The sequence below is a fragment of the Elaeis guineensis genome, chromosome 1 (assembly GCF_000442705.2).
Source record: "Elaeis guineensis isolate ETL-2024a chromosome 1, EG11, whole genome shotgun sequence".
NCBI lineage: Eukaryota > Viridiplantae > Streptophyta > Magnoliopsida > Arecales > Arecaceae > Elaeis > Elaeis guineensis.
Genome location: NC_025993.2, coordinates 116,549,023 through 116,677,459, shown reverse-complemented (window position 1 = coordinate 116,677,459; position 128,437 = coordinate 116,549,023). Strand labels below are relative to the sequence as shown.

General features: G+C 35.7%; 6 protein-coding genes and 1 long non-coding RNA gene across 10 annotated transcripts; 5 read left to right on the top strand and 2 right to left on the bottom strand.

Annotated features, from left to right (window-relative positions):
- Window positions 1-88: 88 nt before the first annotated feature.
- On the top strand, window positions 89-1,747 carry LOC105038767 (elongation factor Tu, chloroplastic; the record flags this gene model as incomplete). The annotated part of the gene is given in 2 exon segments (XM_010914655.4): window positions 89-1,175; window positions 1,178-1,747. Coding segments are annotated over 2 exon segments (1,398 nt in total), but the record flags the coding sequence as incomplete, so codon positions are not given.
- Window positions 1,748-3,100: 1,353 nt separating this feature from the next.
- Window positions 3,101-4,902, top strand: LOC114913888 (uncharacterized). Its single transcript, XR_003799834.2, has 2 exons — window positions 3,101-3,407; window positions 4,662-4,902. It is a non-coding gene; the product is annotated as an uncharacterized lncRNA (long non-coding RNA).
- A 2,337-nt stretch (window positions 4,903-7,239) lies between these two features.
- LOC105038766 (probable serine/threonine-protein kinase WNK3) lies at window positions 7,240-19,533 on the top strand. Its single transcript, XM_019848773.2, is given in 13 exon segments — window positions 7,240-7,521; window positions 7,649-7,859; window positions 8,151-8,188; window positions 8,324-8,551; window positions 8,661-8,749; window positions 8,752-8,883; window positions 8,967-9,124; window positions 17,497-17,680; window positions 17,808-17,810; window positions 17,813-17,950; window positions 18,050-18,556; window positions 18,559-18,615; window positions 18,618-19,533. Coding segments are annotated over 12 exon segments (1,968 nt in total). The 5' UTR covers window positions 7,240-7,521; window positions 7,649-7,769; the 3' UTR covers window positions 18,962-19,533.
- A 5,480-nt stretch (window positions 19,534-25,013) lies between these two features.
- On the top strand, window positions 25,014-26,540 carry LOC105038765 (uncharacterized). The gene has a single exon (XM_010914652.4). The coding sequence runs from the start codon at window positions 25,230-25,232 to the stop codon at window positions 26,160-26,162; it is 933 nt and encodes a 310-aa protein (XP_010912954.1). The 5' UTR covers window positions 25,014-25,229; the 3' UTR covers window positions 26,163-26,540.
- A 4,324-nt stretch (window positions 26,541-30,864) lies between these two features.
- On the bottom strand, window positions 30,865-81,842 carry LOC105038827 (GDSL esterase/lipase At3g26430). Its single transcript, XM_010914734.1, is given in 9 exon segments — window positions 30,865-30,947; window positions 30,950-30,974; window positions 30,976-31,148; window positions 31,249-31,311; window positions 31,314-31,506; window positions 31,568-31,737; window positions 31,876-32,085; window positions 78,856-79,115; window positions 81,808-81,842. Coding segments are annotated over 9 exon segments (1,212 nt in total).
- Window positions 81,843-86,305: 4,463 nt separating this feature from the next.
- Window positions 86,306-89,325, top strand: LOC105038764 (cytochrome b5). Its single transcript, XM_010914651.4, has 3 exons — window positions 86,306-86,473; window positions 88,688-88,754; window positions 88,846-89,325. Exons 1-3 carry the CDS (start codon window positions 86,387-86,389, stop codon window positions 89,094-89,096), a joined length of 405 nt encoding a protein of 134 aa, XP_010912953.1. The 5' UTR covers window positions 86,306-86,386; the 3' UTR covers window positions 89,097-89,325.
- Window positions 89,326-95,098: 5,773 nt separating this feature from the next.
- Window positions 95,099-104,071, bottom strand: LOC105038762 (quinolinate synthase, chloroplastic). Of its 4 annotated transcripts, none has more exons than XM_073260884.1 (6): window positions 103,904-104,071; window positions 99,345-99,559; window positions 98,976-99,156; window positions 97,516-98,031; window positions 95,892-96,053; window positions 95,099-95,440 (listed from the first exon to the last, which is right to left on the bottom strand). In XM_073260884.1, exons 3-6 carry the CDS (start codon window positions 99,120-99,122, stop codon window positions 95,366-95,368), a joined length of 900 nt encoding a protein of 299 aa, XP_073116985.1. In that variant the 5' UTR covers window positions 99,123-99,156; window positions 99,345-99,559; window positions 103,904-104,071; the 3' UTR covers window positions 95,099-95,365. The 4 variants fall into 4 exon arrangements, with proteins under 4 accessions (XP_073116985.1, XP_010912952.3, XP_073116980.1 ...); XM_010914650.4 differs by lacking the exon at window positions 103,904-104,071 and adding an exon at window positions 100,411-100,563; XM_073260879.1 differs by lacking the exon at window positions 103,904-104,071 and adding an exon at window positions 99,745-100,317.
- Between the last annotated feature and the right edge of the window lie 24,366 nt (window positions 104,072-128,437).

Below are 128,437 nucleotides of genomic sequence, written 5' to 3'. Positions count from 1 at the left end.
CCCCTCGTCCCAAACCCCATCTTCTCTCCGCCCCATGGCCTCCATCACTTTGATAGCCGCCGCCGCCACCGCCGCCACCGCCGCCACCACTAAGCCCCTCCTCCCCTCCTCTTCCCCTAAGATTCCTCGCACCAACACCTCTTCTTTGTTATCCTCTTCCTGGTCTCTCTCCGGCACCCACAATATCTCCATCTCCGTCACCCGGCGGCCCACAACCTGCCTTCCGTCCCGCCGCCGTGGCGGCCTTCACGTCGTCCGCGCCGCCCGCGGCAAGTTCGAGCGGAAGAAGCCCCACGTCAACATCGGCACCATCGGGCACGTCGACCACGGCAAGACCACCCTGACCGCCGCCCTCACCATGGCCCTCGCCTCCCTCGGCAACAGCGCCCCCAAGAAGTACGACGAGATCGACGCCGCCCCGGAGGAGCGCGCCCGCGGCATCACCATCAACACCGCCACCGTCGAGTACGAGACCGCCTCCCGCCACTACGCCCACGTCGACTGCCCCGGCCACGCCGACTACGTCAAGAACATGATCACCGGCGCCGCCCAGATGGACGGCGCCATCCTCGTCGTCTCCGGCGCCGACGGCCCCATGCCCCAGACCAAAGAACACATCCTATTAGCCAAGCAGGTCGGCGTCCCCAACATGGTGGTCTTCCTCAATAAGCAGGACCAGGTCGACGACGAGGAGCTTCTTCAGCTCGTCGAGCTCGAGGTCCGCGAGCTCCTCACCTCCTATGAATTCCCCGGCGATGACGTCCCCATGATCTCTGGTTCTGCCCTCCTCGCCCTTGAAGCCCTCATGGCCAACCCCAACATCAAGCGTGGCGAGAATCCTTGGGTCGACAAGATTTATGACCTCATGGATGCTGTCGACAACTACATCCCCATCCCCCAGCGCCAGACCGATCTTCCCTTCCTCCTCGCCATCGAAGATGTCTTCTCCATCACTGGTCGTGGGACAGTCGCCACTGGCCGTGTCGAGCGTGGCATGATCAAGATCGGCGACACTGTCGACATTGTCGGCCTTAGGGACACCCGCACCACCACTGTTACCGGTGTCGAGATGTTCCAGAAGACTCTCGATGAAGCTATGGCCGGCGACAATGTGGGGCTGCTCCTCAGAGGTATCCAGAAGGTTGACATCCAGCGTGGAATGGTGATAGCCAAGCCGGCACCATTACGCCGCATACCAAGTTCATAGCTATTGTGTATGTGCTTAAGAAGGAGGAGGGTGGCCGGCACTCGCCGTTCTTCCCAGGGTACAGGCCCCAATTTTACATGAGGACTACTGATGTTACCGGCAAGGTCACGTCGATCATGAATGATAAGGATGAGGAGTCGAAGATGGTCATGCCCGGAGATCGTGTCAAGATGGTTGTGGAACTTATCATGCCTGTTGCTTGTGAGCAAGGTATGCGCTTTGCCATCAGGGAGGGTGGCAAGACTGTCGGGGCCGGCGTCATTCAGTCCATTATTGAGTAAATGGATATGATTATCTCTTATTCTTGCTTTCTTTCCTGGTAGTTAGATGACAGGGCCTGCTCGACTCAATTGTACTGCTGTTCGGTTCGTAAGTCTGCCATTTTTAAATTAAAGATGCATCCGCTGGTGGTTCTCAATCTGAGGACTGCCACAGAGCAGCAGTTGTCATATATTTCCAGTTTTGCTTTTCTTTTTGTAATATTGTTCTGTCCTTATGGCTAGAAACTTGAAGCAATAGAACTGTGTTATTTCATTTTAATTATTGTTTTGGATGAAACATTTCCCTAAGGTAGTTCCTAGACGATAGTAGATTGTTGCTTTAATGAAATGCACTAGATTAGTTTGTAAAAATTATGCTTTGGTATGAAGGTACCATTAATGCTTCAATCTCAAGGTAATTTTACTTGTATAAGCAGTACAGGTTCAATGCCTTTTCTTTACCTTATTGCCTGTAATTGTCATAGCGACTGCTGAATTATCTACTATGAAAGGTATCAATCATGTCAAATTATGTTGTTATTGATGTGGTCAGATGATTCTTGACAAGCTAAGAAATTATGAAACTCTGGTGCTTTCAATGACCAGTTTCATTAATGCTGGTTTCTACATGCATTAAAAATGGTTTTGGCTATATCACTTTCTTGATTGTCATGTTCCGTATGAATGTAAGTAAACATGACAATTCCTTTAATTTATATTGTTTAGCTAATCTAGAGATGTTCAGCCTTGAAAATATCTTTTTGCTCACCTCATTGCCTAGTAAAAATTTTATGAATCATAATTTGTTGAATGCCATATAATTTATAATTGAAAATTATCAGTACGTAGGAAAATATGCTTGACATTCTGTTTTCCCTGTTATATTTATGCATTTTTTGCATATGTGTGCTACAAATTCCTATATACGTCTAATACTGTTTGATGGTAAAAGATTGTTGGTGTCCTGCTCATTAAGACTCTTCTGTTTTTTCCTTTTTCAATATGTGGTTCCATGCATGGATGTCTTAATTGCCATTGTTAAACAATCTAGTTTTCGTTATAAATAAAAAATAATTAAAAAAACAAAGAATCAATAAATCCTTATAGAAACTTTATTTATCTGTCATCTTACTTAGTATTGATGCTACTTTCTTTCAAATGGCATGTTCAATTCCCTAATCCTCTCTTTTTTTTTTTTGGGGGGGCGGCGAAGGGAGTACCCAGAGGATTCTTCAATGATACCATATTTTACTGTTTAATCCACCTTTTTCATCATGTAATGCCATGTTAGAATCATAGAAAGCTTCAAAATTTCTTCAAATGATCTTTTGGGATTACTGCACTGACCTTAAGTTGGAAACCTGCTGCTAACTTCTGTATTCCGTCATGCAAAACTGGCTGTACATTGATGGGGGCTTGGTCAGAATTCTTGTTGGTTTACCTGATATTTTACTTCACGGTCATGTGCTCATATTTTCATCCTTGACCCTTTTGATTAGTTGGATTTCTTGTTGGTTTCAATTTCTTCTAGATGCCTTATGGTATTTTTATAGTTTTGTTTACTGCATATGTTATTATTGCCTATGCGGACAGGTTGTGAGGTAGTGTTGGGGGTGGGGGGTGGGGCGTAGGCTGTTGGCAAGAATTCTTGTTTCGATGCTTAATGTTTACATCACAGCCATGCTCTTAAATACTGTTACTCTTGTTACACTATTGCATGGTTGGATATCTTGTGGATTTCAACTTCTTTCAGGTTTCTTAAGATCATAGATTTTAAGAAAATTCCTATCTTGCTATAACTGATTTACAGGCATTGTTGACTGCAATTTTCATCTGTATAGTTGTTCCTACAGGTTTATTTATTCCATAATGTAATTTCTTTGTTGGTAAACAGTTGTCAATTGGTGAGGGCCTGGCCAGAATTCCTCCTCTCACAAAAGGTTAGCTTGACAGTCTTGTGTTCAAATATTTCAATTCTCATGTCACCATCCATCAGTAATGTTTTATTGTTGGTTTTATCTCATATTTATTGTTTTAAATATTTTGAAACATTCATATTAATTGCTTATGCAGAAATCTTGTTATTGATGTTTAGACTTTTGTCTTCATTTGTCCTAACATCTCTGTTGTCAATATTACGCGTTGATGTAAGATGTTGGAGAATAATGCAGAAAGAAACTTTTTAGCATTAACAATGGCATCTAAAAGTTGGGCCCTTTTGTTTCAATCTTGACTCCTTAAATGCCTGTTCTATTACATTTCTCCTCTAAGAACTTTTTTACTCACTCAAAACTGTGCAAATAGTGTCGATGACAGATATGAAATAAAATAACTTGGTGGTTTGCCTTGCTGATGTGCACTTAACATTCGCAAGGTAAATTGTGTCAGAGAGTTGTATGTACAGATTGTGAATACAAGAATGAAGCTCATTTTCTCTTGTTAGTCTCTAGTCTCTAGGTTACTATTGAATGTTCCAGAAGTATTTAGGCTGCTTTTTGAGTGAAGTAACCTTAGGACTATTTTTGTTTGATTGATTAAATGGATTTTATTTTTGCTACATATGAGAAATGAAATTATTAAATGAGGGGTGACATTTTGTGAAAATTTTTATGTAACTTTAAGGTCTTTGCAGAAGCACTTTTCCTCTTTACGTATGCTTTCTTTTAGAAGATATTGCTTTTGCCAGTTAATGATTCAGCTAATAGTCGAAGACAAATATTATTTCTCCCATATCTTGATTGATTCCAACTGAATTGATCTAAATCTATATTTGATATTGGTATTTGCTTCTGTTTCTTTTTTATTGGGAAAATATCGACCTACACAGTAGAATAGTACAATTTTGGAACCTATTCTACCTAGAATCAGCATCCTATTGTAGGACCCCAAATTCACACTAGCAACTGGAATTACTCTCAAGCTTCAAAGGAGCATGTTGAACTACTTGGTTGGAGAACCAAATTTTGAGCCAATACAAACATGATATGGATGCATAATGTGAACCATGTTAATTTAACCACGTCGGTAGATAGTAGTATGGCTTAATAACTTGATGTTCCTTTTATGCAGTTCCCCTTTTATCGTAACAGGGAGATGAAATTGGTAGACATTCATTGACAGCATAGTTACATCATTTCATGCTGATTTGATATTTATTAATGTGCCAATTTTGATTTGGGAGGTGTTACACATAGGTGTGATGGTTGGATTTTGCTGAGATTAGAATGGAGCCTAATTATGCTATATAGATGCAGAAAAAAGACTATTATAGAACTCAGAGAGTTTATTTTGTTGGTACTCGGGGGCAAAAGGCATGTAAAATGGTCAAGTTGCTGTTGTTAAAAAACATGTATTTAGGACAGCATACCTGTGAACTGTATTCGGAGAAATTGGGATCCCTTATGGTAATAGGTTTGCACTGGTGTTCAACTTTTATGTATTGCACTTCTTATGGATGTTGTTTTGCTACCAGTGGCAATGCGTTGATAATGTGGTTTGGAAAGTTCGGCACTAGTAACAGTGCCTTTATGAAAGATGAGCTCAACAAAGACAAGAGTCTTTACTCTTCAGTTACTGTGTGATGAAATTCAAAGAATAAAGTTGAAAATGAATATGCCACGGTAATAATTAGGTAAATAAGTAGTCATAATTTGCAGAAATATAACATAATTGTGTAGTCATGCTTTGAAAAGATGCAGGCGTTCATAAAGGATGAGTTCCATGTTGCATGGGAAGGTCATTAACTGGGAGAATGTATTTGATTAGAATTCCAGAGGGGGTACTAAAGATCTTCTTTATATTAAGAAACTCCTAATATATTTTTAATTATATTTCCAGCTGTTCTAAATCTTACAAAAATTCAGGTGTGATGGTTATATGATATTTCTGTCAATTTTGTATATTTTTCATTATCTCTTGGCTTGTCTACATAAAGTATCAAGGAGTGAATTTGTGGATTAATTGCTTCAAGTTGGTTTTGAGTTTTAGGATAAATTATCTATTTGCCCTTTCTGTTTTACCTTTTCTGTCTCACTAAGTGGTGGGACTTAAAAACTACAAATGATGGTTGTATTATGTTTAGGAGATTTATAAGGATAACAGTGTTGTTAAAGGCATGCGCCTTTATTTATTTTTTCATTCTCAGTTATATTCTTTCTTCTATCATCATCTCATGATCATCTTTCTTCTCATCATGATCTCTTCTGCCTCCTTTTCTTCTACTATTGCTTTTTCTTTCATCTGGCCATGCTTCCCTTGCTTTTACGTTTCCTCCATGGCCTTGTGTGCTAGCATTTGTTCTGCTTGCTCCTCCTACTTGCTTGGCTGCTAGGCTATTGCCCTGTAGCTCGGAGCAGTACTATTTCCTCTCATTCATCATTTTATTGTAGATTTTGATCTTTGGACTTTTAAGTGTGAAAAATAGTTTTATGATATCATATATTGGCGAAAACTGAGTGCATATATAATATATGAATTTGCTTATTTGTATATATCATTTAAGGCATTCACAACTAAGACTTGGAGCACATTCTTCCTTCGGCAGCTGCGTAGGTGCTGGCCTAGGCCACAAGGGTGTTCGCTGCCTACGTTCACTTAGGCAATTCGACAATCTCGAAGGATAAGCCTTTTTTTTTTGTTTTTCAAATGAGGAAAGAACTGGGTTGGGATCTGTTCAACAAGACCGAGCTGACATAATTAATATTTTGAATGGAGCTTTTACATGTTTTTCATTACAAGATTTTAGTTTTTTTTTATATACTTTTAGATTTCAATATATGCTAACTAGTTGAGTGATAACATTTTCAGTGAAGGTACTGCAAAGAAATTGTAAAGGTACAATTTTCTTCGCATCCGCCATCTTCTCCTAACCAGAATCAATCCCTATAAAACGGCCGATTCACAATGCTAGCTTGGGCTGGTGAAGAAGAAGAGCTAAACCCATGAATTGCCTCCTGCCAAACTATATCCTTATCATGCTACCTCGACTTTGGCCTCAACTCCATATCAACGCAAATCGGCCTCCAGTTCTCTCTATGTTGGATCTAAACGGCGGATTCTTTTTTTTTTTTTTTTGAAGGTAGTCCAGAGACATTGACCGGTGCGGATCAGTGCCACCACTAGCATAAAATTTAGATTATAGATTTGGAGGTTAATTCTTTCCTAGAACTCTATGATGGTGTCCTTCAAGGAGGCCCATGCCTCCTCATGCTTCGAGAACTCCCTAGTTTTCTTGTCCACATCTCCAGGTGGCAAAAACTTGGATTATTAGCCAGCACCGCAAGAAAACCCAGACGAATGATATTATTGCAAGCATAAGTGTTGTTAGCCTCAAAGTATTCATGAAATGAAGGTGTGATGTAAGCAAGCCTTCACGAGAAGAAAGAAGCACGCCGGGATTATTGATAATCTCACGTTACCTCTCACGCAATGCAAGTAAGAAATAACACCAATTAAGAAATCAAAAAAGAAGAAGAAAAGTTTATTATTGATTATTTGATATCAAATGTATACGATCAAAAACTATTTATAGAAGAAATTTTCCAAAGCCAATAGGCTTTCCTAATTCCCCGGGATTCAAATTTTAGGAAGAAAATAAAGATATAGATATTAAATAAATAGTTAAATATAGATTTCTAATTTTTACTGGACTTTTAGCTCATCTAACACGAACAAAAAATTGTATATAAATGAAAGGAAAATTGTTTTTTAATTTTAGGCTGTGAGGAGGAAAATTATTTTTTAAATAAAAAATAAAAGAAAGGCGTTTTTTAAATAAAAAAAGAAAAACCTAAGCCCCTAACGTTGTTAAGCCTGAGAAGAGAAATAAATAGCGGGCGTTTAAATTCGTGACACCGAGTAACAGACGTTTGTTTTCCTCTCGCTCAAAACGCTTCTCCACCGCCATTAATTTTCTCCCGTCGGTTATAACCCAAGATTCAGACGCAACTCAGGACCGATCGAAACCCGCTTTCGGAAAAGATTCGGGGTTTTAGATAAAATAGGGAAAAAATACAGACTAACTTATCACAAAAAACCGTCATTCCAGGCAGCTCGGTCAGTCTTCTCCCTATTTTTTTTATTTTTTTATTTCTTCTCTTCGGACCCTTTGGCTTGTGAACGAAGAGCGTTGATCCGTCGCACTCTTATTCTCTGTCCATCGTCATCGAATTTCTAATCCCAGATCGCTATCCTTGTGGTTGCGCTGGATTCGTCTCGAGGGATTTGGTAGTAATTTCGAAGAATTGGAAGAAATTGGTCGTGCCGCGGGAAGAATCAGGGTTGGTATTGCGAATTCCGAAGGAATGGCGGCAGATTCGTGCTCATCCGAGCAGGAGCAGGACGAGCCGGACGGCAAGTTCGTGGAGGTCGATCCCACCGGTCGCTATGGCCGAGTAAGTTTAATTCAATCCTAAGCTTATCCAGTCCTTCCATTCCAAATTTATTCTTTTAGATCAATTTGTTCCGAATTTAGCAGCTGTTTGGCTCATAGGGATTTTTAGATCATGTCGTGTTACAATTTGACCACAATTTGATACTTATGCATTTGTTTGTTAATAGATGTAATCTGTGCTTATGATTGCGACATTGTGGTCTCAAAATTTTTTGGATAATTTTATTTGAAAAGTTTTTATCTTTGAACAAATTACGTTAGCCTAATTATAATTGTTATTGTCATCGTGCAGTATGGACAGATACTAGGAAAGGGTGCTTTCAAGACAGTGTATCCTTTTTAACGCTATAATTTGTTCATGCTAATTTTAATTTTGTTATCTCTGTACTGGATTGGTTTTATGATGAATTTTGTGACAGTTTGGGATCCTTAATTTGTTTGGGGATGGGTGGGTTGAGTTATCAGCTATAAAGCATTTGATGAATTGGAAGGAATAGAAGTTGCTTGGAACCAGGTGAAGGTGGCTGATGTACTGCAGAACTCGGAAGACCTGGAACGCCTCTATTCTGAAGTCCACTTGCTCCAGACTCTGAAACACAAGAATATAATTAAGTTTTACAACTCATGGGTTGACAGCAGACATGATAATATCAACTTCATCACCGAGGTCTTTACATCCGGGACATTACGCCAGTCAGTATTTTTGGACTCTCAATCCTTTGCTATCTGTGACTGTAGTTCATTTGTAATGATGATTTCATTTGGTTATAATTTCTTGTTGATTTATTTATTCATTTTGTAGGTACCGCAAGAAACATAAGCATGTAGATGTAAGAGCATTGAAGAATTGGTCCAGACAAATATTGAGTGGCCTTCTATACCTCCACAGTCATGACCCCCAATTATTCACAGGGATTTGAAATGTGACAACATATTTGTGAATGGAAACCAGGGTGAGGTCAAGATTGGTGACCTTGGATTGGCAGCCATTCTTCTCCATGCTCATTCAGCTCACAGTGTTATTGGTGACTGCTGCTTTCTTTGGTCTGGTTTGTAAATGATCCTGGAGGCTTTAATGGATTTCTCATCTTTGTTTTTTTGATTGTAGGTACACCAGAGTTCATGGCTCCAGAGCTATATGAAGAAGAATACAATGAGCTGGTTGACATTTATGCATTCGGCATGTGCTTACTGGAGCTGGTGACATTTGAATACCCATATTCCGAATGTACCAATGCAGCGCAAATATACAGGAAAGTGACATCAGTAAGTTTTCTAAATCTAACATGTCTAGCTGATATCTTGCATAATTTGAGTCGTTATAGTTGTCATCTTTATTCATGCTTTTGGATTGAGATGTTAGAAAAGTAACTACTCCAAGGCCTTGTCTTTTGTTTGCAAACAAAACAATCTTATTCATTTGTCCGTCTTCTTGATGGTTGTTATTTATGGTTGATTCTTGTTATTATGATTCTGAGTTGTCTTCTTGAGGGTTATTCCTTTTTTTGGTCAAAATTATAGATTTAAATTGGTATAAGTTAGTTTTTAGGTGGATATTTTCAAATTTTTAAATATAGCAAAGGGGCCTTAAATTGTTCTGAAACATTGATCTTGATGGATGAGATATTGATTCAAAAGTTGACTCCATTCTAGCTGTAGCATATGTCAAGGAGAACCCATCTCTGTTCATTTCAACCAAAGTAATTGTCCCTGAACATGCTGATGACATTGTAGGCTGCTAATGGAAGATGGATTTCATTGGGAGCTTTGCATTCTCAGAGTATAATATTAGTGAATATATGCATTTTTTTTTTGAGGAGAATATGATGAACTATTTCCTCCGTTAATCCATGTCAATCTGGAAACCAATGCTATTAAGGGGCTGTTTGTTATCTGTGAGGTTTTTAAGATGATCATAAAACCTGATTTTCTGCAACAGTTTTTATAAGAAACAAAGGGAGACTTGCTTTTCTCAAAACTTATTGTTCCGGTTTTATGACTTGCTAGATTTTACAAAAGAGAAATAATGAAAAGCAACCAAGCAAGAAATTTCATGAAACTCATCCATTTCAGGTTTTGTATGAACCCATTTTAGTTAAACCTCACATCTTAGCAACCCTTGAACATAAAATGTATTTTCTGATTTAGGGGGGGGGGATTGCATTTTGCAGAGTCCTCGAGTTAGTTGTATGCCTTCTTTGGAAGAGGTAAGGCAATTAGACAAGTGCTCAACTTTCTGGCCCTTGTCTTGATGTGACATCTGTACTATGAGAGGGTGTTCCTATATCCAAGGAGGAAAAGATTTTAAAGTAAGCCGCAAGGTTCACGAACTCAGTATCGGAATCCGTGCCGATTGCTGGCTGGTATCGTACCGTACCATACTGTACCATATCAGACATCAAAAAATCAAAAAAAATCTCATCTAACAGCACAAAAAAAAAAAAAAAATCAGGCCGAATTGGCCCGAACCGGACCAAACTGCCCAGTATTGAGCGGTTCAGGCTGATACCATATCGAACCGATCGGTTCGATCTGGTTCAGGCTATTTTTAGAAATCGGTCTGAATCGAACTGGTTTCCTATCGGTACGGTATGCTACGGGGTGTACCGGCCAGTTCGGGTCGGTACAGAATACGATTGGTAAGCGGCTTTGATTTTGAGGAAAAGAGAAGCCTCAGGAATGTCTAGGTTGCACTTGTTGATTATAGATTGGTTGATATTAATATGGGTTTGCATACTTGGTGCATTAATTACTTTTCTACTGTCTTTTTATCTTTTGTTTGTATGGTTGGTTGTGCTCATTGCATACTGTAAGACTAAGAATACATTCTTTTTTCTAGTGATATAGAATGCTCAGTCGAATCATTTCTATTAATTTTATGTTTATATGTTTATAAGTCAATAACGGAGGGGCTTTTAATCTATGAATTAAGAGTGTTTGGGATGAAATTTCTTGATTACATGCTTTTTCATAGTAAGCAGCTTCACTCAACTAGAGTCTCTCTCTTTCTTATATTTTCAACAAGTTCCCTAATCACTATCCTTTCACTCCATCGTCTTCTCTGTTTTCCCTTGCTTTCCCTCTTATCCATATTTTTTTCTTCCAATGTTTAAAATACCAGGCCTGATGGGTCGATTGAACCAATTGAACTGTCAATATGCCATGTCTATGATCTGGACACGGCGACAAACCTATTTTATATGAAAAATTGGTAAGAACCACTTAAACAATTGGTTCAACTGGGAGCCATTCAAACTGCTCTGGTCTTTCATATACTGGTTTTTCCTTGGTTAAGAGGGGTTTGCTTTCACTATAATTGAAATGAAGGGGTCAAAACTTTCTTTTCTTCTTGTGAGAGTGTGGAAGTGACCATCATTCCATCTCTCCCTCGCCAATGATGCAAGACCACAACATTTGCCCCTCCCTATTAAACATCTCCCTCATTTCAAAGTTCATATACTTGTAAACCATCCTAATAGAGATGCATGAGAGGTGGAATCTTCGGGTCTTGGGTGTTGACTAGGGTTGGAGGTGGCGGCACTAGGGCTGTGGAGAGGGGCAAAGAAGTGGTAAAAAAAAAGAAGAGGGAAAGCCATGGGATGCCATTGAGTGTTCATGATAATATAAGTTTTTGATTGCTTTTCATATATTTATTTTATAATTTATATTTTTTTATTTGGGAATTGTTGGAGGAGATCATGGGGTTCCACATAATCTTAATCTAGGATTCATGAAAATAGAGATTTTTCCTCTCATTCTTACTTTTTAGGGTTCATGATAGAAGAGATATTGAGAATTTTTTTTTCTCATTGTTGGTTGTTTTTGGGGTTCTTTCGGTATAATGTTGGATATATTTCCATATATTCTTGTATTTATAATTAGTTGTTAATTAGGAATTAGAGGTAGAGATGATGGTGGTCAAACCTCACCATTACATGTAAAATAGAAAGTAGATTAAAAAAAAAAAAAAAAAAAAAAAAAAAAAAAAAAAAAAAAAAAAAAAAAAAAAAAAAAAAAAATAGACTTAGGATTGTGATAAGCAAAGAGAAAAAAAAGGAAAATATCCACATGACTAAGAGAAAAGAAAGATTGGAAATGGGGGGCATGGCAAAGACTGGATTAGTCCGGAAGATGAGCTGGAAATGGAGGGAGTTACTTGGGAGATTGTGATTAAGGAGAACTTAAAAAAAGGAGTTCAGCAATAGAAGTGTATAATTTCTCAAAAAATAGACACCTTTTGTCGCTAAAATAGTAGGGATTGTGTCTTCTTTCCTTTGAAACATTGTTTCTCTTTTTGTTCCTCCCTTTTCTTGTTCTTGTTCCCTTCCCTTTGTGTTGATCATGAATAACAAAGTGCAAATGTTTCTAATGTCACCTGAAACTTCACTTGTTTAAGTTAGTTCATTAATAGTAACTGTCCGCCATAACTTTTCTCTTTTTAATGACCTAAATCTTCTCTTCTTCTCCATGTCTTAGGGTTGTGACTACTGATTATGTCGAACTGGTATTAGGGCTAGCTTTCTTCTAGGCTTTAGTTGATTTTTTGACATTAGACTTTTTTGGTTGTTTGATGAAGTGATTTCTTTAAGTGTTTCCTAATTAATTTTTGCAATATATCTATCTTTTTTTCTAATTAGCCTAGCTTCTGAAGATGTTGATTCAACTTAAAATCCTATGTGCACTTATTAACCAAATGGGAACTTTTGAAACTTGTAAACCCTCTATAGCTTTAAATTATTATTGTAGTGTCAATGCCTGGTTTGCTACCCTATAATTAGTTGTTGTTATTCCCAAGTTAACATAATTCCAGGATTGTATGCTTACTTGGACTAAGAAGGCCATCATATCAAACATTTTACTAAGATGCCTGATGAGATGGTGTAAAAATTCTCAAGCTATGAGTTATTGGTTGTATGCAATTCATGCATAACTCAAATGCTGCTAACAATTCCTCGTAGAAACTTCATCCTAGACTTGGCCTAGGAAACAGTCAAAGCATTTCCATACTGAAGGAAGGTGTAATAGAATTTGTGCAAAATATATCAAATCTATGATGATAAATTTGTGCCAATATCCAAAAGCAGGTGGCAAGTGGTGGTTGGTGCATGCAAATACCTAGAACATAATGCTTTTGAACTCTACATCTACTCCTATATTTTTTATTTGATGTAGTAAAGATATGAATTTTGGACCCGATCGGCTGATCCCCAGGGTATTACACCAAAGATGTTCTACTACACGAAGACTTTCACTTTAGTATTATGGATTAAGTGGTGGTCCATGGTGATCTTTCTTATGATTCATACAATGCCAATAGGTAATGGGCATGGTATAGAGATACATATTTTTGTACAGTGTACACTATGTATCACTATCATGGTATATAAATTTCTGTCACTTGGATTCACTAGCAGTACAAGCCTATATCTTGCCCTTTCTTTTCAACCTAGACCTGATGATTCTAAACAAGCTCACTTCTATTTGTAATGATCTTCTCTGCAAATGTTTTTTTGGATATTCTGTTTGAGAATTATGTAAAGGCTTGGTTTTGTGGGCCAAGCAGTGTAAGGAAACATAACGATTTATACCACTTTAGATCAACTCAACTAAATTGAACCTTAATCCCAAACTAGTTGGGGTCGGCTAAAATCAAGGGAACCCATACTTTCTTCTTTTCAAGGTATGCTATAAAGTGATCATGTTTTTCTTGCTTTAAATTTGAATTGAGGCATACAAAGCCAAGAATTAATGGGTTTTGTGCAAGAAAGAATTGTGTGATTTATCATATTAATTTATATTTCTCACAATCAAAGTTAGCTGTCTCGACCTAAACCACCATCTAGTTCGAGGTGTACCAACTTGTTTCGGATGGAACCTGCATTGAGATGCAGGTTCGATGCAGTTCGTTGTCTTTATAGGAAGCCAATTTGACCTTGAGTCACCTTGCCTTCCAATCACTCTCTCACTTCTCTTCATCTGAGGCTAGGGCTAGGCTTTCGATGCTCCTCTCCTTCATCGTCGTCCCTCTCTCTTTCTCCTCTCTATCTTTTGGTCTCTCTCTCTCTTTCTAAAAGATGACCTTGGTAGCTTCTCCTATCCCTCTTTCTCTTTCTCCTCTCTCTCTCTCTCTCTCTCTCTCCCTCCCCTCTCCCTCTCCCTCCCTTTAGTTCCAGTATGCTTCGTGTCAGTTTGGGGATGTACCAATACGGTATCAAACTAGTCATCAAACCAGTACTGGGGGAACCTTGCTCATAATTATATGTCCACTAAATTCTCATTAGGAATCCTACTTTCTAACTAGCAATGATACCTAGATATTTGCTACAATTGTCAAGTGTCCAAGTATTCGGAGTGTTGAATATAGAATCTTTCAAAAGAATGGACATGAGAACATGATTGTATTATACCTTAAATTGTATATGTACATGATAAATAGTTTGTTGGATCAATTACTTTGTAATTTCATAGAATTTGTAAGGCCTTTGCTAAATGTTATATTAAACTAGAAAACTTCTTGGTATAGATGCTAAAAATTGACATGTAACCATGAGTCTAAGGTTTGCCATATTTGTCGGTACCATATTGTACCAAGCATATCGTATTGTACCTATAAGTAGTCTTATACTGTACCAATACTTCGTACACCTTACCATCTTGTATTGTGTCATGTGCCGACACTATAATACAATGATACAAGTATGGGATCCAATACCAAAATGATGAATCTTGATCATGATGATATCATGGTTCACTATTTTGAAGTGTCAAAGTCCTAAGGAGTTTCATCAAGTATCTTGGTGTCCAAGTGTCCAGACATGGAAAAAATCAAAAATTTGAAGTATCTGGGTTACAATGCCAGCTGGTCCATGGCTCGTTGAATCTTTAATCATGTGCATATATTTTGGTACAAGACATAACCACCTGTATGTATGTGTTGGCATGTATGCTAGTATGTCTCTGTGTGTGCTTATGTTGTGTTGGTGGTCTAAAACTTATCTTAGACAACTTGTTATGGAGCTAATGACTTTTTGGCCATTCATGTGTGCTAAAGTTCATGCCTACTTTGGCTTTCGGATTGGTTCATGTATCTTCTCACTTTCAGATTGGTTCATGCATCTTTACAATTACTCTAACAGGGATGCCATCTTGTGAGCATAAATTTCAATCCACATCAATGTCTAGGAAGTTGTTAATTCTACTGCTAAAGATTAGTGATGCCACCCCCCCGATGTGACTATGAATGTGTTTGTGTCATACAAACATGACAGTTCAATTACAAGTTACAACATTTGTTTGCATTAAGTTTTGCCGTACCGATTGGTATCAGTGCATATCGATTGTACCAAATCGGTACCAAACCAGTATTGCAGTATGAGAGGTGTATCGAGTGCTGACATATAGTACGTCAAATTGATCAGGGATTCAGGTTCCAGTGGGATGTCTTGGGACGTCTCATGGGATATCAGGATGGGATACCATCCCATGTGTTAGGACATGCCATTCCGCTAGCGTCCCGGCATCCCGATCGAGATGCCTTGGGACATCCTCTATCCCAAGTGTCGGGACGGGGTGGGATGGCGACGTGTCACGTTCCATAGAAAAATCGAGATAGCCTCGTCCCATGGGATTTAAAACTTTGAAACTGATCCCCCTACTAAACGTGTCGATATTGTAATAGGATGGAATCAATACGGGATCTAGTGTTGAGACTGCGAACCGTGGTCTCCTTTTTCTTTTATTAGCTGATTGTTTGGTGTAATCTCTCCAAGTATGTTATTAAATTTGCAAATTATTTTTTGTATATAAATCACAACTAAAGTCTCTAGTTGATATGCACATAAACATTTGCATACCATACTATCTAGAGGAGTTCCATATCTGTACTTTCCCAATTTTGGTGCACCTAAGATTTCTCAAGTAACAAGTAGACCCTTTTGGTTGATCAACATATAGACACAAAAAATGAATTAATAAATGTAAATGTCATTATACCTTTTGTGGGCTGGTTGTTTTGGCTTTCCTCATGTTGGTAGTGAAATATGCTCTTGAGTTGAAATATTTTTCATGAGCTCATCCACCTCACCTTTAATCATTTTGATTTGGTTAGGTTGTTTGCAAACAATCCTTATTTTGTAAGTCTAAGAAATCTTAATTAAATTTTATCGGTTGATTATATAGAAGGTCCATAGGAGCGTTGGTAACTTCTAATGCAATCTCCATCGATTTGGAGCCGAGTAGAACCAGATCATTTTCGGCTGATCAACTATCTCAATAGCATGTTTTCCCTCTCAATAACAATACATTCTTGAATGTCATATCTATGTGCAAACCTTTGTTTGATCCTATGAAATACCTTTCTATTTACACTATGCTATTTCCAAATTAGAAATTGATGTGCATGGATTGAGGAAGATTCAGCTATGGTTTTTGATTGGATTCAGAATGGCAGAGTTACATCCAATTCCTTATGCTGAATTGCATAATCTTTCTGTTGTCTTAACTTGAGTCTTACAAGATTAGTCATGTGTTAAGAGGTTAATTGAGTCACTAATTTGTTTGCCGGTTTGGAATTTCAACTATGGGAGTACAGTTGTGGAGTAATGATGTTTCTGATGATGTTCAGAGTCACAACCCTATGAAGGCTAACACTATTGGTTGTTGCTATGCTCATGGAGCATGGAAGGTTGATACTTGATGCCCCTTTTTTTTTACCAAAATGGAAAAAAAGTTCCAGATGGATGAGTTGATTTGATCATGCAATTGATTTATAATATTTGAATATTTCATACCTTGAATTATCTCTGAATGAAGCTTCTTAATGTCAGGTTCTATTTACTTCTTATGTTTTTATGCTTGTAACTAATCCAAACTTAGCTTCCAAGATGTATTGTTGAGTTCATGGTATAATGGCCACTCATCTAGGAAACACAGATACTTCATGTACGTGCTGTGTCTGTATCAGACACATGTCAAATACCAATACTCATTGGATACTTCTCGAATATGTTCCAATTCTTGTGTAAAATATCCTATTTTTCAAAATTTAAAAAGACATGCCAGATTTTTTTTTTTTTAAACTCAAGATAGTTTCCCAATACATCCAAATATGAGAGTGAGTGTATTTGCTTTCTTTTTTAATGTTAGCCCTTTAATGATGAATGGTCATCACTTCGGTAGTCCATGATGCTAATATTGAATATGGAGTACTGATCATGGTCTATGGATTTGAATGATAAATAGATGGTAAGCCTGTAAAAATGTTGATGCTATCATGTAAGTGTGGGCTATGCTGTCTTAATGAGCTGCCATGCTTTATGGATTCTCACACACACACACACATACGTACGTATATACATATATGTATTTATGTATGTGTACATGTCTCTCTCTCTCTCTCTCTCTCTCTCTCTCTATATATATATATATATATATATATATATATATATATCACGCACACAGCCATTGAGTCCTAGCCAAATCATTTATTACTTTCTAAGGTTTTTCATGTCAGTATATCCATATTTTGTCATATCTGTATCCATATCTGTGTTTGATAGCCGCTTATCATAGATTGGCATTTTCAAAACTGTGAATTTCCTGCTTATCTGGTCCCTACTCTTTTATTCTTTGTTATGTAGGGAGTCAAGCCTGCATCATTGGCAAAGGTGAAGGATCCTACAATTAAGCGATTTATAGAAAAATGCATTGCCAGTGCTTCTGAAAGATTGCCTGCAAGAGAATTATTAATGGATCCTTTTCTGCTACCGGATGGTGAGAGTGAAAGATCAAGCTATCATCCGCAGCCTGGTCCCAAACATGCAGGTAAAGGAAATAAAAAACCAAGTACATTCACAAAGGGCTTAGTTTTTGGTATTGGTGTTTGTAATATAGATGTTCTGAGATTTGTGTCATGCCTTTTCTTTTTCATAATCTTCGACTGCAAATGCAGATAATGCAACTGCTCCAATGCAAGTACCAGCTATGCATGTCTGAAAGAAGAAGCACCAATTACTGGCCGAGATTTCACAGTTGAGGGTCAACGCAAAGACATTAAGACGATATTTCTAAAGCTACGAATTGCAGATTCAACAGGTTTTTCAAATTGTCGATTTAGGTCCTTAGTTGTACATATGGTCTTCATACGTTACTCAGAATGTCCTTAATGCTTCTGCCACTAATTCCTTTCTGCAGGTCAAGTTCGCAACATCCACTTCCCATTTGATATTGAAGTAGACACAGCAATCAGTGTTGCCACCGAAATGGTTGCTGAGTTAGACCTTACAGATCAAGATGTTACAGCAATTGCTGCAATGATAGATGCAGAAATATTGGCCCATGTTCCAGAATGGGTACCAGGAGAAACTCTTAACAGTCATGTCAATGAGTATGCTTCAGATAACCTTGACACTGAGGCTGAAGATGTACCTTCCTTTTTGCCGAATGAATCTGATCATCCCTCTGGTGCTCTAGTGCTAGAACAGCTACCTTCTGGTTGGAAGTACCGGTCTAGTTCTCCTAGGCGAACTGGTGAGGAGTCTCCACTGTGTCCTACACTGTCAAATGCCTCTATTGAGTTGAATCTGCATGCAAGTGATGATGCACCTATTGAGGTTTATGAAGGGAAAAATGATGGCTTAAATAATGTTGAACAGAGGGAATGTCACTCCCATGGCAGCACTTCAGCTAACCAGCAGAAAAATTTCCCCATCCTCATGGCAGTGGTAAAGATAATTTGCAAATTGGTTCCTCATCAGCATCTCTGATTTACAAAATCCATCCCTGGCTGATATGATTAATCAAGATCGTGATGTAGCTTCTTTACGTCAGTGGCTTTACAATCAACATCGAACCACCGATGAGCAATGTGTAGGTGATGATGAGCACCTGTCTCATACATTTTTGGAAAGTGAGTCAGAGGATGTTAAATCTATTGTGCGGAAATTGAAGCATTTGATGGTCCAGCAGCAAAAAGAAATCGATGAATTAAAAAGGAAGCATGAGATGGCTATAGCAGATGTTTTAAAGGCACTGTCTCCTCAGCTTCGTAGGAGGACATTAGATAAATGTCGCTTGAAAATTCATGATAGATATGTCCACAGTTAGGTGGAATTGTATGCAGGATAGGCTGTTGTTCCTTCTAACCAGCAGAGTTATTGCCATCTGATATGGCCAGCTTTACTGTGGGATGGTGTTTTTGAATTACCTTACAATGCACCAAGCACTGAGTTTTTTGAAAAGATGGCCACTAATTCTGCAGGTGGATGAGTTGACTTTCAGAGGCAAGACAAATATGGTAATCCTGCATTCTGGTTTTTTTTGATGTGGGTTTTCTGTAATCCCATGAGAAACTTGGATAAATTGGAATCTTAGAAAGGACCTGCTGTTGAAAAGTGTGCTGAAGACTGAGGATCCTCTTGATTTGATGTTATAGAACCATGGTATAGTTCCTGCAAATCCATATCAACTCCAGTGATGGTGCTGCTCAATATAGATGCTGTTCAAGAGCAAAAGTTCTTCTTGGCTGTGGCTTCAGGGAGGAGAAAAAAATGTTTCTCGAAAGGAGGACTCAGAAACTTGTGTGTATTCTTCAATGTATCCCATAAAATATTGGAATTCATATTGTATATATTTGTAGAATCTGTTTTTTACAAATAGTAGTATCTTGACATTCTTCATGGCTTCCATCTAATTTCTTGTGTTGCACGAATGTATTGCTGTGTTTTACGTATGCAAGTTGATTTGATTTTGTTTTGTTATTTGGGTTACCTTATTTGGTCGTGATCAGTATACTAGGTGCTTGGATTTGTTTTCAAAACCATTCATATGAAGCTATGAAGACAACTTTGATTCTCTCTCCATTAATAAATGTGCTTGTATAAAATCTATGCTTCTCATCCTGCCTGTGTGTGTGTGTGTGTGTGTGGGAGTTTAGTTCTTTGGCATGTATGGTGCCAGTAGACCTTGTTTCTAAGTATGAGATATACAGTATCATGGAATCTAAACAATTTTCTAGCTAATTTTTTAGGTGAGATTCTAAATCATCGCAAATGATATCAAAGCAGACCCTATTTATAGTCTGTGGATTAGGAGATATTACGGGTTTGGAGCTGCCAATAGCTGATTGTGGTGATTATGATTGGATATTGTTAATCAAACCTTTGTCTGTGAGGATGTCAGCCAATGAGAATTGTACGAGGATTTATACAAGCATGTGTTTAAACACTTATCAATTATTTAATGAAAGATCTTGAATATTTATATAGAATCAATGAACTCAAATAATAATTTTTTGACTAATTTTTTTTTGATGAAATCATAGGTATTGTAGAAATGATGATCCAATTGTAGAAAGGGGAAGTGAAAAGCTATTGTTCTAAGGCGTTCAGCTTGATTAGTTAAAAGCCTCCTTTGGTGAGTGTGCCCACTGGTTCAATTGGTAAAGCAATTGGAAGGTAGCAGTTTCCTGATCTGTCTCCTAGCCTCACCTTGATTTTAGAGAGAGAGAGAGAGAGAGATGTGTTCAAGCTTCTCTCTTCAGGAACACAACAGCCAGTGTGGATTGTTTGAATGATGAGCTATTTTCTAACTTAAATATTTTAAAAGTGCTCCATGACTGTAGGTGTGATGTAGACATGGATGAGTTACTTAAAGAGTGGAATCCTAAAGTGAAGAATGGAGTTTAATTCATTTGAGTTGGAGAAACCAGTTCATGCAGGGCCCTTAAAGAAGATGATGAACTTCAAAGTTTTGCCATTTCTAATGAGCATATTACGTGTTGACTAATATTGCTACCATAATGCTTCAAATCCGCATATCTTCGCTGTAGAATGGTTTCTTTCTTATACGTTAAGCAGACCAGGAATCTAATCCAGTTAATAGCTTTTGTCCATGGCCGGATGATTTTTGAGAGCTTTATATCTAAATCAGAGATTGTTTCCTTCTGTCATCGAACTAAAACTCCTGGTCTCCTCTATAAAATTGACTGTGAAAAGGCCTTCGAAAGTATTTCTTGGGAGTTTTTGTTCAACCTCATGCATCAACGGGGTTTTGGTAGTCGATGGATTGAATGGATGCATTTCTTGTTTATTTCCTCATCTTCTGCGCTTGTTATAAACAGCTCCATGGGATCTTGGTTTCCTAATAGAAGGGGGTTAAAGCATGGAATCCCCTTCTCCCCACTCTTTATATTGATTGCTGATACTCTCATCAGAATCTTGAAGACTGCTAATTTAGAGGGGATGTTGGAAGAAATTGGCTTTCACAACATTACTGGCCACATTCAAAGTCTCCACTATGCCAATGATACACTAATATTTTGTAAAGCTGACAAAGAAAACGTGAACACCCTCAAATTCATCCTCATGCTTTGAGCTGACAACCGGACTGGAAATAAACTCCGTTAAATCTCAACTTGTTGGATCGGGAATTGGGTTGCCAAGCATCTCAATTGCCTATTCAATACCTTAGTTTGCCTCTCCACTACTCTGCTCTTTGTAAAAGGACTGGTCCTTCCGCATTGAAAAAATCTCTAAACGACCAATGGGTTGGAAAAGTAATTCGCTATCACTAGCAGGTCGGCTGCAGCTGGTAAAATCAGTGTTGAAAGCCATCCCAATCTATTGGATGTCTGTGTTTCATCTCTTAATTGCCGTGATACATCAAATCAATAAACTATGCCGAGAGGTTGTCTGGAATGGTCGACAATCTGATAATCGAGTAAAGCATTTGATGAAATGAAGTCAGGTTTGTAGACCTAGGAAGCTGGGGGGCTTGGGGTTGCTCGACCTTGTTACGTTTAACTCAGCTCTTCTTTTGAAGTGGTAGTGGAAGTTTTTTGAGGATCAATACAAGCCCTGGTGCAAACTAGTTAGAGCTATCTACTATTCTAAAAAACCATTTTCTGCTCTCGCCCGCATAACAAAAGAAGTGCTTTACACTTCTGGAAAGGAATCCTCAACCTTTTTCTTTTTGGCTTGTTCAAGCAACTGTTTCAACCAAAGTTAGGAAAAGGGGATCAAATTTCATTTTGGCATGATGTTTGGATCAGGGACTCACCCCTCTCCATGGTCTTCCCTCATCTGTTGTTTATGTTGGCTCAAAATCAACATATTACTGTTACTGACTTCTTCTTGCAGGCAGGAAGATCTTTAGGTGGTCTCATTCAAATGAATTCTCAAGTTTTCAGACAGCTGATGAATTCACTCGCTTTCGAAGAACTTCAAAAACTCTACTTGACTCTTCTACCTTGTTCTCTTACTCACAGTCCCGACCGTTGATGTTGGAAATGGAACTCAAATGGAACCTTCACAATTAGCTCGTGCTACAAGTTCCTTATGCACGGTGGTGTTATCTCTCCTTTGGATATATAAATGCTTCTGGAAATTACTGTAGTTGGAGAAATGTAAGTTATTCGCCTGGCTATGTTACATCGATAAAGTTTTGACAACCTCGAACCTCATCAGGAAAGGATTGACTCTGATTGATCGCTGCTCCCTCTATGGTGAAAGTAGTGAAACAATAGATCATCTTTTTTTGCAATGTTATTTACTCCAAGGAGTTCTAGTATGTTTTCCTTGAGGAACTCGGCATACCGCAACTCCCTGACAAATATTTTGAGGTGTGGGACAGGTGGCAAAAGCAAGCACCCATCATTAAGCTCTTTCTGGCTTTAGAATGCCTGTTTGCTATTGGATGCTGGTGCCTGTGGCGGGAGTGCAACCAAAGAATTTTTAACTTCGAAGCTACGGTCATGATGAGGACGGACAATCAGACATGCAGCCTTCATTGCCAGGAGCTGGTTGCAGTATCCGGATAGCGGTGGCATTCAGCGTTCTCTGCGATGGTTTGTATGCTCTTAGAAGGGCTTCGATTTGGATGGAGGCAAGCTAGTGTTGAGCACCACGGAACCAGGGGCTGAAGTGAGATTAGAAACTCAATGATAGGATCTCTTCATGCAACCCCTAAACGCTTTGCTCTTTCTGATGTGAAGGGACAAAGTTTTTGAATCCTGTGAAGAGAGCTTTTCTCCTTCTGTATGTACTGCTTTTATCATAATTTATAATATTTTTTATAAGGGAGAAGTACCTAACTTCCTACTTACTTCTCAAAAAAGAACATTTTGGGTGGATGTTATACTTTCCAAAATGAAGTAGCAATAATTTAATCATGAATTCATCCAACTAACCCTTCCTTCAAAAAAAAAAAAAAAAAAAAAACAAACCAAAACAAAATAACCAAAAAAAAGACAGCATTCATTCATCCAACCATAAAAATTGCCAAACCAATTGATGTAGCCATTTTTGCAATTCACCACCCTAATAAAGATGAACCATAGTAAGTATTATTATGACAAGCAGAAAGAATAATGAAATAAGAAGGAAAAAATAAGGAAACAATTAGAGCATAGAATTCTTATGTGGTTTAGTGTTATTGACCTACGTCCATCAGCAAAGACGATGCAAAATTCTTGTTATAGAAACTTAGACATAGAATATAAGAATTCGATGTCAAAAACTGTAGCCCGAATACCCCTAACCTCGAGAATACTTAGGGTACATTTAGTTACACTTTTTGATTTTTGATTTTTAAAAAATATTTTTTATTTTTTTTAATTTTTGTTATTGAGTAAAAGCAAAAAAATAAAAAGTATGTTTGGTAACTATATTGCTATAAAGCAAAAGACAACATTTGGAACGGCAGGTGAAGAGCTTGATGAGGGAGAAAAGTTCAGAAAGAGAGGGAGAAAGGGTGGGGAGATGAAGAGCTTGACGAGGAAGAAGAGTTTGGGCTCTTTACTTTTTGATTTGGCGTTTTAGACGTACGGAAGTAAAAAAAGCAGAAAAATAAGTTTTGGAAAGTAAAAAATTTTTGCTTTGTATATAAAATAATTATTTTAATTTTTATATTTTATTTTTTTTGATATATCAAATATTATTTTTTGATTTTGATTTTTTAAAAATTAAAAAGTAAAAAAAATATTTTTTTTAATGGCTAACCAAATGCATCTTTAATTGCTTTCTATTTTTAGGGTTACAAGATATATATAATAGAGTAAATTGATTTGGACTTAAGTGATGTCCTATAATAATCAAGTTAGTCCAGCGAATGGGGGCTTTGCTTCTGCAACCTTGGCTAACTAATTGTATAACCCGAGTATGGCTTGCGCAGGGACCTTTTTCATGGGCCAGTGAATCTCTGGAAGGGATCTTTCTAGAGCTTGTAAACTCAAAAAATATACTCAACAAGCACGGATTGGTCCAACAGGGATGAAGAGGCTTTGAGATTTTTGATAATCTTTTTAGAAGGATTACAATCATAATGTTCCTTTCCGTTTCCTAAGAATGTTTATGATTAAAATAGCTAGTATCTCTCTCAAGTAAAAACAATTTAGCTGCTCACTTCCTCTGACAACTGGAGCAAAGTAACATGTACAAACGTATAATCTTTTTTCAGAAAGGGAAAATAAGGGCTCTTCTTTTGATGCATTGCTGGAATTCATGTGAGAAGATTCACTGATACGTTGTTAGACCACTACATTGACTGCTCCAAAACAAATCAAGCTAGTATCCACTCTCCTTCCCTCTTACCGTCCGTGTCCTATAACCTGCCAAATAAAACTAGTCAGCTTTCTGATATATGGTCCCTTTCAAATCCTTGCCCCAGAGAGGACCATTGCACTGTTCCTATCTTCATCTTTTTCTGCAGCCAGTGCCCCAGATTCCTCAGACTTTATCCCGCCACTGCCACCTTAGATCCCTCTACTTTTCAACTACTCCAAAGACCTGCTAACCAGTCCCATATTGTTCCATTAACAACTCCCATAAAACTTAATTCAAAAACCCCCTGCCTGTAAAACAAAACAAAAAAAAAAAGGGTTCACATGGCTCGTTTTACAATCTTTTCCTTACATTGCTTTGTCTCTCCTTTTCACAGTATGATGCAGCTGACTGCGTACGTTAAAATCTTTGGCTCCAAAATCCATGGTAAAAGGACAATAAATGAGAAGTTAACTACTTAGATTACAGAGATGCACTTCTTTTTACTGTGTATTGGATTTAGTTCTTTGTTTCTTTAATCAGAGAAGTAAACATGGAAGCCTGTACATATAGAACTAGCTTTGGTTAAAGGAAAGCCCCAAGACCCCAAAACTAAGGCCTTCAATCACTCCCACAGACCACACACTAACTTTGCTTTCTTCTGTCCCCAGCTTGGACAAATGATTGAAGTTTGTATATTTCCTTCCTGTTATTATTATATTGTTGATGATTGGTAGCTATAGTCTCTCTCTTCTTTATTATCTCTTATTTCCTCTCCCTCAAATAGGCTTTATCCAGTTCAATTGGCCAGCCATCTTCTTACTTACTCTAAGAAGATGCAAGACACATTCCCCATCTCTTCCTGTTTCAACCCTGGCGAGCCGACGGCCGATGATCCCACATCTATTTCTGCAACCAAGTCAGGCAAGAGCATCGTGACATCGGTGTATCAGACCATGATCGCCGGCCACTGCCGGCTGTTCACCGTGACTTGGTGCAAAGATGTCCTAGTTCATGAACTCTCCATTTCAGTGGTGGAGGATTCCAACAATGTTGGTGAGACCAACATCAACAGCAGCGGCAAACAACAAAGCTGCAAGGTGGAGCTGCGGCCATGGTACTTCTGGCGCAAACAAGGCTGGAAGCGCTTCCATGTGGAAGGGAAACCTGTTGACGTGTTCTGGGATCTTAAGAGTGCAAAATTCTCAGGTGAACCCGAGCCTCGATCCAACTACTATGTCGCGGCGGTCTCCGGTGATGAAGTAGTCCTCCTCCTTGGTGACCTTAACAAGGAGGCCTACCGGAGGACCGGGTGTCGGCCAGCTACACTGGATGCCACTTTGGTGTCCAGAAAGGAGAATGTCTTCGGCAAGAAGAGGTTTGTGACAAGAGCCAGATTCAGTGAGAAGGGGAAGCTCCATGAGATACTCATTGAGTGCAGCAGCAGCATTGGAAGAAGCAACAAGGATCCAGAGATGGTGATAAAGGTTGATGCACATGTAGCCATCCATGTGAGCCATCTCCAATGGAAGTTTAGGGGCAATCAGTCCATCACAGTAAACAAAGCTAGAGTGGAAGTGTATTGGGATGTTCATGACTGGCTCTTCAGCCCTGGTCCGAGGCATGCATTGTTCATATTTAAGCCTCGGTCAGTGCTGCAATCTTCTACGTCGTCCTCCTCTTCATTGAGTTCTTTTGATGGGAAGAATTCCAATGCAGATGGGTCATCTGGATTTTGCTTGTTTCTTTATGCATGGAAGTTAGAATGATGGATTAATATCTTACACCAGTCTAATTAATACCATGTTGTTATTACAAGTTAGAGGGAATTGAGAGGTTGCCTTGTTTAAACCTTCCATTCAATTAATTTACTGTAATTTGTGTTCCTTGTAAAGTTCTTTTCCTTCAAGGAAGAGGGAGAGTGAGAGGAATTTGGTGCCATGCATGTTGTCCCATTGAAAAAATTGTGTTAGCTTGAAGACTGGACAGAGCTAGGCACAGTGAAGAGAGAGAGAGAGAGAGCACATGGGAAGTCGGAGGTGGGCTCCAGTGTAAGATTGTAAGTTAGCTACAGCTTGTCTTTGAAAAAAAAGACATCATAATAGATGCCAAACTGGATTCACACTGGCATGCAGTACTCCAATAATTCCCCTATCCGAGCATCTCCAGCCCCTTTTTTATTTTATTTTTTTTTTAATGTTTCGGTGAGCATCATCCCCAGCTTCTGTGTCAACGTATCCTCCATTGTTCACCCACTCTAAATCAGAGGTTATATATATACTTGTTCTTCATGTTCTATTATTCCATGCTAAAAGCACCAAATATTTTTTTGAAAGAACGGAATCATGTTTCTACCAGTTTATTTTTGTATAATGAAAAGAAATGAATACAAAAAAGTTTGAAGAAGGTTTTCGGCAATAGAGGGATTGTTTTTTCTTTTTTATTTCTTTAGTAGAAGGCTAAAAGAAATGCAAATATCTTTCTACGTACAAAACTGATTATTTTTTTCCCATACCAAAGTTTTCAGTTCTTGAGAATTACAATATATATTATTCAATCTAATAATCATTTCTGTCATCCTATCCTTGGATACCCGTTGTCCCCATCGCATGTATTGTTGCAGTTTGCTTATTAATCTTGAACAGGCAGTGGAGACTCGCAAGTCTTGAAAAAATAAAATCCTTCATTAAGCTATGATGAGGCAGGTTCCGGTTGGATCACACCGTACACAGCTTTCAAAGCATTTTGAATGTTCTCTTTCACGAGGTTGTAGCGGCAATTCCGTGATCATATATATTATGAAAAAAGAAGAATCATTTTTTCGCACCAAACATGCAACCCAAATTGTAAAAGGATAAGACTGAGACAAAAATTCTTCTATTTCTCTCGTTCCCCTCTTTTTCCCTCTCTTATATCAGGATTAAGTTATACCTCTTTTTCAATTCAACGATGGAGTCTAATCACATTGATGATTCAGACTGTTGACATAATCTATCATTTTTAAAATATTTACATATTTTAAATATTTTATGAGGTGATCTCTTTCTTTTTATATATATATATATTATATATATATATATATATATATAGAAAGAGAGAGTGAGACTAGAATCAGATCGATCGAATTTAGACTTAAATTTAATTTGATCAAAAAAGATCCTACATCGATCATTCAAATTATTGGATATCATCTACCATTTCAAAACTGCTTCAAACCAAAAATCATGTTATTGAAGTTTTTTAATCTATGCATCAAGTGATCAAAAAATATATCTAGTTCAGTTTTACTAAAGCTGTCCAATTTTTGATTAGTTAATGCATAGGTTAGAAATCTCCAAATCATATAATTTTTTGTATACAAGTAATTTTGAGGTAATAGACCACATTCAACAATTTGAATTATTGATGTAGAACTTCTATTATAAAATTTTGATTTGATTGGATTTGAATTCTAATTCGAATGATTTAATTTTAATCTAACTATATTTATACGCAAACGCACGCGCGTGCACTAACAAATTTGTCAATTCTGAGTGTGTGGGAAACTCATGGGCTAGCCTTGAACCTATCTTCCATCCTTGCATAGGTGCATGTGTTTCTTGTCTCCTGGGACTGATCTGCTGACACTGACCACGGCAGGACAAGCTCTGCTACTAAATAATAAGTTGTCTTCCAATTTCATCTCCGGTGCGGTGCATATGGACCCCCTGGTGTCCAAAGGCTTGCATGCCTCAAAAGTCCAAAGCCACCTTTCAGAGCTGAGATATGCCACTGGAAGTTGGATATTCCAATGGGAATGGACCCATCCCCCGGGGCTGGGTTTCAGAAAGCTGGCTAGTGAGTGGTCAGGGTGAAGGCAGGACCCTGGTGGTTGGCATGAGCCATCTCATCCAATTCGGTGTGACCGCCGCAATCAACGGGTGGTGGACTTTGAACTGCCGGATGCTGCCAGAAATCCATGTGGTCTCATGCTGTGGGAGCAAGCTCAGAATGGATTGATGATTCCAACTTATAGAACTTAAGGGTGGGTTTGATAAATGGCTGGAATCATAATGGAAATCGGAATCGGAAGGTCACTGTTGGAGATCTACTGTCCATCAGTACGGAACCATCTCCTCCACCCAATCGTGGGGTATTGTCCGCTTTGAAACGGCGCGTGCCCGCTACAGGAAACCACGACGCTGCCCCTCACGGTTTTGCCCCGCAAAAGACGCCTCACGTGGGAGAGAGGAAACTCGTACTAATAAGCAGTAGGATCTCTTGCTTGTTTCCGGTATGGGACTTTCGGGCTCGAAGCCTCCGATGCCCATCCCACAACAGCCCCCCAGCAAGGGAGCGTACTGCTGCAGGTAGGGAACGGGTTCCCACAGACGGCGCCAATGTTGGAGATCTACTGCCCACCAGTACGGAACCATCTCCTCCACCCAATCGTGAGGTATTGTCCGCTTTGAAACAGCGCGTGCTCGCTACAGGAAACCACGACGCTGCCCCTCACGGTTTTGCCCCGCAAAAGGTGCCTCACGTGGGAGAGGAGAAACTCGTACTAATAAGCAGTAGGATCTCTTGCTTGTTTCCGGTATGGGACTTTCGGGCTCGAAGCCCCCGATGCCCATCCCACAACAGCCCCCCCAGCAAGGGAGCGTACTGCTGCAGGTAGGGGACGGGTTCCCACAGACGGCGCTAATGTTGGAGATCTACTGCCCATCAGTACGGAACCATCTCCTCCACCCAATCGTGAGGTATTGTCCGCTTTGAAACAGCGCGTGCCCGCTACAGGGAACCACGATGCTGCCCCTTACGGTTTTGCCCCGCAAAAGGTGCCTCACGTGGGAGAGGAAGAACTCGTACTAATAAGCAGTAGGATCTCTTGCTTGTTTCCGGTATGGGACTTTCGGGCTCGAAGCCCCCGATGCCCATCCCACAACAGTCATATTCTCCAATATGTTTGGTTCATAACTAGAATGATATAGGATTGAAATGTGATTTGAATACAAAAAAAAAAGTCGGGATTAGAGCATTCCTATCCTCTCGAGGAATGATGGTCACTCATTCTCATTTCTATTCCAAAATCTAATTCTTCTCAATCAGACATGTCCTGTATCCCAATGTAATAAGGATACTTTATTACTAGAACATGCTATATCTAGCACTAGATTCATGTAATTGAAGAATGAAAGGTTGTGTTTACTTTATTGTCCTCTTTAGGGAGATTCAGTTGAGCTAACTGCAAGGTTCCACCTCTGAGGGGGAAAATTTTGGCCTTTTGATTTGCATTAAACAGCCTCTCATTGTATGTTATATTTATCAAGTTGGTTTAGGGAAAGAATAGCATCTATTTTGACCATCAAAGAAAGGTTAACAAGTGGTGCAGAATACTTATAAGCAAACATATTGAGTATAATTGGCTTGTTGGCTAAACATGGCCACGAGAGTTACCACAGGGTTATCCGGAGTTTGTTCTGGTTGGTTTACAAATAATCATTTGCCATTGCAAAAGAAATATTGTTAGATAATTTTTATTTTTAATAATGCTTTTTAGAATTTTTTTTAATTTTTTGATTGCAAAAGCTCAATTATTGAAGCTTTCTTGCTCAACATGTTAAATGTATCTTTAAAATTAACTTTTAGTGTCGCACCTAGTCTTCCAATATGGGAAAAAACTAAAATAAACCAAGTGAAGAAGTTCTAATGGTGGAACTTTAAACTCAAAAATTAGGAAAGCCAAAAGATCTAAAAATATTTAAAAACTGAATTCATCTAAAACATTATGGAATTGTGATTCCTATTTCAAGGTTTTTTTTTTTTTTTTTTATAAAGATTTCAAGGATATTTTAAACGAAGTTATTCTAATACTTTAATTGTTAAATTATGCTTTCTACAATAATGAACTATTTAAATCCTAGAAATTTTAAGAGATGCTGGAACATGAGTTTTGATACTTTCTAGGATGTGCCTGAACTAAAGAGGTCCAATCTATAGATCATGGCTGTCCATGATTTGTGCAACAATCTTTGATCACACTGGTTTCACAATGTGTGGATGGCCATGGTGAATTTGAAAGGATCCCAATGGATTCTTAGAGATGCGCCATACTAACAAACAATTTGAACTCCTAAAATTCGTATTCACATTTTGTTCTCTGTCACCAATTACAACAAATACTTGGTAGTATTTTTTTTATTTTCTTTATTTTTAATTTTGAGAGAACAGATGAAAACACTAGATTTTTGGAGATGCACCATCCCAAGTTTGCATATTCTCACAAACAATTTAAGCTCCTAAATTTCGTATTCACATTTTGTGCTATATCACCAATTATCGCAAATACTTAGCGGTATCAACAACAAAGAAAATAAAATCTCTATAATCACAAATAATTCATGCTACTAAGATTTGTCTTAGCATTCTGCGCCACATCACCAACTATGTAGCACACATGCATCATCCCCCATGATGCCAAAGTATTTGCACTCAAATTTTTATTGCATGCTGCTCATCATGCTTCCTTTTGCATGCCAATCTTAGTGGGGTTGGAGGATCCGAAAATTTACCATCTGATCAAACACCCATTTACTAGCATGCAGCTTTGGTGTAATGAACTCCATCCCAAATAATCCTCCTCGACGGATTCTTGCATGACTTTGCAATCAAAACCTCAGTATTATTCACCAAAATCTTGGATCCACACCCAAAATGTGCATTGTAGTTGTACTTGCCACCATGCCCACAACAAGCAACAAGTGGAAGCTCAAATCCTGCCAAATTTTAGCAATTCATCGAGGTGTAATAAATCAAAATCACTACAATCTAGCCTTCTACTATATATTGTTCATGAGATGAAAAATTTGTCCTCACCATGCTTCTTAGCATGGCTAGTGACATCGAATTTGAGAGAATAAACATCGACATAAGTGAGCAGTCCTTCCTGAGTTTAGCCCCTGTTTCTTTAAGCTTCATGTTAAATAGCTGAACCACCTCATTGAAGGGAGCTCCACAGCCAAACTGGTCCACCTGAGCTGCTGTGAGGAGGACCCCGTCTAAAACATATGGTAGACAGCCCAAAGGACCAGTGTTAAGGATCCAAAAGAACCCACCACCCTGCTCACATATACTCTGCACAAAACCCCTTGTCTTTAGTTTCTAATACTAATAACAATGTCGAGCTTTCCCGTACATTTATATTATTAGTGAATTGGCTTAGCACTTCTGGGATATATGCCCTGACTTCCTAAGTTGTCATGTTTGTGAAATAGCCCAAAGTGAGATCATTTTGGCCCATGCCAAATGTATAAAGTGCCCGAGAGAAATAATCTTCCTTGGGTAATTGGTCCTTGAATACTCCACCTATGGCACCAAAATTATCCAACATAAGTTATATGAATACTACTTCATGTCCATCTAAAATGCATTCACTCTTAAGCTAAGGAAACACATTGACAAGATTACATTTGTATTTGAACATTTATCGAAACTTATACTTGCCTTGTTTGCAAACAAATTGGGACCGAGACTTGAACTGAGTGAACTGCCAAGTTTGCACATTCAAGGAGAATGGACTGAAGCCAGTTTGGAAGAAAGATGTGTTCTGATTTCTGATTGTCGATCCCACCATCGCAGAATTAGCTCCATGGGAGAAAGTTGTGCCAACCGAATTGAGATATGCATTAAGGTAAGGAAGGCCAAGGTGCTTGGCTAAATACCGGCGTATTTGCAATAATAAAAATTGCTATAGACAATTAGATAAAATTTTATCCTTTCAAAATTTGTGATATAATTAATCTAAAATTTTATTCTTGGAGGCCTACCACCCAAGAGTAAACTTCTTCAGACACATGCGTCGTTCGACCATGCAAAATATCAAATAGATAAACCCAAGATTGATTACTACAATTTTTTTTTTTGCTATTTTTATGAATAGAAAAATGAAAGTAATACTGCATATTATCTTGAAGTCTGCTTAGAGAGCTTGTTAATTAACAATTAGCTTAAAATTTTTTTGGTAGACAATTTATATCAGGTTATATTTCATTGCAAGATAAAATGCATGAAAAACCTGATTCTTTAAAATAAATAAATAAATTTCTATATTTTGAAATTTTTATGAAGATAATTCTTTTGACTCCTTTTTCACTGAATTTTTTAACAACCAAACATACCCTTAACATATATAAAAAGGACAAAGATACATTATACATTATATATTGCTCAAAATATGTAGAGAATGTATTCCTCAAGATATACATAATATAATATATGGTGTTGGGAAAAGTTGGATCTACCAATCAGGCTGCTTAGCCCTTTTCACTTTACGCAATAATAAAGTTGAGATCACTTAGAAACATCCATGAGCACGTACGTCCATGGCGCCGAGCATGTTCGATAAAAAACAAACACATGGGATCCAACAGAGAATCCAAAAGTGCTTTACGTACGACTGTCCTTTTCATTCTTTTTATGCCACAAAAATACAACTACCTTTTTCCAGACCGCTTTTTTTTTTTTTCAGGGAGGAAGTGAAGAAGAGTCCACGGGATGCTGCAATTTTTTTTTTTCCAGAAATATAGGTTTCCCCTTACGTTCGTTTCGTGCGGAGAAATGAATACAAAAAAGCTACCTGCCTTATTAATTTTTTTTAAAATTATTAATTTAATATTTATTTTTAAAAAATATTAAAATAATATCTTTTCAAAATATTTACTAAATTACTATCCGAAATAAAATAGGACAACTTTATGTGCTTACTCAGCATCTTTATTATAATCCTACTGCTAGCGTGGATACACAGCATGAGTCGTCCTATCGAAACGGAGAAATGAATACAAAAAGGCTACCTGCCTTATTAATTTTTTTAAAAAAATTATTAATTTAATATTTATTTTAAAAAAATATTAAAATAATATCTTTTCAAAATATTTACCAAACTACTAACCGAAATAAAATAAGACGACTTTATGTGCTTACTCAGCATCCTTATTATAATCCTACTGCCAGCGTAGATACACAGCATGAGTCGTCCTAAGATAAGACGGCTCTATAAGTCATTTTAACATAGGACGGTTCTATAATTCGCCCTATCATAAAATGATTTTAAGTTATAATATTATATTATAATATTATATTATATTAATATTTTATATTAATATAATATAATATATATTATATAATAATATTATCATAAATTATATAGTAATAAATTATATTAATATATAATTATATTATTTTCTTATTGTATATTATTATAATGTAACATAATATATTAAAATATTATATTAATATTTTATTTTAATATAATATAATATATATTATATAATATTATTATATATAATAATATAGTATAAAATATTATAAATATCAATATATAATATATGATATTATATTATTATTATACATTATTGTATTATATAATATTATATATTATATAATATAATATTATTATATTATATATAATATATATCATATAACATTATTATGTATTATATAATATTATTATATAATACAATATAGTGTAAAATATTATATATATTATAAATATCAATATATAATATATTATATTATATGATTATATTATTATAATTTATTATAGTATATTATATTATATTATACTATATAAATATATATTATTATATAGTATCATATTATATTATTATATTAAATATACTTTTTTGAGATATAAATTTAATTTTTTTCAACTTTGTTTATAATTAACATGGTAGGATATCTTAGAAATGATGGACAATCCCAAATTCCAACCATATAACCTGTATCAAGGTCAATAATTAATTTTTTATGTAACTAATAAAAATTATAACATATACTTTCAGATTAAAAAAAATTATAATATTAATTTCAAAATAATATCATCCAATAATTGATAACTATAAAATTTTTTAGTATAAAAAATATACAAGTATCACAACTATCAAGAGCCATATATATCAAGATATTGGGGCCTCCTTCACGTCCGCCTCTCATAAACATATGTCATCTCTGGCCGCTGGCATGATGGCTCAGGCACGATATTGACCAATGGGGCAGGAGGTGATGGCATGCTCGGCCTATCAATATGTGCTTGGCATCTATCTCGAAAAACTCTCAGTCGACTCTTGCCTCTGGCCCTCCCATGCTGATCGACGTGCTGCTCATCGGGTCCGTACGATGTGTCTCCTGGCTCGCTCATCCTCGGTGATATAGACGCATAATCTACAGGGAGGTCCAAGTCCTAGAAGCCAGGATATGAGGTGTGCTGGGCATATGAAGAGGTATGCGGATCATCCACCGATGACACAGTTTGAAGTCATCTATCCTCTAAGATGACTCGTATAGTATCGACAAGGCCATCCACAACATCAGCAAGTGCTTGGTCCTTGCACCCAATAGTGACTGAATGAAAGCCGCTCCTTGCCATATGATATAGCGACGTGATCCTCTAAAACTATCAATATGAAAAGAAAAATATATATTTTTCATAAGTATACCAATAACAACATAACAAAATGAGAAAACGTCCGAAAAGAATAGCAATGTCCTGCAAAGTGATCGTCGCCTCCTTGATGCGTAGGTGGAAAGTGTGAGTCTCTTGATGCCATCACTCCATCAGGGCTATGATGAGGGCCCAATCCAGTTGTATATTGCAAATTCTAAATTTTTCATAAAAACCTGATGTATAAAGATACTCCCGGATCCTCTCATGTGGCCGTTAGGCGCGCATGGCGATCGAACCTCTGTGTCTACAATGTAGGAGCCCCATATCCTCTTCAGAATATATACTGTCACTACAATGTCGAGTTTGGAGATAGAGCACGGTAGGGTCAGTCAGCCCCAGATACACATCAGAGTATGAACCAATCATATCTGAGGTGCAAAACGTAAAGACGAGCATACGATAAAGATAATAAAAAATATCAAAAATAGTAAGAAATATCAAAGATGATAAACATGAAATATTAACAATAGGATCATTTCATAAATTTTTTTAAGCATTTATATGGTATGATTACATAACCAAAATAGTTTAAAAAGAACACAAGTGATATATAAAGATAGTCACATATCATATGAAAAAAAAGATAAATCAACATCGTTGGAGGCATCTGCACTAGTTGTGCCATATCTTCTGGCACAATTCACACCATATAATATTTTGGCGCTCCATTGCATCCATATCATTTCGGATCCTCCTCGATTGTGGATGTCTCTTTCTTTATCTTCTTGTAGATGGGTGCGGTATGGGTCTATGTGCAGTCCACTCAGACCAATAATGTGAACTCTCTTGGGGATGAAAGGTAGATGCATATGACTGCTCATAATATGTAATAGTATAACAGTCATCAACGAACTGCTTTCAATCCAAATTCTCGCTGGCACATACAGCAAACAAGTGGAAGCATAGGTAATGCAGTAACTGCCACTTCCTACATGTGCATGTGTGTGTCCCTAAGTTGACTGTCTGTGTATAATCAGGTTCATCGAGTCTATAATACCTTCATCTTAACCGAATCTCATATAAATTCGGTTGGTTATTGTACTTAACCACATAATGCTTCCTAGACTTCAGCTGGCATCCATTTAACTTTCGTGTAATCTTATCTGTGAATATCCTACTGACCTTCCTTCTTGGTGCTGCAATTACATATTTGACACTGAACCACTTCGACAAGCATTCGAAGGAAAGACGAACAAGAGCGGTAATAGACAATGAGTGAGCCCCCTTCAACACCTTATTGAAGTTTTTAGATAGATTGGTATTCATTATTCCATACCTACATCTACTAGTTTCATGCACTCGCGACCATTTACTTAGATCATCAAGTGGATATGTTTTTAGATATTGAAAGCAATTGGGCCATGTTCTTTCAATGTGTTGCATGCTTCGATCAAACTTCTAGGGCTAATTTTGCTTTGCAGTTTGATAGAAATAAGCCAAAGCATCATGGAATCGACCGTTTAGTTTAGCCTCAAAATGTCTAAGACATAATCTATAATATCCATATCGTACTGTCCATTCAACAGATTCATCTAAAATAGCAATTAATATTTCTTTATGCCGGTCTGAAATTATGCCAATCTCGATATGGTCACATGCCACATAATAGCACAAACATCATAAAAACTATGACCAACTACTACGGCTCTCATCTTCACAAATGGTAAATACTAGAGGATAGATACTCCTATTTCCATCCCTTTCCACAGCTATCATGAGAGTACCCTTATATCAGCCATATAGATGCGTTGCGTTGATACTAATCAGTGGGCGGCAGAATTGGAGGCCCTGAATGCATGGATCAAATACCCAAAAAACTTGATGGAACACCTTTGTGTTTGCCTCTATTGCAAAAAATTTTACAAAATCTACCACGGTTCCCTCGTTGGCACGATAAACTGCATCTAGCCAAGGACCTAATGTGTTATAGGACTCTATCTACTCTCCAAACAGCTCGTCCATAACAAGTGTTTAGCTATCCACGTCTTTCTGTAAGATGCCTCACATTGTCATGCATCGTGTACATAAGCCTGGCAGGCTGATATGAATATGGATATTTCTGTCTTAATTGATTCTCTAATGATATCGACAATCATGCGTGCATCAAGCTATGGATGATCTCGCATTATATCTATATTCAAGCATGTGTGTGGCCCTTTATATACCGTAATCTTCCATCGCTGCATCTTGGTTTGAAGGAATGCACGAAGATGCCAACTGCAAGTATCAGACTGTTTACATGCGATGCTCTATTTAACTCTATTCGACTCGACAATTTTGAAAGGATGGTGGGTGTGAATGACATATTGTTTTACGGCACATTGGACTTGTTCTTTCAACCCAAATACCATTCTATTTCTTAACTCTTCATTCTCATCAAAGAATGGATGTTCTGATAATATTCCATGGGATGCTGCCTCATTGTCATCGGATGCATCAACTAGCCTGAATTCAAGTACAAGGGGTGCCTCATGCGATGGGACATTCTCTTCTGCACTAGACTTTCCACTACTACTGCCATCAAACTCTACATCATCATCCTCATTTTCGTCATCAGTAGGATTAGGATCATAACTAACAATAGCTTTATTTTTTAATAAAGTTGTATCAGTTATTGCGGTTCCCAATCCTCTAAGTCCGGTATATGTTGCATGTGACTGATCAAGTGATATAGGATTATAAGGTTCGTACTCCATATGCTCTATGATAGCTGCCACATAACTAGGATTGACCCTCATATCATCAAATACGGTGTTATACGGATATTGATATGTAGACTTTGCACCTACCATGTACTAAAGACTATCAGTTACAAATGCTGCTGGTCCACCAACAGTACATATAGGAATGCCTCCGTACTCATATCTAGCTTCATCAGCCATTAGAGCTGCATCAGGTAGAGATTCTTTCGACTGCGTAAGTGGGATAGATACAATCTGAGACACACTCACATACTGTTCACCACCACCCAAAACCCCTACCCCTGCTGGCTCAATAAAAATTTTAACTGCTCAAAAAATCTCCTTTGATGGGATGCCCAAGATGGTGTTCATATTCTGATCATCTTTAATAGGTACAGTCAAATACTATCTAACAGTATGAATCAAAAATTTATATAGTAGAAAAACTCTACAGTGATTGGGGTTCCATCCGATGACAACATAGCAGACTCGCACAAATTTTTGGTATATTGTGTTATGATCTACTATGATCATCCGGATCCTTCCATCATCATAATATACATCATTAGCATCATGACTGATCCTTCCATCCCAATGGAAGATAATAGTGACAAGACTTGGATCTATTTTGTTACAAATTATTGTGAGAAGTAACTGCATGAACATATAAACAGATGTTCACTAGGAGAAAGTACTTAATATTTAAAATAACTTACATAATAAATGCATGCTATCACTATCTAATAGGTAAAGTTAGGTCCTATCTAATTTAAAAATTATATTAATTCTATAAGTAATTACAATAATCAAATAATGCATAATTGGGGCCGAAAGAAATTTGAGTAGTATTTTTTTTCTCTCCATATGGCTGAAAATGTGTGAGAAAAACTAAAAAAAAATACTATCTAAATTTTTTTTTAACTCCTATTATGCATCGTTTGATTATTGTAATTATCTATAAAATTAATTATAATTTTTAAACTATCCAAATTGAAAAGTCAATTAACCAATGTACATAATTCTTTCATCTATACAAAAATATATAAATGTATAGATACCTTAGAATATATACATTAATTAAAAGATGAGTCTATGATTGTATGTAATATAAAATTTTTAAAAATAAGCAACTGAATAAGAAATTATTTTGATAATTTTTTTATAAATTAATATTATTTAAGTTAAATTGCCTTCCTCCTACCAATGCATATGTTGCTGAACAAATAAATTTATAATTCATATAAAAAATAAAATTATATAAAAAAATTACTTTCTTGATGGTGTGATGGTGTCTTGGGATGGGGGTGGGGCGGTGCATCAAGGACCGTTGAGAAGAGGAGGTCAGGGCGGCGATACATCTGGGGGCGGGCCAAGAGAAGGAGGGTGGGTCGTCCGGGATTGAGAGGGAGCCGTGGCGGTACGTCGGGGAGAAGGAGGAGGGTGGGTCAAGAGGAGGAGGGAGGGCCGCCAAGGGCTGAGAGGGAGAGAGAGGGGGGTTCTCATAGTGGAGCACTGGGAGGAGGAGGTAGAGGTAGCGGTACATTGGGGAGGAGGAGGGGGAGCACCGAGAGGAGGAGGGAGGGCTGTCGGGGGCCGAGAGGGAGAGGGAGGGGGGTTCTCGCATCGAGAGGAGTAGGAAGGGTTGTCAGGGATCGAGAGGGAGGAGGAGTTCTCACTGGGGACTTAGAGGGAGAGGGAGGGGGCGTTCTTGCATCGAGAGGAGGAGGGAGGGCCATTGAGGACCGAGCGAGAGTGCTGGGTTCTAGCATCGAGGATCGAGAGGGAGAGGGAGAGGAAGGGGGGTTCTCGTGTCGAGGATTGAGAGGTAAGTTGGAGAATCATGCGGCGAGGAAAGGCGGGGACTGAGGGTTTAGCCTTTTTTTTTTTTGCCTAAGGAGGAAAGTCGCCATATGGTAAGATGGTTCTATGAGTCGCTCTTCTATAAGGCAACTATATGAGTTGACCTTCCGTATGGCAGCTCTCTTGCTGACTCACCTTTCCACATGGCATGGATTGTAGTTAGTTGGCATATAAAGTCGTCCTATCATAAGGCAACTTTCTTTCGGATAGTAGTTTGGTAAATAATTTAGAAGGAGTATTATTTTGATATTTTTTTTAAAAATAACCATATTTTGATAAAAAATCCATCCAATAAGAGTACAAGGAACAAAGAAAAGCAAAAAAATCTTAAAACATTCTTTATCTCTTCAACCCTTCATTTTCTCTAATTCGTCCTTGTTGCTCCTCACCCATCATATGGTTAATATATCTACTCTCAAAGAAGCCTTCAACTATTCTTACCAAAAAAAAAAAGAAGAGAGGCCTTCAACTATAAGGGTTAGATAAGCATCTCAAATCCAACAGCACAGGAAGCAAAAGAAAATGAAGGGTGTTGGGGAGATATTTCCTCCTTGGATCGAAGACATGAGTCAGTAGATAGATATGGGTTGTTAGGCATGATAATGTAATCTAATCTTAGTTTCAGCTGTGATGATCCTGGAGCCTAGACCACTATCCTGAGCAGAATTCTTAGGATCGGAATTTATGACTTCAGCATCAGATTTACTCCTATCTCCACGGCAACTGGCCTCTAACACAGATGACAGATGGTGAAATATTTGGATATGCCGAGTTCTGACTTTGACTGTAAGCATACACCGATCCTCATCTCATTGGATGAGATCCAACTCGATCGCTTCTTCTCCTCAGCACCCACTTCCATCAAATTAGATCGAACTCTCAATTAAAGAGATAGAGTCAATCTCACCTGTGCCTTAATTCAAAATTCAAAACCACCCATGACTTTTAGTTGGCTTCGAAATGAAAAAGGTAGGTGTGGTAACCACTCCATCAATTTCGATCGAAAGTCTCACCACATTGCATCTGTATCAGCCCCATGATTTTTCTTGACAGTTATATGACTTCAACCTACAAAAGGATCTATAGGGGATCTCCCAAGGTATGCAATTATAACCTTTCTACACTCCTTCTCTTCTATTTCTCTATGATCTAACTTGAGTGTCGGAGGGTCTCCACCAGAGCCAACTCCAGTCTGAACTTGCTTGCAGATTTTTCTTTTGAGAGGATGCGCCACCACTCCAATCTTATTCAACCATGGTCTAGATTTCAGCGGCAATACATTGGCGCTAGAGGAAGGATTCTGAGCCCATTGTAAGAAGGAGCATCAAACAAAAATTATGGCACCACAAAGAGCGTCCACCCAGAGATCTGACATCGCTGCCACCTCCCAGCCAGTGGAGAATGCGGTGGGCTAGCAAGTTCGATGCAGCCACAGCTAGAAGTCAGGAACCATCTCCTACATAGATGGCGACTATCAGTGCAAAATAGTTTCACTTACTGTTCCAGCAAGTTCAAATCTTGACCACCGTCATCCAGATGATGCAGCAATTGTACATTGTACCCCCAACGGTGGCACCTACAGTGGTGGCTACGGTCGCATCCCCACCAACCAGCATAGTATCGATGGCAAATCCATCTTCAGCAATTCTCCCACAATAGCCTGCAGCAGCAGCACAAGCAAGAGCTCTGCTTCCTCCTCAAAGTTCTGAATGAAGAAGATGGACTCATTGCAGTCGATCCCAGAGTCTAGAACTTAGAATACGATGATCATCGAGTCCTCATTCTAGGCAAGACTTAACGCCTAGTCAACGATCTTTTCTGCATTGTTTTAAAAATTATACTGCTAGGGATGCAGATATTGACCAAAAACTTCGAAAGATGAATGAGCGGATCAAGGTGATCCATCACCAGGCACTGGCACATGACAACTGGTATAATACTAACCTACCATTCAGTGATCGGATAATGCAAGAGTCACTCCTCATGAACTTCAAGATGCCGCAACTTGAGAGCTACTATCAAATCATCGATTCTGTGGACCATTTGAAAAGATTCAAGTCCTCGATGCTCATCCATGGGGCAATCGATGCCATGCTTTGTCGCATCTTTCCATCTATCCTGAAGGGCATAGCTTGGCATTGGTACACCAGCCTGAAGCCCCAGACATCCATTTTTTTGATCAAATGAGTCGACTATTTATTGGCCATTTTGTGAGCAGTAGGAGACAGCAGAAGGGATCAGACTCTCTGATGAACATGAAGCAGAGAGAAAGGGAGTCCATCAGATCTTATCTTGGTCATTTTAATACAATCGTGCTAGAAATCCATAACCTAGATCAATCAATTACAATGGCTATCCTGAAGGGCAGATTGTAGAAGAATGATCTTCACTATTCTCTGGAGAAGATTTATCCTTGAGACTTTGTCGACATACTAGCCCAAGTGGAGAAATACACTAGGACAGATGAGGCATTTAAAGGCAAACCCCCGATGATTTCTACTGAAGATGAGGAAAGAAAGGCCAGAGTCTCCACTAAGGAGCCAGCAGCACCCTCGCTCTCCTCCCAGGCATCGAAGATCTCGAACTCTTGCACAAAATTCTTGACAAAGGGACAACCATCAAAGGGATCAGCGTATGCCTCCACTTGGGAGATTCACCAATTACATCCTTCTGAACGTCGCCCAAGCCCAGGTGCTTATGGAGATCAGGGATCAGATTTCAAGAGAGATGAAGTTATGGTCTAACCTCAATCGACAGAATCTCAATAAATATTGTCTTTATCACTATGACCACAGTCATGACACCGAAGACTGTATCCAGCTTCGGGATGAAATAGAAGAACTCATCTGGTGTGGTCATTTAGACCGGTTCATTCGACATTGGCAGGATCGGCAGGAGGAGCAACGAATATTATCAGGCCCACCAAAACCACAATAGAGGGAGCCTTTTGGAGAGTGGTCACCTGTAGGAGTAATCAATGCAATAATCGGAGGACCCCACGAAAGGATGGAGGAAACAACTGAACCATCCAAGAAGCCGAAGATGGAAGAGTCCCTTACCTTCACTGAGGAGGTGCCCAAGGGGTTCAGTTCTCTCAAAATGATGTGATGGCTGTAACTCTTAATATTAAAAATTATGATGTACATCACATCCTAATTGATAATGAAAGTTTGACCGATATTTTATTTTATGATGCTTTCTCTCAAATGGGCATACCGTCAGAATGAATGGGATGGATAGATATCCCTCTTATGGGGTTTATTGGAGGTGTTATACTAGTTGAGGGAATAATAATTCTTCCTATGGAAGTTGGGCAATATCCTCAACAATCTAGAATTTAGATGGATTTTTTGGTAGTTCGAGCACCTTCAGCCTACAATGCAATCTTTGGACTCTGAGACTCAATGCACTACAAGCCATTGTGTCTACCTACCATCTGAAAATGAAGTTTTCGATAAAGTTTGAAGTTGGCGAAGTGCATAGAGATCAAACCCTGGTGCGACAGTGCTACAACATCGCACTTCATAGGTCAGGGCCATTTGAAGCCTACCTATTTGACGGGCTCGACACACGGAACGAGTTATCTGAAGAAAGAAAAAAGTTGATGGAGGATTTGGAGATGATCCCACTCGGAGATGGTGTTCGAATTTGATACCTCAAGATTTGATCCTCATTGATCCTACAGTAAGATCTGCAATGATGAATGGAGTCCAATAAGCTCAAGATCAGTCCAAATAGAGATCGGATGAAGGAGATACGTTCAATAGAAGATAGTATGAAAATCGAAGAGATGAAGGCCGGCGGTGGGCTAGCGAAGGCCACAGTGGTGTGACTGCATGCGACGGCATGCGGCCCAGCCTGTGAACATGGTGGCACACGCGGTGCGTAGCCCAGGCCTGGGCGGGCGCACACACGCGATCCACGTGCAGTGCATGATCGATAGTCCACGAGGATCCGTGTGGATCTAGCAGGCATTTTTCTTTGGTTTTGCACGATCCATGATGGATCGATGGATATTTTCCTCTGATTTCTCATGGTCTATGAGGATATTTATGGACATGTTGCATGATCAGACAGCTTGGAGCATTGCTGGTCTTGATCTGACAGTTGGAGAGGCAGTTTGACTCAAATAGGTGTCAGTTTCTAATCCTGTTTGGGTTCAGAGGCCTATAAAATCACCTGTTGACGGAACAGAGCAGTGTGCGGTTGGTTGTTCGGTAGAGGATCCAGAGCAGCAACAAAGGTGACGCACTGATAAAGAGCAGGAGCAAGGTGCTTCAGGTAGACTATCAGACAGCAGACAGCGATCGCTTCTGGAGTTCAGAGGGATCTTCCTAGAGAGCTTTTATGAGGGAGAGCTTCTTGTGAGAGAGAGATTGGATGTATGAGAGTTGAGAATGTGATCTCCTCTTATATTTTTTTTTCTCATAGTGAAGCTTGCATGCCTGATGGAGGTGAGCCTTTTTTGACTGATCCACAAATTTGATTATTTTTATTTTATTTTTTTTTCTTCCTGCTATGTTGCATGGTATCGAAAAGATCCTATGAAGGTGGTATCCTAGCCAGACATCTCCAACAAGTGATATCGGAGCGAGACGGTACCAGAATATAGATTGCAGTGGTGGTGAGTAAGATTGAAGATGGAGAAGATAGGATCAATCAAGATGGAGATCAACAGATTTGATGAAAAGAGTAATTTTTCTTTGTAGCAGGCAAGGGTGAAAGACGTGCTTATCCAGCAAGGGTTGATCAATGCTCTCTTATGCGAGGAGAAGCCGACTACAATGGAGATGTAGGATTGGAGACGGGTCCAGATGCAGGAGGTTAGTATGATCCATTTGTATCTGATGGATGAGGTGGTGATATATGTACTTGATGAGATTTTTTCAATGGTCTGTGGTCGAAGCTCGAGGAGTTGTACATGGTGAAGTCTCTCACCAACACTCTCTTCTTCTGAAGACAGTTTTATCAATTATAGATGACTGAAGGATAGAGTGTGCAGGAGCATCTTAGCTACTTCCAGAAGATCCTCACCGACTTCCTCGATATTGGTGAGAAAGTTGAAGAGAAGATCAGGGTGCGGGTCTTGCTAGCATCGCTTCCCACTTCGTATGAGTCATTGTGACTGCTCTTCTAGTAGATACGAGTATCATCAAGATGGATGAGGTCACCGCGATGATTTTTCAGAATGAGGTTCTCAAGAGGGAGAATCCAGGTTTAAGCTCAGGTAGTAGCTCAGCTTTGGAGGTTTCTGGAGGAGCAAGAGGTGGTAGACGGAGCGACAAGAGATCACGATGAGGGTAGTCCAACTCTAAGATAAGGGACTTGAGCAAGACTAGATGTTATCGATGTGATGAGTTGGAATATTTAGCTAGAGATTACTCTCAACTTAGAGATCAGATGAGGGCTACTGTAGCAATGGCTAGTAGCAAGTTAGAGTGTGATGCCCTAGATATATCTGATAAAGTATCTATTTCTTTCTAACATTGGATTTTATATTCTACATGTACCTATCATGTATGTTGCATAGAGGAGCAGTTTGACTCTCTAGAGAGCAGTAAGAGCACTGTTTATCTGTCGGATGGATCGAGCTGTACAATCAAAGGCATCGGGATGGTCAGCTGGAGGATACATGATGATGCAGTGAAGAGATTAGAGGAGATCCGATATATATCTGATTTTAAGTAGAATCTTATCTCACTGAGCAGACTGAATTCGAGAGGCTATATGACAGTAGCTGGTGGAAGAATCTTGAAGGTGTTGCACGATGATAAGAGTTATTTTGGAGGAAAAAAAAAAGGATGAGAGGACATTACTATCTAGTGGGGAGCCCGATGGGAGGTGGAGCTTCAGGAGCCAAGAGGAGTCCAGAGTAAGATGGAGCTCCAGGTAGAGGTAGATTGGGCACGACACAAGAGACTCAGGAGGATGAAAGATGATATCGCTGGGTGAGATTCCTATTACTATAGGATGATATTCCGAGTAGATCTCTAGTCAGGAGAAGCATAGCATACGATGGAGATGGGATCAAGCAGTTTGGCTCGACTCTCATGTCTGTCCATCCATGATCAGCAGGTGATTACCTCAGGGCATGGGGGTGAGGAGATCCAGAAGCTCTCAGAGTTAGGAGGAGATCAAATGTCAAGTCGAGGTAGAGATTGTTAGAATTTGATGTCTCAAGATTCGATCTATACTGAGTCTACAGTGATGTCCGCGATGACGAATGGAGTCCAACGAGCCCAAGATCAGTCCAAACAGAGATCGAATGAAGGAGATAAGGTTGATAGAAGATGGCACAAAAATCAAAGCGGCAGAGGCCGGTGGCGGCTGGTGATGGGCCGCAGCGGCATGCGCTCAACACATGGATGCACAGGCGCTTGTGATGCGTGGCCCAAGCCTGGGCGGGTGCGTGCGCGGGCATGGCCTAGGCCCAGGCAGGCGTGCCCGCGCGATACTCCTCATGCAGTCCACATGCAGTGCGTGAATCGATGGTCCACCAGGACCTACATGGATCGAGTGGGGGTTTTCCCTCAATTTTGTACGGTCCATGATAGATCAGTGGGTATTTTTCTCTAATTTCTCACGATCTATGAAGATTTTCATGGATCTGTTGCACGATGGGATAGCTTGGAGCATTGTCGATCTTGATCTGGCAGGTGAAGAGGCAATTTGACTCAAATAGGAGTCAGTTTTCAATTCTGTTTGGGTTCAGAGGCCTATAAAACCACTTGTTGACTAAACAGAGTGCTGTGCGGTTGGTTGTTCGGTAGAGGATCCAGAGCAGCAGCAAAAGTGAGGCACCGATAGAGAGTAGGAGCAGGGTGCTTCAGGCAGACTGTCGGACAGCGGATAGCGATCACTTCAGGAGTTCAGGAGAGGTCTTCCTAAAGAGAGCTTTTGTAAGAAAAAGCTTCTTATGAGAGAGAAATTAAGAGTACAAGTATTGAGAGTGTGATCTCCTCTTATAATTTTCTTTTCTTATAGTGAAGCTTACATGCCTCATGGAGGCGAGCTTTTTTTGGCTGATCCACAAATTTGATTGTTTCTGTTTTATTTCTTCTTTCTTCCTGCTGTGACATGTGCTATCGAAAAGATCCTGTGGAGCTGGTATTCTGGCCAGACATCCCCAATAGATGGCAACAAGGAGCATACCATCCTGATTGGGTCGAATCTCGATCAGATAATAAGAGAAAGACTCATTTCCTTTTTGCAGGCACACACTAATGTTTTCACCTGGACACCGACTGATATGCCTAGCATCGATCCAGAGGTGATGATGCATCGGCTAGGCATCAGTCCAAATTATAAGCTTGTTAAGTAGAAGAAAAGAAGCTTCATACGTGAGCGACAAAAGGTGATAGCTGAAGAAATGGACAAGCTGCTGGATGCAGATTTCATTCGAGAAGTTAACTACTCTAGCTGGATTGTGAATATGGTCCTCATGAAAGAGATGAATGGTAAGTGAAGGGTCTGCATCAACTTCACAGATCTTAATAAAACGTGCCCAAAAGATAGCTACCTCTTACCCTTAATTGACCAGCTGATGAATGCAACTTTAGGCTATGAGCTCCTTACTTTCATGCATGCTTTCTCTAAATATAATCAAATTCGAATATTTTTTAAAGATGAGGAGAAAATGGTTTTTTATTACTGATCGAGATATCTTTTATTATAGGATGATGCCTTTTAATTTAAAAAATATAGGTGCGACTTACTAGTGCCTAGTAAATAAGATCTTCAAAGATCAAATTGGCTAAAATATGAATTTTTATGTGGACGACATGTTTGTCAAAAGCAAAACATCTTGGACCTATATTGAGAACCTTGAAAAGACCTTTGCAACATTAAGAAAGTATAGAATGAAGCTAAATCCTACAAATTGCGCCTTTAGAATGACATCGGATAAATTCTTGGGCTTCATGATGTCCGAACAGGTGATAGAAGTTAATCTAGAGAAGATCTGGACTATATTAAAAATGAGTTCATCAAGAAATATAAAGAAAGTCCAGTGCCTCACCAATCAAGTGGCAGCCCTGAATAGATTTGTCTCGAGATCAGTTGAATGCTACCTTCTATTCTTTCAAACTTTGAAATAGTCGAAGTATTTTCAATGGACCGATGAGTGCCAGCAAGCCTTTGAAGAGTTAAATCAATATTTGAGCTCGACGCCACTCTTTAGCAAGCCAAATATTGATGAGGAGTTTTATTTGTACCTGACGGTATCTCCAGCGGTAATAAGCACTGTGCTAGTCCATGAGCAAGATAATATTCAGAGGTCAATCTACTACATCAGTCGAGTCCTGCATGATACGGAGACCAGATATATGAAGTTGGAGAAGCTGATCTTCATGCTAATTATCACAGCCAGAAGACTTCGGCCATATTTTCATGCACATCCAATTATAGTGTTGATAGACTAGCCACTCAAAGCTATTTTGCATCATCCTGACATCTTTGGATGACTGGCAAAATAGACCATCGAGCTTACAGAATTTAAAATTCAATTTCATCCTCGACCCTCCATCAAAGCTCAGAACCTAACGGACTTTCTTATGAAATGCACCATCTCAAATGATCCGAGGATATCCGAACTCATTTAGGAAGATATTGTAGAAGAACCAGAGTCATCAAAATTAGAAAATTCTTCGGTGATATATATGGACGACTCATCAAATGCCACTAGATCAGGGCTCGGATTACTACTGCTTGGATTTGAAGGGTTCACTGCTGAATATGCCCTAAGGTTTAGCTTTCCAGCTACCAACAATGAAGTGGAGATGAGGCACTTCTGAAAGGACTAAAGATCATCAAAGAACTTGGAGTGTCAAAATTGAAGATTTGTACAAATTCTCAATTGGTAGCAGGATAAGTGAAAGGAGACTTCGAAGCCTGAAAGAAAAATATGAGAAAATATTTGCGGAAGGCGAAGGATCTGACATCAGAATTCTCTGACTTAGATATTCAATAAGTATCTTGAGCCAAAAATTCAAAGGTTGATCTACTTTCAAAGTTGGCCACCCTTGCACCAGGTGACCTTTTGCGATCATCATTTTTTGAAGTCCTAAAAAAGTCAAATATAGAAGATCTGGCTCAAGTTCTACAAGTTGATAATGAATCCTACTGGATGGATCCTTTTATTTGTTTCTTAAGGGATGGAGTGCTACCTGCAAATTTAAAAGAAGCTAGGAAGATCAAATTTCAAGCCTCACATTATATTTTCTACAATGGTAGACTCTACAAGCAATCATTCTCTTTACCACTCTTAAGATGTCTTCATCTTTCTGAAGCTGAGTATGCTTTTTAGGAAGTGCATAAAGGAATGTGCGGTAATTACTTTGTTGACAAATCTCTGGTATACAAACTGCTTCGATAAGGATGTTACTAGCCCAAAATATAGGATGAAGCAGCCGACTTCGTCAGGTGGTGCAATTAATGTCAATGAAATGCTAACATTCAGCATTAGCCATCCGTGCTGCTGACTATGATTGCTGCCTCTTGGCCATTCGCTCAATGGGGATGGACATCTTAGGTCCTTTTCCATCAATATTAGGTCAAAAAAAACTTTTGCTAATAGCAATAACTATTTTACTAAATAGGTGGAAGCTGAGCCTCTTGCCAAGATTATCGAAGCTAAAGTGATAGATTTTGTTTGAAAGTCTATTATTTGTGGGTTCGATCTCCCTCAGATGATTATAACAAACAACAATCATCAATTCATAGGTTTAAGATTTCCTGAGTTCTATCAAGACTGTGGTATCTCCCAGCACTTTACTATGGTGGGTGATTCCCAAGCCAATGGAGAAGTTGAAGTCACCAACAGAACCATTCTGCAGGGGCTGAAAGCTTGGATTGATCGAGTAATAGGAGCTTGGGTTGATGAGCTATATAATATCCTATGGGCCTACTGGACCACTTAAAGAACCCCGATGGGGAAGACTCCTTTCAACCCCTCCTTTGGAACTAAAGCTGTCATTCCCATAGAGATCGGATTCCCCTCACATCGGGTTAAAAATTATGATGACCAAAGCAATGCAGAACGGCTTTGTGCAAATTTGGATCTGCTTGAGAAAATTCGTGAGAAGGCAAGAGTGAGAATGATGGCCTATCGATAGAAGGTGGTGCGCTACTATAATTTTCAAGTCTGAGGTAAAGAATTCAAAGCTTGAGACCTAGTCTTATGGTGAGTCGAAGTCTCTCAACCCGCAAAGTAAGAGAAACTGAGTCTCAACTAGAAGGGTCCCTATCAAGTGGATGAAGTAATCCGATCAGAAACTTATCATCTTAAATAATTGGATGGAACACTTGTACCTCGGCCATGGAACTCTAAAAATTTATGAATGTACTATTGGTGATGTTATTATTCACCTACTGAATATTATATTCTACTTAAAAGTATGGTCATCTTTTGATATTATTTTGATGAAATGAATTCTGTTTGAGGACTAACCGACTAACATGTTACGAAGGTAATTAGCAAAAAGAAGAATGCTAGGAAGAAACAAAAAATACAGAAGGTATGCATAAAAGTCCACTTTTTCATTACTATAAATATTTACAAACAAGAGGCACACAGAAAGATAAAAGCAGAAACATAAAAAAAAGAAAAAATAGGGACCCATCCAGAGCTACGATTCTTTGGCTGCACCAAGACCAAGATCTAGGATAAGATTTAATCCTCATTTGAAAAAAACACCCCAACCTCCTCATTGCTATTTTTGGGGCAAAGGCGGTGTAGGTCTAGTTGCGATATTAAGTGCTTGATGCGAGCTTTGCAATTCTCAAAGTCCTGCGTGAACCTGACCGAAGAGGTATCAAGAAGCTCCCCCTTGAAGGCCTCTGAGGCCTTGGATTTAGTTATGCAGTGGAGGCAGGCTTCTGTGAAGGCCTCCTCAGCAGTCCCTAGGTGGGGTGTTTGTTGCCCAGCTATGCAACCCAAGAGGGGGGATGAATTGGGTTTCTAAAAATTTTAGGCTTAATTAATTATTTATGATGAACAAGACAAAGATTTTAATTCAATATTAATTACCTAAAGTAGGAATGCAAGGATATAATAAAGAAATAAAGTGAAGCGATAAAGCACACCACAAACACAAGGATTTATAGTGGTTCGGTGCCAACCTTGCACCTACATCCACTCCCCAAGCTCTTACTTGGGAATTTCAATCCACTATACTTGTATTCAACCTGAATACAAAACGTCGGAAACTCCGACACTAGCTATCCCAAGCTAGTCTACTTGTTTCTCGGGTACAAGTAAACCCAAAACACTCCGATTTCAGGTTCGGATCAACCTTTATTGTTTTGAAAATCCTCCAAAAACAAGAACAATTACTTACAAGAGTAAGAAAATTTAGAGCACAAATTAATACAATAACAGCTCCTTAAATGAGCGAATATAATAATAAAAATACTTTACTCAAATGAAGAAACTCTTTTTGAATTTTTTCAAGGTGGATGAACGCTTGAATGAATGCTTGAGAAGAGGATGATCGTTGATTGAAGATCTCTTGAAGGCTTTGAAAGATCTCTAGATCAAGGTTGAAACAATAGGCGTGACAAATCCTCTCTTTGAATGATCTTGAATCTCTTTTACAATCTCTCGTGTGGATTTTGGATCCTCTTTTTTTTTTCTCTCAAATATCTCTTTGATCACTTCGCGTATATCTTTTGGATCCTCTCAATGAATTTGATCTATCGTTTGATCTGCCGATTGATCTGCAATTTCTTTCACCATTTGAAACATTTTATAGCATTAGAAGCAAGAGAAAACATATTAGGCAGAAAAAGAGCCGTTAGAGCATTTTTAGGAAGCATAAAAGGCATTAAAATGGGCAAAAAACTAATCGTTGCGGATGATTTCCGTCGCAGGGGTCGACTCATGAGTCAACTCATGCTTCAGGAGTCGACTCATGAGTCGACTTCTGTTGCAAAGACCAGAAACATGAATTTCTAGATTTTTTGGCCCAAAACTGCAGGGGTCGACTCATGCCTGGGGGTCGACTCATAAGTCGACTCACAGGTCGTGCCAAGCCAAAAATCCAGCGTGCCATGGAAAATTTTTGCGTGCCAATCAGCTTATAGTGCCATGAGTTGACTCATGAGTCAACTCATGCACTTCAAACCTTCATAACTTCAAAAATATAAGTCCAAAAATAATAAAATTTTCATCAATAGTTTGCAAATCATTTGTTCTATCAAAAGATACTATCAAATCAGGATTTTAGTAAAATTATGATTTTGCCCTTGAAAAGCATAAGGACTTTTTCATTTTAAAATTATTTGTATCCCTTCAATCTGCTTTGTAATCATCAAAATCAATCTAGGAGCAACAATCTCTCCCTTTTTGATGATGACAAAATATTTGAACAAAAATATTTATGTGAATCACTAATTTCAAAAGAATGCATTATAGGTGTATATGCTTGAAAAGAGTATGATTCTTTTGGCATGTAATATAAATGGTCATATACAAAAATAATTTGTCCATTTGCTTAAGGATTTGAAGATATGCTCATTTGATTATGTGATTTTGATGTTAGAGCGAAAAACTTATTTTTGTTATCAGATTGAGCTGTATTTTGAAAAATTCCATTCTCAATTGATTTTAGTTTTAGCATCAGAGCAAAAAAAAATACTTATGTGCTTAAAAAAAATTATGTGTGCCAAAGTATGTTTACGAGTTGATTTTGAAAGTGTATTAGCTCATTTTGAGTTTAAGATATATCAGAGCAAGAGAAAAGAAATAAATTTTGCAATGTATCAGAGCAAGAAAAATAATTTTTACAATGTTATCAGAAAAGATTTTACAATGTATCAGAAAAAATTTCACACTGTATCAGAGCAAATTTTATAATGTATCAGAGCAAGTTAAAAGAAATTTTAGGGTGTATCAGAGTAAGTTAAATTTCTTAAGATGTATCAAGGTAAATAAAATTTCAAAAGATGTATCAAGGTGAGCATATGTAAAGCATTGTACTTAGCATTGTATTTTTGATATTGTTCTTTAAATTTTTAATTTATTCATTAATTTTCCATAATTTGTAGTTTTGATTGCTTTTTCTTTAATTGCTCATAATTTTTCTTTAATTGCTCATAATTTATGGTTTTGCTTTTGATGGATGGCTTTTTGTTTAATTTCTGTCTGATACCAAATTTCTCAAATTTTTATTTAATTTTTCAAATTTTTATTTAATTTTTTAAATTTTTGTTTAATTTCTCAAATCTCAAATTTTTTGTTTAATTTCTCAAATTTTTGTTTAATTTCTCAAATTTTTGTTTAATTTCTCAAATCTCAAATTTTTTTGTTTAATTTCTCAAATTTTTGTTTAATTTCTCAAATTTTTGTTTAATTTCTCAAATCTCAAATTTTTTGTTTAATTTCTTCCCCTTTTTGACATCATCAAACATGGTTAACTCTTCCTTTTTTTTTTAAACATTCTTTAATTTCTCCCCTTTTAGAGTTTATCACAGAAGTTTGCTCCCCCTTAATATAGCAATAATCAACAACAAATAATAACAAAGAGAAGACAATATTTCAACCAAAATATGATCAACATCATTACAAAAGGTAGAAATATAAGTAAAAGATGATTCCATAAAACCAAACTTGTTTCATTACATAGTTCTTAAAATAAAAGTCAACCAGCTAATTGTCAATACATGGCCCCAAAGTACAGATCCTAGAACAAAACACTAACTCCTAGGATCTAATAATGATCAAGACAAGTCATGGATCGGAGTCATCAGATATGGTATGAGAAGCTGATGGATCAGAAGTGCGTCCTCTACCCCGTCTGCCTCTGGCACGAGCAGGAGAGCGAGATGAACTGGGTGGCTGAGTACGCTGAGAGGCTAAGGACTGAACAGAAAGGGTGAGTCTGATAGAATCAAGTACGTTCAGTGCTCTGGAAACAGATTGAAGTAGAGCAGTGAACTGAGTGGTAGCATGCTCACTCGATCCTCGGATCTCTTTCCTCAGTAATTCATATCCACCTTCTAATGGTCCTCTGAGCCTGCCAGCCTCTGCAGTGAGGTCTGTGACCTCAATAGTTGACTCCTGTGGCTTGGGATGGGCCAAAGCAAGGACTTGCCCCTGCAAGTCTAGAACTCTGCCAGTCAGTCTCCAGACTGTGTCCTCAAGCTGCTGGATCCGGATGGACTGATCTGTTATCATCTGAAATACAGTGGAGATGTGGAGAGTCATGGTCTGATCAGAAGAGGTGGCTCCTGGTGCAAAAGAAGTACTACTCCACTGGCTAGACAGCAAAGAAGCCACACGCTGTGATATATGCTCGATCTGATCGTCAGCCAGTCTGAACTCTGAATGAGGTGCTCTGCTCTCTGGCTGATACACTGGTGTGGGCATCCTAGTAAACTCTGAAGGGCCAGCCTCTGTATTAGGAATGAACTGGATAACTGGTGATGCTGCCCTGAAGTCATGAACAGGAGATGATGGACCTTCTTCTTCTACTCTGCCTTCAGTTCTGTCTTCAGCTCTATCTTCAATTCTCTCTTCAGTTCTCTCCTCAGCTCTCTCCTCAGATCCCTTGATCCAACCACCATCAGTCTTTGTAAATCCCATTCGGTGTAGGGTGTGTTGGTTGAAAGTGTCCATATGAGAGAGATTAGTAGAAGCCTCCCCCTCACAGCTAACTCCAAACCTCCTAAATACTCTAGTAAGGGCCATACCATAAGGCAAGTGTGCCTTGGATATGTTCAGAGTTTCTCTCATGGCCTCTATCATAAGTGCAGGGAGGTTCAGGGGGGTCTGAGTGATGACATGAAACATGACACATACATCTCTGCTGGAAAGTAAGTCATGTCTACCACTCCTAGGAAAGAAGAGCTTCGTTACCATCTGATGCAGGACCCTCATCTCAATGGATAAAATCTTTGCTTCCAATTTGTTTAAACTTCCTGAATAGGTTTCTCCTAGAATAATTCTGATCCCCTCTTCTTTAATTGGGAGTTCCATATATGAGTATCCTTCATTAGGCAACTGAAGTATTTCTCCCAATATCCTAGAATCCAAGCAGATATCAATTCCCTTGACTGTTGAAGTCACTGACCCATTTTCATAATGTAGGTTCTAGTAGAATTCTCTAACTAGGTCAACATAGGTGACTTCCTTAAGGGAGCAGTAGAGTTCCTATCCTTGGTTTTTAATCTTAGTTGCAAAAGTAAAGCCCTCTTTCTCAAAGAACCGAAAATCTATATTTTTCCCGGTTTTGACTTTTCTATCGGAAAGAGGATTCTTACTGGGGCTTAGGAGGGATTGAGAGGGACCTTGAGCAGGTACTGAAACTGGAGTGGGAGCAGTTGAAGACTGAGCATCTTGCCTTTTCTTTCGGACAATTTCTTTAGGCTCACGGATTGACTTTCTTCTTTGGGGAAGTTTCATCTTTGGAGCCATATTCAATATAGTAGCAGGCAAGGAGACTTGGAGGAACACTTGAATGAGTGGAGGAGGGATCACAAGAGAGTGAAGAGGGATTTTGGTGGAGAAAAGAAGTGGATTTGGGAAGATCGGTGAAGTGCTAGGGCATGTTCCAACCACGCCAAACAATGCGAGAAAGCACAAAAAATTCTTTTCCAAGGTGGCAATTTTTGGTGGAGAGGAGGAGGGAGAATTGCCTCGAAATAAATTCTTGGATTTGGAGCAAAAGGAATTGGAGAAGACGGCTTTTGGAAGGAGGACGATGAGAAGATGAGTCGTCTCACGAACAGGGTTCCAGTTTAAAAACAATGAGCCTGTGGGAAGTTTGAGGAAATAACAAGTTTGCCATTGAGTCGACTCATGGGGGTCGACTTATGAAGTTCAGAAATTCAAAAAAAATATGAATAAATTCCAAAAAAATTTGAAATTTTAGGAGAAGAAATTTTGCTCAATGATAAATTTTTAGAATGATAAATTTGAGCTTTTGGGACCAGGATAGTTGTTGGAAATTGAGCTCTAAGAGTTTTTGACATCTATTCTTTGGAAATTGAGAAATTTTAGACATATAGATCTAGAATTCCTAGATTTCTTCTAATTTCACAGAATCTATCCTCACTAAGAGCCTTTGTAAAGATATCAGCTAATTGATTTTCAGTACAAACATATTCAAGAATTACATTTTTGTTTTGAACATGTTCTCTTATAAAATGATGTCTTATTTCAATATGTTTGGATCTTGAGTGTTGAATTGGATTTTTAGATAGATTTATGGCACTTGTGTTGTCACATCTTATTGGTGTTTCATTAAGTTTGATTCTAAAATCTTCGAGTTGTTGCTTAATCCACAAGATTTGAGCACAACAACTTCCGGCTGCAATGTATTCGGCCTCAGCCGTAGACAGTGCCACCGAATTTTGTTTCTTGCTAAACCATGAGATTAGGTTAACTCCAAGAAATTGGCAAGTTTCACTTGTGCTTTTTCTATCTAATTTACATCCAGCAAAATTAGCATCTGAATATCCTAATAAATTAATTTGTGAGTCCTTAGAGTACCATAACCCTAGAGTTTGAGTACCATTTAAGTATCTAAGGATTCTTTTAACAGCATTCAAATGAGATTCTTTAGGATTAGATTGATATCTAGCACATAAGCAAACACTAAACATGATATCAGGCCTACTTGCAGTTAAATATAATAATGAGCCAATCATACCTCTATAGTATTTTAAGTCTACACATTTACCTTCATCATCCTTGTCAAGCTTACATGAGGGACTCATTGGTGTTCCAATTGGTTTGCAGTTCTCCATTCCAAATCTTTTGAGTAGTTCCTTGGTGTACTTGCTTTGGATGATGGAGATTTCCTCTTTTGATTGTTTGATTTGGAGTCCGAGGAAGAAGGTGAGTTCTCCCATCATGCTCATCTCGAACTCCCCCTGCATAAGCTTAGCAAAGTCTTGACAAAGGGATTCATTAGTAGACCCAAAAATTATGTCATCAACATAAATTTGTATAACTAGCATATCATTTTGATTTCTTTTAATAAATAGGGTTGTATCTACATTACCTCTTAAAAAACTATTATTTAGTAGAAATTTGCTTAGCCTTTCATACCATGCTCTAGGTGCTTGTTTTAATCCATATAAAGCTTTATTTAATCTAAAGACATGATTAGAAAAAGCATGATTTTCAAATCCAGGGGGTTGTTCTACGTATACTTCTTCAGAGATATATCCATTTAAAAATGCACTTTTAACATCCATTTGAAATAATTTGAATTTCATAAAGCAAGCATATGCAAGTAGAAGTCTAATAGCTTCTAATCTAGCAACAGGTGCAAAGGTTTCATCAAAATCAATTCCTTCTTCTTGATTATATCCCTTAGCAACCAGTCTTGCTTTATTTCTAATTACATTTCCATGCTCATCTAATTTATTTCTAAAGACCCATTTTGTGCCAATTATTGAATAATCTTTAGGTCTTGATACTAAGGTCCAAACATTATTTCTTTCAAATTGATTAAGTTCCTCTTGCATAGCATTAATCCAATTATGATCATTTTCAGCTTCTTCAAAAGTTTTAGGTTCAAGATGAGATACAAAAGCACAATGATTAACTACATCTCTAAGTGAAGAACGGGTTTTTACCCCATGCATAGGATCACCAATAATTAACTCCTTAGGGTGGTTGTGAACATACCTCCATTCCTTGGGTAGGTCATTTGTACCTTGAGGTTGTTCTTGAGTTTCTTCACCTCTCTCATTTTGTTCGTCTTCTTGATCCTTGTCTTCTGGAGTTGCTGAATCTTTCAGAGTGATCTCCTTCATACCTTCTATTAGTGGATCTGCATCATCAACACCCTCATTCTTCCTTGAAGGAAGATCGTTAGATTCATCAAAAACAACATGTATGGACTCCTCAACTACTAAAGTTCTTTTGTTGAAAACTCTAAATGCTTTACTAGTGGAGGAGTAACCTAGAAAGATTGCTTCATCTGATTTTGCATCAAATTTACCAAGTTTTTCTTTGCCATTATTTAATACAAAACATCGACAACCAAAAACATGAAAATATGCAATATTTGGTTTTCTTCCTTTCCAAAGTTTATAGGGGGTTTTCTTTAAAAATTATCTAATTAAGGCACGATTTAAAATGTAACATGCTGTGTTAATTGCTTCCGCCCAAAAATATCTTGGAAGGTTGCTTTCACAAAGCATGGTACGGGCCATTTCTTCTAAGGTTCTATTTTTCTTTTCAACTACCCCATTTTGTTGAGGTGTCCTAGGAGCAGAGAAGTTATGGCCAATTCCATTTTCATCACAAAAATTTTCAAAATCTTGATTTTCAAATTCAGTTCCATGATCACTTCTAATATTTTGAATTGAAAACCCTTTTTCATTAGTGACTTTTCGATGAAACTTAGTGAAAATATGAAAAGTTTCATTTTTGTGTGCCAAAAAGAAAATCCAAGTAAAACGAGAGTAATCATCTATAATTACAAAGCCATATCGTTTTCCTCCTAGACTAGTGGTTCTTGTTGGTCCAAATAAGTCCATATGTAAGAGCTCTAAAGGTCTAGAGGTTGAAACAGTGTTTTTGGATTTAAATGAAACTCTAGTTTGTTTACCTAATTGGCATGCATCACAAATTCTATCCTTTTCAAAATTTAGTTTTGGCAAACCAAGAACTAAATCTTTCTTAATTAATTTTGAAAGAGAATGCATGCTAATATGTGCAAGTCTACGATGCCACAGCCAACTAGTCTCATTAATTTTAGCATTCAAGGATACTAGGCATTGCATGTCTAATTTGGCTAAGTCATTCAAATCTACCATATAAACATTGCCATGCCTATGTCCTATAAATTTAATGCCATCGTTAATAGGACTAGTCACAATGCAAACGGATGATTCAAAAACTACTTTATATCCTTTATCACAGAATTGACTAATGCTAAGTAAGTTATGCTTTAAACCTTTAACTAATAAAACATTCTCAATGTATTTGGAGGGAGTGATACCAATGTTACCTATCCCGATGATCTTTCCTTTGCCATTATCTCCAAAGGTGACCATCCCTCCATCCTTAGCATCAAGCGTGATGAATTGTGATTCATCATCAGTCATGTGTCTCGAGCATCCACTGTCAAGATACCATTTCCTGTTTCCTTCTTGGGATGCTAGACATACCTGCAAGCAAAGGTCAAGTTTCTGTCTTAGGTACCCAAGCTTTCTTGGGTCCTTTTAGGTTAGTCAAAATGGTTCCTTTTGGAACCCATATTTTCTTTGTGTTTGCATATTTGTTAATAAGATATGTGTATGATTTATGTCCTATTCTTCCACATTTGAAATAAGTAATACTTGTAGACTTGTTACTTGAATAATTTACATAAATATCCTTCAGAAAATTTTTTTTCTTCAGATGTTTATAGCCAAGTCCAGCCTTATCATATATAGCTTTCTGATTATCAAGGATCATATTTAGTTTGTTTGAACTTAAGGTGAACTTATCTACTATAGGTTTCAGTTTGTTAATTTCATTCTTTAAGTTTTGATTCTCTTGAATTAGGGTGGATTTTTCAATTGAAAGGTTTTCAGCTTATTTCACTAAGGACTGATTTTCCAATTTCAGTTCTTTATTTTTCTTCCCTAGTTTCTTTAATTCATCAATTGAATCATAGAATGCTTCATACAATTCTTCAAAAGTAAATTCACTAGTGGATTCAGAAGTTACCTCATTCTCGTGTGCCATCAGGCACAGGTTGGCTTGTTCTGTTGAGGTTTCCTCGTCGGAGCTTGAGTCATCACTCGCACTCCAAGTCGCCATCATTGCTTTCTTTTTGAACTTTTTGGGACCTTTCTTCAGTTGTGGACATTCGGATCTGAAATGTCCCGGCTTCTTGCACTCGTAGCATATAAGGGGTTGATCTTTCTCTTTTTCTTTGCTTTGTTTTCCTTTTGTGAATTTTTTTTTTCATCCCCTGTTTCCTTTTTCTTAGAAACTTCTTAAATTTTCGGGTGATGAGTGCCATCTCTTCATCCTGTTCTTCATCTTCAGTGTCATCCGTTTCATAATCAGGCGAAGTTGTGGATTTGAGGGCAATGGTTCTTTTCTTTTTGACTTCATCCTCTTGATGTTGCTTCATGCTAAGTTCATGAGTCATCAAGGATCCAAGAAGCTCTTCTAGAGGTAGAGTGTTCAAGTCCTTTGCTTCTTGGATGGCAGTCACCTTGGCTTCCCAAGTTCTTGGCAGTGACCTGAGAATCTTTCTTACAAGCTCACTGTTAGTATAAGATTTGCCAAGACTCTTCAAACCATTAATTATATCAGTAAAACGAGTAAACATAGCAGTTATGGACTCATCATGTTCTATTTTGAATAATTCATATTTATGCACTAGCATGTTTATTTTAGTCTCTTTTACTTGATTTGTTCCCTCATGGGTTACTTCTAACCTATCCCATATTTCTTTAGCAGATGCACAGGTAGAAATGCGATTAAATTCATTTGCATCTAGTGCACAATAAAGAACATTCATAGCTTTGGCATTTAATTGTGCCAACTTCTTATCAACCTCATCCCATTCTTTCTCGGGTTTGGTTGATTCCTCACCATCTATAATCTTGGTGGGTGTGTGAGGACCGTTCACTATGATACTCCACATATCATAGTCGAGTGCTTGTATGAATATCTTCATCCGAGCTTTCCAATAGGTGTAATTAGACCCATTGAAAAGTAGAGGTCGGTTTGTAGATTGCCCCTCGACTAGAGAAGTACCAACATGGGTTGCCATAGATCTTTGGCTCTTTGATTGTTAGATCAAAGAAGGGCTAGAGCACCGGGCTCTGATACCACTTGTTGCCCAGCTATGCAACCCAAGAGGGGGGGTGAATTGGGTTTCTAAAAATTTTAGGCTTAATTAATTACTTATGATGAACAAGACAAAGATTTTAATTCAATATTAATTGCCTAAAGCAGGAATGCAAGGATATAATAAAGAAATAAAGTGAAGCGATAAAGCACACCACAAACACAAGGATTTATAGTAGTTCGGTGCCAACCTTGCACCTACATCCACTCCCCAAGCTCCTACTTGAGAATTTCAATCCACTATACTTGTATTCAACCCGAATATAAAACGTCGAAAACTCCGACACTAGCTATCCCAAGCTAGTCTACTTGTTTTTCGGGTACAAGTAAACCCAAAACACTCCGATTTCAGGTTCGGATCAACCTTTCCTTGTTTTGAAAATCCTCCAAAAATAAGAACAATTACTTACAAGAGTAAGAAAATTTAGAGCACAAATTAATACAATAACAGCTCCTTAAATGAGCGAATATAATAATAAAAATACTTTACTCAAATGAAGAAACCCTTTTTGAATTTTCTCAAGGTGGATGAACGCTTGAATGAATGCTTGAGAAGAGGATGATCGTTGATTGAAGATCTCTTGAAGGCTTTGAAAGATCTCTAGATCAAGGTTGAAACAATAGGCGTGACAAATCCTCTCTTTGAATGCTCTTGAATCTCTTTTACAATCTCTCGTGTGGATTTTGGATCCTCTTTTCTTTTTCTCTCAAATATCTCTTTGATCACTTCGCGTATATCTTTTGGATCCTCTCAATGAATTTGATCTATCGTTTGATCTGCCGATTGATCTGCAATTTCTTTCACCATTTGAAATATTTTATAGCATTAGAAGCAAGAGAAAATATATTAGGCAGAAAAAGAGCCGTTAGAGCATTTTTAGGAAGCATAAAAGGCAATTAAAATGGACAAAAAACTAGTCGTTGCGGATGATTTCCATCGCAGGGGTCGACTCATGAGTCGACTCATGCTTCAGGAGTCGACTCATGAGTCGACTTCTGTTGCAAAGACCAGAAACATGAATTTCTGGATTTTTTGGCCCAAAACTGCAGGGGTCGACTCATGGGGGTCGACTCATGCCTGGGGGTCGACTCACAGGTCGTGCCCAGCCAAAAATCCAACGTGCCATGAGAAATTTTTGCGTGCCAATCAGCTCATAGTGCCATGAGTTGACTCATGAGTCGACTCATGCACTTCAAACCTTCATAACTTCAAAAATATAAGTCCAAAAATAATGAAATTTTTACCAATAGTTTGCAAATCATTTGTTCTATCAAAAGATACTATCAAATCAGGATTTTAGTGAAATTATGATTTTGCCCTTGAAAAGCATAAGGACTTTTTCATTTTAAAATTATTTGTATCCCTTCAATCTGCTTTGTAATCATTAAAATCAATCTAGGAGCAACAGTGTTCCACCGGTGGAAGGGCCCTCACTAGGAGTCCTCAAAGGGACCATGCTGGGCACCCTTTTCGCCCTCTTAGTGGAGCCCTTCTCTCGAAGGAACTCCACTTTCTTCTTGGTAGCCTCCTTGATCTGTCTGGGTATGGGCTCCATGGTTACGAAAAGATGAGAAGAATGGATGAGAAGAATGAAAGAGTCTGTGGGTGCACTAGTAGCAGGAAGGAGTGATTTATAGAAAACTCGAATGAAAGTGCGCTCACATGAGAACCAATTTGGCTCCCCCACGTGTTACGTTTCAAAATTTCAACCATCGCCATCATTTACTGTGCCTTTCTCTTATTAGAGCGAGGTCAGTGGAGCACTTTAGGAGCCATTCTGATTCACTATGTGGCAGCCAGAAATTGGCCTGGAGAAGATCATCAGTCGATTTCTTTGAAAAACTCTGCCAGCCATTATGGTAGGAGTCCCAAGGTATGTCATGAATAGATATTTGAATTTTTGAAAGGTAAGTTTATTGGCCAACGACAACTGATTAAGACCTTTGAGTCCTCTTAAAAGAAAAGCTAGTCATAACAATTTTTCTCCCAACGAATAGCAGAAGCCTCCATTGCTAAGAAGCAGGGGCTAATCTTTGAAGAAGCCTCCATTGCTAAGAAGCAGGGGCTAACCTTTGAAGACCCCTGAAGGCTAAAATTGCTCCTTAGTGGGTCAATACCCATGAAGACCTTAGTAACAAGAAAAAATCGGGGATAATCTATAAGAACCCCTAAAGACCGAATCCGCTCTTCAACAGGTTAGCGTTTGTAAAAGCCTTGCCAGTTCAGAAATGAGGGCTAACCTACAAGGACCCTCGAAGGCCATGCTTGCTTTTCAGTAAAGCCAACACCCATGAAGACCTCGACTGGTTAAGAGGTGAAGGATAAACTAAAGGGGCCTTCGGAGGGCTAACCTAAGAGGACCCTCAAACCATAAATTTTGGCAAGACATAAAGCTGAGCCTTAAAAAAATGACCGCTTTATGAATATCATGGCGAGCCACCCCAACATGGAAACCATTCTTCTAAACTATCAATTCAATTCACGAGATAGCAAACCTGTATGATGTCGAAACATTGAATTTTATTCCTTAATTTCTTACTATAATTACAAGATAAACGACTACAAGAAGAAAGGAGAAAACCCATGGATTAAAAGATCAATCCTTGGTTGGTGGAGCTTCAACGCCCGATGTTCCACCTAAGTCCGAAGCTAGAAGATGGAAATCAACTCTGAAAAAAAGCCTCCTGTCTAGGCTTTGACATTCTTAAAAGTCGAGATCCATCACTTGAGCTGATACATCACCAATTGCGATGGTCGCATCACACAATATCGAAGCCAGCTGATCCTCCAATAACTTGACGGTTGCTTTAGCATGTTCTGCCGTAGCCATCCTCTCCACAAGCCAAATTTGGAGTTTGGTCAATACAGATATATCCATATGAAGGGCTCCTAAGAGATCAATTAATTGTTCTCTTGGCCATGATGATTTTGCTCTGAATGTCATCAACCATTGACCTCTTTGCATCCAATGAATGATAAAGATCCCTTGTCATGCTCCTAGCCAAATAAAGTTCTTCTTTGAGCTTATCAATCTCTTGTTTGGCTTTGGCACTGATTTTACATGAGACAAGGTGATATTTCAAACTCATAATCTCATTTCGGACCTCTTGCAGCTGTTCATTGAGAATGACTTTTTTTGCACCTATCTTCCAACTAGCATTCCCGACGAACTTTGCAATCTCATCATGCTCTATAGTTAACTTACATTTTTTGGACAAATATTTTTTGTTCATCTCTTCTAAATACTTTTGCAGGCTCCTCTTCTCTATTGCTACTTCTTCGATATTCATTTTTAGCTTCTGAAGTTTCATCATGGCTTCGGTGGCATCCTGTTAAGCCTGACATAAATTTTTTTTGAGAGTTTCAATTCAAATTCTTAGAGGCAAGACTATCGAAAGATGCTTAACCTGATATTGGATAAATATACGGTTGCAACAATCACATCGGATCAACTAAGAAGAGCATCACATACAGATATGTCTAAGAATATAGGTAAAGCTCATTCTTTCATTAATTTCAGAAGTTAATTCTTATATTGACCAATAAAAGAAAAAAAAATACAAGTTTAGTTGTGTCCGATCTCAACATAAGGATCAACCGATGGTGAACTAGATGTAACTACGATCGGTTGCTCCAACACCTATGAGGGCGGTATGACATCAGCAAAAATGGATGCAGGGACAATCTCTGAAGGTGCAGTAGCTTCGGAGGTTCCTCCGATCATCTCGACAATCGAAGTTTCTTCGGTGACATCTTCTTTTTCCTCTCTCAGGTGATATAGAAAGCTCCAATCTATATTTGGGAAGCACTCCATCACCTTCTTACGACAAATATCCAGGCCGATGTTAAAGACATATTGATTGAAGGTACACTTCTCATCCGAATATTCAGTAGATGTGCGGAAGGCTTCCACAGCTATGCGTCCGACTTCAGCAACTTGTTCCCAAGTCTTCCTCTCAACATCGATGGCCTTAGCTTGCGCCTCTAATCTCTACTTTTTCTCTGAAGCCAATGCGGCTTCAATTTCTTTTAACTTGTTCTTCAACTGGGCAACCTCAGCTTCTACTGCTTTCGCCATCGATTTAGCTTTGGCTTCGCTAACTTGCATTTTCTTGCCTGCTTCAGTCAATTATTTTTTGACATCATTCATTTTGGTAATAATAGTTGCTGCATAATGCCCCACCTACATTCACAAGACAGAGAGTAAAAAAAAAGAGAGAAAAAGAAGAAATAGAAGTGAACTTACCTTCACTAAAGCAGAGATCATCTACCTTTACTGCTTTGTACTATTTTCTTTTTCGGCCTCTTCCAGACTAGCATCAAAGAGTATACTCTTAAAAGCATGTTGGGAAGCCTTCCGACTGTCGAAAGCCCCCTTAACGGTTGACAGACGTGAACCCTATTCTTGATCCATCAGTCATTCAACAAAATCCAACTCCATCAATACAGAACCAACTTGGGGAGCAGAGAGTATGGTAGATTTTGAAAGTTTTGGATTTCTTCTGAATGCTGTTAGATGGAGAGATGCCATCTTTTTTGATAATTCCCTCAGCAATTTTTTCACCTCTTCGGACTTCATTGCTGTCGTAAAAAGGTTCAACATCTACTAAAGGCAATAAAAAGAGGCATCGAGAGGAGGAATAGAGATCTCCTCACCTTTGGGATCGTTCGAACTAACACCAGCATTAAAGAAATACTGCTTCGATAACAACTCCTGTAGTAGAGGAATCCTGTATCCTCTCAAAGTTGTAGAGTACTCCAAATCTTTATCTACGAGCTTCGAAATTCGAAATTCAAAATTCCTCAGCCGATCCCAATGTAGACACCCCCAATCCTCTTTAGAAAGATCGAAAATAAAAAAGAACTAAACCTTCCAATTATGTACGGAAGATGGAGCCTCCTTTATCAACACGGAGACTCCTCTCAGTGGGGAGATGTACCATCAATATCTGGTATGCCTCTTCATGATGTAAAAGGATCGAAAAAGGAATAGAGAGGGCTAGACCCAGACTCTGGAGTAGAGAACCAAAAAATCAATGATAAAATAGGAGTTTGGAATGACAGAACACAATGATGGATCAAAAAAGTAAAATGTCTCGATAATAAAAAGGTGAATAAGAAGCCTAAGTTCGGCTTTAAAGGCTTCTTCATACACACTTATCCTATCAGGAGGATGATTGCTTACTCTATTACTGGGATCAAGGGACTCTAATTCAAAGATAGTGGAGATTCTATATCGAGCACGGATGTGATTCAAATCCTTTACTCCCAACTTAGACTCAATTTGGTTTGGGGCAAATAATGTGGCACCATGTTTCTCATCTCCACTAACAGGAATACCCCTAGAAGAAGAAGGAAGCGATTTGAAAAAATAATTTTCGCACTACAATAGAATAGGATATTAGCGACGTAAAAAATTTATCGCTAATAATAGATTTTCATCGATAATAGTTATTAGCGATAAAATTATCATCATTAATATTTAGTCATAAATAATGACATCATTGATAATTTTTTATGATAATTTTTTTTTTCGTCAATAATGGATATTACCGATGAAAATTTTTCATCGTTAAATTTTTTTTTTCAAAAATTATTTATAATGAAGAATTTTAGTCATAAAAAAGAGTAATTTATGATGAAATATTATGTCACTAATAAAAATAATTATTTATGATGAAATAATTTCATCGTAATTAATTTAATTAAAAATTTTTATAAAATCTAAATTTAAAAAATATTAGTGACGTAAATTTTTCATCACAAATATGATAATTTTTGATGTAAATTTTTATCACTAATAAATTATCAATTATTTATGATAAAAATATTTTTATCACTATTATTTAATATAAAATTTTAATATTTTTAAATATATTAAAAAAAATTATTTACAACCAAGTTTTTCATCGCTAATATTTTTTTTGGTGATCAATCTTTCATCAAAAATAATTCTGTTACTAAAAATTTATACATATTTTTTTAAAAAATAATTTATGAATATATATTTTTAATTTATATTTATAATATTTTTTATAAATTAAAAATATAAAATTAAAATAAAAATTTATATAATAAATTTATAAATATATTTTATTATTTTATTATATTAAAATTATAAGAGATCTGAAATAAAAATAAAAAGCTACATAAAGAGATCGTCAAGTATCGGCATTTTCAGAAGGAGAACGAACTGGGGAAGGAGGGCACTCGGACTAGCCTACTGTTGCATCATTAGCTGCATCATCCGCTTCGTCTGTGCTATCTACTCTATCATCTAGATCTGGAGCAGCTGATATTCATCGATGCATACAGCCAACTCATCAGCTCGCTACTCAATACGTTAGCTGTCGATCCTGAGTAGTTTGCCTCTGCACCTCTGCCAGTCGAGCATCGCAAGTAGCATGGATGTTAGCCCTGGACGAGCATAAGGATGAGGGAGCACTGATCTCATGCCCTAGACCCCTAACATAACAGGATCTCATACCAAGCACCTGGTCACAAATCTTGTCATCTGTGGGTGCGGTCGAGCCCTCATAGATAGGCTGAGATCTGATGCCTATATATGATCTTGAAAATTAAAGTTATAGCTATTTTAATTTTATATTAAAAAGTAAACTATGAATAAAAAAATAATTAAAAAAAATTACAAAAATCTCCTGGCTCTCCGTCATCCACTCCCCTGACCGTTGGCTCTCCGTCGTCCACTCCCCTGACCGTCGCTGGTGGGTCCGCTGGTAGATATCGATCCTACTAGGAAGCTCGCCACTCTCTGCATCTCTTTGTAATTTAAGAATAATTAATTAAAATTTTTTTAAATAGTTAGAGAGTTAAAATATATAAATTAAAAATTACTTATCATCTACTCTATATGACGAGCGAACGACCTCAACCCCCATAATGCAATACAGTCTGTCTCACCCGATTCATGACGTTCTGGGCACATCATCTCTGTACAGTTAGCAGTCAAATTAGTAGGTAATAAATTAAATTTAAGAATAAATAATTCAATCATTAAACTCTAAAAAAAAATTTAGATATGTAATCTGATATGTCAGATCCTCATAATACCGACATATAAGAGCCCAATCATCCATAGTGATGCTGTCATAGGGCCGATGCCGTGCTGCCTCCACCCCATGATCTTGCATCACATGGTACCAATGCTGATGGATGCAGTGGTGATACTCCTTGAAATACAAACATAAATGAGTATCCACAGCTCGCCGCACGCGATCCTCCTCAAAATCAATAATATCAAATACATCCTACCAATAACAAATATTAGAAAACTATCGTGCTAATTAAATATTCATAGTATAATTTATTTTATCTATAACTGGATGTAGAAAATCTCTCTTTGAGCTCGTACAATGTGACGTCAATCGAAAAGCATCACGGAGGCATAACTGCTGCAGCATATGATGTCCAGCTTGGTCAGCCACAGCTCACACCATCTCCTAATGGGCCTGGTGTAGCTGGATGGTATCTCAATACGGAGACACTGTCCCAGGTACTCGCATCTCCAATGCTCTAGAGCGAGGTTCTTCGATGGACCTCGCCTCATCACCAGTAGAAACTGGCTTGAAACAACAATAAATAAATCATTAGTATGATAGCTATCTAAATAAAAAAAATAAATTTTATTATATAAAAAATATAATAATACCACTCAGACCCACCTCACTCGGATCTGCCTCACTGGGACCTGTCAGTGTAGGACCCTCTGGCAATGGAGTTGGTGCAGCAGTGAAAATGGGTAAAGGCACCTTAGCTTCAGGGGTGGACTGTGAATAAGAACATCGTCGTCTGTCTCCTAGTGCCATGCCTGCAATTCTTGACATATAAATAAATATAATATTAAATAATAATAGTAAAAAATAAATTACATTCTAATGAATAAAATTATATCGCATACCATTATTGTTAGAGAAGATTGAACAAAGAATATAGATCTACTCATCAATATTCGTATCTTCCTCGATGTGTAGGTTCTCCTTTGAATCACAATAATCGACTAATGTATCATCTTCTATCTCATCATTATTTATAAATTGATCGTCATCCTCTGACTCATCAAGATTAAACATAAAATCAGCTTCAACTTCGTTGAGCGGTAGATTAGCCCTATTCAAAGGAGCTGTTACAAGTTCTTTATCAATAAAAAGCTCGGCTAATGTTTGTTCTTCCTCTTGAAAAGCTTTTTCTTCATGTAAATTTGAATTTTCATCTATCTCTAGTTGGGTTGGTATGTCATATACGTTTCTAGGTATTATTTTTTGTACGACATGCCAATTACCTCGATATTTTAGATCCTTCAAATATATTACTTGTTTCGCTTGAGTTGCTAATTTATACGGCTCATTCTGGTACTATGTTCGTGCAAAGTTTACACTGATAAAGTATGAATCGATATGAATACTATTCTTTTTATTGCTAATATCCTATCATTCATACTGAAATAAGAATATAGAATTACTGGACCCATACTTCAGTTCTATGATATTTATCAGTACACCATAATATTCAATCTCTTCTTCTCCTTCATATCCTAACATAGCAATCCCACTATTTTAGATCCGTCATTGCATCTCAAGTTCTCTTGTGTAAAATTTTATTCCTCCAATGATACAGGATGTATAGTGATTAATCTTTTGATCGAGGCCACATGCTAAATCGTATAACTCATTGATCGCACCCTCTTTTTTATTGAAATACTTATATTTCATCTACATCATAACATAAAAAATTATATTAGGTCAAATAATTATTTTTATAATTATTAAAAATAACATATTATTAGTGCAACTTACAAGGTCATCAAATTATTTTATAATTTTTTTTTATGTTGATCATCAGCATCCATATTATTTTCTCTGTATAGTATACTCTTGTGCTCACTGCAACAAGTCATGATTTTTAATTTTACATCGATATAAAAAAATTACTTAGAATATTAAATAGTATGCTAAGATGGTACTTACTCAATAAAATTTTTAATTTATTCATAATTATTTAGTATGTAGAAGTGTGCCTTGGATAGCTCATTCATGTCCATAAATTCATTTCTCCTTCCACTAATGAGTCGAACTATTTGTTTAAATATAGACAGTATCGGTTTATTATCATCCCATTCACGATCTGCATTACGATCTGTATGATTAAATCTTATTTTGATATCATTAAGATATATCGAGCAGAAAGTGACACACTCCGTAGCTATGTATGCTTCCACTATTAATCCTTACGCCACACTTTATTGTGCACATATTTTTTTAGGATACATAAAAATCTATAAATAAAAATAAATTTAAATTTTAGAAATATATTTACATCTTATAACTGATATGATAAAGTGCGTATAATTTTTTTACCTTCAATAGGATACATCCATCGATAATATATCGATCCGGCCAAAAGAGCTTTTTTTGAAAGATAAATAGCTAGGTGCATCATAACATTAAAAAATGATGGTAAAAATTTTTTTTCTAGCTTACAAAGAATGAGCACGATATCCTTCTCAAATTTTTTAAGTAAGTTAATTTTTAATTTTCGACAACACAGTTCTCGAAAGAACACTCCCAACTCAATAATGCAGTTTGAACATCATCGTTCAAATAGCCATGCATGACCACAGAAAGCAAGCATTACATCATCACATAGGAGTCATAACTTTTTATGTCAGAGATATTACAATCGTTGTTGCCAACACACCGTGATATGTTTGAAGCATATACGTCAAAAAATTTATGATTTTGAACCATCCACAAAAATTCTTTTTTCCTCACCAAACAGTGAATAACATGCAGGTGGTATAAAAAAATTTATCACCTCGATGAACTAAATGCAACTCTAGTCAGATTTTCATTTTCTACAAATCAAGACGAGCTTTTGTACTATCTTTTATTTTTTCTGAGATATTCAATACTGTACCAATGATATTATCATAAATATTTTTCTCAATACACATTACATTCAGATTATGATGAAGTAGTAACTACTTCTAATACGGTAGTTCGAAAAAATACTTCACTTCGTCTAATTCAACTCAGCTTCAGTACGCTTCCGCTTGCGTGTACTCGATATTTTTTTAAATTAGACATTTTCAATAACTTCAAGTTGTTCTAAAACTTCTGCTCCACTTAACTCCTTAGGTGGCAGATGCTAGTCGGACTTACCATCAAAGTATTGATTGTAACGGATCCTCCAAGAATGATTAGCAGGTAGAAATCGTCGATGACCCATGAAGCATATTTTCTGTCCATACTTTAAATGTAAGGAGGATGCATCCTTGTTGCATATTGGACATGCCAGATATCTTTTGGTGCTCCACCCAGATAAATTTTCATATGCAGAAAAATTATTTATGATTCATAAAATTGAAGCATGCAATTTAAAATTTTTTCGACTCACAAAATCATATGTCTGTATTCTATTTTTTCAGAGCTCTTTCAGATCATCGATTAACGGTCATAGATATATATCAATTTTATTATCTGATATTTTTGGATCCAGAATTAACAGTGACATAAAAATAAATAGTTCTTTTATGCACTTTCATGGAAGTACATTATATATAACTAGCATCACAGGCTACATATTGTAGGAAGTACTCAAATTGCCAAAGAGATTAAATCCATCTGTCGCTAGACTAAGCTGGATATTGCGCGGGTCACTCGCAAAGTATGGATGCTTTACATCAAAATCTTTCCACACTACGGAGTTGGTTGGGTGGTTAAGTATGTTCTCCTCCGAAATTCGCTACTCATGATGCCATTTTATTTCTTCAACTATTTTTGTGGACATATATAACTTTTGAAGTCTTGGAATCAATAAAAAATACCTCAAAATTTTTTGAGGTATCTTCTTTCCTTTCTTGTTATCAATTTTGTACCTAGGCTCACTGCATTTTGGACATTCAGTTGCCTATTCGTTATCCTTATAAAATAATATAAAGTCATTTTTGCAGGCATGTATAGGAATATAGCTAAGTCTCAATTTTTACATGTATATTTTTGCTTTAGAATATGATTTCAGAAGTCTCTCTCTATCAGGGAGAGCTACTTTAATCAATATCAAATTCTGATCAAATAACTTCTGACTCCATTGATTTACGATTTTAATAAGAAATAATTTTATTAAAAACTCTAACTTGAAAAATTTTGCACAATTTGGATAGAGTGACTCTCGTGCATCCCTTACAAGTTTTGCAAACTGTTCAGAAATTCCTTCTACCTCAAGTCGAATATTATGTTCATGATCAGAATTGCCTTCAAATGTACTAGTATTCATGCATACATTTGAACAAACATCCTAATGTAAATTATCCAATAGTTCTCCTATACCATCATATTCGACAGATTCAGCAGCATCACTATCATCTTCAGTATCGTCATCGTTGCGCACAACTTCATTCGGATCACCCTCTCCATACCATATCTAGCAAGTATACTTCTTATCCGTACTATAACATAGCAGATGCTCCTCAACAAGTGTTATGTGATGATATACCATATTGACACATCTCTTGCATAGACACTTTATCCGATTAGCACCGTCAGCCTTATATCATGCAAACTTAATAAAATCTCGAACATCTTTTCGATATTCAGGCAAAAAAATACCTCTAGCATTCATCCAACTTTTGTTGATATCCATCTAACAACAAACATGAAAACTATTAACAACAAAAAAAATTTCAGTGGTTTTCATCTGAACCAGATCTCGACCCGAATTTTGGATCGAATCCTGACCTAGATTTCAGATCAAATCTCGATCCGGATCCAGATATGGATCATTTTATGCAAAACAGTATGTATTAAAGAATACAGACTGAACAGTAATACAGAAAATATCCTTCCTCCAATTTAATGAAGTCAAAATACATGATCCTATCTATTTCAAATCATTACTAACAGATGTGGTCCTATTCCTTTCAAAAAAATAATAATCTTATTATTGTTATTATTTGATATTTTATTTCATTATTGTAAAAATTTTGATAGTATCTCTCCATGGTTCTCCAAGTATACGATATGAATATGACGCCTACACACTCTATCTGTCATATACCCGAAGAACAGTGGATAGATAACTGTTGAGTACCACATAATGAAATAAAATATCAACTATTAATAATAATAAGATTATTATTTTTTTTAAAAACTCGAATACGAGACATCCAAGAGTCGATCTCAATCAAGATCGACTCTTGAACGAAAATCTATGGCTCAATACAATTTAATTATCATCTCTGAATATACATTCAAAGATAAATTTTTAATATATCAAAAAAGAGTAACTCTGCATTAAAATTTTTTTATTAAAAATTTTAGTAAAATTTTTTTCTAAAATAAAAATATTTTTTATATTTAATTATAATAAGCAAAAGCATACAAAATAGCATACAAAATAATTAAATTGTAATAAGCAAAAGCAATATGCATTGTGCTAGTGGAACAATAAAAAATTTATAAATTTCAGTAGTAATACTAAAAAATTTATACAATAAATATAAAATAAATTATAAGTAGTTGAGCATACAAAATAATATTAACATAAAATAATAACATGAAATTCAATCCTGAGGGTCGATGATTTTTTATTTTTTTTAAAATATTTTTTACTTAAAATAATAAATTATCTTTTATTTTTTAAAAATATTTTTTATCTAAAATTTTTTTCTAAATATTTTTTCTCCTGAACGAGCTCCGGATTTGATCGCCCACAGCCCCTGCTCCCGCGGTGCCGGCACCGTCACCCACCCCACGTGCCCAAACTCGACCCTCGTGACTCCCGCTCTTGTGGCATCGACGCTGTCACCCACCCCTCGTGACCTACCCCCCGCGGTGCCGTCGCTCTCTCCAACCCCCTGCGATCTGGATTCCAACTCGGATCTTGATCAAATCCCGATCTGGATCCCAACTCGAATCGGGATCTCGACTTGGATCCCAACCTCGATCCAATTCAGATCGTGATCTGATTTTTATTTTTATTAATTAAATAATAAAATATTTGATTAATATTTTATTTTTTTATTTTTTTTATTTTTTTTCCTACTCATTTCTCTCTTCCCTTCCTCCCTCCCCGATCGACCTTTCTTCCTCCCAGATCGACCCCTTTCCCAGCACCGTGTCACCCTCGATTGCCCACGGCCCCCTCTCCGCTCCCCTGTCACCCCCGACCACCCCCCGACCCCATACCCACCCCCGTGTCGCCCCCGACCGCCCACCCCACCCCTGCAACCCCCTCCGTCGGTCGACCCTCTCCCCAGCCCCGTGTCACCCCCGGCTACCTATGGCCCCTTCTCCGCCCCCGTGTCGCCCCCGACCGCCCCCGACCCCATCCCTGCCCCAATGTCACCTCCGGTCGCCCACGCCCACCCTGCAACCCCCTCCACCGATCGACCCCCTCCCCACCCCTGTGTCGCCCTCGACTGCCCCCGACCCCCTCTTCGCCCTTGTGTCGCCCCCGGCAGCCCTCCGACCCTCGCCCCGCCCCAGTGTCGCCCCCAATCACCCACCCCCACCCTAACAACCCCCTCCTCCCCCCAAACGTCCGACCCTCATGTCACCCCTGGCCGCCCACCCCTACCCCCGCGACACCCTTAGGGCCCCGGTGGCTCGATCAACCAAAAAAAAAGGGTGGGAAGAACCTTTACCTCCAATGAATGGCAACGGTGGCATTGGAGAAGCCCACGGCAATGGTGCGGATGGCAACGGCGGCGGCGACGGTGGAGACGCGCTCGCCGGCAGGAAGAGAGGGGGAGAGAGCTCGGAGAGGGAGAGGAAAGAGGGAGGGGGAAGGAAGAGGGTTTCGCGCGAAGGGACGTCGAGTTGACGTCTAATTAATGCAGAACTATTCGTGACAAAAATTTTCATTACTAATACCATTATTAGTGATGAAAAATTATTTTCATCGCCAATAATTTTCGTCAAAAAAATTTTCTACTAAAAAAATTTTTTCTAAAAAAATTTTATCCAAAAATAAATTATTAGTGATGGAAATTTTTTTTTTGTCATTAATAAGTCTATTAGTGACGGAAGTTTTCATCGATAATAAAGACAATCCAAATTTTTTTTTTCTTTAATAATTTTTCCATCAAAAAATAAAAAAAAAATTTTAAAATAATTTTTTTGATGAAAACAACTTTTCATTGCTTATAATTTTTTTTTCATTAACAAATTTTTTGTTTATAAAATTTAATTAAAATAATATTTTTAAAATATGATTGCTGATGAAAAATAAATTTACATAGCAAATATATTTTTATAAAAAATTAAAGACTATTTATGATAAAAATTTATTTTATATCACTAATATTTAAATATCTTTCCAATAATAATTTCATAAAAAAATTAATTTTAGATTTGTTCACCAAAAAAATTTTCATCCAAAAAATTTAACAAAAAAAGATATTAAAAAAATATTTGTTATGAAAATAAAATTAATTTTCTTTAATCCAAAAAATTTTTGATCTAAATTTTTTTAAGATAATTTCATTAGAAAAATTAATTTTTTTATTAATAAAAAAATTATATAAATAGTTAATTTATTATTTTTTTAAATTTTTTTTCAAAAAAATAAGTATATAAAAAATATAATTACGATAAAAAGTTTAATTTACATCGCTAATAATTGTTATAAGAATATCTCTTCGGCTTCCGCAATCGAATGGACACTATAGGAGATCTATAATTTTGAAGTCTTCGATCTCCAAGGAGCTTGTCCTTTTTTTAGAATCTTCATTCCGAAAGCAGAGTATGAGAATGTCACGGTGATTCTGAGATTGCAAGAAAAATATATCAAAATTAAAATTTGAAGGATAAGGTAGGGACAGAAAGTTAGAGGTCCAGAAGCTCGTATATTACATGCATATGAGGATCGAGCTTGAAAAATTCAAGAAGAATTATGTGAGCATAAAAAATCTAGCAATTAACTAGAATCAAAGTAGACCTGCAGATAGTACAAGTTGTGTTATAAAGTATAAGCTCTTATTTATGCTTCGCATTGTTAGAAAGATGAGTACTCGTATTATTTATTTTCTTATGATTGAAACTCCTACAAAGATACATTTGAGCATCGATCGATGCAGAAAGTGTGGTATCTTTTGAGATCATGGAAGCCATACTAGAATGCGCTGCTTAACTATATGGTTTCTGCATGAAAGGAGGCTCCTTTCATGTAGTTTAAAGCAGACACTCCATCAAAAAGATTCATTGATATCACTAGTAACAGTGACAGCGATGAATAGATGAATTTTACGTTATAAATAAATATATAACTCATTTCATTTAAAAGGATCTATTCATTCTAAACCATGAATATCACCCACTTTCATATGATTTTTTCATACAAAAAATTCGGTCTGAATTATAACTCACATTTGTAAAAGGATAAAAAATGTATACAGCTACTACAAAAATAGATGTAGTTGCCTTACACAAAATTAAAAATTTAAATTTTTATAATTTTTTAAATTTTTAATTTTTTTAAATATTAATGACAAAAATATTTTCATCATAAATAAAAGTATTTATGATGAAAAAAATTTTTCATCATAAATACTCGATTATTTACGATGAAAAATTTTTATCATAAATAATAAGTAAATTTTGATTTTTTTAAATTACTGATTTTTTTAAACATTAGTAATGAAAATATTTTCATCATAAATAATTAAATATTTATGATGAATATTTTTTTCATCATAAATACTTTTATTTATGATGAAAAATTTTCATCATAAATAATAAGTAATTTTTAATTTTTTTAATTTTTAATTTTTTTAAACTATTGATAATAAAAATATTTTCATCATAAATAATCAAGTATTTATGATGAATATTTTTTTCATCATTAAAATTTTTTATTTATGATGAAAAATTTTTATTATAAATAATGAGTAATTTTTTATTTTTTTAAATTTTTAAATTTTTTAACTATTTATGATGAAAATATTTTCATCTCAAATACTCAATTATTTATGATAAAATATTTTTATTATAAATAATCTATAATTTTTAAATTTTTTAAATTTTTTATTTTTTTAAATATTGATGATTATAACATTTATGTTGGAAATAATCTTATTTTTGATAAAAAATATTTTTTATTATAAATACTTAAATTATTTATGATGAAAATATTTTTATCATAAATATTTAAAAATTTAAAATTAAAATAAATGATATATTATTTATGATAAAAATATTTTTTATAAATAATATATATTTATGATAGAATAATTTTTTCATCACTCATAGGCAACTATTTATGATGAAAAATTATTTTTATCATAAATATTTTATTATTTATGATTAATTTTTTATCATAAATATAATTAGTGGTAACAAAATATTTGCATCATCGTAAATAATTAAATATTTATGATGAATATTTTTTCATCATAAATACTTTTATTTATGATGAAAAATTTTCATCACAAATAATGAGTAATTTTTAATTTTTTTAACTATTGATAATAAAATTATTTTCATCATAAATAATCAAGTATTTATGATGAATATTATTTTTCATCATTAAAATTTTTTATTTATGATGAAAAATTTTTATCATAATAATGAGTAATTTTTGATTTTTTTAAATTTTTAAAATTTTTAACTATTTATAATGAAAATATTTTTATCTCAAATACTCAATTGTTTATGATAAAATATTTTTATTATAAAGAATCTATAATTTTTAAAATTTTTATTTTTTTTCAAATATTGACGATGATAACATTTACATTGGAAATAATCTTATTTTCAATGAAAAAATATTTTTTATCATAAATACTTAAATTATTTATGATGAAAATATTTTTATCATAAATATTTAAAATTTAAAATTAAAATAAATGATATATTATTTATGATAAAAATATTTTTCATAAATAATATATATTTATGATGAAATAATTTTTTCATCACTGATAGGCAACTATTTACGATGAAAATTATTTTTATTGTAAATATTTTATTATTTATGATTAATTTTTTATCATAAATATAATTAGTGGTAACAAAAATATTTACATCGTAAATAATTTTATCACAAAAGCATTCTTTCTTGTAGTATCACTATGGCTTCTAGAATGCACCGTTGGGGATGCAAGAAATAACCAAACTAGGAAGATGAAAAAAGAGAAAAAGAAAATCAACCTACTGTGGCACAATAAGAAGGAAGAAGATGACGATTCTTTGAGAGATGAAGATGACTGTCTGAAAAAAATCACCGTCGAACTAAAAAACTCTCAAGATGTGAAGAAAAGCCAGAAGAGAAGAAAGAAAGTCTGAGAACATTCAGAGAAAGTCAAAGACCATCTCCTTTTTAAACACAAAAAATTGAAACCATTTGAATATTGAATCTTGTTTGGCCATTTGATAATCGATACGTGGCACCATCCATTGACGGCAGAGAGACGTTAGTCGGTCAATTAATGATACGTGTGAGAAACAAGGCTTGCCATTCTCCTGACTCTGTCGATCGTCCTCCAATCATGATTGTAGTTTGAAACGGCTATTCGATTCACCCAAGTAGCATATGTGCCACTCTCATAGAAAGGACAATGTGTCTTCAACCAATCAAAACTTTAGTACTCCCTTCGTTCAAATAAAACTTGGGAGCAGGGGGACATGTATTTGGAGGATATTCCCTCCTTGGGCTAAAGACATGAGTCAATGGCTAGATAGGGGCTGTTAGGTATGGTAACATAATCTAATCTTAGTTTTGACCTATGATGATCCTGGGACCCGGACCACCATCCTGAGCAAAATTCTTAGGATCAACCATTTATGACTTCAGCATCAGATTTACTCCTATCCCCATGGCCTCTAACACAAATGGTAAATGATGGAATGCTTGGACGTCTAGTTCTGACTTCGATTGTAAGCATACATCGATCCTTATCTCGTTGGACGAGATCCAACTTGGTCGCTTCTTCTCCTCAGCACCCACTTCCATTAAATTAGATCGAATTCTCAATTAAAGAGATAGGGCCGATCCCACCTGCATCTTAATTCAAAATTTAAAATCGCCCACGACTTTCAGTTGGCTCCAAAATAAAAAAGTTAGGTGCGGTAACCATCCCATCAATTTCGATTAGAAGTCTCATCATGTTGCGCTTGAATCGACCTCATGATTTCTCTTGACGGTTATATGGCTTCAACCTATAAAAGGATCTACAGTGGACCTCCTAAGGTACGCAACTATAACTTTTTTACACTCCTTCCTTTCTATTTTTCCGTGATCTGACTTGAGCATCAAATGGTTCCTATCAAAGCTAACTCTAGTCAGAACTTGCTTGCAGATTTTTCTTTTGGGAGGATGCGCCACCACTCCAGCCTTATCCGACAATGGTCTAGATTTTAGCGGCAACAAAGGGAAAGTAATAAGTAACAGCAACTCTGATGGCCTACTTCTTTCAACAAACTGAGAAAGTAGTTCTTTATTGCTAGGAAAAAAAAGATATATACATGATTCTTTTGAAGTTTTAATGACTTCTTCTGTAGTCAGGAGAACCTCTTGGAATTATACATAGATTTTCCACTCTTAAATATGGTACTTAATATGATAACAAAGAAGGATATATATATATATATGTCATAAATAAGATTAGATCCCATACCTATGAAGTCAATGATCAACCGTCCATCGGAGTATCTCCCTCCAGGCTTCCCAAAGAAGCTCCCCCCATTCGGTGGTGGTGCATGATTGAAGGCCGCAGATAGCCCTTCGGTGTCAGAGTTGGAGTTGCCGAAGTTGAAGAAAGCCAGAAAGTCACAAGGACCGAGCAAGGCAAGCGTCAGTAGTAGTAGAGAGCCGAGTGCAAGGATGATAAGAGTGGTAACATATGATGAGAAGCCATTGGTGTGGTGAGAGGAGAGACTGGAGAGAGATAATGTAAAAAGATGAGGAGGTTTCAAGTTTGAGTAGAAGCCGCTATTTTATACAAATACAAGAGGCTTGATATGTTTTTAGGTGGCCACATCTTAATTTATCCATATTCTTAGTGAAGGAATTTTGCTGAGCAGTTAATATATTTAGATTTCCTAAAATTTCAGTTGCTATTATACAAGTCAAGATATGAAGCATAGACTATGTGGTAAACCAAAAATTTACTCCATATGGAAGACTAATTTGAATATTTAAATATTTTTTTGAAATATAACCTCTTAAATATATGAAATTATATAAATACACTCTCAAAGTTGTTATTTATATGTATACTTTTATATAACATCTATTTTGTACATATACCTTCCCTTTTATTTTTATACCCATGACATCTAATGCCATTAAAAAATAAAAAATTACAAAAATATCCTTCCAAGTATAGATCATTTACATTTAGGCCTCAAAAGTTTAAAAGTATTAATTAAACCCCAAAACTTTAAAAATTATTGCAATAAAGCCCAACCATCTGTCTTTGTTAGAGAATGTTATCATGTGAGGGTTATCTGATAGCTTAATTTTTATAAAATTTTATAACTGTCTTTTCCACTAACTTAGCAAAAAGCTCTTATTTTGATAGAAATTGAAAGGAAGGGAAGAAAAGTAGCGCTTTGAGATTTGTACAGGCAGATAAATGATAAAGAGAATGCTTTAAGATCAGCATATACATATGAATAGCAATAGATGGAGCACTTTGAGATATATGCTGATAGATGAATGACAAATGATGAAGTATTTTAAGATATCTGTAAATGGATGGATGGTAAATAATGGTGTGCTTTGAGATTTGTATAAATAAATGATTAAGAATGACAAGCCACTTTGAGATTTGTGCAAATAGATGGATGATAAATGATAGAACACTTTGAAATCTATGTAAACAAATGAATGATAAAAGATGAAGTGCTTTGAGATTTGTGTAAAAAATATATGATAGAAAATGAAATGCTTTGAGATTTATATAGGCAGATGAATGATGAAGGATGGAGTGCTTTGAGATTTGTACAAATAGATAGATGATAGAGGATGGAGTGCTTTAAGAGTTGTGTAGACAGATGAATGATTGAAGATAGAGTGCTATAAGATCTATGCAAGCGGATGGATAATAGAAGACAGAGTGCTTTAAGATTTATGTGATGGATGATACAGGATCAATAGATGATACAGGATGAAGTGCTTTGAAATCTGTATTGATTGATGGATAATAGAGAATAAAGCATTTTGAGATTTATATAAATAGATGAATGATTGAGGATAGAGTACTTTAAAATTTGTAAAAAATTGATGGATGATAGAGAATAGAGTGCTTTGATCTTTATGTGGATGAACGGATGATAAAATACTGAGTAGTTTGAGATCTGTGCAAATAAATGGATTGTGGATGAAGCACTTTGAGATATATACGAGTGGATGAATGATAGAATAAAGTTTTTTAAGATTTGTGCATGAAAATGGATGATTGAGACTGGAGTACTTTAAAGATTTGTATCAGCAAATAAATTACTAGGATTAGATATTTTAAGATTTGTACAAATGGATGAATGATGCAGAATAGAGTGCTTTAAGATATATGTAGGTAGATGAATGACAAAGAACAACATCTTTCAAGCAATGGAGATTTTATTTTTTTCTCATTTCATTAATGGTATTGAGATCCAAATAGACGATTAGGCCATATTATAATAAATTTAAAGTTTTGATGGCTAATTGATATTTTAAAATTTTTAAAATCCATATATAAATGGCCTAAATCTATAATGATATCTATATAATTTTTTTATAAATAAATAATTTAAAATTAAAATAGCTGAAATATCATAATGGATGCATGTGTAAAAAAAAAATTTATCAATATATATATGCAAATAACAACTTTACAAGGGGCTCTCTCTCTCTAATTTCTCTTTCTTTTCCTAAAGAAAGCATTCGGATAGTATACCCTCTCTGACGGTCAGTTGGCTTCAGTTGATCACTAGGTATCTCTTCCTCCCTCCCCCCTCCCTCTCTTCCCATTCCTCTTTCTTTCCTCCTTCCTCTCTCTTCTCCCTCCTTCTCCAACCCTTCAAGGGCCTCTCCTCCCCCCTATTTCTTCTATTCTGCTATCTAAAAAAAATAGCAAGCGATTAGTAGTCTCCCTCTCCAGCTGTCAGACATATCTCACTTCTCCTCTCTTTCTATATATCTCTATCTCTCCTTTTTCTCTTTCTTCCTTTCTTCCTCTCTTCTACCATGAAATAGCCCTCTCTACTCTCCCTCTCTTCCTTCTCCTAAGTTTATATCTTTGTTCTTTCCTCTTCTCTCTTCTCTTTACGTGAAGCCGACTGGCCACTGGGCTCCTCTCTCCTTATCCCTTCTTCCCTCCACTGTCAATGTTCTTATGGGGTCGGCACCGGCTAGATCCAATCGTCGGATCCTTTCTTGCTCTCTCTTCATTTTTTCTTCTGTCTGTGCCAGATCCCCTCTCTCTCTCTCTCTCTCTTTCATTAAAGTACTTTGTGAAGCTTTACCATCTGAAAATGACCTTGTCCTCCTAGCTGTCAGACACACTCCCCTCCCTCCTCTCTCTTCTCTCTCTTTAGCATAGTCATCTCTCTGGTATCTCCTTTGGTAAGGCTAGATAATTTACAAGATGAAATGATCAAGTTCTTCGATGGTCCCCATGCTCTATAGGCACTTGTATAGAAGGAGTTTTGATTTTGATTTTTTTTTCTTTGTTGGTTGAAAGTAGGAAAGTCTCATTTTTCTCATTTTATTATACTCTCTCTTTCTTGTATTTTCTTATTTTAATAAAATATTGGGTGGATTCTCCTTTCTTTTTCATTAAAAAAAACTTTGTGAGGGTATTCATATAATTTTACATATTTATAAAGTTTGGGTGGATTCTCTCATTTGATTTATGAAATTATTGTTGAGTCTATACCTTCTATATATTTTTTTATTATTTTAAAATTTAAAGTATATTGAATTTAAATTGAGGATAAATTATAGGACCTATCCTTCAATTTTAGTCTAATTTTACTTATACCCTATCAACTTTAAAAAGTATCAAATTAGTCCTTCTAATTTTTAAAATATTTCAAAATAATCCTACAGTTTATTTACCAACGAACAGTATTAGCTTGTCATTTCAATAAATGAAAATACTATGGTTTATATAAGAGGGATCACAAGCGAGGAAGGGATGGATGTATAGCAAAATGAAGGAAGAAAACTAATGTTGAGGAGATATTCTTATAATTTATTCTTAAATTAATTATAGATATTTAAATCAGTAAAACTATCTTTAGTGATATATAATTAATGATGAGTCATTGCTTGTTTATTAAGACAAGAATTTTGCAAGGGTATCAGGATTTAGTCCATAAGAATTGATCTTAATATGGGATCATGTGGTATGATAATATCGATCTTTTTTGGTCACCCTCGATCCTCAATTATAAATCATTAAATTATCTTCGCTAAATTGACTTTTACCATTTAAGCATATACCTTGAAGCATGTAGATTGATCTTAGGACTTGATTAACTCAAAAGTGGATGTGAATTTGGCCCATGTATTCTAATTCAAAATTAAATCAAAGAACATATCTAGGAAACAAAATAAAGTGGTCAATCATCTTATAAACTAGGATCATTATTTGAGTATAAAAATATACTAGAATATATATTTTTCATTTTAGATAATAAAATATAACTTTTGATATATTGGGCGCTTAATAGAATGCTTGAATAATAGTCTACTTTTATCTTTTTTATAAAAAGGGAATAAATATTAGGCATGTGCATAGTAGGTTTTTATTTTGGAAAAAAAATATTAGAAACAACAACTAGGACATCAAAAATAAAATTATCTACCAAAACTATATGATCTAAAGAGAAGTATTGAGGTGATAGTAACTTTTTAATAGTATAGTAAAATAAGAAAGATGTATTCTACTTGAAAAGCTTTAAAATCTAATGTGCATTGAAGTCTCATAATATTTCATATAATTTATAAAGAGATTTTACCAAAAGTTACAACACATCTAAATTTAATATTTTTACTTTTGTTCTTAAATATTCTTAAATCTTTTATTGTACAAATATTAAGAGGATAACCTCTTAATTGATCCTATTGAAAGATGTCACTAGAGATAAAAGTATGATGACAATTAATCTTGATAACCTCATCAAGATTAATCTAGGCACAATGACCTTGTCCAGAGGTTTGAGGGGTGCTTGATAGAGTGTTTCAATAATATTCTACTTTTATCCCTTTTATAAAAAAGGAACTAACATTAGGCATGTGCACTATTGGTTTTTATTTTGAAAAAAAGAATATTAAAAACAACAACTAGGATATCAAAATAAATTATCGACCAAAATTATATTATCTAAAGAAAAGTATTGAGGTGATTATAATTTTTTAATCGTATAGTAAAATAAAAAAGATGTATCTATTTGAAAAGCTTCAAAATCTAGTGTGTATTAAACTACCATAATATTTCATGCAATATATAATGAGATTCTACCAAAAGTTACAACACATGTAATTTAATACTTTAACTCTTGCTCTTAAATTTTTTATTATACAAATATTAAAATGATAACCTTTTAATTGATCCAATTGAAAGATGTCGCTAGGGATAAAGATATGATGACAATGAATCTTGATAACCTGTCAAGATTAATCTAACCATAGTGACCTTGTCCGTAGTTTTGAGGATTGATACCATCTATCATTCCTTTTCAAAATATATAACCCTTCCTTAAACCACCTATAATTAAAATCCATCCATGTCGTGTCTCTTTAAGAGGATTACAACCTTGCCTTTAAATGTGGAAAGTTCTTTGGGATGAGGAAGTGCAAGAACATAAATTTAGAGCAGCTAATTAATTTCTCTTATATTAATTGCTTCTAAATATTTATGCTAAATATCCAAACTGACAGACTATGGTTACATTGTAGACTATTTGAATTAATATTGAGATCAAGTGACACATTATTCTATAAGAAAGTGTAGAAGAAGAAAATTTATGTGAGGCTACAATTCTAATATAGTAAATTTATGCATCCATACTCATTAGGTCAAACTCAACTAACTGAAAATTGTCACATTCATAATTTTTTTATTGAAATACATTATAAAGTTTCTCAAATATGGATGAATTTTAGTATTAATTCTCAATTACTTAAGGCTTTGGCTTCTAAAAATATCTTTTTTGAGCAAAACAATAGGAAATACTACCATACATTTCCATTAATGATGTAATGCATGCAAAAAGAGAACAAGAAGATCAGCAAAAGGAAAAGAGAGACAAAAAAAGAGTAAAAAAGAGAATAAGACACGGAAAGGGAAAGAGGTAGGAGAGCCCATTCCTTAAGTTTTCATCTCGAAAAAAAATAGAGAAAAAGGAAAAGAAAAGAGGATCTATTGGACCGAGTTAAGAAATTTTGGAAGTTGTTTTGTAAAATGACCCACTTGCATAACACTACTATGAAACAACAATAAAAGGATTGCATTGCAATTAAGCATCTGTATAGAATAGGTAAGATGCATTAGCTCTATAACTTATATGGAAATACAAATTAATTTTATATTATCAGAATATGCATCTTTAATTATCTATTATCTTTTTATTTGGAGTATATTTTGATTCACAATATGTCGGATGGTTTTTGTGAATTTGTAATAAAGGGGCCTTTATAGTGGTTCCCTAATATAAAAACATGTTAAAAAGTATTTATTTTCTAAATATAAATTATGTGTGTTATTAAGAAGATTTGCCAAACTATGGGCAATTAATTTGTGGACGGCAATCAACCCTCCTATTGAGGAACTACAACCAAAGAATTGCATTGCAATTAAATATATGTATGAATGTACCAAAATAAAATTAGAATCAACAAGATACATGTCAACTTTATAACTTATATAGAAGTACACGTTAATGCTATATTATTAGAATATGTGCTTTTATCTATTATCTCCTCATTTGGATTATATTTTGATATATGTTGAGGTTTTTCATGAACTTATAATGAAGTGGCCTTTACATAGGATTCCCTTATATAAAAAGAAATGTTACAAAGCATTTATCTTCCAAATATAAATTATGAAGGGATAATGTGTTATTAGAAGGATTTTCCAAAATATGGTTGATTAATTTGTTGAGCAGCGAATTTCTTAATTATTTATCTTAATTTGCTCTTGAAAAGCACATTTCAAAATACTTCAAATCATCTATATCACAATTTTTAATGCATATATTTGAAGTCCACCTTCAAAGGCCATTGATATAATTGTGTCAAGTAGTCTGGCTCTTGCCAACCTCTCTCATTGACCAATTATCATTATTATTAGTCCAAACAATCAAATGATTAAGACTGGTAGATGTGAGACATTAAATTCTCAATCCGGATTGCACCAAACTAAGTAGGTTGAGTCCATCCCCTTACCATCATCCTGTGGGCGAAAATTAAAACAGCACCAAGTTTGGGCCTAAACAATGGACAATATGATCGGCTCAAGTGAAGAGAAAAAGAAGGGAAGGAAAAATAATAATAATAATGATGATGTGCCACCAACCCCCACAAGAGGGTGCGAGGGAAAGAAGCAAACCAGCCGGCGAGCCAACTACCAACCACCTACTCCCCTCCCATCTCTCCCGTTTTGCATCCATCCACACCGTCCATTAAAATCGGACGCCTGAGATTTTTTTCATTTTGATGTTTTCAAAGCGTTTATTAAAATAATCTTGTTCTATATATATTTTAGTACTGGTGGATCTGCTGTTTCCTTATGAAGAGCGAAGTAAAACTTTAGCTCATCACAGCCGTCCATCCCTGCGGATCTTAAAAGCGTCACGCAACGTGGAATAACGTCGTTTAATAGGATGGGGCATGCGTCCCATTGGTGGAGTGGGGTTTCAGAAAACCGGAACCAGGGACCCTGCTTGTTCCAAGTGACGTGTCAAGATTACATTGGTTCATTCTGTGGTCTTGCCATCCTTAGATTGCCACGTCGGATATAACCGTGTTTTGTGATTTGTTTGGGGAGGTTTTCGCTAATGAAAATTGAAAGGGATCTTACTCCCTCTTCCATTTTCTATTAAAAAATTAAGATATTTTTATATAAATATGAAATAGACGTGCTCACCAACCGAGGCTCTTCGCTGCTCTCTTGGTTTCGTTGGGATCCAAGAAAGAGAGAGAGAGAGAGAGAGATGGGGAGCGATGCGAAGGTGTACACCTTGAAGGAAGTGTCGCAGCACAATACCAACAAGGATTGTTGGCTCGTCATCGGCGGCAAGGTATTTTTGGATTTGACTCTCGATCTGTGGTAAAAAAAATCTCATCTTTTGGTAGTTTCGGTCCGTTTTTGTACATGTTTGTTTGATCGCCCATGAATTGATCTATCCGTCTGTGGATCCGTCTTGGGATTGGTTTAATGGAGAAAGGGGAAAGGAATATTTACCTATCTATGAATCGATTCTAGGATACTTTGTGGAAAAAGCTAAAGCTTTGTTGATTGTTGCTGCACAGAAAGGGCCGATCCCTCTCATTGGACAAAAAGTATTTTGACATCTTTGAGTACATGCAAAATATTTTGCTTAATAGTTATGTTTATGCGTAAAAATAATTAAGAAATCCAGCCATAGTCTAATTTTTTGCGCAATTGTTTAGTTTGATGGTTACTCATGCCAAGCATATGTTGTGAAGTTTTAGTAATTCAGATGAGCATGAGTGGACTTCATTCAGTGTTGAAGACTAGGAGACAACCTTAAAAGATTATAATTTTATTAAAGAATTTTCTCTAGGAATTTATGCAATCTTATTAATGTTCTTTTAATTGGTAAGCTTAACATGGGAAAATAGGGAAGGAGGGAGGGGAGCATACCCACTGATGGTTGTGCTTTGTCTAATCGACCCTTATATTCTTGGTACTTTGATGGGGCTTCGTTTGAGTTGTGCTGCTAATGGAAAACCCTGCTAAATTGCACTTGGAATTTGATAGATGTTAAGTGGCTTTGCCTGTTTATTCATTTCTTTATGGACATTGTCTTGTTTGTTTTCTTGATGACCCAGTTTGCATATGTTCTATAGTCCATCCAAATGCTACTTGCTTATACATCATTTTTTATATCATCTTGCTTTTGTTACTTTGAAATAACTGAAGAAATTGTATTGCGATCAAAACATTATATTTGTTGAGAATTTTAAAAAACTGAAGTTCTGTGTTCTTAGATACTTTACCAAAACATAAGCAATGCCTCCAAAAGAACTTGCTAGTTTATACTTATATAAAACAAAACATGAAGACTAAGAAAATTAAAAAACAAGAGTTTGACTACACACTTTATATTAATTCTTTGAAAAAAGTTAATGTTTCAAAATCAATGATAGGTTATCTAAATTTAAGATCCAAAATGTTGAACATGATATACATTATGAAAAAAATGCTTTATGTCAAAATCCATGTGTTTTGGTGCTCTCCAAGAAAGTTTTTAGCTGTGATTTAATCATCAAAACCTTGTGAATTTATCATGTATTTTACCCTAATAGTATAATTGATGCTACTCATTTTATACTGACTTGATGCATAGATTAGGGATCATCAAAATGTATGAATTTTGGTTTCTAGACCTTTTTTGGAGTATAGATCATGTTCAACAGTTTGGATCTTCAATCTGAATGGTCAATTATTATTTTAAAAATTCATTAGCTCTTTTTACAAGGAGTTAGCATAAGTGTATGGTCCAACTCTTAAAACTAATATTCTTGTAACAAAATATGAGTTTGATATTCTGAAAATGCCTCCTACGGTTGTAACTAGTTATCCATGAGCAAAAATTGTCTTGATGAACTCATGATATAATCCTCAATTGAGGCATTTATGATATATGAAACTGCTGAAACTCGGGAATATGAATTCATTTCTTCTGCAATTTATCTGTTTCAGCCAAAACACTTGGTTTCCAGCCAAAGCTTCAAGTGCTGCATGATATGGCTGTCAATGTCCTTTATGGAGTGACAGTACTTTTTCAAACAGAATCATTAGTTAAATACTTTCCAGAAGATAAATTACATGCAGACCCCAGATTAAGACTCTGGAGAAGGGTCTGAGATCCATGCTACTTGCATTTGAATGAGACAAGTTCAATAAGCAAGCATGCTAGTAATATCGGCATTAAGGAAGCGTACTTACAATCTTTTGCAATAAAGGATAATAGGAAAAGGAGGGGAAGAATTAAGAAGAACTAAAGTAACATCAAAGGTAGTCCTATATAGAATGCTCGATGATTGAGGATGGATAAAGCTGGGCCAAATATTTCAGTCAAGGCTTGATGATTATGATTATAGTTATGGATTACTAACACTGCTGGAAGTCGCTGATTCCATAAGAAACTCATGCTTTACAACTGTTCATGTCGATTCTTTTCCTTCCTGTCACGGTTGCACATAAAACTGGACATCTTGTTGACATGATCTCTTCTTGAGTTTCACATCTTAGTATGTTTGCACAGGTTTATGATGTAACAAAATTCTTGGAAGATCACCCTGGGGGAGACGAAGTTTTGTTGTCATCAACTGGTAAACTTGTTTAGACTTGCCGATGCTCAGGAATGTGTGAAATATTTTTGACAATGTGGTAATGTACCTGTGATGATTCTGCAATTTGTAGGAAAGGATGCTACAGATGATTTCGAAGATGTGGGGCACAGTACGACTGCAAGGGCAATGATGGATGAGTACTGTGTTGGGAAGATAGATACATCAACAATTCCCACCAAAGTCAAATACACCCCTCCCAAGCAACCTCACTACAACCAGGACAAGACCTCTGACTTCATCATTAAGCTACTCCAGTTTTTGGTTCCATTGGCTATCTTGGGGGTGGCTGTTGCCATCAGAGCCTACACAAAATCAGCCTAGATGTGTTGCCAAGTTAAATAAACTAGCGAGAAGTTGGTATTTGCAATGTCTTACATTACTGCAACTCTAGGAGACTAAAGTGTGTCTGTTAAGTCTCTGCTTGTGTCTCATTTCTGGGGTTACTTCTCATTTCTGGGTTACTTTTTTTCATCTACTATTCTTGTGATACTGGAACATATACTCTTCTCCTTGGATTCCTTTGAATGTTTTCAATTGTTGCCTTTTGAAATGTTATCTTCTTTAAAAATTTTGTTTCTTATAGCTGACACTAACTATAGAAAAGAGCAGCAACCTTGCTAGTCTTAGAATATGACTCTGGTATCAGATTGTGCTATATAAACTCGATGAAAGCTCAAGTCACTGAGGACTTGTTTGGTTTGCAGGAAGAGGAGGGGAGAAAATGTGGTCAGTGGAAAAATGGAGAAATGCATCATATTTTATTTGAGTTTTCAAAGAAGGGAGATAGTAGTAGCTTTTCCATGGTAATAAAAGTCACATATTTTATCAAAAAGAAAAATTCATTTGGCATATGGAAAAATTCAATTCTCATTAATTGAAAATTGAGATTTTTTTTTTTCGAAACATATCCTTAAGCTTGTAGATAGAATGAACTAAAATTTTTTTGGAATAATAAATATTTTATGCAACTTGTCCAGAAAAATATATGCTCAAACAAACATAAGTTCTTCTAGAATACATTATTTTTTCATAGTCAATCAAACATATAAAAATATTTTTTTAAATATTATATATCTAGTCATTAACCTTTCAAAAACATATTTTAGTGAGAAAATTTTTCTCGTGAACCAAATAAGTCATCAGAGAAACTTAATATCGTATTATCTTTGCATGAAGAATGCACGTTGAGAATATTCATATGGCAGGAGCAATGTTATGCTACAATTATTGCCTCCCAAGCACTCTACTTCAGGTGCTTGGTACTTGCTAATAATTACAAAATCAGTCTAGCCTCAATTTATTTTGTCAAAATGAGGAATGATGTAATCGGAGTTCATTTTTCATGCATGCAATCCCCTCTACAACATGTTGATACTGATTTTAGGTGTTTGTTCCACTTGATTGACACACCATGTTCTGAATCATGTTTTATGTTTGTTCTTTTGACCCTGGATTTCCTCAAGCTTGGTAATTCAATGATGCAATCAACAGTGGACTGATTGAACGACAATATCATCCCATCCATCATTCTGCTAATTAAAAAAGAAATTTAATGATGTGACTTTTGGTTGTTAATGTTCATACCATGACTTTCTGTGATTTGCCTAGAAAATAATTGCAGAATTTGCAGCTGATACGGATTTGACTCACATCTTTGATTCTTATTACCATTTCTTTGTTTATGACGAACATAATCATCTAACACCTGGAAGTTATTCTTCTTACCATTTCTCACCACATACCACGACACTAGAAGGGCCTCTTTTTCATTTCTTGTTGGACATTGAGGGAAGGAAACGATCCTGCTGCACTTTGCTTTTGTATTTTTACAAATCTCTCAACCACCGAAAAAGCAAGAGTCGGAAAGCCTTGTTAATTTATAAAAATTTTATTTTTCTATTTAAATTAAGTTATTCGCTGAAGTTGTAACCATAATATATATATATATTCGTTTTCCCTTCCCTTTTGTACAAAATTAATGAAAATATATGCTTTCCATCTATTTATTGAATATTTTAAACTTTAGTATTTAAAAATTAAAAATGTCAATACATTCTACATATTTTCCAACATTATATATAATATTTCTATTTTTAAGACTTGGATGAATCATAATTTTTTTCCATTTATGCTGCAATAAATGAGTAGTGTATGATATAGATTAATATAATTTTAAAAAGTGTTTTAATTGAAAATTGCAATAATTGTACATATTATATCTAAATTTTTTTATTTTTTTAAATTTTTAATTATAAATCTAATCCGACCGATTATCCCAATGATTGAGTCGGGGATATAGTGATCCAGCCCCTTGGCCAGGTCAATCTCTGATCGGGTTTAATAACCAGGCTACAAACACTTGAAGATGCACCTTACACACCATCTCTAAGCCACTTCTACAGACTAGCGTGACCACTAAGACACCAACCAAGTTCACACCATTTTGTCCTATTTGAAAACATATCGAAGTAGACTGGATTTGTCACGCCCCAAATCCGGGACATAACACGGCCATGTTACCAAGGGATGGACCCACGATAACACGAAGCCAAAATTCATCTTCTTAAGTATAATGACAGGTGTATCACAAATAAAGATAATAATAAAGTTCAATTCAATTATTTAATTAAACCAAAACTGGTTCAGAGCATCTAAATCCAGAGATAAAATAATTCAAGTCTTAAAATTCATAATGTCTTCAATCCATAAACATAAACTGAATTCCTAGAGCAAAATTTCTAAACTTGCTTTGCTGATCTCCAAGCTTGGATTCTCTTTCCTTCGATCCTAGCCTTATTTCTCTGTACATAAAAGAGAAAACAAAAAGAATATGAGCTACACTAGCTCAGTAAGTAGACTTCCGCTTCCTTACCGGATCAAACATAAGTTTTCTATGATAATGCATCATTTAGCAAATAACAATTATTGCAAAAATAAATATTTCATAGAGCATATAATAAAACAAGTTATAAGCTCATCATGCATGCATAAATCATGTATATTTTATAATTATGAATCGTAAATCATTTTCATCATGTATTCATGTCATGTTTCAAAACATTGCTCACAGATATTCATGCTAAGGTCACTATTATACCCGTGACAGGGCCCTGTTTCTTAATCGACAGAGTTCTTAATTCTTGTGCCAACTTTATACCCGCTGGCAGGGCCATGTTTCGTGTGGATGCTAGCTCCGGATATCGACCTTCCCGAAGGGATTCATTCATAGCCATCTGAGAGCCTTTGAAATCTTTATATCTTTTTCTTAAAGCATACATATACATAGATGGAAAAACAATGAAATTCATGCTTCATAATCATGCTATTTTCATAAGACATATTCATAAAATCAATGCTCATAATAAAACATGCTTTTTCATATCACATATGCCGATCCTTATTTTATGAAAAATTATGATTTTATCAATAGCAATTCTTTACATAAAAGCATGATCATTTCAAAATAAATAAGGAGCTTAAAATCTACTTACCTCGATCGTCCAGGACCTTTTAATCTTCCTTAAAAGAATCAGACAGTCCTATTTAAAATATTAAATCATTAATAAATTTTATATTTTTTAATAAAATTACATAATATAAAGAAATGACCGATTTGATAATCAGTCCAATAAATCTCTCCCTTCGGCTCTAACCTGATTTAAGGTCATAGGTCCCTAAAAGTGAAGAAGATAGCCTAATAAGGGATTCATAGGATTTTTTTTTTTTTTTGAGAGGGAAAGTAGAGAGAGAAAGTAGAGAGAGAAAGTGGAGAGAGAATCTTCGTATCTTTTAAAAATGGCAATCATGATTGAGATCATCAGAGGTTATATCAAGGTGACTTAATATAGATTAACCATGATTGATATTATCAATTTCGAAAAAGAATCGGATCGGGATCCGATCTACTGCACGAATTTCGGAGCAGTTCTAGATCATCATATTTTCATCTCGAGTTTATCCTAGGGTTTGTGATGTAATCAGAGAGAGAGAATGATCCTAGAGAGATGAAATCCATAATGAGAGAGAAAGGTCTAGAGAGAGAAAATAGGAAGAAATTTTAGAGAGAGAAAATGTAGAGAGAAGGTAGAGAGAAAAAGTCTAATTCTAGAGAGAGAAAGACTTAAGAGAGAGATGAGAAAAACTTTCTCTCACATATATATATATTATTATTTTTCTTTTTTTTTTTATATTTATATATATATTTTCTTTTTTTTTTCTTTTTCTTTTTCTTTTTCTTTTTAGAGAGAGACAATAGAGAGAGAAAAAGAGAGGGAAAAAGAGGGAAGAGAGGAAAATTTTCTCTTTTCTTATTATTATATTTTTTTTCTTTTTTTTTCTTCTTTTCTTTTTTTCTTTTCTTTTTTCTTTTTTTTTTCTTTTTCTTTTTCCCTTTTTCTTTTCTTTTCTTTTCTTTTCTTCTTCTTCCCGGGCTTTCATTGGGCCGAAACAGGGGACCTTGAGGTCCCCGTGCCTTGATCGGCCGATCACGGCCATCTCATGGCTGGTGGTGGCCGGCGGCAGCGGCCGACTCTCCCGGGTTCGGAGAGACCAGGGCCGGCGGTCGGCGTGACCGTCGGCGCCAGAAAATCATAGGAAAGAGGTGGCGAACAGGGGGTTTTCTTCTCCAACTAAATCCGGCGACACCCGTCGCCGGCCATCGTGCTCACCGGCACGGGAAAGAAGGGAGAGAAGAGAGGGAGAGGAGGGAGACCTTACCACAACCTCCGGTGACCCCCACCGGCGAGAAATCGCGGCGAACACGGGTCGAGGAGTCACGGCTTCAAACGGGAAAATCGGAGGAAATCTCCGGCAATCGACGGCGACTGAAGTGTCTACCCAAAGAGGAGAGAGAGGGGTTTCTTATAGGGTTCGTCCTAGGGTCTTTTAATGGCCCTAGGACTCCGATTTTTGATCGGAGAAGAGGAAGACTCCGATCGGGAGTCTTCCTGCTCTGTTTTTCCCCCTTTTTTTTTTTCTTTCGGGTGGGCTTTGAGCTGGTTTTGGGCCTCAATTGGGCCGGGTTATCACAGGATTTGTTTAGAGAAGATCTAGCACTGAATTTCAAAACATATTCGAATGCAGTGAAAAATTTTTATAGAACCAGAAGCGGACGCTACCTAACTAATGTCTTGGAAAGAGTTTTTGCCCTGCCTCCAATATAAACCACAAAATCCTGATATGTCAGCCAACACGATATAAACATATCAGCCAATAATTTTGCATCAAATTCTTGCAATTTTTGAATTTTAGAAATACATTTTAAATTAGCCATCCTACCATAGTTTAATTTCTATTGATCATATTGGCCGAGATTTCGATCTCTCTGTCCTGATATAGTAGTCAAAATTTTGGAAAATATCAACTGCTAAGACTTTTGTCGTCCATGTCTCTCCGCTAGCCCAAGATAAACCGTAATCTTCGTTCATCTCTCTCACCCATCCACCAAGATGCCTGAGATCTAAGCCTTCAAAAATCTTCCAAACAGCGTTGTCTTTTCGGCTTCGTTCAATTATTCTGGCTCCTGAAATCGACTGAGAGATGCTGCTAAAATCTTCCGGTTTGCACGAGGACGCTAAAAATTTTAATTCTTAATTTGTCACTCATTGATCCTATTCCGGTTACCGTTATTGTTCTGTAACCCCAACAGCCACGAGCTTGCCAATAGTTTATTGGCCATACCGGTCCAAAAGCTCAGCTTGATCTGATCCCATTTTACTGATTCAGATGCAGCACCAAAGTTTGAAGCAATCTCGACGACCATTGTTCAGTAAGTCATTCCAAATACAATAAGCTGTACTCCAAGCAGTAATCTTCATCTGGACATGCACTGATCAGATGGTCCTTGTAGATAAAATACCTTCAGAATACTACGAAATTTACTGAAAGAAATTTTAAGGATAGAAGCTGAACTGCAATCTCCTACCAAGCTTACCAAAAGAAACTTTATGTAAGCTGATCTGCAATCTTTAAAGTACATTTGGAGTTTTAGGCCACAGTTCAGAAAATTTAGTTCTAATTGGACGAAGCATTTTTCCAGGGACTTCCCATGAAGGTTTGGGACGCAACCAACGGGAATCACTCTCATAAATAGTAGGGAAAACCTCCTGACCTTTCAAGACAAACAAAAATGCTTCCAAAAAGTGATCAAGAGAGTTGAGAGAACTTTTCACAAACATTGAATTTATTCCTTTACTCCTGACCTTTCAAGACAAACAAAAATGCTTCCAAACAGTGATCGAGAGAGTCGAGAGAATTTTTCACAAACATTGAATTTATTCCTTTAGTGCATAACTATAAATAATGATACAATTGACCACAGAGCAGCCAAACAAAATTGAGAAACTAAATTCAGATAGGCCAAGAAACAACAGGTGTCAAACTGTTATTGTACAACTTATTAAGCTTTTCTTGTAGCATGGATGACAGTTTAGTACTGACTAGAAAAGCAAAGTAACACAGGTCGGCTTGCTTCATACAACATGAAGCATTGTATTTTCCAGTAGCATTGCTGAAGGACAGAATATCCTTGTTCAAGCCTCAGGTGGAAGAGTCATCGGATCATAAATTAGCATCACATCACAGAGAAAGTGTCATGATACTGCGGGTCCATGACTAGATTGACGGAGAACCTGATCGACAAGCTTTTCTGGCAGCCTTTTTGTTGTCTAGAAGTATCAAAAATTAAGGAAAAAAAAAAGAATAGTGAAAAAAACAAGTAGAATGTTTCAGTTGATTGCATCCGACAATAGTTTAATGATGCACCATGATCTATGCATTAATTATAAATGCAATGCCAAGGGATATCAAATTAAACCAGAAGAACATGCATATGATAAGTTCCATAATTTTATCTCACAAAAGATAAGTTTCATAATTTTATCAACAAGAACAAAAACACATGATAGCATATATTTAATCTAATGATTTAGAGATATAATTCAAGGATAAATAGACTGCAAAATAATATACACATGTACTCTTTCACTCAAGGACTATGATTTTATCTGCCATATCAAAGTTTCTAACACTGCCAGCTAAATTGTAAGTACAGAGCACAGATTATGTGATGCAGCTATACTATTAAGAGAAAAAAAGTCCGTAAACTCCTCAGCTAACCTGGAGATGCCTCATGTGCAGAATTGGCTCACACCCAACCTCTGCAACTGATTTCCCAAGGGGTGTTGTTGCACTGAATCTGCTTGCTTCATACGCCCATAGAGTATTATCTCTGTCTGGAAGTTGGTGGCAAATTCTCAATAGTGACCTAAGGGAGTTCATCTGCAAACGACATATAAGTAATTTTTTCCCTAACCATAACACTTATTGAATGGATAATATCTAATAAAAGGAGAAACTGTCTTGAAGCAACATTTCTTAAAGCCAAGAAATATGATCATAGAAAAAAAAAAAAACTTGTGACATTATCAAGGAGACCACCCTCACCAAAGATTCAGAAAACATTTTGAATTGTCATGACAACAGTGCTAAAGAAACAAAATCACATGAAATGATTGTTGGTGCCGATATGGATGATGCATCCAAGTGTTATTTAGCAATTTGTTACTATTTCTTCGCCTTTAGAACATGTTTCACACATCCAAGCCATTACATCATATAGCTCTATAATAACATAGAAGGGAGTATCATGCAACTACCCAGTGATTAATCAGTAATACTAGGTGTTCTTACACTCAGCTATCCATTTCATATGATATCCCATACCTTGATGAGGTCAGTATAAGTCTTGGATTCAGTTGAGGTGGAGGGGGAAGCAAAAAGGATCCGATATCTTTAATCACACAATCTCAAGATTTTTTTTTTTTTTTAATACAAAAGATCATGTTTCAACATTATCATGTACGTGGATCCCATTGGACACTGCAATCTAGTGAAGTAGCAGATATATCTCACCACATACACCATTTCAAGTGCATCTTACATTCATACAAAAGTAATCTCGTACAAGGGAAGAAGAAAGGATCAGAGTCACTGATCACAAGATCCAAGATTTTCCAGATACAAAAGTTTGTGTTCCAGCAGTTTCCCGTTGGACACTCCAATCTAGTGGCCAAGCAGATATCTTCAGTACATACACCATGCCAGGTGCATCTCACATTTGTATAAAAGGATTCTCAAACATATGACAATCAGACACCACAAACACACCCCTACAATACAATGGTAAGCTGCATATGAGAGAGAGTGACAAGTGTAGCATAGAAGGGGGAGAAAAGAAGGAAAAAAACCAATAGTTAGACTGAGAATACAGATGAAAATCTATGGCCAAATGCCAACAATGTCTAGGGTTAAACACTGATTTCAGTGGCCCTAGCTGATGGTGATGGTTTGGTCTCAGCTACATTTGAACTTTATATGCGAGTCATCCACATAAAAAGCCAGAAATCTTTTACCTATTCATTGACATGGCTATGAAATTGTATGTTGGCAGAAGCTAGCCATACCATAGGAGGTCACCCTATACCTATAATTCTATTTTGTAAGTTAGAGCTTTTATGAGCCAAACTAGTATATCCTGGTTTGTATGTGTCATGATGTGACAACATTAGACTAGTTTACATACAGATAGATACAAAAGTAAGTCTTTAGCAAAAAAAAAAAATCACATGCTTCCACTACATGACTCAGTATCCTCATACATGGTAATTTTCTGTCATGTGCCATAGAATAACTAAAAAGTTGTGAATTAATGCAAGTTTGTTGCATGCAAAGAGATGCTCACCTTCATATATGGACAAGAAGCACAACCTCCGTGAATGGAGCACCCTTCACCAGCTGCCACACCAGGAACAACAGCAAGTTTAGCAAGATCATTTTCTATAACAGAATTCAACCCGTGAGATCCATTTACTAACATCTTTGACACTGAATCTGATGAGAGTGGGAACACTATCTCGATTTTAATTCTTGCTCTTCCAGAAGAGGACTCATTCGTACCAAGTAATTCATGAACAGCAGCAACAATGGAAGTGACCATTCCTGACTCTGTTCCTAACACAAACTGAAGGTGATCATCACGGTTCCTGTCGATAGCTTCCTGCACCTGATTTTTAATGAAATCCAATATATTCTGGGTAGATCCCACAACTCCCATTCCTCTACTCTTTGCTTTCATTGCCAAAGAGAACATTTCCCCAGGAACTTCTAAGTGAGCCGTTAGGAATGCATCACAGTAGAGTTCTTTTGTCCTCTCCACAACTTCATGCGCAAACATGTCATGCACAATACAGTTACCATCCTGTGAATTAGTTTTATAAGCAATTTTACACAAAGTCAAACTGAAGTTAACCACAAAAGAAAAATCAGATTCACTGTATCATAAATTTGAGATAGTAATTTCCATATATCTCACATAAACAATTTTTTTGCTAACTAAAGCGTCATTAGTCATATCAACATAGTGTAGAAAATATCACCACAGAAGTCTCAACCAAAATTTGTAACACGGAATAAAAAGATATTCAACTCCAACAGGAGGAACCTAAATTAACCATCATCACTAGTGGACAATAACTAACTGCATAGAACGTCCTTTCTTACAACATGTCCAACAATTCTACCTCATCTTTCATCTGTCTCTTTATGTCCTCGATAGTAATCAGGTATCCATGGCATATGAGTAGAAATCATCAGAAATCCATCAGATCACATTACTAGAGTGTAATGTGCATTTCTAACATGATATTCAAAAATCTCTTAACTAGGAAAAAAAAAATCCATAGATAAAGTCTGTGTTACCTTGACGCTTGCAAGTATTAAGCATTACGAATGTCGATAAGTATGTTATGAAAATCATTCAAGAATTACTTCCATAAAAGAACATTTAGAAGCAAGACAATGTCGAACACCCCTTCAACCATTCGCTATGCCTTAACAAGACAATAAAGAATAAATAAACATGAATATGCGCTTCAACTTGCCTACATAAGACAATAGACAGCTTGAAGTAACCTATCTCAAATCTGAAGCGGAATATGTCATTCAGGCAGATAGGCCGTGCCGCTGTTTGGAATTAACAAACTGGAACTCTGGAAGAGCAAATGTATAATTGACAAAAGGCTAGATCAACAGAATGAATCAAAAAGGGGAGAAATGCAGTTATCAGCTAAAATGCTCAAGTGATATATCCATTCAGAGTCACTCTAATGCATAATGCTTTGAGAAATGGAATCATTGATTTACCTGATAATAATGCTGGCAGGGTAATAATGACTTTATAGAGTTCCTATTATGTTCTCGATGTATCTCTGCAATCTCTTCATCGGACATGTCAGCCATTTGGCTAAACAACTCCATGATATTTGCACCCATATAGAAAATCAGGACCATACCAGATATTTAGATCTGGTATTTGAGCAAATGCCTGATAAGGCAATGTGTTAGAGATCTTATAGAAGCACTGAAGAAAAATAGTAAATACATATTTCACATAATTAGGGAAAAAGATGTAATAGCTACCGTTCCTTGGAAGTGCAAATCAATAGCCTTTTAAAAACATCAGATAAGCAATACGATCATTAAGTCTTGAAAAGTGATCTAAAGCTTACCAACCTGCAATATAGTTTTCACAACATTTGAAGATGTACGGGTGATAGTAGGCACCAGTTCATGTCCTTGTGCTTTTGTCTCTAGGTATTTATGTAGATCACATGCAAGGAAGGGGGTGAACTTGAGGCTACCTCTAGAAAATGCATACATGTTGGACTTGCAGCAGCATCTGCTAAAGAGCAACCAATCTGTTCATTTGACATCCTGTACACACCAACCTGCATGAAGTCTGTCATTCTTAATATCATACTTAGTGCTTTCCTAGATGCATCAAATGCCAATTTTGTTTAAAGGTAATTGAATAACAAAGACAAAAAATAAAAAATAAAAAATAAAAAATGCAAAGATAATTTAAACAATATATAGGGAGCTGTTCTCAGAGTATGCTTTTTTTTTCACTTACAATCAGAATATGGTGTTTAATATATACAGCAATTGCAGGGTACTAGTTATTCTTAGTATTTGAATTAGGTATATCAGAGTGCTTGCAACCATGATGATGAGGTTGCTGAGGCAGTAAGGCATACGTGACATATATTCAAGGTTGTCAAGACAGACAGTCCCTAGCCACTAGGGGCCCCAACTGCCTAGGCACAATTTAGGTGATTAGATGGACTACCATGTGTCTTTGGCAGTCCTGAAAAAAGAATACAAAAAAGACATAAAAGGTCTGGACACAATACAATCAACATCATCTTTTGATTCTTTTCTCAAATCATATGTACAAAAAGCCTATTAAGTCGATATCCTATAACAGGAAGATTAAGCAAAAAAGGTGAACAGATGGGAAAAACAAGTGGGGGTGCGCAAAGAAAAGGCAAAAACAGGGGAAAGAAGATGAAAGGGAGATGAAAATAGTAATAAGAGGAAGAAGAGAACTAGATGAAAAGAAATGGAGGAAGAAAGAGAAAAATAAGAAGGAAAAGAAAAGAAAGATCATTCAAAAGAGAAAAGTATGAAGAGAAAAAAAAAGGAAGAGGAAAAGGGGAAGGAAACCAGCAAATATTGGAGAAAATAGAAAACTAAAATTAAAAAAAAAAAAAAAAAAAAAAAAGAGGCAAAAACTTACTTTGGGTGGTCAGATGGCAACCAGCAGCTGCTGGATAGGCACGTGGCAGCTAGCGGAGTGAAGGGCAACTCTTTGCCCTAGCATGTATTGGAAGAGAGGAGCAGCATAGACCAGGTGAAATGAGGGATTGCAGATTAAAGAAGATATAGCACAACTAATGTTATTTTAACACCTATACTTAAGTCACCAAAAGCCAAAATAATAAAAGGAAGAGATAAAAAAAAATAAGGGGTTAAAGTAATGTTAAATGAACTTGACTAAGCAGCCATTGGACTGCAGTTAGCCTCTTTATGGACCTGGGCAGACCTAGGTGCCTAGGCACCAATTTTGACAATCCTTGATACATTACTGAATCTTGTTGAACACATTCTCCAACTAGCATGGTAATAGAACCCAAACCTTAAAACCTAGATTGAGAGCTCCAAAAAGCATCATCAGATATTGGCTTAGCTGGAACATTGGTCTTCTGTGGTCTTCTATACCACAAAAGACAAGGAAGAAAAAGTAGCATTGTCAAGTATGATCTTTTATCTTAGCTGGAACATGTGACCAAACTTCAACGTTAAAAGTTCAAAAGCTAGTTGGCCATCAGGAAAGTGGACAGTCACAAAACCATGAGGGTTTGGCACAGAATTTCCAAAGCATTCTGTCTGCTTTTAGATGTCTAATAGAGAATCAAAATCCCATCTGTTGGTCATTCTTCATATCTACCATCAAGTGCCTGATTTCAATATTTCAATCAACCCTTCCCATGTATTGCACCATGAGGTCACAATTGTAAGGGCTGTTGACCTTACTTATTTTCACGATTGTAATCAAAAGCAGAGCTATTAGCTAAGCGAGTTTTATCAATTCGTCCTCTCAGCTGACCACCGGTGACCTACCAGTTGGATCCTAAGATTTAATAGTTAGACTTCTTTCCTTCCCATTCTGTTTCAATGTTTCCCTAGTCTTGCCTTGTAGTTTTGAACCTTGTTGTACGGCCATTCACAAGATTCTGATATATTCATGTAACAGTTTCTAACAAAATCCAACAATATAGACAAAATTGTTCTTAGAAATTATTTCTTATATTACTTAATAATATTTCAATTTGCCATGTAGTAACTCCAGGAAACATTTTGTCTTAGAACTCTGACACTCCATTTATATCCATTTTTCGTTTCTCTCTGTTCTGAATTTGTTGGTGCTGGTTCGTGTTCTGTAAACTATATGGTGAAGTATCTGAGTTTTTCTGTTCTATTACTGGAGGATAAAGAATTACTAAGCTCGTTTATTTTTCTGGTTTACGGGAAATTTTCACTTTTTGGCATTTTGCCCCACCAATGCCCTATCATCTAACTTCAGTAATTAGAAAATTATTAAGCCTATTTAGATGATTTTTCCTTGATTTTTACTTCTAGTTCTCCTCTTATTTGAAGCCATATTCTCATTTGGAATCTTTGCTGCACCAAGTGTGCAAAACTTGAAGCACCACAGGCACAGTTTGTTCCCCTTCTTATAGACTTGGCTGGAGATGTATGCAAGGTTTCATCATGGCTATGTCAGCAACCAGTATCAATGTCAATGACATCTGCCATCACCATTGTCACCCAGACCTATTAAAAGCTCCTTGTGCCACTATTATAGAGACGCTGGACATATCAAAAGAAAATGGCAAGCTTTTTAAGAAGAGGCTAAACCAAAGATTTGCTAATTTAGTAACTTCCTGTTATTGATAGTTCTTCCAAACAGAAACCACCCAAATCCCAACTGTTGCTTGTTTTGCTTCTCTAATGATGTTCATGGTTCCTCTTGAGCCATAGAAGCCCTTCTAAATGAATATCTTTAGCATTTTCACCACATGAAATGGATCATTCTGAGTCATAACTAACACTTGTGGTTTCACTTCTAGCTCTATTTTCACTTCAAGCATGTTTATCTCCTCAAGTTGTATCTAGATATGCTTGGCTTCTTGATTTTCATGCACTCGATCATGTGAATTGCATGTATGTTTACCAGATCACCACCATCTCCTAAATTAATCTACTTCAAATTATTTTAGTTTCTCAGAGTGGCACCATTATTCCACCTTCTAGCACTGTTTATTGTTTTCCACATTGCCCATGTTCCGAGCCTGGCATGAATATAACTTCTATCAACCAACTAGTATGTCGGCATAGATTTATTTCATTCTTCTTGATGCTATAATCATTTTACAAGCTGTGTTAAGCTTCATGGACTTCAACTGTATTGATTGCTTGCCTCCATCTTATTCCTAATACACTTCTGTGGAAGTCTTCTCATCTTCTCCCTAATTTACATCAAGCTAAACATGGGTAATTGTTTAGCTCCAAACTTTGTCATACATGCCACATTAAACCCATAGGCCTTGGCCATGTTTCTTCCTCTTTAGCACCATCTATGAATTGTAAGATTCTACTAGAAAAGAATTCTCCTTCCTCTGAGGTTATTATGTTCCTTCAATCTTGTCCTCTTAACCTGTCTCCCAAGTCCTAAGTCCTAACAGTTGTGAACTAGAACTCCATAATTATCCATTTAAAGGAAAGTCAAAGCAAGTACTTTGGAAAATAAAGACCAAGAAACAAAGACTAATTTTTCTAATCAGCTGCTGCAACTGGAAACTTCCCATATCCATTTTAATAGGGAGGGCTATTGCATCATCTATGCTCATAGAGTGCATAAATCAAATATTATGTGTGAACATCTTGGAGTTAAAATGCCTCGAGTGAATGTCCATAACACCAAGTTTTTGGCTTTGTAGCATCAGATCGGAAACTGCTGCACAATCAACCACCTTTTCTCAACCCCATTTTACAGTTAAGCAACCACGAGTATCGACATCATTCACCAAGGCTTTCAAAACCAGTAGTGGAGGGCACACTGGTTTCTCGAAAAACTGATACAGTACTGGGTACAACATGGTACCGAACTGTATCCCAACCAATACACCGTGCACAGGCACTGATTTCCTGCCTGAATGGTACTGTACTGCTCATACTATCTCATTCTAGCAGTTTTTAAAACCTTTCTATTCACCTACTTTCAAATGGCCAGTTTTTCGTGCACTAGCATATCTACACACTGTGTACCGGCGCCATTTTCCTGCCTGAATGGTACAGTACCGCTCATACTATCTCATTCAGCAATTTTTAAAATCTTTCTATTCACCAACTTTTAAGTGGTTAAGTTTTCATGTGCATACTAGCATATCTACAGGCATGACATTGTCATATAAGACTACCTTTTGTTATTGTGCACATAAAATCTAATCATAAACTGTGAAGTAATTTTTGGTCAACTACTGCTAGATAGATTTCGAACAAAACATCTAGGGGTTTTTGCTTCCAAACGTATGTGGTATTTATAAGATATTTGGAGGGCATGCAGTGCTCACGTATTTATGATAGGCAAGTATGTACCCAAAGCAAAATAAGCAATATGTTCTGATAAACTTAAAATCAAATAGAAAAAATTGTGGATAAACAAAAACCTTCTGAAAACCAGCTCGATCAAGTATTGTACGGACATTTTCTGACATAAAGTCCACACCAAGTACAGTGATATAGTGGCATCCAGCTTCCGCCATCTTGACAGCTGTATCTGCCATTACTAATGAATCAGAAATGTGGATGTGAGGCCACTGTGTCTGAGCAGCAGTTAACATGCCTTGGACCTCTGGATCCATATAAAAGTGTGCAACAATGCCAACTTTTTTCTCCCTTAGCACACTGACAAGTTGTTTAATCTTCAACTCATCAGGAGTTAAAAACATTGCCTGCAATACCACTACAATGGAATGAGGGAACAAGCAAAGCTTTTGTTTGTGTTGGAGCTAGATGGTAATAAAATAGAACCTTTTCAGCAGGAAGCTAATGTCAATTGAAGCTTTTATTCATCTTTTCATCTTATCGTATATGGATTTCTTTTATGCTAAGACATAAAGATTATGGAAATGTCCACCAGAATTTTGTGCCAAAAGCAAACAGCAGAGCAGTTATCATAATAAACAGCACATCACCCATGTCAATAGCATATAGGAAGCAAATAAAGTTGAAAAAGTGAAAGAAGGAAACCTTTGCAATAAGGCAACAATTTTTCAGCACTCTATCTAGCAAGATGCCTAATAAAAGACAAATCATGTACCAAATGATACAATTCCAAGTTGCATTTTGGTTGATAATAACAACTATTTCTATCTGAGACAATCTATGAATATGTACAAATGGGAAAGGGTTTCAGAAAAATAAATTGAGGAGATCGGAATCATCATTAATGGACATGGTCTCTTTGATAGTTTGATTGTGATGGAGCAAAAGTGTTATTCTCTCAAGTTTGATTATCCAAAGTGCTTCTGAAGTAAAGCAATTTTAAGATGTGATCCAGAAGTGGTTAAGCTCCACTCATTCAATAAATCTGTCTGAATAGATGACTTTGGTTTGTCAAACCTTCCACTAAAATATCAGAATTATAGGATTTCTTTGAACAATATCGGTTCCAATACTGGAGATTCCAAGAAAGGTTCATATCAGTTGCAACCAGTACCAGTAAGAAGACATCCGGAACATACACAAGAAGATAAAATGTGACAAAGGATCAAGGGGTCAATAAGATCAATTGATATGTCTGTATTAAAAAAAAAAAAAAATGATATTGTATTCAAATAAAACGTAGTGCACATGATGAGAAATGTAACACAAACTTTCATGATAGTCCACTCACTGCTAGAAACTCGAGAATATAAAGAAAAGACAAATGCATTCCTGATTAGTTGCTATATCTCAGTTTATGAAATTATAGTAGGCCAAGAACACAGTTTACATGCAACACTCTCATATCATGCATGAGTCTCTAGTGCATGTAAATATAAACCCAAAGATTTAGGAGCTGAGATGTGGACCCACAAGGTATTGTCCATACCATCGTTTCAAAAACCATCAAAACAGCTCAGTATGACCAGTAGCATACTGTTCCAGCAAAAAACCAACATCGATACACTTGCTGTGATGCTAAAACATCCATGCCAGTAAGTACAGACCGTACCAGTTCGCATCCATACTGGCGGTACCACACAGATCATATTAGTCGATACCAATGGTTTTTTAATTTTCAAAGCTGTCAATTTTGGTACGTACCATCGGTACCGGGCACCATACCAGCACTGATTATCAGTATTCAAAAACATTGTACATAGCATGTTAACAGGGTTGTATCGGGTCAGCATAGGCTGGCACTCGCTAGATCAAATAAGCACAGAAAAAAAAAAGAAAAGAGAAAAAAGGTGTAATGAGTGGCATCAAGCAATGCATGGCAGTATAAGGTTGATTTTCCTATGAAACCATCCCAGGAGGTGCTACATATCAAGCAAAACAGGGCAGATACAGGTGGTATCTTAATCCTTGCAATGAACCATATAATTATCTCATACAACATAATTATCAAGGTCCACAAACATACCTCCCCTTCAAACAATGAGGATAATAAACCTAAAGTTTATCCATTAGGAACTAGAAGTTAAGGTAAAATGAGTATCCAGAAAAGAATATGCAAGGTGCTAAGCAGATTAGCTAAGAGGAAATGCAGAAGCATGCGAACAAATGACATTTATGTGGAAGCTTAAATGAATCAATTGGACATGCATATTTTAAGCATCCCTGCGCACAAATAAAAGTGATGCCATGACCCAACAGCACCACATCAACCCCATTCTGCCCTGAATGAGGTTTATTTTTTCGAATGAAAGCAAGATGTTTCAGCAAAAAATAGATTGGTTTGGACCAAAAGCAAAGTATTTCAGCCAAGTCAGCTAGAACCTATCCAGAACTGACCACAATTAGGAGTTTACTTTCAGTCAATTACAGCTAATTTCTTAGTTTCAACTAAACAAACATATATTAGGATAAATGCCTTATTTGAAAAATTTGGTGCACAATATTCTAATAAAAAATATAATATATTTTAAAATGATGTTCTTTTTTAACTTAATATTTGTCCATTTTTAACTTAATACTTTTTTTTTTCGTGATAAGCCTTGGTCCAACGATAGGGTCACTCCATGGTGACACATGTCATGGGTTCAAAACACGAAAACAGCATTTCTATATATATGATGGTAAGACTGCATACATCTGACCCTCTCCAAACCCCATAATGGCAAGAGCCTTGTGAACTGGACCATCCTTTTTATTTTTCTTTTTTCATTTTCTATAGTTTATATACATTTATTTTTAAAAGTCTTTAACTGTTTCCAGAAGGTCTCAAACTACTTGGACTATACAATATACATAACACACCAGCAGGTCCCAAATGTTAATATGTAACCTAAATCTAATATACTTTTGTTGTTCTTTTCCTTTTTGAATCCTTTTTAAATTCCACAGATAATTTCTAAACTGCCAAAACTATTAAAACTGAAATTTTTTGGGTCAGCCAAAGCTGAAACTGGAACTTTTTGGAACTTGGCCTCTTCAAATGTGAGACTAGCTCCCCACGCAAACAACATTATTGTACTCAAGCTTTTAAGCTCTTTAAACGACAAAACAAGCCATCATATAGATAATTAGGAATTGTTAACACACACCATGAAGTATCATAAGAAATAAGGAATAGATTTTCTCAAATGTTAAAAAGGAAACATCATTATTTTAATATTAATGCATATAAACTAACTAAAATAATGTATTATTTTTTAAAGTAATGTTCTGTTTGAGCATATTATTAATTTTTTTTATTTATAGAGTTTCTAAATAGCAGACTTCTTTAATAGCTCCTAGTAATTTCTAAATGCTCTCAAACTACTTGAACAATCCATAATACAACCCCAGGTCCCACACGATACACGTACCCCAAATAGTGTCTAATGTGTTTTCTTGACTTCTCTTCCAAATTCGGTAATTTTTTATTGTTTTAACTTTTAACCTCCAAAACTCTTAAACATGAAATCGGTTTGATCCTGCCAAAGCTGGAAAGAAAACAAATTCTTGAACCTTGCCCTTACTTGAGAGATACATGACTAGCTCTGGAACGAACAACATAATTTGTCCTCAAACTGATAAAATAATCAAATTAGAAAGGAAGAGAACTGATTTAGTTGAACCTTTTTATATAGTATGATTTATCTTATCTATCATAGTCAAATATTAAATAGAAGATAGAAGGAAAAAAAACAGCGATCTTCAATTAAAATGCTAAATTCTGTATCAAATACAATGAATTGATGCTTTGAAAGTCTAATAAGAAACACTTGACAGATTATGTCAATAACATGTACTGGCTCTCAAAAGTGTGGGACATCTTTCCTCATCAAACCAAAATGAGATAAGTACTGTCAAAAGACTCAAACCTCAGTGCTATATATAGTAAGAAGTACCATATGTTAAATATATGCAAGGTTGTCACAGGAAGTTGCTTAGTTTTGCGATGCAAATATGCAGTTGCTTGGGCACATGGTGCACTCTAGAGTTTCCATTTTAAGCAAGACAACTTTCTAAGTACCGACGTGAGTTCCAAGATGCCTAAGAGCCACCCAATTTATGAAAGCACTTTATACTTTGATTTATTAAAGACATTATATTTTTAACTTGTTCTCCCTTAACGTAAATAAATATCACTTGAAGTGAAGAAGTGGGAGCCCTTTTCTTAAATAATATATAAAAATAAAATTAATTATCAAAATAATTTAAATTTGAACTTATTTATTGATTTGATGCAGAAATGATAAAACGCCATCCTCCCATTTTATTGATTTGAATGGCGTTTTATCATGCCACATCATCCTCCCATTTTCCCTCATTTTCCACGTGGACTAGGCGAGGGAAAAAAAAAATAGAAACGCCCATTCGAAACGGTGTTTTTAAAAACGCCATATCATTTGGCGCTTTTAATTATTCCCCCCAAAACGAAAAAAAATAAAAAGAATGATAAAAAATTTAAAATTAAAATTTTAAATTTATAAAAAAAATAAAAATTATAATTTTGATAAAAAAAATTATCATTTCAAATTAGTATCCTCATTTCAAATTATCTTTAAAAAAAATTATAAAAATAATTATAAAAAAAATTAAAAATATCATAAAAAAGCATTGAAAAGAAATAGAAATTATAATTCAAAATATTAAGAAAATAAAAATTTTAATTTTAATTCAAATAAAAATCATCATTTCAATTTACAATCTTCTTTTGAAATTAATTTTTTTAAAAAATATCATAAAAAAATTAAAAAATTATTAAAAAATAAAAAAAATAAAAATTATAATTTTGAATAATTTTTTAAAAATAAAAATTCAAATTTTAATTAAAATAAAAAATAAATTTAAATTATTTTTTCATTTAAAATTAATTTTTTTAAAAAATATGTAAAAAAATATCTAAAAAAAATCTTAAAAATTTTAAAAAATAAAGAATACCATAAAAAAATTGAGAAAGAAATTAGAAAAAATAAAAATTATAATTTTGAATATAAAGAAATAAAAATTTTAATTTTAATTCAAATAAAAACCATCATTTCAAATTACTTTTCCCATTTCAAAATATCTTTTTAAAAAAAATATCTGAAAAAAATTGTTGAAAAAAAAATAAAAATACCATAAAAAAGAATTTAAAAGAAATATAAATTATAATTCTAAATTTTAGAAGAATTATATTTCTTTTATTCTTTCTTAAAATTTAGAATTATAATTTATATTTCTTTTAAATTCTTTTTTTATGATATTTTTATTTTTTTCAACAATTTTTTTCAGATATTTTTTTAAAAAGATATTTTGAAATAGGGAAAGTAATTTGAAATGATGATTTTTATTTGAATTAAAATTAAAATTTTTATTTCTTTATATTCAAAATTATAATTTTTATTTTTTCTGATTTCTTTCTCAATTTTTTTATGGTATTCTTTATTTTTTAAAATTTTTAAGATTTTTTTTAGATATTTTTTTACATATTTTTTTAAAAAAATTTATTTTAAATGAAGAAAATAATTTAAATTTATTTTTTATTTTAATTAAAATTTGAATTTTTATTTTTAAAAATTTATTCAAAATTATAATTTTTATTTTTTTTCTTATTTTGTAATAAATTTTTAATTTTTTATGATATTTTTAAAAAAATTAATTTCAAAAGAAGATTGTAATTTGAAATGATGATTTTTATTTGAATTAAAATTAAAATTTTTATTTTCTTAACATTTTGAATTATAATTTCTATTTCTTTTCAATGCTTTTTTATGATATTTTTAATTTTTTTATAATTATTTTTTATAATTTTTTTAAAGATAATTTGAAATGAGGATACTAATTTGAAATGATAATTTTTTTATCAAAATTATAATTTTTATTTTTTTATAAATTTAAAATTTAAAATTTAAAATTTAAATTTTTTATTATTTTTTTTCTTTTTGGGGGGAATAATTAAAAGCGCTAAATGATACGTTTTTAAAAACGCCGTTAGGAATGGCGTTTTTAAAAATGCTGTTAGGAATGGCGTTTCTTTTTTTTTTTTTTCCTCGCCTAGTCTACGTGGAAAATGGGGAGAAATGGGAGGAAGATGTGGCATGATAAAACGCCATTCAAAATGGCGTTTTATCATTTCTGCATCATACCTGTAAATAAGTTCAAACTTAAATTATTTTAATAATTAATTTTTTTTATATTATTTAAGAAAAGGACTCGAAGAAGTGAAGTGCATTGGTTATTATAACTTGAGAGTTAGTCTCCTAACCATTTAAAATGATACTACTTTAGGATCACTAGCATCCACAATTCCACATAATCTAACAAACAACAACCATCAGTCCAATCCTTGAACTTTTCTAGCCAATCTGTTAACACCTCTTTATTAAACTCTTTCTAGCCAACCTATTAACCCCTCTCCATCAAGCGGGGAGAAAATTTCGTGCAGAGAAATGAGAGGAGAGGATGATGGGAAGAGGACAGCAGCAAAGGTCTGGTTTCCTCTTTTACCCTTTTTTATTTTATGTTTTCCCTCTTCAACGATCTTTTCATATTTTCTTTTCCCCCTCCAGTCATTATCTTTTTCATTTCTTCTCTACTCCTCTTTCTTTTTGCCTCCTCCCTCCAACTGGTGGGTCTCTTATCACCTTCAGTTCTTCCCTCCGTTTTTATTTTTTGTTCCTCATTTCCTACCTCTATGATTCTATATATGGAAACATATGAAGACTATTAATCCTCAGAGACTCCTCACTTTAGGCACCTGCCTTGCTGCCTAGCCATTCTGCCTTCATCTTTAAGGGGGGCATTCTTGGGACTATGTTGGAGATTTGACAACCTTGAACATATGTAGAAGTCTACTTAAATAACTCAATTTTGAAGGTACCATGAATTTGGCACAAACTAGGTCAACTAAGATGAATATGATCAAGTGTTCTTACATGATTTTATAATTCATACCTAGCAAGGAAACACATTTAAAATATGGTTAGGAATTTTCATCATGATTTACTTGAGTTTACCTTTACATTTCCAAACCCTCATCCTTAAACCAAATTCGAATAACTATGCACTAGCAAACCCATTCTCTTAGAAAAGGTGCAAAACACTGCAATTTTCATCAAATAACAACAACAAATGGGAACTGCACGTACTGTAAAACCCTAAAGGTATGAAGCATGATAGTAAGAATAGAAAACTCAATTGAGACAACAAAGGAAAAGGACTACAAAGAGACTAAAAGGCACGTTCAGAAGCATTCCTGAAAGATATATACTCAATAGGGACTAGAATAATTGTCTGACCATGAGATATTTGGAATTTTAAGATCAATGTGAACAACTTAAAGTTATCAAAACTTTCTGCTTGATCCTTGACTTCAATATATTTTGGGATGACCACCTCCACCACTGAAGACCTTTGTTTGCTTCTTGGCACCACATTAGAGTTTATTGTAAGCACCCTTCTGCTTGATAGCTGCATCAATTGTTGTCCTAGACTTTTCTGAAGAAACTGCAATATTTTTATGCTGGCACTCACTGCAACTAATGCTCTTGATATGATCTCTTTAGAGCCTCACCTCTCTATCTGCACATTCTCCTCCACCTGGCTCTATGCAGCACTGGCACTAGTACTGGGATATCGCTCCTCCTCTCGCACCTTCCTGCTCCAAACTCATGCCAAAATTCTCTCCACCTGTGAAGCCATCTCCGTCCGGTGCTCCATCTGAACCTGAAGTCCTCATGATGCTGTAGAAGTCAACTCTGTACCCGAGTCACTCGAGACCAACCAACCAATGCTGTCCTGTTGAGCCTGCCACTATACTTCGATCACCGTCGCTGCCTCTTAGGATCCTCCGTACTCCGCGGATCCCTCCAAAGTTGTTTCGGACCTTTTGCACCCTCTGAAATCAGCAAGAGCTCATCCAACTCTTCTGACTCAGCAATTGAACCAATGAAATCCGAGTTGTTCCTTTCTCCTCCCTTGCACTTCTTCCAAAGTGGACACTCTCGCTTAAAGTGCCCTGCTTCACCACACTTGAAGCACTTTCTAACGTCCTTGCTGTCCTTATTGGACCGTCTCCGCCCCACCTGCTCGATGCTTTTCTTCTCACTTCAGGTCTCTCCAAAATTGCAACATCCTCCTGGAAGACCTTCCTCTTCGTTATCCATTCCCGCTATTCGTTGGACCCGAGCATTGATACGATCTCCTCGTATATCAATGTCTCCTTACCATACAGCAACGTCATAACCAACGGATCGAAGCTCTTAGATAGCGAACATAATAGCAGCAAGCTCTTGTCCTTCTCTTCAAGATCCATCCCAATATTGAGCAAATCTATGCTCATCCGGTCGAACTACTGAATATGCCCCACAACATCCTCGCCCTCCTGCATCTGAAGGCTGTGCAATTACTTCTTTAGCATCAATTTATTACACATGTTCTTTTTTATGTACAACATATGCAACCTCGATCACAAACCTCTGGGTGATCTCTCTTCCAACATGCCATACAATACCTCATCTGCCAAACAAGTCCTAATCATGGCACATGCCCTTTTCTCCAAAGACACCTACTATTTGTCATTCATCCTCTCCGATCCATCCTTCAAGATTGAATCCAATCCCATCTGTACTAGTAAATCCTCCACCCTCACCTTCCACATGGTGAAACTCTCTTTTCCATCAAATTTATCAAATCTTACCTTCACCCTGCTGCTTTCCATGATCAACCCAGATCAAAACATAGCATACAAGACAGATCTAAAAATTACCTGACTAGGGATGGTGGACAGCAACCCCCGGATCTCTTCCTTCCTCACAAAGCCCGGAGAAAATCCTAGATCTGAAACCGTGCTGCTGATCCTCTGCTACAAACAACTTCTTAATCTTCTCTTCTTCCTCCTGCATGCTCAACCAGCTCTGATACCAATTGTTGGGACATCTCTGGTATAACTCTCGTACTAGATGAGGATCACCTTGTGTGGAACCTGGGTGTTAATTTAAAAATCTGAAGAAAGAAACAAGGAGAATGTGAAAGCCTTGATTGGATCACGATGATCCTTGGCGTGAAACCCTAGGTGGAGACTAGAGAACGTGAGAGAGAGAGACGGCTAGGATTTCAGGAGAAAAAACACTATATGTTATTCCATTTTTTCTTGATATTACAATGACCTGTATATATACCAATACAATGGGTTCAATAATCCCAGCCCAAAAAACTCTCTAGACTAACCCATACAACCCATGGACTTAATCCCAGTCCAACCCTGAGTTAGTCCCCTTAAGATCTCTCAAACCATGCCTTAAGACCCCTAAGATCAAATCTGATCCTAGACCTATACAAAAATCCCGTGCAGCTCTGCCCACGATGCTGAGTTGACCCAATCTCAGACTTAGTCGACTCAGACTGAGACTAAGTTGACTCACCTGCGTGCCATGCTAGAAATTTCAAGATGCTGTCTTCTATCTGACACTTCTTTTAAGACATGGTAGATCCAGTCTCAATCTGAGTCGACCCAGACTTCTGAAACTATTTCTTCTCTGTAATCTTCAACTTTGACTCTGGTTCCTTACTCCATCTTATGTCCCAAGTCTCCGAAGCACCAACCAAGCCCCTCAAGGCCCTCAACACCTGAACCTCAAGTCCATGGATGCCTCCACCTTAGGATTACTCCCGTCATAGTCCTAGGACCATATATGTCCTAATCTTTCGGAGACAATACCCTGACTTCTCCTATAGCCTCCCAAGACTTAGGAGCACCATGCCAACTTCTACATTACAAGTCTAGCTTTATATCTTTCAATATTGCCTTTGGAATCTCATTTGATTTTAAAAATCTATTTACAACATACAGGCTTAAATCCTTCAGGCAATTTGATAAGTTCTTAGATTTGATTTTTAATTATGAATTCCATCTCATCTTTCATGGCATCCAATCAAAGTTCAGAATTATCGCTATTCATGGCATTCTTAAAAGAGACTAGATCATTCTTCATCCCAATATCATAATTGCATTCTTGTAGGTAAACAACATAATCATCTGAAATAACTGATCTTCTAATTTTTATTGATCTCCGTAATATTTTAAATTTAGTATTATTATTATGATTATTTTCAATCAGATTAGATTCATTGATAATCAATTCAAGAAGTAGTGTATCAATCACCTATTGATGTTTCATGATCTCAGATTGAACAGGTTCATATGGAATATCTCTAGGTGTTACTATAATAGAAAAAAAAATTATTTTCTCTAATACCACATTACATGATTCATCACTCCCACTATTTTCACCATCCTCAATGAACCTAGCAGTTCCAATTTCAACAATTATAATGGTATGCAATGAACAATAAAATCTAAAATCCTTTGACCTTTCTAGCTACCTTATAAAATAACAACTAACAATTCTGAGATCCAATTTCTTTTCTTGTGAGTTATATAGTAGAGCCTCTACAGGATAACCCCAAATATGTAAATATGCTAAATTTGATTTCCTACACATTGATAACTCAAAAGGAGTTTTTAGGAATAGTCTTACTAGGTATCCGATTTAGGATATACATAGCGACTTTTAAAGCTTCTCCATACAAATTGAAGAGTAATGAGGAATTACCAATCATACTCTTCATCATGTCCATCAAGATGCAATTACGCCTTTCAGCCACACTATTTTGTTGAGAATTTTCTAGTATAGTATACTGTGACATAATGCTATGCTGTTCAAGAAAATTAACAAAAGATCCAGGATTATGGTTAGATTCATCATATCTGCCGTAGTATTCACCACCCCTATCAGATCTCATAACCTTAATTTTTCTGTCCAATTAATTTTTTACTTCAATTTTGTACACTTTAAATATTTTCAAAGCTTCAAACTTTTTATGTAACAAGAAAATATAACTATAACGTGTGAAATCATCAATAAGGTTGATGAAATATCTTTGTCCTTCAAAAGAAGATGAAAAATTATCATAAATATCAATATATATCAATTCTAAGAGTCTTTGACTTCTAGTGATATGCCTTTTATAAATTTTAATTTATTTTTTTTAATACAATCTATGCACATATCAAAATCACTAAAATCTAGATTTGGTGAAATACCTTTCTTAGTCAATTTAATCATCCTTTCTTTTGATATGTGACCTAACCGCCTATGCCATAATATTGAAAACTTTCATTCATAATACCATATTTCATTCCGATATTGACATTCAAAATAAATAAAGATTATACAAAAGAAGAATCTAAATTTATTTTATATAATCCATTACACAATGTTCCAGTACCAACCAAAATAAATTTTTTATTAATTTAAAAAAATTACAAAAATAAATAAAAATTTTTTAAATCAAGTTTTGATAAAGAAATTAAATTTTTAAATACTGAAGGAACATAAAAGATATAATGTAAATCTAATTGGAATTCGATGTCTGTAATAAGTCTATAGGTCCCGACTAAAATGATCTTGGACTTCATCCGATTCTCCATAAAAATCTATTACTCTCCATCATTTAGCTTCCGACTTAAAAGGAATCCCTACGATGAATTAGAAATATAAATTACAGCATTCGAATCAGTCTACCAAGTATTAGAAGGAATATCAATAAAATTGATTTCGAAATAAACAAGTGATAAGGGAATACCCTTCTTTTCGAACTTTTTTTTCTCTCACAATTCTTCTTGATATGTTCTCTTTGTTACAGAAAAATATTTTAATTTATGAAACTTTTCTTTGATGGATTGCTGGATTCTTTATTTTCTTTCTTCACCTTCTTTCTTTTAGGACGCTCCTGTGAAATCACGTGAATAATTGAGACCCCTTTCTGTTTTAATCTCTCTTGCTTTAGCATATACTAGAAGATAAGTTCATTCATTGACCATAATTTCTTATGTGCATTGTAGTAAATCTTAGGTAAACTGGGATGGAAGAGAATTGAGAACAAATTGGATAAGAAAGCTTTAGATACTATCATTCCTAAGTCATTCAATTTTTCAGCTATATCATATATTTTCATAATATGCTTTCACACTCCAAAAAATCAATCATATTTTATAGAGATTAACTTGTTTATTAGGATACCAGCTAAGGCTTTACTAGATTTAGTAAACTATTATTCTAAAGAGGAAAGGTACCCAAAGATTAATTCATTATCAGAAACAGATCCTCTAATGTCTCTCACTCTAGAACTCTTAATAATCATGAAAGACAATCTATTAGAATGCTCTCACTTTTTATATAATTCTTTCTGATCAGGAGAACTAGTGAGAGTAAATGGATCATACTGAAGCTTATAAAGGGCCAAATCTAAGTTTAGGTATCGTAAGACAATAAGAAGCTGATCATGCCAATCAGGATAATTAGATCTATTCAGTATGAAAATGTTAGATAGATGTGATGAGAGTGAAGCATGGGTCATAGCTGTAAATAAAAGAACATGCTCACAATTACGATCATGATGCAGATTCCATAATACAATTCTACTAATAATACTTATTATACAACTACAAAACACTTTTGGATAAGAATTATAGCATATAATAAGTGTCATAAATAATTTAATCATGAACTAAACATAATAAACAATGCCAAAGTATGCATTACATAAATCATAAATATGAAAATTTTATAATCAAAATAATATGAAATATGTAAGCAAGAGTAATAATTACAGCATAAACACATAATTTATATTTAAATTATGACCTATCATATTAATTATACTTTCAGTGGTTTAACTAACATGATTATAAAAATCCGAGATTATCCCATCTTTGGATTTAGAACTCTCCATCTTTATGCAATTCAAATTAGTTAATCCATTTCTATTAATTTTATATCTGATTACATTCACCTCTGGGTCAATTGTAACAGGCACATCTTTATGCAATTCTAAATTTATAATGAGAGAGAAAATTATTAGCTTCTGACTTGGCTATCCAAAATCCATATACTTTAGATCCTTTGGGCTATGCGAAAACATCCTTGAATATTATAATAATGAATAAATTATCAAATAAATAATATATAAATATTTAAATATTTAATTATTATGAAGAACTAAACTAAAATATTTTTCAACCCATCACGAGTCTAATGATTCAAAAATCATCCAAATCAGATGAAAAATGAATAAGTTACGATAATTTTACTAAAAACCTTTATGGCAGAGGATTCGCAAATCCCAGATAGAAAGGAGGTTTTCTCTAAAATAGCTACTTTAAAATTAGCCTATCAAAAAACTATAAGTACCTTAAGGTAATTTGTTACTTTATTAAGGACTAAATTATAAAAGTCCCCAAACCAATTCAACCAGTTACTGAAGAGAGCCTTTTACTGAATATATACTTTATAAAGGCTAAAATTCAAGATTCCCTACCTAGCAAATGGGTTTATGTCGGATTTCAGATTTCGGGTTGGGATCCAAAACCCGAACCCGTTAGGCCTTATCTCTTTCCTCTTTTCTTCCCGTTCTCTTTTCCCCAATCAAAACCCCAAACACCCATGGCCGGCACTGGAAAACTCGCCGTCAATGAGAAAATAGGAGAGAGGAGGACGGCAGTCGAACTACCGCCCTCGTCCGAGAGCAGTGGAAGACCCGCTGCGGCAGAAGCCGCAGTCCCTACGGCCGCATGGAGACACGGCGTGCGGCGGTGGATCCCGCCGCTGCCGCCGCCGCCGCCGCCGCAGGGAAGCTAGATGCTTCCCCCCGCCCTCGATCTGCCGCCGTCGCCGGCATGGCAGCGACCGTGGCAGCTGCCCCGTTCGCCGGACGGCGTGGGTCGGCCTACGCGGCCGGCCCAAAAACCCTTTTTTTTATTTATTTTCCAAAAAATTAAGAAAAACATAAATTTATTTCCTAAGCCTTTATTTAATTCAGAAAATTAAAAAAATATGATTTTAATATTTCAAAATAAGTCATAAATTTATCAAAAAATTTTAGATGAAACATATACTCTAATACCACATATTAGATAATTTTAATTTTTTATATCTGAATTGTACTCTTATGTTCATACAAAATTTAAAAAATCATAAATAAATCATATTTTGCATCATCGTGTATCCAATATGATGATTCCATAATCTGTAAGATATTTGATTTTCTTCTATGGGGTATCTGATCTTCTCTCTCCTCATCTTCTCCTTTCTCTCTCCTCATCTTCTCCTTTAATATGGATAATCGATGGAAATCATTCACATCCTTCTGAGAGTAGAGAAAGGGATCAGGCCATCTTTATTTATATATGTACTTGTCTTATCCCATCAAAAAATTTATTTTTAATTAGAATCGAATTTTCAGTCCAAATTTTATTAGGAATAGATCTTTTTAATTAATTGGGCTCACTATAATTGATTCAATATATGTGGCTGATCCAAAGAGTTAAATCTGACTAAGTGATAATTAAGCCACATAATAGGAGTCAAATCCAACATATATGATATCCTGAATAATATATATGACTTTCTGTTAATATATATGATTTCTGAACAATATATATGGCTTCCTAACGTCTTATATGACTTCTTGTGAGTATATATTATTAGAAATCAGATATTTTCACGCATGTATTTCAAAAATATTTTTAAATACAGTGGAAAAGATCTAGATTAAATCTTTTTAACCCAACATGCACCAGATCTAATCTGTAAACTATGCATATTCGGATTTATGACATACATAATCTAAAATTTAGAACATGTATTTGAAATCAGATCTTAATACCTTAGCGTGAGTCGAACTTTACCACAACTGATGATCGTGGATCTGAAGGTTCTTTGAGCTGCATACATATCCAACCTCCAATGTATCCACACAAAGCTTCGATCTGATTAGAGATACGATGATCTTTCCGAGGTGTTAGCTCCTTTGCAAAGATCTTCTTTGATGTTGATCTAACTTCTTCTTCAGATCTCACGCTCTCTAGAGATGAAAAAGAACTGAAGGAAGAAGAGAAGAGAGGAGGCTCGGTGTATGAAAGAAATTTTTCATCTACCTAGGGCGTCCAACTCTTGGTCTTTAAATAGGGAGAAGAGGTGGTGTGGAGAAGAGGGGGCGTCCAAAAAAATCGATGCCAAAAAATAGGAGTGGCGTGAGAAAGAAATCAGCATTGATCTTGCTCACGCCAACTTCTTTCACAATGCCCCAAGAAAAAATTGGCACCACCTTTCTTTCCTATTATCTCTTGATTTATTTTCTTCTTATCCTTATCTCAATTTGAATCAAATTCAAATTAGTTATGGGATAAGAATATGAGCCATCAAGATACCGCCTACCTTATTATGCCCTCCTTTCATGCAAAAATATTTCATGCCAATCTTTATTAGCGTGTAATATTTTTGGCATGGAATTAGGGCATGAATAAGGGAGAGAATCTCAGTCAATTGAGACTTTAGGTGTTTCAATTTAGTTCCTATCCAAATCTGATTTGATTGGACCCAAGAGAAAAGAGAACCTAATCTAATTAGGAACTCAATCTCCTCAATGATATCCTAATCTAATTAGAAATTAACTGAACCCAAGTTCTTGAAGAAAGGAAAACTATTTTTTTTAGAAAATCAGGATTGCATCAAAAAATTTTTACAAATCTATATAAATAAAAATTAAATCCTTACCTGGATAGCAGTGTAATAGGAGATCAAAATCTCCAAAAATTTGAAATCAATCTTCGCAGAGGCCTGGAAGTGCAGACGTTCTACTTCACATGCACGTCAGACAATGCAAGAACGTGGAATGAACTCCGATCAAATCACCTTTGCAACCCAATCAAATGAGGGAGAAGAGGTGCTGGTATGACGCCTCACACCAGCAAGAAGGATGCCTAAGGAGGGCCCACGGCAAAGAGAGGGGCAGCAAGGAGGTGATGCCAAAGAGAAGGGGGGGCTTCCTTCTTCTCACGCCTCTCTCTCTCTTTCTCTCTTCTCTCAATCTGATTTTTGCTATTTGATTTCTATGCATCCATAGGTAGAGACCCTCTCTATTTATAGATAATTTCAATGACCCAATAAGTATAGGATTCCTAATTCAAACATGCTTTGAATTAGTCCAATACTTATGAAAGAAGGACTCCTACATGAGATAGAATTGGAACCACATAAGGCGCCCACAATGCATCCATTCCCACACCCATATGGGATGCCCACAACCAGCACCATTCCAGATGCTGGTCAGCCCAAGGGAGGAAAAAATCCTACTGCAAGTAGGATTCCTAATATCTCATCCAAAAAGGATCCGATTCAAATTCAATTCGAAGCTGGTTCGAAATAATTTCGAAAGGCTATTAATCTCAAATTTTTTAAGACTTTTGCACCAAGTCTAGCTTGAATTTTAAATCTAATTAAGTTTAATTAATTCAGATCTAATCTAAAATTAATTAGTACGTAAATTCAATCTCTCATATGCTCTATGGATCATAAATCAGAAACTGTTCATCCTCGGGATCGAACCTGAACCTCATGTGTAGTACTAGCTAGACATAGTCAACTCTTTAATCCTATTTAACCCATAACTGAATTCTCAATCAAGTTAGCTTATATGTTCAATCAAGTCAAGTACTTTCAAATTGGACATATAAACATAGGCTAATATTTTTCTACGATGTCTGACTTGTGTGCGTGACTCCATAAGTTCAAACACTAATCCGATAGTATAGGAATCGATTTCTGCACTCATCGAGATACCATCTAGCAATGGTTCTCGATGTCCAGATAGGTCGAATTATCTCAAAAGAATATTTCAGAACTCATGCACATAGTTACCATATAATTCATTCTTTTGACTATGAATGCTCTAGGATGGTCTCAGGTTAACTATCAATCGAGATTGCTTTATCTACATTGTATTTTAACTTTTTAAATCCATCTCATGGATTATCCTGACCAAGGCTTTGCTAAATTAAAATACAATGATACATTAACTCCAATAATTTAGAGGGGTCAATCTCATCTTGATCTACACACAGACTTCGTAAGTACTTGATTATACCCAGTAGCTTCCGTCACTGCATTAGAAATCCGATAGTCTGGCACCAAAGCACAGTGAGTTACTTGCAAGTCACTATGGTAATCTCAGGTCTAAAAGATACTTATACCCATATGCTTCACGAGTAATTCTTGACAGCTGAACACTCAGCAGGTGAGTCACTTATTCAGTGATGATGTACACCTATATCTCACCTATATGCCATACCAGTATCACCACATTCTTTGGTTAAGAGGATAACTAACTCATATGGCACACAACAATCTCCACTTGATAAACATCATCATCCTATAATGATGTATCATTTGATCGCGAACATGTTTAAGAACTATACGATAATTTCTCTTTTTATCGTTTACTAACATAGTTCTAAGGACTTCATCACAACACAAGAGTTCTATAAGAAAGATATAATTTTGTGATGAAAAATATCAGAATAACTTTTATTCATTTATCAATAACTCATATACAAAGAGGAACTCAATCGTCACACGATTGGTTTTAGGACATAATTTTCAACAACTCCCACTTGGATTAAAGCCAATCGAGGCAGTATCTTATACTCATCTTCCATTTAAAGTCATCAAACTCTTTGATGCTGAGAGCTTTAGCGAAGGAGTCGGCTAGGTTCTCCTTTTCGTCGATCTTCTGAAGCTCGACGTCATCTCAGTTCACGATCTCTCATACCAGGTGATAGCGGTGTGGAATATGCTTGGTGTGTTAGTGTGACTTTAGTTCTTTCACCTGAGCTATGGCACTAGAGCTGTCACGGTACAGCAGGACAGGACCATCAATAGAAAGTATAACTCATAGTTCAGTGATGAATTTTCATAACTACACTGCCTTCTTTGCAGCATCTGATGTAGCATTGTATTCCACTTTGCATACAGAATCGGTCACAGTATGTTGTTTGAAACTCTTCCAATAAACAGCTCCTCTATTCAGAATAAATATATAGTCCGACACGTTTCTGCTGTCATCACAATCTGATTGAAAACTGAAATCAATATATCCCAGAAGCTTCAGATCGGTGTCTTCATAGATAAGCCATTGATCTTTAGTATTTCTCAAATACTTAAGAATTGCTTTCGCAATCTTCCAATGCTTCTCATCCAGATCAGATTGGTACCTAGTCACTACTCGTAGTGAATAGACCACATCTAGTCTCGTATATATCATAGTGTACATGATAGATCCCACTACCGAAGTATATAATATTCTACTCATATACTCTCTCTCCTCAGGAATTGTTGGATAATCTTTTTTGGAGAGAGTAATCCCATGGTCTATCGGAAGATAGCCTTTCTTGAAATTATCTATGTTGAACCGCTTCAATAAGATATCGATGTATGTGGATTGGGTCAGTCGAAGCAGCTTTCTAGATCTATCCCTATAGATCTTCATTCCTAGGATGTAAAATATTTCTCTCAAGTCTTTCATGGAGAACTGTGATGATAACCACAGCTTCACACTCTGCAAAGTCGGGATGTCGTTTCTTAATAATAATATATCATCCACATACAGCACAAAGAAGATGACTACAGAATCAATACCCCACTTGTAGATGTAAGGCTCTTCTCCATTCCTAACGAAGCCATTCATTTTGATCACCTTATCAAAATACATGTTCCAACTCCTAGATGCCTACTTAGGTCCATAAATAGATCTATTCAGCTTGTATACTTTCAACTTATCTGTGGATGTGAACTCTTCAGGTTGTATCATATACACCTCTTCTTCCAGCTCCCAGTTAAGGAAAGTGATTTTGACATTCATTTGCCAAATTTCATAATCTAAGTGTGTAGCTACAGCAAGCATAATCCGGATGGACTTAAGCATTGTCACAAGAGAGAACATTTTATCATAGTCAATACCATAACGCTGACGGTAATCTTTGGCAACTAGACGAACTTTATAGGTCTCTACCTTTCTGTCCGCTCTTCTTTTTCTCTTAAAAATTTATGTACACCCAATGGGTTTTATCCCATCGAGCGGATCAATTAGTGTCCATACACTATTGATCTCCATGGACTCCATCTCGAATTTCATGATCTCAAGCCATTTTTGAGAGTTGGATCTTTGTATGGCTTCTATATAGGTGATCAGATCCTCGTCGTTCTCATTAAGTTTAATGGGATCACCATCCTGGATTAAGAAATCGTAGTATCTGTCCGACTGATGTGGTACTCTATCGGATCTCCTTAATGACGCCTCTACTGACTCCAGATTTGATTTTTCAATCCAATCTAATTCTGTGTGTATCGATCCTTCCACCTCTTAAACTTTATTAAGTTTAATTTTACAGGTATTAGCTCCTTTACTAAGGAACTCTTTTTTCAAAAAGACTGTCCCGCTGCTGACAAACACCTTTTACTCTGCAGCGAGGTAGAAATAGTATCCTTTAGTTTTCTTAGGGTACCCTACGAACAAGCATCTATCAGATTTAGGTCCAAGCTTATCTGTCTTTAAACGCTTGACATAAGCTGGACACCCCCAGATCCTAAGATGTGAGAGCACCGGCTTATGTCCAGTCTATATCTCATATAGAATTTTATCCACAGACTTGCTCGGCACCTTATTCAAAATATAGCAGGCAATTTTTAAAACATATCTCTAAAAGAAGATTGACAGACTCGCAATGTCCATCATGGATTAGACCATGTCTAACAAAGTTTGATTTCTTCTTTCAGACACCCATTATATTGTGATGTTCCAGGAGGAGTCCACTGTGAGAGAATCCCATTCTCTTCCAGATATGTCAAAAAATCATTAATGAGGCATTTACCTCTTCAGTCTGACCGAAGGGTCTTAATACTCTTCCCAGTTTGTTTCTCTACTTCAACATGGAATCGTTTGAATATTTCAAATAATTCTGACTTATGCTTCATAAGATAGACATACCCATACCTCCATAGATCGTTTGTAAATATAATGAAGTAGTAGTATCCTTCTTTGGCACTTATATTCATAGGTTCACATACATCAGTATGTATTAGACCTAGTACATCGTTGGCTCTTTTACCTTTTTCTTTAAAAGGTGACTTAGTCATCTTACGAAGTAGACAAGATTCATAGGTTGGCAATGATTCACAATCATCTATTTCAAGGATACATTCTTTGATCAACTTATCAATCCTACTCTTGTTCACATGATCAAGTCTACAATGCCGAAGATAGGATTTACTGACATTATTTAATTTAGGATATTTATTAGATGTGTACATTACACCAACAGATCGTGATATTATGTATATGCCATATTTTAACTGTCTACGTATAATTTCAGTATCATTCATAATGATATCATAAAAATCTTTTTTTATTATAAATCTGAAACCAAATTTGGCCATAAGGCCTACAGAGATGACATTCATCAAAAAAGAGAGACAATAATGACAATCATTTAACATGACACTACTAGACTCGAAGACAAGCTGCAAAGTTTCAAATGCCAGAACTGAAACAAGGCTTCCATCTCCAACATTAAGGAACTGCTCATCTTGTCGAAATTTTTTACTTACCTGCAGTTCCTGCAATGAATTATATATATTAATTGGACTTTCGATATCCAATACCCAGGTAGTAGTATCACAAACAGAAAAATTATAAGGAGTTATCATATAAGTACCTTGTGAAGTAATCATTTGCTTCTTTCTCTTGTTCTTAGGCCTGTTTGGGTCAAAGGTGGCTACGTAAGCAGGACAATTCCTCTTCCAATGACCCGCTTCTTACAAAAGAAGTACTCTGCCTCTCTCTTGTCAATTTTTGATGATTTGCTCTGCTTAAGATCGACGGCATGGGATTTTTGCACCTTCTTCTTCTTTCCTCTCCTAAAGGATCGACACCCTGCAGATGAATCTCCGACTAAATTCACCGACTCTTTCTAGAGCTAGTAGTCCTTCTCAAAAGTCTACGGTAATTCTAGCAAACTATGGTAGTTCACTATAAGCTTCATCTTTCTATAATAACTGAGAAAGGGTAGGTAGGATTTCGATAGTGAATTGAGGATTGCATCCTTGCCTAACTGTTCATGCAACGGAAAGTCAAATTTGCTAAGGTATTCAATCTGCTCAATCATGTACATTACATGATCAGTGATTGAAGTTTCCTCTCGCATACGGGCATTGAACACTATATAGGAGGTTTTGTGTCTCTCCGCATCTTCAGAGGTATCGAAGGATTTATTCAACATTTGAATGATCCTTCAGGCTGTGCATCCTTAAACTTACAGCTAAGCTCATCGTTCATAGCTGTTCTCATCATAGAATGCACAGTCGTTCGATCATTAAGCTACTTCATGTAAATATTTCTCCTGATACGAGGAGCGTTGGCAGCAGGTTCTTCAGATGCCTCATCCATAAGGATATATAAAATCCTCTCATGTTCCAAAATGATCTTCAACTTTTGATACCAGTTATCAAAGTTGGATCTGGTGAGCTTGTCGCTGTCCAACAGTGCATGGAGGGATAGTGTGTTGGCCATAGTTGAAAGAAAAATATAAGCCTATTACTATATGAATTACTTTTAATCTCAAAGATATGGACTTTAGTCTAAAGATTCTCTCACTATTTTATACGAATTGGTAGCCTCTACCTCAACTCAAAGAATTATATTAATTTTTTAGTGGGTACTAGAATCCACATAGACTGTATTCAGGTTCGAGTGTGGCTCGACCAATCCTAGTACATCCATGGATAAGTTCAAAATCAATTGGTTCTCCAAATAACTTCTAGCAATTAAATTTTTTCTCAACAAAAATATTTTCATCGTCAATATTTAAAAAAAAATAAAAAATTTAAAAATTACAAAATATTTATGATAAAAATATTTTTATCATAAATAATAAATTATTTTTGATAGAAATCAATTTTTATTAAAAATAATTAGCTATTTATGATGAAAATATTTTTATCACCAATATATTAAAAAAATTAAAAAATTAAAAATTATAAAATATTTATGATGAAAATATTTTCATCATAAATAATCAATTATTTACATTGAAAATTAATTTTCACCATAAATAATCATTATTTATGATGTAATATTTTTATCATAAATATTTCATAATTTTTGAATTTTTTAAATTTCTTTCAAAATATTGGTGATGAAAATATTTTCATTGTAAATAAGATTATTTATGATAAAAACTAATTTTTATCATAAATAATTGATTATTTATGATAAAAATATTTTCATCTTAAATATTTTATAATTTTTAAATTTTTTAAATTACTCATTTTTTTGAAATATTGATGAAGAAAATATTATCATTGTAAATAATTGATTATTTATAATTAAAATTGATTTTCATGATAAATAATTAATTATTTATGATGAAAATATTTTATCATAAATATTTTATAATTTTATAATTTTTAAATTTTTTTTTTAAAATATTAGCGATAAAAATATTTTCATCATAAATAATTGATTATTTACGATGGAAATGATGAAACTTGATTTCCATCATAAATAATTGATTATTTATGATAAAAATATTTTTATCATAAATATTTTATAATTTTTAAATTTTTATTTTTTTTAAAATATTGATGATAAAAAATTTTTATCATAAATAATCAATTATTTATGATAAAATATTTTTATCATAAATATCTAAGAAAAAATAATCAAAAATTAAAAAAATTAAAAATTATAGATTATTTACGATAAAAATTTTATCATAAATATTTTTTGTACGATGAAAAATATATTTTCATCATAGATAAGAGATTATTCGCAACGAAACATGTTTCATCATCAATAGTTAAAAAAATCAAAAATAAAAAAAATTAAAAGTTGATCATTATTTGTGACAAAACTTTTCATCTCCAATTTTTTTTAAATCTATCTCAAGGCTCAATTTTATGTAGGTTGTTGGTTCTATGGACTGATCAGAGTCATAAAGTACAAAGACCTTGTATCTAGGGTGGCAAATGGGTCGGATCATCATAAACAGGTCGGGTCATAAACGGGTCAAGTTAGAAAATGGTCAACTCAAATCCGACCTGTTTATTAAATGGGTCAAAAATTCAAATCTGAATCTGATCTGTTTATTAAATAGATAACCCATCCGATCCATTTAATTCATTTATTAAATATGTCAAATTAGATTAAATGGGTTAAACAGGTTAAACGGATTAAACAGTCAAGTTAAATGGGTCAGAAATAGGTTAAACAAGTTTTAAATAGATTAAACGGATCTTAAATGGGTTAAACAGGTTAAACGGATCTTAAATGGGTGAAACAGTTTAAACAGATTAAATAGTTAAATGAGTCAGAAATAAGTTAAACAGGTTAAACAGGTTAAATAGGTTATCTGACTCAACCCAACCTAAATATTAAATGGGTTAAACAGGTTAAACGGATCAGATATTTAAAATCATATCCGACCTAATTATTAAACAGATTAAACGGATCGACTCGTTTATGATCCGAACCCATTTAACCAAAACTCAAACTATTTATGGCAGGTCGAATATAGGTCGGGTCATATTTTGCCAGCCCTACTTGTATCTACCCAAGAATATAAAAAGAAGATAATACAAGATCTTTATATATTAAAATATGATCCACAAAAAGGTTATTCATATGGTGGCATGATAAGATAAGTTTACTCTTAAGGCTTAGACCCTGTCTTTGAATTTGAGTTTAAATGCTCCCCCCTTTCCTCTTATTTTGCAGGGAATTATTACTTTCTTTTTATAGATCAGTAAAACAGAAGTCTGAGAGAATAATATTCTATAGGTTTTTACAGTATCAATATATCCTTTGGAGCTGTGTTCTTCTATCATGCATGGAAGCATTTGGCTTGCTATTTGTGCAGGAATGGTGTCAACGAAGATTAATTTCCTGAGGTATTGCTTTATGAGATGAAGAAATATGAAAGGTGATTCTTATTTTATCAATATTTTTATCTTAAGTATTCGATAATTTATGACTCAGTCTTGATAGATTTCTTTCATGATATCAGAATCGTCGTGATATTTCGTACTTTGATTTTTAGAATGAGGACTCCAAGAAGAAGATGAAATCCTTGGAGATCGAAAATCTCAAAACTATGGATCTCCCATAGTGTCCATTTCATTACGAAAGTCAAAAAGCTGTTCTTATAATAATTATTAGTGACATAAATTAAACTTTTCAATAAAATTATATTTTTTCTGTACTAATTTTTTAAAAAAATCATAAATTAACTATTTATATAATTTTTATTAATAAAAAATTAATTTTTTTGATGAAATTATTTTTAAAAATTTTATTAGATCAAAAATTTTTTAAATTAAAAAAATTAATTTTATTTTTTACCATAAATATTTTTTTAATATCAATTTTTATTATTAAATTTTTTGGATGAAAAATTTTTTTGGTGAGAAAAATTTAAAACTATATTTTTATGAAATTATTATTAGAAAGATAGTAAATTATTAGCAACGTAAAATAAATTTTCATCATAATAGTCTTTAAAAATTTTTTACAAAAATTATTGATGAAAAAAATAAAATTTAGGTTGCCAAAAAATTTATTAATGATGAATTTTTGTTTTTATCACCAATATTTTTTTTTGCAAAATTTTTTAGAGAAAAATTTTTTAG

Coding starts and splice junctions, on each gene's coding strand:
- LOC105038762 (XM_073260884.1), bottom strand. CDS start 99,122: ATGGTCCTGATTTTCTATATGGGTGCAAATATCATGGAGTTGTTTAGC. Junction 98,032..98,975: donor CCTGCCAGCATTATTATCAG/GTAAATCAATGA, acceptor ACTAATTCACAG/GATGGTAACTGTATTGTGCA. Junction 96,054..97,515: donor CTTCTTGTCCATATATGAAG/GTGAGCATCTCT, acceptor TGTCGTTTGCAG/ATGAACTCCCTTAGGTCACT.
- LOC105038764 (XM_010914651.4), top strand. CDS start 86,387: ATGGGGAGCGATGCGAAGGTGTACACCTTGAAGGAAGTGTCGCAGCAC. Junction 86,474..88,687: donor GGCTCGTCATCGGCGGCAAG/GTATTTTTGGAT, acceptor ATGTTTGCACAG/GTTTATGATGTAACAAAATT. Junction 88,755..88,845: donor AGTTTTGTTGTCATCAACTG/GTAAACTTGTTT, acceptor TGCAATTTGTAG/GAAAGGATGCTACAGATGAT.
- LOC105038765 (XM_010914652.4), top strand. CDS start 25,230: ATGCAAGACACATTCCCCATCTCTTCCTGTTTCAACCCTGGCGAGCCG.